This window comes from Rousettus aegyptiacus, unplaced genomic scaffold (genome assembly GCF_014176215.1).
Source record: "Rousettus aegyptiacus isolate mRouAeg1 unplaced genomic scaffold, mRouAeg1.p scaffold_m13_p_12, whole genome shotgun sequence".
NCBI lineage: Eukaryota > Metazoa > Chordata > Mammalia > Chiroptera > Pteropodidae > Rousettus > Rousettus aegyptiacus.
The window spans coordinates 24,306,854-24,451,032 of record NW_023416287.1 but is presented as its reverse complement, the minus strand read 5'-3'; the positions used below and the strand labels follow the sequence as shown (position 1 = coordinate 24,451,032).

The window sequence follows — 144,179 nt, the reverse complement described above, 5'->3', positions numbered from 1 at the left end:
TGACTTTTAAAAATATGGTTGCCATAACAACTCTTGTAAAAAATCACAAGCTGGCTGCGTTATGTAGCAGTTGGCATGTCCCACCTTGGAACAACATCCTGGTAAAACAGAGAGTGTGGGCTTCTATTTTATGTTAATACTGAGACTCAGGGACCAGAACCAACACACTTCCCACCAGCAGGCAGGCACTTACATTAGCTCATTAACCCTCCAGCTACCCTCCGAGGTATGAAGCACTACTATTGTCATTTTATAGATGAGAAAACTAAGGCTCAGAGAGCTTGAGTAATTTGTCCCAGGTTGTGCTGCTAGTGAGGGTCAGAAGTGGGATGAGAACCCAGAGCTTTCTGGGTCTGAAAAACATGCTCTTAGCCAGTAAGTCAAGAATCTCCCATGTCTACAGCCATGCTACCTTGAACAAGCCCGATCTCATCTGATCTCAGAAGCTTAGCAGGGTCAGGCCTGGTTAGTACATGGATGGGAAACCAACTAGGAATACCGGGTGCTGTAGGCATTAAAAAATAAAAAATAAATAAAACTGGTGTTACTTTCACTGGAGAGATAGACTGAAAAATCCCCAGACTTGGAAAGAGTCTCCCGCATAAATCACTTCAAAAATCCCCAAGCGAAGACACAGACATGGGAGATTGTGATGCAGACCTCCAGGAGCCCCTGCTCCTAGCATCCACCCTCTTCCTCAATGGGAGGTATGGGGCTTCTCTAAATGATAATTCTGCTTCTGGGCCACGGCTGGTTGAAGCTGATACTCTCTTGATTCTCTTCCTTCCCGAGAACCCGGAGTGTGTATGAGAATGTCCTCCTGGGTTCAAACACTGGGTTTCCCACTATTACGATCAGATCAGAATCTGACCCTGAGACCATAGTTCAGGTGTAAGTGGTTTGATTAAGAAAGCAGGATATGGAAGGGGAAGAAGCCAAGCATTTCGGGCAAGGCCCCAAGCTCAGCCTGACCCTGTGGGGAGCTCTGTGGCATATACTACATCTCAGACTTTGTCCACTTTCAGAAGCCAAGCTTCTGTACTCCCACACCTATCCTTGGCTAGGAAGGAAGGAGCTTGGGGAAAGGGCTCGGAACTCCCAGGCCCTTTTATCTGTTTGGGGGACAAGGCGGCTCTACCATCCAAGACAATCTTCCAGAAGGTAGAGGGGCCGGCATTCACAGCTATGTACATAGCAACTGGGGATACACATGCAGAGCTGGGCAGAGGGACCTTCAGAGATCTGGGTGGCACAACTGTGTCCACAGTGCACACCATTTCTTCTCCTAAAAGCAAGAGCCAGTAGTGTTTTACTTCAGGGTGACAGATATCTCAAACCTCCTGATGCTGTCTTTCTGTCTTCCAGGCAGCTCTGAGGATGCACTTTTTTGTTTTCTATCCCTGATGTGAGCTTTGTCTACCCCTTCTCAGTCAGTTGTCCTGACAAATGTCCATGATCCTAGAGTGAAGAACAAAAGCAGCATTTAAAAGATGTACTTTTCTTTCCTCTTATTGTAGTCATTTCTCTGACTTCCTTGCAGGATTCTGTATAGATCTGTCCCCTCTCCTTTGCCTTCTGTTTTAGAATAAGACTGAAGGGAAAGGCCTCCCAGATGGGGCCACCTGAGCCCCAGGCAACTTGGGGAGAACTGGGATCCTGGGACTGGTTCTTTTCAAGCTCAGCTCAACAGTCTGTCATTGTGTCTTTGTTTCCTTCTAAGAGCCTGCTGTATTCCAGGAACAAAAAGAAGAAAGAACTTCTGTTTTCTCCAGGGAGTGTGCAGGGATGAGGATAGGGTCATTCTGAGAAAGGTAAACTGAGACAGAAATAACTGTCTCAGGGCCTCTAACTGCTCCTCACCCACCCCCATCACTGTCAGAACAGTTGTTTTCAGACTACAAAATCAAAAAATCATGGCAGTTAGCACTTACCAAGCCATTTCCTGCAATATCTAAGGCAGTCTAGGACCTTTCATCCATCCCTCAATGGACATACACACCAAAAAACAAAAAACAAATAAACAAACAAACAAACAAAATAGAGCCCTGACTGAGTACAGAGTGAACAAATGAATTGATGCTCCTGTCTCGGTTGCATTTTAAAGCTAAATCCATGTGTGATGTTTGAATGGTCCATAGAATAGTCTTATCATTGTGCACTCCAAATCTCAGAGAGCTTTAATTTCTTGAACTCCTGAGTCCCTGTGGTCAGATCCATCATTCTTTATCCATTCATTCAACTTTTAATTGGGTTTTCACTTTATGCCTAACATTAAGATAGGCCTTGGGGATCCTACCTGAAGAAATCTTCTAAATAAGGAAATTAGCTCTCTCATATTAAGTAAGGAAATCAGGCCCAGAAGAGCAAAGTGCCCTGTGCAAGGTCTCTGAACCTGTTGGTGGTAGACTGATCTGGAACCCAACTCTCCTGGTTCCCAGTCTAATGTCCTCATATTGGGCCACCCACACTCCACCCTCCATGAGGTCTAATTGCAGAGAATCAGCAGCAGGGCCCCGCCGGCAGGAGTGAGAAGATTTGTAGGGTAAGATGCTCTTGAAAACCTGAATTATGAGTTTCCTGGTCTTCCTCAGGCCAGGGAGAGCCCTTCCCAGGTAGTGCTGCCAGACTTACAAATTAAAATATGGATGCCCAGTTAAATTTGAATTTCAGATAAACAATGAACAATGTCTTGGAATAAATGTCTCCAAATATTACAACTCTATCTGGCAACCCTATTCCCAAGATTTGGATGGGAAGTGGGAACACTGTACTACTAGGGACCCTTCCTTGTTTCCCATTCAGGCCCTCAAGTGCTCTGACTCCAGCAAATTGCATCTGTCTATTTCCTAAATTCAGTTCTGGTCTAAAGTCAACAGAGCACTAAGGAGCAATTGGGAAAGTCAGAGTTATTAGTCAGAAAAGAAAGAGCCAAAACATTGAACCTATAACACCTCTTTGTTGCCTAAATTCCTCAGAGTGAGAAATAAACATATCCTGCTGGAAGATCTTCCCATCAGAGATGCTCTTCTAAGAAATATGCCAAGATTACCCTGAAAGTAGGTAGGTTCTCCTCACATGAATAAATGAAAGAGAAAGGCAGGACAGAATGGGGTATCAGGAAACCCAGCCCCTCTAAGAGACAGTGCCCCAATCTCAAATGACACCTCCTCTTGCCTCCCAGGCCTGAGTTATCTTTCAGGCCTCAGTGGAATGTGGAATCCCTTCCTCTTCCAAGAGCAAGGCAAGCTCCTGGTTGTCGGGGATCTGGTTCGCTCATTTAAGAACCCCAGGGCCTATCTCAATGTTAGGCACAGAGAAGACAATTAAAAGTTGAATTAATGGATGGATGAATGAGTGAATAAATGGATGGATGGATGGATGGATGGATGGATGGATGGATAGATGGATGAATGAATGAACGAATGAATGGTAGATCCGACCACAGGGAATGCTCTCAGGAGTTGAAGAAATTAGCAGTTCTCTGGGATTTGGAATGTATAATAATAGGAATCCATTATCATCAATGCCGAATCCATTCATTCATTCAATATTAAAAATGCTGAGCTTCCTGAGGTCTAAACAGAAAATTGTTTCATTGATTCAAATTGTTTGGTCCCTACCCATAGAAAACATCTCAGGCTAATCAACTGCTTTCAACAATAAGAACAGTCTCGCTTTGATCTGACTCATTGTTTAGCTATTAAAAAGCCAAGTCTAGCATAGTCCAAATTGACACTCCAATCTCATGTAATTCCAAGTACTTATTCTCCTTTCAGCTCCTTCCTAAGCTGTAACTAGAGTCCTTGAAATGAAGAAGGGGGCTGTGAGCCATTTTGCCCTTCCTTCAGGTCTTCCTTCCTATGGCACAAAGCAAAAGTGGGAGAGATTAAAGAAAAATGGGAAGCATCAATGTACTTAGCCAGTGCTGTTCGTGGTTCTCCCTTGACTGTCTCTACATGTCTCTACAGGTCTCCTTTGTACATGGCAGGCTCTCAACCTTGCTCCCAGTGGGGTGCATTGGGGGGAACTTTAGAAAGTATATCTATGCGAGCCTCCATCCTGTTTAGTTCTCTGAATTTATATACTCTCTGCATAACCCTCATGCCTCCTCCTTTCTGATTCTTTCCCGGTCAGTTCAGCCAAAACCTTCTCCCTGCTGGAGTTTCTTTACCTCTTGGGCGAGTTCCCATCAAAACCTTTTAAACCTGGGGCCATTCATGGTATCCACTCACCCAGCCTTGCTGGGAGTGCCATCTGCCTGTCAATGCCCCTGCTCCTTGACCTACCATCATAGTCAGTGCCAACTAACATTCCACCTTTAGCGTGACCTGGTATGACATAGGCTACAGTCTCTGTTTCACTTAATTCTCCTAGATCCAGGTTCTCCCAAGAATTCTTACCTTCCTCCTTCCCTGTGGCTCCCAGGATGGAATTATAGGATTGTGCATCTCAGCAGGCCATCTGCTAGGAAGTGAGAGGCCAGGTGGGGGGAATGTGGAAGAACCATGAACAGAAAACCACAGCAGCTCCCACTAGACTGAGCTCTCTTTTCCTAATAATTCCAAGAATCATTTCAAACAGATAGTCTTCTCATAAAGATTGAACATAGGAGAAGGGGTTGATGGCCATTGAACTCATTCTAATATTTTCTGGTAATTCTGGCATAGGTATGTGTAGCATCTCACTTTAGAATGGGGATAAACACATCTTGCATGGTCTGTTCTGACACCTCTTTGGGAACTGAGGGTTAATTTCACCTACTATTCTCATTTTTGGGCTTCACCAAACTTCCACGATATCAGGAAAAGCCCCTTTGACTTCTCGTTAAAGTCCATTTTTTCACTCATTTATCTGTTTATTTATTCAATGCATTGTTAGAGTCCATTATTGAATGTAGCAGTAGGAGACCTGACTTAAAGAATCTAGATGGAATATCTCAATGGGAGAGGACATCTGGTTCCAAGACCCAACTGAACAATCAATAATAATGGGCTTTAAAAACAAAAATGAAACAGTGTGATCAATGGCCACATTAACATACGTAAAGTCTGACTCCAGGGACATAACCGGCACCCTGCACTCTGGAGCTCACACACTCAGAGATTTGGGTTCTATTTGGAACACCACACTTTCATGAAAGATGTTGATAAACTGGAGTTGGTTGCCAGAAGTAGCTACACAGGATGGTGAAGGGTATGAAAATCATGCTCTAGAAAAAAAGAGAAGAGTTCACCCAAAAAAAAGAAGAGGCCAAAGGGAGACATGGAAATAGTAACTTGCTTCAAAATTTGAAAGCTTGTCATATAAATAGTAGCCGTGCATGTGGGGTATAATCACAAGAAGTACAACTACAAACAATGATGGAAAGTTCCCCAGAATATAAATTTGAGTTGTATATATTAAATCACTTTTTAATATTCAGAATCATCTAATTATTTGCACAGCCCGCCAATGAAGGTGTGAACTAAGATTTGGTTGACCATCTGTCATGGAGTTGTACAGGAGTTTCTGTCCTGCAATGATTCTCAAACAGCATTTATAGTACATGTTTAAAATGTAGATTCTCAGTCTACAGCCTGCTACCTTGAACAAGCCCGATCTTGTGTGATCTTGGAAGCTAAGCGGGGTTGGGCCTGGATAGTACTCGGATGGGAAACCATCTAGGAAAGGATTGTAAACTGACAAGGTCCTTGCAATCTGTGAGGTCAACCAAGGTTTGCCTCGCCTTAAAAAAAAAAAAAATGCAGATTCTTGGGCACCACCCCGTGTCTGAAATCAGTACCTGTGGGGTGGGGCCTGGGGCTATATGTTTCAATAAGCTCCACAGGTGATTCTGAAGGACCAACCAGGACTGATAACCAGTGCTCTGTGGCCTGGGGAACTATACTATGGCCATGCCAACTCCCAGACAGGACAGTTTTAAGAAATATTTGGTAAGAAAAAGTGAGTTGAGGTTTTTCTAACTCAAAATAATGAACTGAACACACAAATTATCCCCTAAACCTCTCTGAATGCTACTCAAAAAACAACAACAACAAAAAAGCATTTTAAAAGGCATAAGCCACAAAATGAAGATAGTGGGAGAGAAAACAACCACCACCACATTTTGGAAGCTGGGTAGCAATAGGATGAGAAAATAGAATCTAAAGTCAACAGTGGGGAAATCCAAGAAGCAATCTGCTTTGCGCAGTTGAACCCCCAAAAGTTTCAGGCATTATTGGGGGCGGGACCGAGGTTAATGCTGGCGACAAAATGAGAATGAGAATGAGAGTCTAATCACAAAGCAAATAGACAACCAGATTCTCCATCCAAAGACTGAAGATTTTTTGCCCAGAGAGAACAAAGTGGAGACACCAGGCACAGCTGAGGGCAAGAGGCACCATACTGAAAACTGAAAAGCAAACACGAATCTATCCACATGCGGAATGTCAACACCCTAACTCTCTTCCTCCTCTTGTCCCTTGAATTTTGGTAGCTAAGGTCATATCCTTGTGTGGCAGGCTGACCCTGTGCGGCCGTTTCCTGCTCGATTCAGTTTGTTCCTGACTGCCCTTCTCCCACCTCAAGGACTCTCCAGCTAACATCTGTTTTTTCATAGCTTGCCAACCAATCAATGTTCTTCCTGATAACTGTAGCTGTGTAAGAATGGCAAGACTGTATAAAACTGCCTGTTATGTTACAATCGGGGCTCAGTCTTTTAAAAAGAATCCACTGAGCCGGTGCCGGAATCAATCAATGCTGCTTCCTGCTTATAGCCTCGCCGTCCCATCTCTCCGTTAGAGAATCCCGCAACATTTCTGGGGGCTCATCCGGGATCCGGAGATGGCAGTTTTTCGCCTCCCTTGTCTTCGGAGTCTGGCTCTTGGGACACTGGGAGAAGCGAACTTCACCTGGCATGCCAGCAGACCTATTGTCTGTGAGGGAAGATAACTCTTCCAGCAGCTCCGAGACCACAACAGAACTGGAGAGACACAGGAACTAGCCCAGGGGCACCGCCTGACTGAATGGTAAGGACCGGGGTCCCAGGAACATCCTGTCCGCTAGAGGACAGAAGGGGAGTCTGATCAGCTCCCAAGGTCATCCGTGTACTCCACATTTGTTAGAGGAAACCGTGACCTCTCAGGTACATAGGGCGGAGGGTAGAGTGTGTTTGGTGCGTGATTGTGGGTGACAGACATGGCCTTGCTACGAAGAGTTGAGCCTCCATCTGCAGTTCTGTGGTGAACCTCATACGGCTTAGGGTGGTGCCACTGGATCTCCATGAGGAATCTATTCCAGTGATCCTAGCTGGGGGGGAGGGGGGGAGGGGCGTATACCAACCCACCAATTGTTAAAAGTCACCTGAAAGATCTCTGCGAGGGGAGCGGCCAGACTGAGGCGAAGCAAATCTCTGAGTGCATGTGCATCACCGACCATAGGTGGAAGAATGGGTGGACAGCAGAGTAAACAAACACCTTTAGGCTGTACGCTTAAGAATTTTAAGAAGGGTTATTCAGGAGATTATAGAGTTAAATGCACCCCACAGAAACTCCACACACTTTGTGAGATTGCCTGGCCCTCTTTTGGCGTTAGATGGCCAGCAGAGGGAGTTCTTTATAAGGAAATCATTGCAAAGGTCTACAAGTCATTACGGTCAACCTGGCCACCCAGGTTGACATTCTAGAATTATGCATTTAAGTTTTTTCCATGCTTTTCTATAACTTTATAGTTCATTTCCTTTGGGGGCTGAATAATATTCCATGGTCTGGATGCACCACAGTTTGTTTATCCATTCACCTACTGTATGACACCTTGATTGCTTCCAAATTTTGGTAATTATGAAAAGTGGTTATAAAGATCCACGTGCAGATTTTTATGTGGACATAAGTTTTCAGTTCCTTTGGGTAAATACCAAGAAGCCTGATTGTTGGATTGTATGTATGGTAAGACTATGTTTAGTTTTGTAAGAAAAAACTGCCAAACCGTCTTCCAAAGCGGCCGTACTGTTTGGCGTCCCTGCCAGCAACAAATGAGAGTTCCTGTTGCTCCACATTCTCCCCAGCATCTGGTGTCAGTGTTCTAGATTTTGGCCATTCTAATAACTGTGTAGTAATATTTTAATTAATTTTATAATAGTTTTTAAAAATAATTTTTAATGCAATTACAATGTTTTTAAATGTTTCTCGACATTAAATGTCTTCTCCTTAAGAGTAGGAGAAAACTAGCCTATATTCTCAGGCTTCCTCATAAGAATTAAATGTATGAAAGGCACCTTAAGCCTGAGGGGTCTGTGGGAAGGGACAGGAAGCATCCCTTCCTTCCATAGCTGTTGGCTCCACCTTTGGCCTCATCGCTCCTTTGTCCTCTCTCTATCCTCCCCTCCGACTGCTACTCAAAGGCTAAGAACATTTACCGTGCGCCAGGATCAACAGACGTTAGATGTCATGATTATGTTATTACTCCAGAATGCTCCAAAATATTTGAAAACACCATTAAATAGAAACTGAATGTATTTTAAGTAGAGTTGGGAAAAAGATGGTTCCATAAGGAGACGGCGAAAACAGATGCCATGGGGAGAGTGCAGGGTAGACAATTTAGCAGCAAGATTCCATTCCAAAAGCCTCTGCTGTTTGTGGATAACATTAAGTCACTGAAACTGTCACATTTGATCCACTAGGAACTAGGCAGGGTTCACACAGACATTCATGTGCTGCCAAGAAAGTTTTCCTGGCTTGTGAATCCCAAACGCCTGGAGAGTTCAGGGGTCGGTCAGTGGGACTTATTCACCAGGTCCCCAAACAAGGTTGGGTGTGTGTCTGCACACTGGAAATGGGAGCAGGTTCAGGTAATCTTTAACTTGATAACTCTCTGCACTTTAAAAATACTGAGTGTGAGAAAAGAAACTCAAGGATATATATGTGGATGTGTGACACACATGCAGGGTTCCTTGGCAATTACTTTATAAAGATAGGACCACGTTTTAGATGCTGATCTACATCTAGCTTTTTTCAATCAACAATACTTGAAAAAATATCTCCAAGTTATCTACATAATTCTGACATACTTCCTATATTGACTGCACAATACTCTATAGTGTGATTATGTCATATTCAAGCACATCTCCATTTGTGGCATTTTTATTCCTAGTTTCTTTTGGCGTGTCAATAATGTTGTAATAAACACCTTAGTACCAATGTCCTTTTGTACAGACTGGTGGTTTTAGAATGGATTTCCAGAGAGTGTTACTAAGGCAAAGGTAGATGTATTTTACAAAATTCTGTTTCTTTTTACTCAGGCATAACTTACACACAGCAAAGTACACGATTCTTAAGTGCATGGCTCAATGAATTTTTAAAGAGTACTTACATTTTTTAATTGTGATAGATATTGCCAGATTGCTGTTTTAAATTCACATTTCCACAGCAATGAGTTAAAGTGCCTTTGCCCTCACATCTCTGCCAGTGATTTTTTCCCTCAACCTAATGGATAAAAGTGATATTCACTGTTACTTTAATTTGCATTTCCTGGCTGCTGGTGAATTTCAGCCTCTTGTCACTTATAGCTTGACTCTAAGTTTGCTCTTCTGTGAATCATCTCTTCAAATCTTTGCCCATTGTTTTTTATTGGATGGTCAATCTTTTCCTTGTGAATTTGTAAGATTCTGAATATTAACAATATTAACTCTATCATCTGTATTATTGATATTATCCCCAATCTTTCATTTATCTACTAACATTATCTATGGCAGGGAGTTAACAGTTAAGGGTGGGCAGTGATGTGAGTAAAGATGTTAGGAGGAAGAAGAGAAGGAGCAAGAAAAGAGAAGAAAAAAAAAGACTGCATTTCAAGTAAACCCTATGCATTTATAGAAAATTAGGTATAGGTTTAAAGAAATTAAATCCAAAGGTAAAAATATTTTCAAAAGAGGTAATAGGACTGCTTTTTTATTACATTTTTTATATCGAGAGAATTATAAATTCACATGCAGTTGCAAGAAATAACAGAGAGATTCAATACATCCTTTATTCTGTTTACCTCAATAATAACATTTTGCAAAACTATAGGAAAATATCACAACCAGGATATTGACATTGACACAGTCAAGATACAGAACGTTTCCGTCACTACAGGGATCTCTCGGGTTGCCCTATTATAGCCATGCCTCCCTGCTTCCCATCTTCACCTGCTGCTTGGCCCCTGGCAACCACTATTCTATTCTCCATTTCTGTAGTTGATCGTTCAAGAATGTTGATGAATGGAATTATGTGGTATGGAAGTTTTTAGGACCGACTTTTTTCACTTGGCATAGATTTCTAGGGAGTCTGGTCATTGCATGGATGGCTCACCATCCCTTTTCAGTGCGGAGCAGCAGTATTCCATGGTATGGATGCACTGTGACTTTTTTAACCATTCACCCATTGAAGGCCATCTGGGTTGTTTCCAGTTTGAGACTATTACAGATAAAGCTGCTATGAACATTTATGTACAAGTTCTGTGTGAACGAGTTTCATTTCTTGGAGATAAAGCCCCAAGAATGCAGTTGCTAGGTCGTATGCATGGTAGTTGCCTGTTTACCTTTTAAGAAAATGGCAAACTGTTTTCAGAGTGGCTGTGCCGCTTTACATCCCTGACGGCAGTGTCTGAGGGATCTAATCTCTCCAAATCCTCACCAGTATTTTGCGTTATCACAGTTTATTTTAAGCGTTCCGGTAGGTGTACAGTGATATCTCCTTGTGGTTCAGGCATTATTTGGGAGTGGGGATCCCAAGCTGTCATGGGTTCATGCAGCCCATTCTCCACCCAGCCTCCCCTTTCAGCCCAGTGGTCATACAGGTCCCCGGGCAAGTCAAGGACACGCTCTGCTCCACATAGCACAGCGGCCAAAAACTACAGGTGCCTGTCTTGTCTCTTGGTGACTGAGGGATGCTTTTCTTCCTTAACACCTTCTTTCTCCTATATACTTGGAGATGAGGTGGACCACATTTCTTATACTTCCAGCTTACCAGAGCTCCTTCACGATAAAATAAAATGGGTATCTCAAAGACATAGTACACATTTCCCTGCTTTTCAACATTTTATTGAGGACTCAGGATCACTCGTGTGCTCATCCATGCCACAAATATTTTTGTGGTCTTTTATATAAAACCAAGGCACTATTATGAAGTATAGTATAATATGGTGGTTATGATTACACTGAAATGCTAATGGAAGTCATATTGCTCCGGTTTAAAGCCTCAATTCCCACCTTCTAGCATATGGCCTTGAACGAAGTACTTAGGCTCTCAGTTTCCCCATGGCTTATGGGATCGCTGCAAGGACTAAACTGGGGTAATTCTTATGAAGAGTTTAGTGCAGTGCCTGGCACATAATAAGACTCAATTAACTGTTATGATGACTATTTTGGGGTACTTAATCTATGCAAAGCACAGCTCTAGCAGATTTTCTTAAATTATCTCTTTTAATTCTTACAATGTCCCCATGAAGTAGACGTCAAATTTTCACAAAAGATGGAAATGAGTTTTGTGAAAGCTCCTACTGGGTACTGGACATTGTGTTAAGTGATACAAAGAGAGGGAATAAGATACCCTCAGTGCTGTCAAATTTGTGGAAGAGACAGAAAGAGAATAAAACAATGATCTTCCGGAGTTATGGGTGAGTGGAAATGGAAGCATAGAGCACCGAGTTCATCACTGAACCACAGAGCCATTTATGAACCAATCCATTCCTTCCTTCTCATGCAATGACCCCAAAATGCATCTCAGGTTTTCATGGACCTGTGCTTTTGTTTCTGGCCATTCTATTATGTTCCATCAGTCTAGTTTTCTCTTTGTGGCTATATCAAACAGACTTGATGACGCCAACCTTTTAATAAGTCTTAATATTTAGGAGAGTAGGACTTCACTGCTACCTTGTTCTTCTCTGTCAAGAATGCCTTGGCTTTCTTGGCTCTTTATTCTTCCATATAAATTTGCAAAGCTTGTTGGGTTCCAGGAGCCAGATAGACAGTTAGGCTTCCAGAAGGTCTAGAAACTGTCACTCAATCAGATGTTGTCATCTTCTACCATGTACATCTGGGAGAAGATTTGGTGCACGTTTATACCTCTTTGTGGCTCAGATAATATTCCTAATTTCTGCAGTGAATTCTGACTATTCCAACTTCTCTCCCCATCATGAGATAACTAACCCTTGTTGATTTACCTATCCATGTTTGTTTATTGGCTTCCTGCCAATCTGAGCCTTCTGTTTTCAATTCTATTTACAGCCACTTGGCTTTCCAGAAGAGGTTCCCAAATTGGAAACATTTGTCTTGTTTTTTAAAAAAAATATGTATAATTTATCTTTAAGCTAGAAGTTCTTTTATAAACTTTGCCACGTGACAACCAGTGAACTCTTGTGTAGTCAAATGCTTTTCCTACTTATTCTTTTTTAAATGTCTTTATTCAGTGAGCTACATCAATGGAACATTTCTGGTTTTCACCTGTTTCAACACCTAGCCTCTGAAACGATAGTGGATGCATTTTTTATGGTATGCTCAATATCCTCACTCCAAAATCCTTTATGTTTCCCTTCCAAATCAAAGCAGATGATTGTTGATGGCTATAGGTTGTTTTATTTTTGTTTTTCATCAAATGCCAGTTTTATTCAAAAGGTCATTACTGTTAAGACTATTTATTATCTTATCAAATTCACCTTTCCTTTCATGGCTATTAAAAAATAGCTCTTGCATTTTGTTTTTGACAGTCTAACAAGCATTGTAAGCTGGGACACATTAGTAACATTTACCTGTTCTTTTATCAAACTATTGTGAATTTCCCACCTGTGTAATTTATTTTAATATTTTCCCAATCTCCAAAGATATTTTCTAAGTATCTTCCATATATTTTCTGAACAAGGACTGGGTTTAAATTTTTCTACTATATTTTTTCCATATATTCTTTCAGTCATTCTTATTCCAACAGAATGAGATAACACTTTACACGATGTAGCTTTTCATCTTTACCCTTAAACAGGAAATATCAGAAGAGACTTTCTAAGTATTTGTCATTAAGTTTAATGAAATTTGGTCCATATCAGGTTTCCCATGACTTCAAAAGTAAAACAGTGAAAAGGTATCACATTTTGGATTAGTGCCCACCTACTCCGCAGGACCTCATCCTGATTACATCCACAGCAACCTTCTTTCCAAGTAAAGTCATCTCCTAGGTTCTAGGGGTTACAATTTCGACCTGTCTTTTGGGGGACACAATTCAACCTATCACAGAGCTCTAAATATTTGTTAAAAGAATGACTACAGACTTTCCAGCACCAACATTCTCTGTGTCTATAAATAAGATGAATGATGTAAAATGCTATCAAAGCAAGAAGATACACACGTAAGAGCAGAGTGGCTATACCTCGTGTCGTTGGTGCGCATCATGTCGAATGGAGATATCATTCTTATCTCTGGCTGTGTCTTCAGATTTGGCTTCATTTGGACCCAAACAGACTGGATTCTGGCTACAGTTAAGTCAAAATGTGTAATTGCATCCTCTAGGCAAAGGAGTGCCTCTATTCAAAGATATTTCTTCCCACCTGTAGAAATAATTGATGTTTATAATAAGATCCCAGAGACACTGCACAGTCAGGGAGTATCTTCTGAATCATCAAAGAAAACCTAGATTATCTTCTGAAGAGTCTTCCTATAAAGTGCATTTGAGTGATTTCTTTAAAATTCACAATATCAGGGTAAGTCCCTTAAAGCAGAGGCTAAGACAGGATTTGGGTGCACCTGGTTTATTGAGGTAAGTGTCAGGAGAAGAAGAGTAAAGAAGCAGGAGGGGGCAGGGGAAGAAGCTGAGCAAAGATGTGGTCATGGCTGGAGTTGAGTGACAGCCTGTTTAACAGGGAGCTCTGAAGCATGAATTGCACCATATAATCAGTTCCACCTTAAGGCAAGGGGCTGGCCCTTTGAAACCCCATGTCGGTCAGTCATTGGGCTGCCAGAGGAGAGGGGACATAACTTCTCCTGCAAGGAGCTCCTGGACAATGAAAATTCTGCACAGAGTGGGGCAACCCTAAGCTGTTAGCTGCCAAAGCTCATAGCAGCTTAGAGATGAGTCCACTTGCTAATGCTCAAATGGGACTGGCATTCTGTAAAAGTGTGTGCAGAAGAGAAAGGATGTATGCCTGGCTATAGTCATTATTACAGGCTGAATCGTGTCTCCCCACCACCACCACCAGCACCACCACCAAATTTCTGTGTTAAAGTCCTAACCCCAGTACCTCAGAATGTAACTATATTTACATAGAATCTTTAAAGAGTATTTAAGGTTAAATCAGGTCTTTAGGTGGGGCTCGATCCAACACAACTGGTGCCCTTATAAGAGCATATTAAGACACAGACATACAGAGAGAAAGCCACGTGAAGACGTGGGAAGATGGCCATCTACCAGTCAAGGAGAGAGGCCTCAAAAAGGCAAGCAAAACAAAACAAAATCCTGCTGACACTTTGATCTTGGACTCCTAGCCCCCAGAACTCTGAGAAAACCAATTTCTGTTGTTTAAGCCACCCAAACTGTGATACTTTGTGACGGCAAACTAATAAGTCACCTATATTCATTGGCTCTCTAAAAGCCAGGATTTTTGGTTAGACTGGAAATCTCATCTCCCAATCCTGCAAGAAAACCCTGATAATAGTGTTTAATTATCCACAATGTCCAAAGGCCACCAATGAAAATAAATTCATCTAATGCTCTGCATTTATGGAAACATGCTTATATTCACGCATCTCATTAGTATATTTCCCACACCCATATGAGGGGTGGTTTATACAGTCGGGAAGCAGACTTTGTTTTGCTAAGAATTATAAATGTGAGAGCTCCTGCATTAGGGTGGTTAGAATAACAGTGGGGGAGAAAAGCTATTAGACAAGATATGCTTATTGTCTTTTGTTTATAGAACATCTTCACTCTGTAATGGTGTCAGGGGATATTGAAATGTCATTGATGGAGAAAGGTTTTATAACAATACAATCTTACTCAGATTTATTGATGTTTAGATTATGATGAAGTATTCAAATAGCTATTGTTTCCTGCTATGTTGTGAGAGGAAAAACATGTATCACTCTGATTTTATCATATTATTCTAAACAACTGGCAATAAGTTTCTTTTTGGTAAGGAATTGCTGCAGGTTTGGGTACATGGAAATAAAGCTAATTCTTAATTACCTTTTCTGTAATGAGAACAAAGGACTGAGGAGACTGAAATCCTTACAAAGACTATTTTGATTTCTTTCCTCTCCCTTTCCCAGACCCTTAAAGCAAATAGAAATGTTGGCTCCCCAGAGTTTCTTCCATTTTATGTTCTCTGTTTAATGACTGGTGAAAATACCAATGATGAGATGAGGTGACAGGCTCCAGAGAAGAACAGGAGAGATAGGGGAGATTCATGTCACAAACCAGAGCATTCAATTCTCATTTCACCCTAAGCCTAAGATTCACAGCTTGATTAGGGCCAGTGGCTCAATGACTCTGGCATTCGGGCCCCAGAAGCGTGAGCTGAAAAGCCTTCCTGAATTCTTAATCCTGTTCATGGGTCCTCGGATGGAACCCTCCATCTGAGGAGCTGTTTGCATTCCCCTGCAACTGCTCAGAACCATCTCCCTTAATGCAGAGTGAATTTAGGGGACAATTTTGCTCCCCAGAAGACATTTGACAGTGTATAGAGCCATTATTGGTTGTCACAACTGTGGGAAAGTGTGATTTACTACTAGTATCCGGTGTATAGAGGGCAAGAGTGCTGCTAAAAATCCCACAATGCCCAGGACAGCCCCCCATACACATAACCAAGAATTATCTGGACCAAAATATCAGTAGTTCTGAGGGTGAGAAACTCTATTCTAACTATTCTTCATGCGAAACCCCCCATTCCAGCCTTTTATCCTGCCTTGGCCTACAACATCTATCTATGTGTTTATCCATCAAGTTTATAAATACTCACCAAGCACCTTATCTATGCTTGGACTATATCATTTGCTTTCAAACACACATGGAAAAAGAAAGACAAAATTTAAAACTGTAGATTGGTAATTAATAATAGCAATAATTCAGAGAGTGATTTTACTTGTAGATATGGAGGAATGTTGTGTGTGATAAATGGGCTGAGCCAGTGGGACAGCTGCTCCACATGGCGTTGGCTGGACTCCCTCAGGCATTGCAGTAAGCTCACGAGCCATGCTGGCAGGAACAATAACAGTCCCTTTTTCAGAGCATATGTTGCTCATACTTCAGTGGGCTCATTCACATAGTGGTGGTCATTGGGTTCCCAAGAGCGCAATGAAAAGGCAAGCTTCATTGTGCAAGCACTTTACAAGGCTCTGTTTGCAATGCAAGGCAAGTCACGTGGCCAAGCCCAATTTCAAGGGTTGAGAAATAATCTCCACCTCTTGATGGGAGGAGCTACAGAGTCACATTGCCAAGGAACAATGCACAGAAGGAGAGGAAGAATCAGGGCTATTTTTGCAATCAATCACAGAAAGTGACTCATTAATCTTCTTTCTGGTTCCTCTCCAAGACCAAGTGCTAGGTTCTTCCTATTGGTTTAGTTAATGAGCATTTCTCACTTTCACCTTCCTTAAACCTCACCCCAATCTCATGTGGGTTGACCAGGCAGGTTTGGTTTTTGTTATTGTTGTTGTGTCATTGTTGCTTTACTTTATAAATGCAAAACTTGAGGCTCAGCAAGATAGAGTTCTAGCCGAAGGCCAAAAGCTAGTAAGTGACAGAAGTAGACATTAAAAATGATCATCATGTGTTGAGTGACAACCAGATTTCAGGCTCTGGGCTATGAGCTTTTTAAATCTTCACAACTCTCTCATGGATCCTGTTTTACAGAGAGTAAAATGAAGCTCAGAGTGGTTAAGTAACTTGCTCAAAGTCATATAGCACATAGGACTGAGACTCTAATCTAAAACTTAATTCCAGATTTTTCTAATTCTAAGTGACCTCTCAATTTAACAGGGTTTTTGTAAAATCTGGCTGAGCTCTTTTTGAACCATTAGGTGGCTCTATCTTTGTGATAGAGCAGGACAATGTTGTAATTGGCTGAGGCCATCTCTGAGCTGGAATTTCCCCCACCGTATAAGCTGATATATAAGACAAGAAAGAGCAAAGTCCACCACAGCCATGGCCAGTGATGTGGTCTGACAAGACTTGCAGGACACATTGTTGTTTCTTCATGGGAATGGAAGTTCAGGGTGAGGCGCCTAGATCTCAGACCTTTTAACAGCACCCCAGCCTTTGACAAGCACCCCAGCTTAAGTATCTTAGTATTAACCTTAGAGCCACATCTGAGGTTGAAGGAGAGGCAGCTGGAAGGAGTTCAAACTATCCATGTCAGTACTCATGGAAACAGGAGAAAAGACAATATTCTTTTTCTTAATATATTTGTCTATTTACAAAAAGAATATGATCAATGTAAAACACTGTGAAAACATAAATAATACCTTTCTGAAAATTCCAAATCACCCCTGTATACCTTGAACTCACTTTTTCTCATAGTGTCAGATGTAATGAAGAAAATGCATTTTTTAACTGCCTGTACTTCGAGCAGCAGCTCAAACTCAGAGAAGTAAGCATAATGTGCAGGGTGAGACCTATTGTTTTGTTTAGCCAGGTGTCTTGATTAACAGGATTTATAGAGAAAGTAAAGATCCCCGTGGGCATAGCTTAGGTGAGAGAGGTAAGAATAAAGAACAGTTAAATCACTCTGTATAATAATTTGCGAGTTGCCTGCTGAGGGAAAAACAGTAGAAATTTTTGAAGAGGAAGGGGTAATAAAGGGATCTTACCAAGAGTAGCAGGGAGGATTCATAGATGGGACATAATGACATATGGCAGAAATAAACCAATTTTTTTTTCTAAACCTACTTTTCCTACTTAATGCTTCCATTAACTCATATGGCAACTTTGTGCAAATTAGGAAAGGATGCATTCTCTAGACTGGATGAAGACTCCTCGAGTCCAGATATATCTGGACTGGGTATAACTCCTTGCTAGATGTAGGACTAGGTAAGTGGACCTGTTTTGCGTTTTGGCCCCCATTACACATCATCTTTGTGTAACATGCAGTCTGCACCATAGCATCTGGCAGGCTGAGCTCACATAAGCCAGGCATCAATAAATTAAAGCCAGCCAATTATCTTCATATCTTAGGCATAAATTCCTGGGCAAAAATATGCCATTCTCAGCACATATTTTCTGTAGGAGTTGCATGGGCTAGGTACAAGCTGGCTATTTAAAAGAAAAGAATAGTTGAATGAAATACTGGGAATCGGTAAAATATTTTAGAGATGGAACTATGATGAAAATTCTTTTGCTATTGTTCAGAAGTTGTTGCCACGCTCTCAGACTATGAAACTGCCATAGGCAACAATGGCATCTTCTGTGTTATGCTCAGAAAGGCCACCCTGCCCTCCCAGACATTGCCTCAGACCCAGCTGCCCCTCTCTTCCCTAAAAGCTGTTGTAGCAGATGATGTCAGTGCCCCACCCATACCTCCCTTGGCCCTCACCATTCCCTTGCAGAAATGACTTTCTATAGTTTGCCACTCATTGCCTGAGAGCTTCCTCTGGCTACAGAAATGTTCTCAGCCCACTGGTGCAATGGGTAGGATACGCTGGAGGATTTGATGCCCCCAGAAGCTCCCCTCAACCAGTGAAAGCAGATTGGAGAAAATTCCTCAGCTCTTGGTGGTGACAAATCTTTATAGTTTCCCAAGTTTCTGCAGGGGTATTAAGCCCCAGTTGCCCCCATCCTGCTCATGAGTACACACTTTTCTTATCTAACCTCTTCACACCACCGCAGGTTTGTCCCAAACTCCTTATCTCAGGGTCTGCTTCTCAAGAAGCCCAACCTAAAACAGAAGCACAGCATAGGGAATGCAGTTAGCATTAATGTATCGGTTAGGTAGAGAGCCAGAAGAGAGAAAGAGCAATTAGGGGGATTGTTTTATAAACTATATAAATGTCTAACTAAAGTACTGTATACTTGAAACTAATATTTAAAAAAAAAAAAAAGAACTAATTAAGTTGATTCTTCCTTTAAGTCTTCAAGTCTAGTTCTTCAGCCTCCAGAGTAGATAGGAAGTAATCTTCACAGAGGAATTTAACATATGCAAATGACATTCAAATCAATCCCCCTCAGTGGGCAGAAGAACTACTGTTATTTCTTCAAACCTAATTATGCCAACGCCCACCAAATGCGAGAAAAAGGGAGACTGTCAAAACAAAGATAACAGAAACAAATGCAGCAAAGCAATCAGCCCTGGCCAGCGTTATCAATTCCCAGATGAATAAGACTTTGAGAAGACTTACTATGAGAAGTCCTGATTTTCAAAATGGGTAGAGGGAAAGGGAGAGATGTTTCAGATGTTTTCCCTCTGAAACACCCAGCTATGTACCCACTCCCCTGAATCTCTCTACATCTCCATAACCTCTCTCCTGTACTAAGTAGTGAGATTCTCACAAGGAAACAGCGGCACCCTATCCAGCTATTGGGCAAGGCTCATTTCTAAGACTCGCTCTTAATTCCTCTTTCTCTCACCATCCTGTATCAATTCATATCAGCAAGCTTCATCGGGCCTTCTTCTAAAATATCTCTCAGGGTACCATGCCTCTCCCTTCCCACCCCAGCCACCCTGGTCCAAGCCACCATCAGCTTCCCCACGCAGATTACTGCAGTAGCCTCTTATCTGGCCTTGCCTGTTCCTAGGGTTAGTTTTGGTAGTTTGTGTGTGTCTAGGAATTTGTTCATTTCATTAGTTTAACTTGCTAGCATATAGTTATTTCTAATTTTCTATTACAGTCCTTGTTTCTGTAAGATTGATAGTAATATCCCCTCTTTTATTCCTGGTCATAGTAACTCGAGTCTTCTCTCCTTTTTCTTGGTCAGTCTAAAGGTTTGTCGATTTTGTTGATCTTTTCAAAGAACCAAACTTTTGGGTTTATTGGTTTTTTCCATTGTTCTTCTATTCTCTTTTTCATTAATTTCTTCCCTAATCTTTATTATTTTCTTCCTTCTATTTATTTTAACTTTAGTTTGTTATTTTTTTTCTAGTATCTTAATGTAGGCATTTACAGCAATAAATTTACCTCTAAGCACTCCTTAGCTTCATCTCATACATTTTGGTATGTCACGTTTTAATTTTCATTCATCTCAAAGCATTTTCTAATTTCTCTCGTGATTTCTTCTCTGATCCATTGGTTATTTAGGAGCGTGTTGTTTGATTTCCACATATTTGTGAATTTCCCAAATTTCCTTGTCATATTTTGGTTGGAAAATAATTTGTATTATATCAATCCTTTTGAATTTATTGAGGCTTGTTGTATGCCTAGTACGCTGTTTGTCTTGGAGTGTGTTCCTTGTGTACTTGAAAAGAATGTGCATTCTGCTACCGCTGTCTGTTAAGTCTGATTGGTTTAAGGGTTGGTTGTTCAGGTCTTCCATTTCCTTGTTGATCTTCTACCTAGTTGTTATATCCATTAGTCAAATGAGAATATTGAAGTCTCCGATTATTATTATTCAATTATATCTTTCTCCCTTCAATTTTGAAGGTTTTTGCTTCATGCATTTTTGGGCTCTATTGTTAGGTGAATATATATTATTATTATTATACCTTCCTGATGCATTAACTCTTTTATCATTACAAAATGGTCCTCTCTACCTAACATATTTTTTGAAAGTCTATTTTGAGTGGTATCAGTATCACTACTCCAACCTTCTTATGGCTGCTGTTTGCATAATACAGGCATTCCTCATTTTATTACACTTCACTTTTTTGTGTTTCACACGTGTTGCATTTTTTACAAATTGAAGGCAAGACCCTCCACCAGCAAAAATATTAAGACTCACTTTATTGCAATACTTACCTTATTCTGGCGGTCTGGAACTGAAACTGCATTACGTCCAAGGTATACCCGAATATCTTCCCTTTTTTTACTTTCAACCTATTTGTATCTTTGAATCTAAAGTTTGTCTCCTACAGTCAGCATACTGTTGGATTGTGATTTTTGATCCAGTCTGACTAAAAAGTCTGCTGCCTTTTCAATTCAATTTTCTGATCCTTCCACATTTAATGTTATCATTGATATAGATGGATTTACGTTTGCCATTTTACTTTCCGTTTTCTACATGTCTCATGTCTGTTTTGTCTTCAGTTGCTCCTTTACTGCTTTCTTTTACATTATGTAAATATTGTCTAACATAACATCATAATCCCTTTAATGATTTGTTCATTGTACTTTTGAGTTATTTTCTTAGCAGTTCCTCTAGGATTTACAATTAACGTCTTACCTTGTCAGTGGTACTCACTCCTTAGCACATCATGTATTGGGTTTTTTTCCTTCTCTGTCCTAAACTTTCTTATCCCCTTTTAGCTTTCAAGGACCATTTCCCAAAAAACTGCACACACTGAAATCCCCTTTGAACCTAAGGAGTATTCAATCTAAGGTGAAAGGTTAAGCTCGGGCAAGGTTAATGCCACCTCTCACCCTCCTGAGAACTAATGGGAAAGAAGAAGGAGGTAAAGAAGAAAGTTAGGAGTTTCTAATTTCCCCACTCCAGGCAGGACACCGCACATACTGAACCTAGAGAAATGTTCCGATGGCCTGAACATTCCTTAAGAAACTGGGTCCTTCCATTTCTTGTCATGGGAAGACTGGCGTGTCTCAGCAGGCGCAGTCTGGACAGGTGTGTCTTCTGTGCCTTAGACCACTGCAGAAAGGTAACCATTGTGTTTTCTCTATTTGAGACCAGCCAGCTATAGCCCTAACCCTTTTGGAGAAGCTGGGCATTGAAAGGGTGCTGCCCTGGGGCGTAAGGAGCCACCATTAATCCTTTTTAAATACATAGCTAAAAAATGAATCATACGCTGATTCGGAAACATGGTGTCAGCACTCTGCCGCCTTATAAGTGGCATCAGCCAGATTTTTAATTAAGGCCTCAGGCTCCAGATAATTTTGGACACAGGTTGATAACAAAGTAAGAGTTATTGCCAAATGGCACTTGATCAAGGGGCCAGAACCTATGAAGAGGATAACCTTAGGATCCTTGACAATATATTTATCATGTTACTAAACCTTTATGAATCTTGGTTTTACACTCTATGAAACAGGTAGAATAAAATTTAGTTTATAGAGATATTGTGAAGGATTAAAGGAAATGGTGCAAATAAAGGGTCAGACACCATATTTTGTCCATGGGAAGCTTTCATAAACGTCGTCGATGATTAGCTGCTGATAATCCTTCCCACTGTGTCGTAGTGACCCACTTTAAATAAATGCCTCTTGTAATAACGAGAGCAAGGGGTGATTTATTTGTGTTTGCATTTTTTTTTTTTTGGTGACTAATGAAAGAATAACCCCAGGCCACTGAGTTTTTTCTAACTCCCTTGAATTCTTAAGACCCAAGGCCAACAGTATAAAGAAAGGGAAGAGATGGGAGAGGAGGGGTGGAGAGGGGAGGGAAAGAAGGAGAAGGAACTATCACCCAACCCGTGAATGATTAGGCTGAAGCTCTGTACAGCAACTTTTCCATTTTCCTAAATACCTCTGGCTATGTTCTCAGGTGCTACCACCCCTCTGGTCCCCACAGGACCCCAAAAGAATCTTAATCATCACCAAATGGCAATTTCACAGTCTCAGCACTTCGACAACAGAACTCAGCTGTCAGTGATGTGAAAGAGACCCGTTTTTCTTTCTCCCATCCCATTTTCATTCTTCAACCCACAAACCACCTCTCCAAATAGAGGCTGATTTGTCAAGGCAAAGGAGAAATATCAGTCATTCAGCAGGGAAACAGGCTCCTTGGGGACACTCAGCAAGATAATAGCCAGGATGATTAAGAGAGGTAGGCCACCACCCAGGGAGAGCATGACAGGCAGCTTTGAAAGAGAGAAAAAGAGAAAGAAGAGAGCAGAGAGAGCAGAGGAGAGGAGAGGAGAGGAGAGAAGAGAGGGACGGGGAGGGAGGGAGGGAGGGAGGGAGGTAGAGACAGGTAGAGAACCATCAGTCAATGAAAGAGAGAAAGGGAGAAAGGAAAAACAGTGGACAGGCTTAATAGTAAAATTCATTAGGACTAGAACCAGGTTCTGCTATCATTATAAGCCTCAAAGTACCTGACACAGCAGCCTTTTGTTTAATTTGTCAATTTTTCTCATTTATACTTAATCCCTTCGTGTCCTGTTCAAGTCATGAAGGTAGTCTACTAAGTTTTTTCAAAAGCTTTATTGTTTTACCTTTCACATTTAGATCTACAATCCATCTGCATTGGGTTTTTTCTTCCTCGGTACAATGTGTAGTAGGTTATTTACACTGATAGCCAATTGATGCAGCACATTTATTAAAAAGACCACACTTGGCCTCACTGCACCAACACCTTTGTCATGAATCAGGTGACCATATATGGCAGGTCTGTTTTTCTGCTCTTAATTTTTTCACTTCATTTACAAGTTTTAAAATTGCTTCCTAGGTTGCTAGTTGGTTCGTCTTTATGCAGCTAGTGTTTAATACCGATGGTACAGTTTATTTAGAAAAGGCAGGATAAATGCTTGATTCTTTCTCTTTACTAGTTTAAGAAATAGATTCCATTTACTAGCATCCTCCAGAGGTGAGCAGTTGTTTTCAAAGTATCATTATACATTCATGTTTTTAAATATAATTGATATGTTGCGATCAACTTCAGTTTTTGTTCTTAGCGATGTTTAAAATGTCCCATCTCGGGGAGCCTCTAGTTGGCTCCGAGGCATTTCGATACCACCCGACTGTTTTTTATAGCTTCCTTGCTCTCTGGTGTGTTTGCAGCAATAGATAACAGACAAGTAGAGAGCCACCAGTCAGTGAAAATTCCACAAGGTCGACTGGTGGCTACAAAGAGTTCAGTGTGAGCAGCCACTTGTGTACCACAGATATGTCCAAGGCAGGCACGGCCAGAGCCACGATTAACTCCCCAGTTCCAGCTGGACCATCTCAGGGATGATATGAAAAGGCCAAGTACACAGATCAGGAAGAAAATGGGGGTGGGGGGGAACATTATGAAAATTTACTATGTCTAGTAGCTAGTCTAAGATGTTTATGAGTATTAACGCATTTAATCCTCAGTTCACAAGCTGGGCACTATTATTATCCCCACTGTACAGATGAAAAAACAAGGAATAACCAGAGAGGTTACTACTTGCCCAAGCCACAGGGTCGCACAGCCAGTAAACAGTAGAGTCAGGAGTGGAACTCAGGTGCTCTCCCAGGCAAAACGGAAAAGACAAAGCATTCCAGCTTCTTGGATTTGTTAAGCATGGCCATGGAGGGGGGTTCCAGGGAATCTGGACAATGCCATCAAATGCTCAGCCAGAATTCCAGCGTGCATTTTATTACCAGCTGGCCTTGGGGTGCCCATGGTCAGTCGATTCAACCCAGCTATAACTTCCGTTCCCCTCTTTTCCTCCCCATGGGCGCCTCCTTCTTTGTTCTCCAGCTTCAAGGTCCAGCCCTGGTTCTGCCTTCCCTGGAGCGGTAGTAACAGCTCCTCCCACTTTGTTCCCCAGAAGTTCACTTCTAACACCAAGGTAGTAATACCACGAATAAAAGTTTTTAATGAGTAATTAGTAGGTGCTAGGTGCTGGACAAGTGCTTTGCATATTTTCTCAATTATCTCCATTTTATAGAAGAGGAGGCTGAGTGGTTGAGCATTTCGTTCAGGGTCACAAAGCTAGTGAGTGCTGGGCTGGAATTCCGCCCAGATGCGCCGCACTCCAGAGCCCTGCGCCTCACTTGTGACCCACTGCTGCTCTCTGCTGGGCATGTGGTAGCACTGCACCCCTGCGCTGAGCGCCACGGTTTTTATCTTGGCCTCCAGCTTGTGCCTGCGGAGTGATTCTTTCTGATGAGGGGGTGGAGAAGGGGTGGGGAGTGGTAGGAGGAGTTCGGGTCTCAAAGCCTCCGCAGAGCCCCTCGAATTGCACTGGCAAAAACAATATGTGTTATTTTGTTATAAAGAACACTACTGGGATAACTGGTAACAGTTGAATAAGGTTACCTTATAGTAAAGGGGCATCATGTCTACAACTTTCAAACAATTCAGGAAAAAGTGTATGTGAGTGTGTGTGCGCTCATGCGCATGCATGCTCATAGAAAGATAATAATTAAGCAAATGTAGTAAAATGTTGACATTTGGGAAATTTGGGTGAAGTATGTAGGAAATTCTTTATACTATAACTTTTCTACAAACCTAAAATTATTTCAAATAAAAAAAGGTAAATAATTGAGAGCCACCCACCATGGCTCTCCTGAGATTTTCTCTGGAAAATGATGGAGTCCATAAGAAACTGCAAATTTATTGTCCACAGAGCCCCCTCCTTGGCTCCTCGTCATGACGACAATCATGACGGCTGTGGTAAGTAGGGAGTATAGCAACCCTTGAGACAAAAGAAGGGGCGTAGCTACTAGGGGTCTTCAGTTCCCATAGGACCCCATGTGCACGCCCATCAATGTGCACACGTATTCACAACTACAGGCAATGATAGGGGACCTCTGAAAGGGTAAACTTGTGTGTGTCCACATGTCAGCATAGTGAAGGGGCTGGAAGGCACTTCTTGTAAGAAAGAGTGAAGACTAAGGTGAGGAGCTTGGGAAGAGAAGGCTGGGAAGGGAGGGGAGGAGTTAGCTGGGGCCACATCAGAAACATTACATCCTCTGGGCAAAGAGAAACAGACTCAGCCTGAGAAGAAAGACAGATGAGCATTGGGTGGAGGTTCTGGGAGGCACACGTCATTCTACACTGTGGCTCCTGGTGTGGAACATCATTCCAATGATTATACCAGAAGGCTCACTCAGGACACTCTGAGGCTCCCCTTCCCCGCACCCCTGACACCCCGGCAGAGGGCAGGGACCATTTGTGGCAGTGAGAGGGAGGTGTCTAAAAGGGGATGGACTCACTGGAGGGAGTTTCAACCACTGGTCTTCAACCTCAGCTGCCCATTGGAATTGCAGGGGAGTTTTTTTTAACACACCGATGCCTGAGTCCCACCCCCAGAGACTCATATGATTGGTTTCAGGTGCTGCCTGGGCAGTGGGATTTTTTTTTTTTTAAGTTCCTCAGGTGATTCCAATGTTCAGTCAAGGTTGAGACTCATTGGCTTGGAATGTATTCCCTCTAAGGCTTTTGGAATCTCAGAGAAATTGGGACCATGTGGACAAGATTAGAAGGCCCATCTTTGCTGCAGGAATAACAGCTTCAATTGTATCGGTCACATGGAAATCAGAATTTACCCCGAATGTAGTCTCTATCTGATGGACGTGTTTTGACCCTAAAAATGTGCTGAGGTTTCTTGTTAAAACCGAGAAGAAACATTCAGGGAAGTGGCCATATGGTTTTACTCCGTTTGAGAGCTCCCTGGGTTTTGGTTGATTTAAGATCTCGCAATGTCCTTTGGTAAATATGGAGAGGTGATGGTTTTCCATTTAGTGTGTCACGGTCAGGCCGTTGGTCCATTCTCTGGGGCTTTCCACCCCAACTGTGTGTCCTCTGAATAATCAAATATGGAAGTCACTCTTGCTTTGTTTCCCTCCTCCACCTTCCCCCAAGAGACCAAAATGGAAATGGTGTCCTTCCTCATAGAGGAAAAGGGGTCAGCTGTGGACCTTAACTCTTCTCCATCAGTGACCTCATCCAGTCTCTTGGCTTTGGGTACAGAATAATACCACCCCAACCTCCTCCCAGGACTAGACATCCCCACATGGATACCTCACGGGCATGTCAGACCTACTGTGTCCAAAGCCGAATTCATAATCTTCCCTCTCTGTTCTACCTCCCAATCCAATCCATCCTCCTACAGCCCTTTTCAGCTTGGAAAAATGGCAGTGCCATTCTTCCAGTTGCCCAGGACAGCAACATCACGGCTTCCCTTGAGTCTTCTCCCCCACGCCACATAGAATCCTTCAGCAAATTATGACAATCTGACCATTTCTCACTGCACCACCCGAGCTGGGCCACCATCCTCTCTTGCCTGGATTATTGCTGTTCCTCCTTCTCTGTCTTCCTTAGCACAGCAGAAAACAAGCATCATATCAAGTCCCTCCTTGGCTCTCAACTCTCCAACAGCTAGTTTCTCATCTTGCTCAGAGTGAAAGCCAATGGCCTTGGCCCTGCATAATTACCCAGTCTCTCCTGGACCTCATTTCCCTCCACTGCCCCTCCTCACTTACCCTGCTTCATCCACCACAGTACTTCCTCAGACACTGGTGTCTCCACACTTGCTCTGTACCTTCCTGGAACTCCCTTCCCCACATCGCTCAGGCGTGTGTCCATTTCCCCAAACATCGCCTTGGCAGCAAGGCCTGACCGCCCTATTTAAAATCGCAACCCCTCCCCAGCAGCACTTCCGGTTCCCTTCTCCTGCCTACCTTTTCTCCATCTAACACCCTTCTCACGGGTTTGCCACCCTCCCCTAAAATGAGCTCCATGAGGACAGGGGCTGTGTTGGCTTTATTCGTTGCTGCATTTCCAATGTCCAGACAGGGACAAGCACAGAACAGGAACTCCACAAGTGTTTGCTAAACGCATGGGGATCGTCAAGGATCTGAGGTGGATGGTCACCAGATGCAGATGGCTGTGCAGGTAACCAGGAAGGTGGGTCCTGATGCCACTGACTGGGGCCTCCTCAGAGTGAGCAGACAGAGCTCATAGCCTTGGACAAGAACCTTCAGCAGATGGACTGGGCACCGGGGCCCCTACCATTTCCCCAGCCCCACACAAGCCCCTGGCTCCTGGTACAACAAGAGAGCAGGCAGCCATAGAAAAGTGTCAGGTTTCTCATCAGCCTTGGAAACCAGTGACCTGGAGTCAGATTTTGTTGGATTAAGGAAAAGTGAGTAATCACAGTGTTTTTTGCACCTTGAGTTTTGGGAAGGGATTCATTCTACAAGTCCCCACTGTTTAGGGTCCCTGTGAGCAAGAAAGGCAGAGGCCCCTGGCCAAAAGGCAAACAGTCCAGAGGGCCCACTGGGCCCAGGCATTAGCCCAGGGGGAGGGGTGGGCTGGCCCTCCCAGGACTTCAGTTTACAATCCCTTATTTTTTTTATTTTTTACGCCTACAGCACCTGGTCTTCCTAGGTGGTCTCTCATCCAAGTAGTAACCAGGCTCAACCCTGCATAGCTTCCGAGATCAGACATTGGGCTTGTTCAGGGTGGCATGACCATAGACACTCCCAGGACTTCAGACTCCAGGCATCCTCCACCTTCCCACGAAGGCCCCCAGTCTCACTAGGAAAGCAAGAGTCCTGGGGTGGAGAGCACAGGGGCCTTCTGGGGCAGGTGCTGTTGACAGTGGGACTGCAGGTGAGCAGGAGTTAGACAGGTTGAGGGAAGCCAGGGGAAAGGAGAGGAAAAATATCAGGCAGAGGAAGTAACACGTGTGAGGGCCAGGAGAGCAGAGCACCTGGACCAAAGAGACACGCACTAGTGCGGCTGTGAGAGGGCAGGCCCCAAGTGTGGGGGACGGCCTGGGGAACCTCATTCACACGGCACAACTTGGATCTAAGGCCATGGGACGTCACCTAGCAGAGATAGCTCACCCCAGCTACAGTGTACGGAGATTAGCAGAGGTGGCCAAGCTGGCAATCAGGATAAAGGTGGAAGGGGCAGGCCTTGGTTGCTAACGAGCTCCAGCCTAGTGATACTTACATAAGTCTCAGAATTGGGGTGGGGGTGGGGGTAAAGAACACTGGCTGGGGCAGGTGAAGGAAGAGACCCGGGTTTGGGTTCGGTTGTACAAAGTCCCCATGAAGAGGCCTTACAGGCCCGTGCAGGTTGAGGACACGGACCTGAAATCGTGGAGTTGAGTGTGGTCATCGGAGCTGAGAGAGGGTGAGAACACCCAGGAGAGTTCAGTGGGGGGAGAGCCTCAGGGAGGATGCCCCCACCTAACGGCTGGCAGGGCTGGAGAAGAGATGCCCAGAAAGGCAGCTGAGGAGCAACAGCCAAGGAAGCAGGGGGGAAACCGGGAAAGCAGGCTGCAAAGGCCAAGGGCAGAGGGTGTCTCTAACGGTCGGTGGCATCCTCTGAAGTGACACTGGTTCCACACAACCAACCGCCGTCCCACAAGTCAGCACTCCCCACCATCGAGAATCACACAGGATCTAGAATTTAACATGTTTATTTGTATAATAGGAACATTCAGGTATATAAATAAGGTAAAGACTTTCCAATGGATAGTACATCATGTTCTGACACTGTTGAAAAAGAATTTACATTGTATTGATCAACACTGACGAGAAGACCCAGAGGAAGGTCAGCTGTGGCACAAACACACGGATCTAGCAAAACTCCGAGTCAGGTACAGGGTGCAGCGGCTAGAAAATATTCCCAGCTCCCTTTCTAGTCTGGAGCAAACCCAGGCCATGAACCTAATGGAGGTGAGAAACAGGAGTTCCAGCAGTTGAGGGCAGAGACAGCTGCGTGGAAGCCATCAGCAAACATAATCTCGCTTGGGACCAGATCACTCGAGGGCTAACCCTAGCTACACCCTCCAGCACCACATCCAGGCAAGGCCCTCAGGAGGCCGCAAAAGGCTAGGCCCTGCCCGAGGCCTGGGAGACCACTGCAGGGGCCTGGCAGCCCTGTCCCTTGACTGCTGGGAGCCTTTTTCTCTACAGATAAAAAGGCCCATTAGATCCAACAATGAGGGAGGAAGTACCAGGCCTGGCAAACATGAGTCCAAAAAAACAAGAGGACAAGCCTAGGACCAGTCTGTCAGAGCAGCTCCTTGCTAAACACCCCTATGACCACGTTCTCATTCCTGCCATAATCATAACTGAAGGGGAGTGGCCAGTAAACGCAATGGGCCTCTGGGTCTGGTCCTCACTTCCCACTAACACCCAAGAAACAGTCCACAGTCAAGCCGGTAGTTCTACGGTTTTCTCACTCCATTGCCTTGAGAATTTTATGGGTCCTTTTTGTCAACACCATTCCTTCCAGGTGAAGAACACTACACCTCACACGTACCCCCCCAATTCCATCTCCACCTGAAAAACTAAAAAAATATTTCACTTAATCCAGTGCCTGTTCTTCCTTTGTTCATGAATCACCCACGTGACCTCTTGCTAACCTAGAATCCAACAGAAACACCCCACATTATCTATCTGCAGTGGTCACCTGCTTCTATCCTGTTAATATTTTGAAGCATGACACAGTGAAACACAAGGCCCTGGCTTGTTACATTGTGTGGGTGTGGGCAGAGCTTTCAGGCTTTCTGTCTGTATCATATAATCTTTTCCCCACTCTTCTTGACCCGAGATGTCCACTCTTACAGGGCAATGCTGCAGGTTCTGAGCTGTGTGCACAGAGCACAGCCCTTGGCCACAGGGGGAAATGGGGTCCAGGGGGAGTCACAGATAGACCCTTGCTGCCCACAGAGCTGAAGAACCACTGGGCAAGAGAAAAAGGCCCCCCTCCCGATGGAAGGTCCAGTCGAGGGGCAGCAGGAAGCAGGCAAGGCCTCAGGCAAACTGTTCCCACTCAGTACGGAGAACTTTGGAATATCCTCATGTCCTTTCCTTGTATCAGGCTGGCCTTCTAAATGAGGTGCGAAGCACCTAATGCTGTAGGTGGGGGCTCAAGTTGGACTGCTCCTCTCAGAAAGGCAGTGTGGCTGCCCTTCAGCCCTTGAACACCCACGCTGCGCGCAGGGCAGGTGGCGGTGCAGTGGCCGGAAGCCAGTCCCTGGCACTGCACCAGCTTGGGTTCGGATTCTAGCTCAGTGCAACAGAAATAATTACCACTTACTGAGCGCTGTGTGCGAGGAACTGTGCTAAATGCTTGTGTGCATTATCTCATAAAATCCTCACAATCCCACGAGAGGTTCTGTTATCAGACCCAACTGGGTCACAATAGCACTTTGTAACCTACCCAGACCTATCCTGACATCCATATTCTTAACCACTGCACTCCGCCTGCCATGGTGCCTCTGTCCTCATGTAGAAAGGTTGTTCTTGGATTAGAAGGGATGATATATGTAAACCCATAGCACTATGCCTGGCACATATTAAACACTATTACTATATTGCACTTATTACTAATAAATACACTGCTGGTAACTTACTGGCTCAAGAATACAAAGAAAAGGAGCCTCGGCAGACATGCATTTGGTGAAGGAGGGTAGGAGAGAGGACAAGGTTTCCGAATAGCCAGAGGACTTGAAACCCACTGGCCCTAAAATCTTCAATGTCACACGTTCTGGTCCAGATTCTCAGAAATCATCCACGTTCGAAAAACCCCAACACTTTAGCATCTAAAGTATACCTCCCAAACTGCCCTCAAAGCTAAGATCTCTTTGCCTTTGAAAACATGATCCACATACAAATGGGTAAAAGACTTAAGAGGCAGCTCCAGGTAAGAGCAACAGCCTTACCCACCTGAGAACCCAGGTGAGCAAGGTCACTGGTGGTCAAATGGGGGTGGGGAAGGGGGGGTGCATCAGTACCAGGAGGAACAGAAAGATGGGACCACTTTCAAACGATACAGGCAGTCAGCAGCTGGGACTCCGTTGCTGAGAGCGGGGCCCACCTACTGTTGGAGATGCGGGCAAGCAGAGTCCAGGATCAAGAGCAAGTGAGCCTAGAAGAGGCCTTTAAATTAGGTCCTTTCATCACCACTTGGTCCAAATGCTAGCACCCTCTGTTGGTCATGCCACAAGGCCCCCACCCAACAAGGGAAACCAAGTCAGGAAGTGGGAACTGTTCCATCTCCTTAAAAATCAGAAGCTGGGAAACTGTGTGGAGTATGATCAAGGGAAAAGGAGGTTTGTTTTGACCAAGAACAGAATAACAAGGCTCTGCCCAAGAATCAGCCCCTTTCTTGAGGGAGCTAATGGTTTGTTCCAGCTGCTGCAGCAGCACAGTGAGAGTCTGCCCATGGTTGACTGTCCTGTGACATGTCTACAACAGTCACCTGAACATCCTCCTCTTAGCCTTTCCTCCCTGCCCCGACTTCAGAAGAACAGGAACCCTGAGTCCAAGTGAAATCGCCCCTCTCCACTCAACCTTTTTCTCAGCGCATAATCACAAGGTGGGTATAGATGTGAGTTACTCCAAAAAACAAAAAGCAATGGTACCTAAGATTTGGGTGACATAGGAAGCTGTTTCAGCAATGACGTATCACATTTGGTGATGAAAATCTACTCCCTAGGAAATTGATGTTGGGTGGGCTTCTTAGGGAACAGGCCACTGCCAAGCATTGACACTCTTTGCCCTGAGTCATTCGCATCCTCCACCCGCCCATCCCTGTCAACATCAGGGATGCTTCAGAGCCTGCTGGGAAGTCGCTGGCAGTCTGAAAGCCTGAGCTCAAGGATCCAATCAAATCAGCCTCTGGCCAACTCAGCAACTAGCTGAGACTCAAATCACAGCATCTTCTTAGTCTCCCTTAAAATATGGTTTTGGGTCTACAGCTATTCCACCCTGAACATGCCCGATCTTGGAAGCTAAGCAGGGTTGGACCTTGGTAGTACTTGGATGGGAGACCACCTAGAAAGATCAGATACTGTAGGCATATAAACTCTTGTTGAATAATATCAGTTAACATACAGGATAAGAAGCCCAGAGGGAAAAGATAAATACCATAAAAATGATTTCAAAGTCCACCTGTATAAGGTTAAGTGACATTTCGCCCCTTCTGAGACACTAGTTTCAAATATATGTTATAGAATTATACAACAGTAAGAGTAAATACTAGAGCTACTAAAATGCTCAGAATATGAAACAGGCAGAAAATAATAAACATAAATTAGGTTCAGGCTGCCTCAGAGAGTTTCACTTTCAGGAGTAAAACATAAGTGTGTACTTTTATGATGCTGAGCGTGATTTAAGGGGGTAGCATGCACACACAAAGGGAAAAGACTCAGGTGTCCTGTGAGCAGTGACAAGTGGAACTCACCAGGGAGGACGCCCGGGCTCAGCCCTCTGCAAACACTCCCTGGTTTCTGTAATGCCTTTGTCCATCAGCTCCTTTATGTCACTAGTCATGAGCTAGCAGCAACTTAAGCTCCAACCTAGGTCGGGCCACCTAAGGCTGGAGGGAAAGACTGCTGCAAAATTTCAGGTACACTTACGCCACTTTCACAAAGGCCAGTGGGACAGGGACGATCCAGTCCCTGCCCTAGTGGGCAGAAAGCAAGATGGAGTTTTGACTTCACCACGTGACCCTGGGGAAGCTCTCTCTCCTCAACTTCCTCACCGACATGGTGCTCATGACTCTCACCCGAGATACCTTGGAAGGCTGTTCTGAGAATGCATAGGGTTTAGATGGGAAAACAAAAATCTCTAAATCGGGCGTGCATACTATTTATGAATGCAAAAACAAGTGAGAAATACAAAGTCGCACATGCAAGTGAGAAACTGAATCCACAACAAGGGAGGGCACACAGTTTCAGCCACATTTTATTTCTCACACACACGAAAAAATGTATCTGAAGCAAGTTACCCCATTAGGATCTACACAGGTATTTGTTAAAATAGTCTCTTAAATCTTACCTGAAAGGTGAAATATCTTTAATAAACGGGGGAAAGAAAAACATTGTGTAATACAGACACAAGGTGGCACTGCTCTCCTGACTGCCCCACCAGGACATTCCACAGTTCACCAGAAAGAATATGGGGAAATCGTAAGAAAATTAAACCCAAGATGATCCTCTGGCCTTCTTGGTGGCAGCTTTGGTGAGCACCCAGCTTCAGCTCCCCAGGACACCCAGATTCCCCAACAATGACCCCAATGGAATGTGCCAGGCATTCTGATCCCAAAGGCAGCCCTGTTCAAGAGTGGCTTCCTGCTAGTGGGCCCCAGCTGAGACTCCCTGCTCCAAAGGACCCCACCGTATGTCCCCAATGGGATGACACAAGACAAATGAGATGCCCTCTGTCTCTGGTTTGAGAAACCAAGTTCATTCTTCAAAGAGAAAACTACATTTGTTATTCATCACTTCCACTGTTTAATTTGTTGCTGAAATACTGTCTCGTCTTCAGGACACGCATTTAGAAAAGGACTGAGGGCACCTGTTTCTGGGGTGCCCAGTACCCACAGCAGCCTCTGGTGACATGAACTTGATGAGCCAGAATCACAGAATACTGGAATTAGAAGACGGCTCAGAAAACAAAGACCCAGAGAGTGAAGAGTCCTGTCCAGGTTACATAGCCAGGATTGTAACCCCGTGCGAGAACACATTTTTAAGGGGGACTTGGACCTGAAAAAGAAAGGCCAAGTTCTCAAATGGAAGTAAAAATGCAAAAGAAAGAAGCTGCTTCAATGCTGCATGCACGTGGAAGGTCGTGCAGTGACTGGGAGCTAAGTGTCTACAGCAGTCTGCCCTGTGCTGGACGCTTCAGTGATCTGGACAGAGTGTTAGTTTTCAGGGAGGCGGGAAGGCTGATTTAAGCAGCAACAAAACAAAACAAACCCGCACCAGACCAAGGTGCTGAGGCAAAAGCCATTACCCCCTTGCGTGGCAATGAGAACAGCTGTGGCACGGAATAACAGAACACATTTGAGCCCTGAATTCTCTCTCCTGTACCCCCTCCAAGGTCGACCTCACACCTATAATAAGGGGAAAAAAGTAAATCACAGTTTGTGTATCTTTTTTTTTTTTTTTAAAAAAAAAAAAAAGGTCCCCCAGTAAAATACAAACTACATTTAACTGGTCACATTATATAAAAAGTGTGCATTTAATCTTTAGTCTAGTCAAATCTCTAACTGGTTTGGGTTTTCCAGAGTTTTAAGCAGGACTCTGTGGTTTTAGTGAAGAAATAATGGTACAACTGAAATCACTGTAAGAAATAAGTGATTTTTAAAACATACACAACACACGCTTGCCTTAAGAGTAATATAATACAACACAGCAGCTACGTGGTGGTCGGTGAGGCAAAGGGTGCATGAACGAGAAGCCCTCTTTAGGCAGAGGGCTTTCCCTGCCTAATGGGAAAGCCCCCAGAAAGGATTCAGCAGCAACCCGTCTACAGCACAAACATGAATGCCATCACTCCCTGAAATGACACAGTTAGGACTGCCCTAAAGAGGGGCCATCTGAGCCTAAACATGTGGGAAGAGGCTCGGTTACAGTACATTCTACTGCATATGCTTGAAATATTACAGTGTGGTTTCTTTTCCAGACTATTATAAATAATTTTTCATGCTTTCTGAAGAAAATAAAAACTGAAAACTTCTTTCAGTCTGTGATGAAGTAAGATGAACCCACATCCTATAGCAAAGCTCATGTTTCATAGGATTTCATGTGGACAGAATGCTTATCTGATCAATAAGCCTTTGTCCCTCCAGCCTGGAGCTCCAAGGCAGGGATTATAGCACAGAAGACGGAAGCTCTCCAGTAGCAAAGATACCCAAGCTGTGTGCCTCTTCCCTGCTGGGGGGGAGGGGGAGTACAAAGACAGGTATGGGTGGCCCTGAAATGGTCGGACGCAGGTAATGGCCACTCTCTGATCGAGTCCAGAAACCGTTCAATTGATGGGACCTAGAAGTGCCAAGCAGCCACTCCAGAGCTGGGCAACATTGTCTCTCAGGTTTTTTAAAAACGTCTGCTTAAAAAACCCAAATGGTTTTACTCCCATGACTTCCTTCCAACTCAAAGCTGTAGTTTCCTTGCAACCCAAATTGTAAGCACACAGACTATATGTACAGAATTTTTTTAAACTCACAGATAAAAAAGACCCTACCAAAAGAAAAGAAAAAAACTGAGTTGAAGCTTTGTCATTGTCTAAGTCACACCAGCTGGGCTTGCCTTGGAGCGCTGCCCCCTCGCTCAGTCCTGTTCTGGCTCTCCTGGCCCTGCGCAGCCCCTACTAGCCCTCTGTGGCGTCTGTCAACATCCCCTTGTCGGTCAGATGAGACTTGAGTGTGTTGAAGATGTGGAGCTGCTGGTCTGGCCGCAAGGTCATGAACTGCTGAATCAGCTTGCTCGGGTTCGGGCCCCTGGAAGAGAATGTGAAGAAACAGCACTGACGAAGGCCCAGCATCTGCTAGAGCCTGGTCATCCAAGTGGCTGCCCCCGCCTACGGATGTTCTACTAACGGAGGGCCGAGGGCCCTCAAGGAATCCATAAATAGTAATCCAAATGCGGAAAACCGCCTTTGGAATTGGGATGCTTTTCACTGAAACGGAGATGTAGCTAAAATTCTAAAATTTCACCATACTTAAAAATCTACCAACTTGGTTCAGGTAGAAAGGCATTGTACCTGATAAAACTGGCGATGTACACATTGACAAAGGTGGCCATCAGATACTGGCAGTCAAAGCGATCCATGATGCCTCCGTGGCCAGGAATGGTATTGGCAAAGTCCTGTCAGAGGGAGAAGGACTGGTGAGCCTGGGCTCGGCCAAGATCGAGGCTTGGCCTATGGCCACTGTTCTGCGTAGCTGAGGGAAACAGAGTGTGAGCCGTAAGCACTGACTCAAATGCTGAGGCTATAACAGGACACGATCTTATTCCACTACAAAATGTTTCTTTTAAAGAAAGATGTAGAGATTACTAACAAATAAACTGATAATCCAACTACTGAATTTTAATGGAAACAGAGTCTTTTTATTTAACCTACCTAAATTTCATGCATGGGTGAAGAAGAGCACATGTTAATAGCCTAATATTTTGAAGGGGGTGGTGGCCGATGGTGTGGGGCAGGAGGAGGAAGGCAGAAGGGAGGTGAAGAGGGGCCTGCTGGCAGACAATGAGAGAAACAGAGAAGGTTTTCCTACTTTGATTTTAAAGGCTCGTTTGAATCCACTTGCGAAGAACCCTCCAAAGGGACCGATGAGCGAGGCAAAGGTGGAGAGGGCAACGCTATGGATCTGGAAGGGGTACATCCGGACGATTTTCTGAGAAGAATAAATGAAGCAAAAGTCAAGATGCCTGTAGGTCCAGCCTCATTACATGTTAACGTAAATAACTCTTTACGCAGCTAACTACATCCGCCCCTCCCTGGAAAAAAATATTAGTAAGAATGATTTTTTTTAAAGTCTCTAATGTCTGTCTTAATAAAAGGCAGTAAGATATTCTGCATTCAGTCTCTTAAAATCTGTTGTTTTGGTTGAAGTGTATGAAGAAAAACCAGCCTTAAACAAATATGTAGTTGAAAAAAAGGAAGAGTATTTTAGTACTTTTTGAGATAGTCTTTGACATTATATCAGATAAGTGGTAGTTCCTTAAAAATTTGGTGGAATCCTATCAATGAACTTTCTGTACTCTTAAATTAAAATTCATTGTTCTACTTTGCACTTTGAATGATCTTTTACCCACAGATGACTAAGTAACACCATGCATTAACCATTTGGAAAATACTGGTTCACTGAGTCATGTCAATCTTCCAAATATAGACGCATTTCACTATATAATGTCAAAACATTACATATTAAAATCACCACGGATCTCATCAGAAAATCCGTAAAGTATCAGAAGCTGTCAAGCTCACAGTGGCAGCCACACACTTTCCAAAATTCTACGTTTCACCTGAAAGCCATATTTTACCATCAGTAACAATTGTTTTCCTTGAGCGACAGGCTTGCTTCATTCATTTTTAAGAAAAATGTCTGCCACATATGAGTCTAAAACACTTGTCGGTTCGTTTCAAGTAAAAACTACACTTTTATAAAAGAGTAACTAGTTCAGTTCATAAGTCAAGCAAGTACCCACATGTCCTTTAGGCAAGCAAGTATTTCAGTATTTAGCAGAAATGTTTTATGTATACTTTCCATTTTGGTACTAAGAGTATTAGAAAGTTGTGTATTGAAGGGTCGAGATTTAATAAAATGAATAATTTTATGATTTCACAAAAGACACTCTTAAGAGGAACTAATTTTCTTTACTGCGAGGCTGTAGCAGGAGGAATCGAATGACTCAGTCCCGTCTGGTGCCACTGCCTTCGCTCACACCAAGGCGCCAGCGGGTTTACCTAACCACTGCTCCAGCCCCAGCGCAGCAAATGGCAACAAAACGAAAAAGGCAAATGATGTCATTTATTATGAAAATAGCTGCGACCTCACAGACCCCCTGAAAGGATCTCAGGGTCCTTCAGGAATCCACAGAGCACACTTTGAGAACCACTGGCCCTAGCGATTTGTAGTGGGAGGGAAGGTCTCCTCGTGCCTCACCCTGAACAGACTTAACAACTGTCCTTCCTCCCTGGGCTTACAGCTTTGAGGGGAGAGGAAGGTAGCGTTCTGGAGGGAAGGTGAGGTGGAGAGGGGGCTCTGTCTTTGTGTCACTATCCCACTGAAGTTGGTTCGCCCCATGGGAGTGGGACATACCCAGCCAATGGCCGACTGGATCACTTCGGGAATGCTGTACTCATGCAGGCGGAACAGGTCCGAGGGCTCACAGTCCACAGTGAAGCTGTTGGTGTCGTTGTTGTACTCCACGGGGCACACAAAGCATCTGTACCCAGACATCACATAGGACAGCTGAGGATGAAGAATAGAGACAGGCAAAGGAGACAAGTTTTGCCACCCTGCCTGAGCAACAGACGCCTGGTTTGGCCATGTCCCTCACAGTACCTAGCACCCTCTAACTGCAAGCCACACACTAAATCGGAGATCTAGGTTTCACCACATGTGTATTTTACCTGAATTGGGCGGAGGAGGAGTTTCACAGCCCACTCAGGTCTCACACATACCTGCCCAAACACCCAGTTCCTGAATGAATCCAGGAAAGACCTAAGGAATGTGGGCAAAGGGCAAAGAACTATAAGAAGTTTCTTCCCACTTGGGGGAGCTACAGGCCATTTTTCTCAGGATCTCTTAACTTCGTGCTAACTGGAGGCAAGTGTAGGGGAATGTACAGTGAGTGCGGGGCAGGCAGCCAGGAGAAAAAAGGCTAAATAAAAAGCACTACAACAGGAAGTCATCAGTGGACAGTTAAATGACACTTCAAAGGGGAGACTGTGCTAACGTTAGAAAAAGGAATGGTGCTCTGGAAAGGGCTGGAAGATCGTCCACCTACTGGCAGGGCACACGCAGGAGAAAATCTGGGCTGGAGTAGTATTATCTCACCTCACACTTTACTCTCCAGAGCCAATCAAACCGACTTGGAAATATCAAATGTCTGGACAAGACCACCACCTGCTGACTGTTGGCACGCCTTGCATGAAAGCAGCACGGTGTGCATGGCCCCTGCTCCTTGACTGTCAAGATCCTGTCTGAGAACTGGCAGATCAAGGGCAGCTGGTACTGCCTGTGCGGTTATGGAGCATGCCATGCTGGTGCCCTTCTTCAGGGCAAGGTCCCTATTCAGCAGGATAGAATCCTTGGCTTTGGGAGGCAGGCTCTCTAGCCCTAGACGGGCTTCAAAGACATGTGTGAGGCCTCTGTCCACTCCCCTACCCAGCCAGGAGCCACCACCTACCAGAAGGCCAAACAGCACGGTAGCAAAGAAGCCCCCGATGAAGCCTTCCCAGGTCTTCTTTGGGGACAGCTGTGGACAGAGAGCAAGTTCTTAGCAAAGGGTGTTGTGATAAGTCTGGCTTTGGGAACAATGAATACTTAAAAACCTCACTGTTAACTATCTCCCCTTAAAAAATATCCCCATGCTTGCTTTCTTGGTTCCCTGCATGATTCATCTCGGTTTCCTTTTTGTTTCAATTGGTCATTCAAATCATTTAATTATATCATAGAACAGTATACTAATTAAATGGCAACACACAAATTCAGATCAAAGCCCCCAAAATATGCCTATATAGTCAATTAAAATTTATTCTTTATTCTTTTTTCCTGTGGGTAGTTGTCAATATTGTTGTTTGGTTTTTCTCTTAAAATTTAGTACTAGCCTTTCTCCAGGGTGACGTGAATACATACACGCAAGCTAGATACCCTGCCTCCCAAGCTGACCCTACTCATATTGAAAGCACCATCCTTCCCTCACGGTGACAGCTCATGTCAGGGTGACCACTTACCTTGATGAGTGGGGTCCGACCGAAGAAGAAGCCAAACATATAGGCCATGATGTCATTACAGATCACACAAGAAATAGGGACAATGAACCTAGGAAATAAACCAAAGGATCAACTCTACCAAGATGATAATATCGCAAAAGTCCATACCACTCATAAACTCCAGTACTGAAATAACCAATAAGTACTTGTTACCCATTAAGAAATAAATTAAAAAAAATAAAATACCAAACAAGCTATACCTAACACTGGGCACATAGCAGGTATTCAAATGGTTACCGAATGACTACTGAATAAATGAAGGTGGCAGTCCATGGAATGTCGGTTGTTCTTTTTTTCATTATAATCTCTGTACATGATAATACGCATTTAAACTCTACAGAAAAAAATAAGTTTTCCTTGTTTCTCCCATCCTTATCTCCATTCCCCAAAATAGCCAGTTCTGATTTTTCTTCTTTTAGTAGTTATCTCCACAATCCTAATATATTTTATGTCTATTTCATAATTTACCTTTTTCTTAACTGTCTAGTAAGTCCTACTTTCCCCCAGGGCTACCCTAAGAGTAAAATCACACAGCTAAATTTCTTCGCTGCCTCCCGCTGCTGTCTGATCATCCCCACCATGAAAAAGGGGGGCCATTTCCACACTTATAACATCAACCTCTTCTCCTCACGCTCCATTCTGACAGTCGCTTTTTTTTAAGTTTCCTCTAAAAAAAATTTTAAAAATAAAAATAGAAACATCACTGTTACAATAAAAAAGAAAAAAAAATTCCTCTATTGCTGTTTAACATACTATACAAAATTCTCAGTCTCCTGGCCCATACCAGGCCCATACACAAAATGTTCCGACTTCCTGCTTATTGAGGCAGGGGTTTACAGGCTCTGCATTTCCCCAACCCCCAAACATCTCCTGGATCAAGGCTTCCAGTACATATTCTCTGCTATACAACTATAATTCTACGTCTTGGAGGTTAAGTCTGAAAACCAGTAACTTGAAGCAAATGGTAAATTGTCCCCAAAGTTGAGGACATAGTATGCACTACTGTTAAGAAACATCTAGCAAAATCTGAAAAAAAATAGGAGGAACTATATCCCCCTCCACTCCATTATAATTGTTTTAACTGTAATAAATGTCTAATATTTATATGATCTCATCCCTGTTCTAAGCTCTTTACATGTATTTAGTAATTTATACCTCAAGAGGTGGGGGGTACTGTACCCTCATTCTGAGATCTGGAAACAGAGGCTCAGTCTGGGGTCTTACCCACAATTCTTTAATGCCTCTTGTATACATTAGGCTATGCCTTCACCTCTTCCCTGAGACCACTCAGCTTCTTCAATCAGCTGCTGATTTCTATCAATGCTGACAGATTTCCTATTGAAACCACTGCATTTCTGGAATAAAATCTACTAACAGTACAGCTGCTTAACTACAGGATACATTCTGAAAAATGTGCTAGGCAATGTGAGTCCCTGTAGAAAGATCCTCGAGTGCCTTACACAAACAGTATACAGTATATGGTAGAATCTACTGCTCAGTAACGGAGGAAAAATAATTTTCCCTCTACCCTTCTGGGTTCTTGGATGAGACATCCCTGTAATAAAAGATAAACAGGAGAAAAACAAACAAAAGTGTAATAACATGCATACCAGGAAAATTGAGTAACTGGCCAAAATGGCTGACGCCACCACCTTTAAATATCATCTTCAGCTAAAGACCAAAGATGATGTTAGCGTGGAGGGAGTCAGAGGAGGTTATCCCAAAAAGCAAAGTAAACGCGAGGGCAAGGCTGTTATGCAGATTTAGGTCCATTCTCTTCTGCGTTGGTTAAGAGTTTGTAGAGAAAAGGCCTTTCCCCTCTTCCAGGTACTGCAGGGAGACACCTTTACAAGCGGAAATGTCGTAAATGCCGTTTACAAAGGCACTGTGTACACTTAAGTTTTCAAAGCTTCTCCTTTGTCTGTTGTTTCTTAAAATTAACCAGCCTAAAATAATTCTTATGCCAGAGATATTTTGGGGTGACAAATTCTGTTCCCCCACAGTTACCAGGCTACAAATCTATACAGCATGCTACTGTACTGAATACTGTAGGCAATTGTAGCACGATGGTCAGTACTTGAGTAATGCAAAGCACTTTGACTTCGCCAGGCGACAGAAATGTTTCAGCTCCACTGGGAGGGACCAACACAGGACATGCGGTCCGTCACTGACCAAAACGTTAAGCTGCACACAACTGTACACATTCTTTTGACTCGCTGCCAGATTCCATTTGCTAATAGTTTATTTACAATGGTTTATCTATAATCATAAAAAAAAAAACAGTTATTCTTGTTTCTCCCTCCCTATGTTTATCAGCTTTAGTATTAAGGGTTCAATAAAACTCAACTGTTATCATTGCTTTTTTTTTCCAGGTGTGGATACTTACGCAATTTTCAAAATTCTTCTACAGTTATCAACCTACTTAAGTTTTCTTCTTCATGACTTTAGTAGTTTACATTTTGCTGGGAAATCATAAAAATTTACTCTGGGGTTTCAAATGTGTTGCCATACATTAGCATTGTCTTTGATTTTTTTTAAAAATATCCCTGTACCTGTTAATCTGGAACTGTAGTTCTCAGAGTGTGTAGGTCCTGACTAGAAGCATCAACATTAGCTGGGACTCACTAGAAACTCATTCTCAGGCCCCTCCTTAGATCTGCTGAAGCAGCAACTCAGGGGTGCCCTTTACGGGGTTCTGATGTAGTTCAAGGTGTGAGCCACTGGCTTAGAGCGTAAAGTACCTTAACATGAGAAACACCCACAAAATAAAAGGGAAAATCCCCTCATCGTCATTACTCACCAGATCATTCCTTCAAACAGGTTATGGATAACAAGATGTGACTGGGTTACAACAATCAGTAACGTTACATGGGTCCAGCCAAACTGCAAAAGAAAAAGAGTCGACTTTATTGGTTTACCTTGAAAGGAACTTCAAATAAGTCAATACCGAAATTTAAAAAATTGCTGAGAAATGGGTAGGAAAGATATCTGCTTCTGCACTTATCTTATTAGAAGTGAAAAGATACAGAACAGGCCTCTGGGAGAAATTTTGTCCCCCAGCTACAGTCTAAATCTAGTCGGTACTACTAGTGAGTAAGCCCTTCTGTGCTCCAAAGGTCTGGGTACTTCTCACTCTTAGTATTTGTTGAGTGCTTGGGGCACTCAGAGAAAGGAGGCGTTAAGAGTTCACGAATGAGGTGGCAGATAGGACATCCGGACAATGCCTGAACCTTCACCTCGAGCCTTACCTGGAGCCCATCTTCAGGTCCTAGTGGAGCGATTACTTAGGGTGTAAACCAAGTAACCATGACTGGGTGTAAGTAAATGGAGAGCTGCCAAAGTTAAACGGGTCCTCTTTCCTCATGCTCTGGGTTCTAGATACATGAAGACAGATTGCACTCCAGAGTTTTATTATAAAAAGGATGAGAGGCCTGTTGCATTTCTGCAGAACTTCATTTAAGCCAAGAATTCTCTCCTCTCCCTCTCTCGCACACACACAGACACATCCACACATACTTCCCTTACCATGTAGAACTGCAGGCGATAATGCTTCTTGACGAGACTCAGTACAAACATGCAGAATCCTGGTTTGAGGGAGGGAGAAAAAAGGGTAAAAAGAATCACATTCCACATTTATCTTGGTCCCAGTCATTTCCTTTATCTGTTATTACCTGGTCCTTTGGCAAATTTCCTGGTAGCAGTTATCCAGCACACAATCCCAAAGCCTGGGGGGCAGGGGCAGACTAGGTCTTCAGATAACAATCAGAAGGGAAAAAATGACTTCTTCAAGACAATCAAAGGAAGCCACCGCTATCTTTAAATCTTGCAGACAACACTCAATTTAGGTCACTACTCACCAGATAAGAATGTTTTGACCCTAGAGCAAAGGCCAGCAAACAAGTGAAGCCAGCTGTTTGTCTTTATAAATAAAATCTTATTGGAACACAGCTATGCGCATTTGTTTACATACTATCTGTAGCTGTTTTCCTGCTAGTGGCAGAACCAGGGAGTTGCAATAGAGACCTTGGGCCCCCAAAGCCTGAAATATTTATTATCTGGACCTTTAAGAACAAGTTTGCTAACGTCTGTCCCAGAGAAGAGATCTGGTGAACAGGAGGGTAGGATCCACTAGGTATGGGGTCAAGTCCACCCTTGCCAAGTCTTACATTGACCCATATAGTGTCAAGATATATCTGCAAACCCATCCCCTATTCTAGGAAGGAAAAGGACTTTTACCCATAAGTGTGCTGGGCCCCTCAAAAGCAGTCCTGCCCAGAAGAGAGCATGTTGCTGTTCCAGAGCTCTGGCCTCCTTGTGGGGGCTGCTTTTGGGTTCTAAAACATGCCCTCTGAATATCCTCAATGTCAGCTGACCCCTTCCTTAAACAGTGAATTCTGTATTTTTAATAGCCAGGTGTCTGTCATTCACAGAGCTGATCGAAAATAGGTCAGATGAATTTAGGTCAAAACAAATTTCTTCTGTCTCAAACTAGCTTTAAAGGCAACTAGGAAAAACACTAGCATTATTAGACTAGTGCACAGTCTGAACTGAGTTAGGCTGACAGAGCACTTTACACTTTGTCAAGCTTTACTGTATGACGTAACCCTCACAGAAACTCCGTTTTAGCTCTAGATTAAAAAGGGCTGAGACTTAGAAGATTAAGCTCCCAGCCCCTCTGAAGTCACAGTCTTTTAAAACCTAAATCAGTACAATTTCTATCACACTGCAACATCTGTCCCTCAAGGCAGTCTCCTAAGAAGACTCTCCTAAAGATGGCCACTTGTTTCTGTACGTAGGTCCCTTGGTGGTCCTTTGTTTATTACACTGGAAAAGGAAATTCTCTGCTGACAGAAGAATCAGGACAGAAGAATCAGGACCACGTTGTGCTGTCTCCTCCAACAGAGGCTGGATCACAAGGACAGGTAGCAAAGGCTGCAGTCCCCACCCCTACAAAGCACGTCAGTCTCAATTCTCTCAGTAAAGAGTTGCTACAGCTCACATAAGGCAGAGTCTTGGCTCTGCTCCCCTGCCCGCTCAGAGTGGATGTCATCAAAACTTCACATTAACTGAGAACGTGCCAAGCTCCTACTTGGCAGCCATACAAAAACAAGACAGGCACAGGAACGTGTGAGCTGCTGGGTGCATACCTATTAGGTAGAGAGTAAAGGAAATGAACCGGTGGTATTTGCTGAGAATCCGCAAAGGCTCTTCTCTCTGGACCAGAGTGAAGAAGTAATCCGTCACTGTTTCACCATAGAAGAAATAATTGACACACAGTAGGAAGTACCTGTAAATAAAGACAGGTCATTGCCTCAGGGAGCACAGGGGGCCTGTCCTTTACAGAGAGGCTGTCAGAAAACCCCAAGGATAGGACCGAAATAGCGGTCTCCCCAACCCTCCAGACAGAACCCCACAATCCCCTGGTTCTCTAGTGACACTGTAGGTGAGAAGTTTATCTAGAAACTGTGGCAGCTTTCGTCCACCCTCCATCTATCACAAAATTGGGATTTAGTTTCTGCCCCTTTTATAGTTTCCATACCTAACCTGAGAACACTCAAAATATAAGAGAACGCTCCAAAACACACCTCGTTCTACCTCCCAGTCTTATTTCCACCCTCCCCAACAGAACCCTGCCTGCCTGCCGAGATGGTTCACTCCAGCTCTGCCACCTGTCTGCTCTGCTCTTGTGTTTTCCCTGCCTAGAGCATCCTCTTCACTTATCTTTCTTCACTCATTGCTTGAATATCATTTTCTTCATAAAACCCTGCCCAACCTGGTATTGGTCTCTCTGGCATTTACTTCTATCGCACATCAACCAGTCTGCTTTCTTCTGAGGGAGATTCCAGATTCCTGGCAACTACTAAGGACTCCTCGAAGGCCAGCCACACAGTCTGGCCTATGAAATACTCGAATGACAAAGGTGGTGTGCAGGTCTGTAGCCCTCACTACCCACCCCTCCTACCCACCATCACTCTAAACATCTACCAAAAACATCATCAAAATCTCCCAAAGGCCCCAATGGGGCTAGAGAACTTACCAGCTGAGGGTCCTGAACCAGGGCAGGTCATAGGAGTGGTAGACGTTGTATCCAATCGTGATAATCTCGTGGAAACACTTTATCTGAACACACATCACCTGCAGGACACAAAAGAATGAGAACGCCTGCTCACTTCCCAATTCTTACAACTGTTGGAAACAGAAACTAACAGGTCATGGGCCTTCAAGAAAAACCGTTGTATTTAAGAAAAACGTCAGTCCTACAGCGATCCGGCTCTCCTCTTCTATTCTTTCTCACACCATCCCACACAGAATGCAGCCCTTTATGTCACACGGGGTAGATCCAATTTCTCAATAAATGCGTGCTCCTGAAGTTTCAATTAACTTCTTTATTCTGGAACCTCCCCGGACTCAGTTTCTTCTCCTTTTGACTTTGACTAGAAATACTTGAAAAGCCCCAACTACTGTGTTCAGCGGTCAGCTGTTAGTCATCTAATCCTCTCCATGGCAGTGAGAAGGCTGAGAGCAGCACTGTGGACTGGGATTTCTTAATGAAAAGCCAAAGCCCATGAGTGAGGCCCCACGAAAACAAACAAAACCAAGCATCAAAGTCACAGCTGGGGTCAAAGTATAATCAAACAGTTGAAATAATAAAATCAAATTTTAAAATGAAGAGACATCTTTAACCACATACAACTGGCCTATGCCAACGTTCCTCCATTGGTGCTTGAACAGTAAGAAGTCACAGATATTCTAGAAAATGTTGTGAGGAGCCTGGACCCCAAATGATTCCTAGAACCAAGCCAGCACAAAGCACTTCAGATGACCGATCCTGCAGGAAAAACTGAAGACAGAACTAAAATAGCATGCAAATGGCACTTACAATTATCATTAAAACCATTGGTCCCAGGTAAATGATGACGAAGAAAAATGCAATCATGGCCAAAGTCAGGATGCCTCTCACCCACCAGTTCTTCCATCTAAGTTAGAGAGGACAGAAGTAGAAAACACGTTCAAAGGCCAGAAAAAAAAAACAAAGAACGAAGCACAAACCCCAGGGCAATGGCCTGTCCTCGGAGAAGTGAGGCTGAGGTCGATCCTTTCCAGAAGCACCTCCTTCGCCCCAACAGACGCATTAGTCACGTGCTGGTGGGAGCAGGGCCACTAGAGCCATCGCTTCGCCCACATGGAACTCAGCGGGTACTTCAAGGCCTACAGAAAATATACCCCGCTTATGTCTTAATGAAGGAATCGGGCAAAAATCTCAATAAAAATGCAACGCCCTCTACTTCGGTATCTTCTCGGATGGCTTCTATGGCCATCTTTATCTGAAGAAAAAACTATGAACATGTTTCCTGCAGCAGAATCCAACATTGCTCTTCTCCTGTATCGTTAAAGAGATAATATTAAACAATGATAATAATAGCTATCAAATATGTGCCTAGTACTTTTATGAAGACTTTATATATATTAATTCATCCAACCTTCAACACTTCTTACGAGCTTTTACAGAGTAGGAAAGAGACGTACAGGTCATACAGCTGTAAAGTGGTTAAGCTGGGATCTGAATCCTAGGAGTCTGGCTCCGGAACCCATGCCCTCAACCATTGCACAATACAACCTTTCAAACGGACATGTGTGTGGGAGGCACACAGGAACACTCTTAGATAATGTTTTGGAGTCTTACACTTTGTGTTTTTAATCTACCCACATAGCCGGTGTTGGAGGGACCAGAGTCTCAAGGGACCAGAATTTTAACCCTGGATTCACCCAAGTAGAGGTGTTTCTCGAATCTTCTGAAAGAATTTTTAAATGCTCGTAATGGATGTGTGTGCATGAGAGAAGGAAAACTAAACTTTGAACTGGGTTCTTCTGTGAGAAGCAGCCAACCCATCAGTCACAAACCACGACTCCTCATGTGCTACATCAGCGACCTTGCCCACCATCATTCCCTTGTCCACGCTTTCCTCCTCCTTGGACTGCCTCTCCCAGCCCACCTTAGAGCACCCTTCGAGGGCTAGACCCCTCCCAGGCTGGGCTCACAGTTGTTGTTAAGCACTAGATGACACTCAGTGGAGCTCTGCGTAGAAACAAGAGGGACAGCAGCCAATGCCAGTAGGCAGGCCTGCCCCACATACTTTGACAGAAGCAGACTCCCACCACAAGACTGTGGGCTCTCTGAGGACCCTGGGTCTTCCATGGCACCTGAACACAAAGCAAGGCACCCAACAAGCCAGGTTACCTTGAAGACAAGTTGGAAAGGGCCCTGTTGAGGACCTCTGGGGTATCGTCTGCAGGAGTTACCAGGGGAGCGGCTTCCGCTCGGCTCTCACTGTCCGATGCAGTCTCTCCATCTACCTTCACTTCTGGCTCTGACTCCTACGTGGCAGAAAAACAGAAAAGGTCAAAAATGCTGAGTAGGATACCAAGAAGTACATATCTGTCATCGGAAATCTGTGGGAAAAGACCCGAACAGGGCCTGAGGACCTGGCAGATGGGACTCACAGTGATCCCAACACTTCTGACATGTGCCAGGATGGCCAGCTCTCTGCTGCAAGAGAGGCATGCACTGGCACCTAGGGAGGATGGGTAACAGCCACAGTCTATTCAATCCCCCTGCCTTATGGGAAAGTCAGGGACGGTCCAGAAGACAGAGAAAGCCCCTCCTTTGTATCCAAAGAATGCAAAGGAGGCTGTGACTGGATTTCATCCAGGCCTCATTCCTGAGCCTACTACCCAGAGCTGTTATTTCTTAGGGGAATTTAGAATAGTTGCTACGAGAAGAGGTGGAGTCGAAATCAAATCACTTAGAATTAGACAGCAACAACGCACTTAGTATTTGTATAGCCCTCCACCGTTTGTAGAGCGTTTCCCATACGTGAACCTCAGAGCAGTTCTGGAAAGAAGAGAAGCAACAGAGGAAGATCCGAATTAAGAAACCTGGTGGGGAGGGAGGCGCGGGCTGTGAGGAACTCCGTGGTTGACCCCAAATCTCCTATTAACCCAGGTTCTCTTCTTTTATTTAAGCATCTTAGAATTTATTTTATTTTTCATTAAGAAAATCAAAAGAAAGTAAACTAGAAATGGCAAAAAGGATGTTTCATCACATCTCCAAAGATTTCATTATATACATATGCAAACACAGAAACAGTTACATGTGTTTTTAAGTTGAATTAACAATTTGAATTCCCCTAATAACATATGAAATTGAGCACCATTTCACATGTTTATCGGCCATTTAGATATCTTCCTTTGTGAAGTGTCTATCAAGTTACTGGCTGTTTTCTGCCTTCCTTTTTATTGATTTGTAGGAATTTTTTACACATTTCAGATTTAAGTGCTTTGTGTCACTAGTAATGTTCTTCCAGCCATCTCTAATCCCACCCTGACCCCAGTCATTCCCTGTAATACTCAGACCATCTCCCTCTTGGCGTTGACCACAATGGGGACTTGGAGATTTTTTGTAATTGTCTATTGTTTCCTAAAGATGAGACCCAAGACACCTTGTTCTCATGACATTTCCACGTCTGGCACACAGCAAAATACTTACTAATGGAAGGAAGGACAGAGGGAGGAAGCCAGGAGTTGATTCCAGATATGTCAGAGATACCTAGCCCTTGCCCTTTCGGAAACAGCTAACTCTAAACTAAATTACAACTAAAATAACACCACAAAACAGAAGGCTTTAAGTAGTGTAAGACTGCTGACACGAAACAAAGCTGGCTTTTGTAAAGGGCAGATAGGATCTGAGGGAAAGAGCTACAGCTTCTGATGACGAAGTTGCTGCTCCTTACTCCGCCACGGCTGAGCCAGGTGGCTCTAGAAAAGTGCCTCTCTCTGTACTTCAGGGTCCTTACAAAAGGGCCCCAGAAAGGGTCCTCCTTACCTGTGGGAGTCCACTAAAGAGGTACGACCAAACTCCCACCCAGGACTGTGTCCCATTCCACTGCCCCGAGAAGTTCTGAAACACAGCAAAGCCTCCGGGATCACCCCTGTCCGGCTAGACTGAATGAAGAGTGACGCATTCAGATCGACTTTCCATTATGGATGTTAACATTAACACACACACTCTACCCGCGACCATTTCTAATGAGGTAAGGATGCTGTGTGGTTATCTAGATCTGACCCCTAAACCTAAGGGCTTCAACATGAGTGCACCTAGGCCTCAGAACCTCTAGGAGCATCTAGAAGCCTCAGGGACCGGGCTTGAACACAGCAGGCAAGAGAGCATGCGCACACACACACACACACACAGAAGCCCAGGCACAAGGTTATTTTTAACTTATCTGTCCTGTTGTCAAGGAGACTCACAAAGGCTGCTGGTTCCCCAGGCGAGGAAGGGCAGGAAGAAGCCAGGAAAGGCCTCTGCACGGGAGGGGCAGAGAGCCCTAGCTCAGTAGAGCCGCCCAACCTTCCAGACCCTTTCCAAGATTAGCCCAGCACCATTTCCTGCACTATCACCGTAAGTGACTCTTCTTCCTTGCTAGGATAGGGTAAAGTGAAGAGAGGTATCCTGAGGCAGAACGTAGGAGAAGACAGAGAATTATTAAAAAGACACTGTTAACAGCTCTTTTTACCAAGAAGTGCTGTCCTAGGATGAACAACTAGGAAATTAAGTCTGTAGGAACAAGCCTGAAGATTAACTTCCTAGGTTTTACCTGCCTGTGAGCAAGTTAACTCCAGGGTCCCAGGCCTCATTCCAGGCCTCATCCCAGGCCACAGAAAATGCATCCCCAGAACCCTTATCAGGAGGTTTCCTCTGAGTAGGAAACCAATACCTACAAAGAGAACCATTCTCCCACCAGCAGCAAGGCAAGCCCTGCACAAGGGAAGGAAAGAGCACAGCCCTGGAAGACATGGATGGGGAAGGGGCAAGTCAGCCAGCTCTCTAGGCTCCTGACCCCCAGCCCCACCACAAGCATCCCGGCCAAATGTCACAGGCCAAGGGACCAGAAACTTCAGAGACCCTGGAGGCCTATAGTGTTCTGGCTCCCCGACACTCCATGAGCAAAAGTCCTGCGCTTGGACCACTTATGATGGGTAAAGGATGCCAAGTGCTGATGCTGCTTCCATGGTGGAACCCAAGTCCTTGGCCTGAAGAAAACTGTTACATGCTGGACCAAGAGCCAGAGATGCCGAGCATGTTCATAGATTTGCTCCTCCAGGGGATGGTGAAACAGGTAGATGTAAAGAAAGACTTTCTGCAGGAGGCGGCAGCAGCCAGTCAGGGAGAACAGGGCCCAGGGCCTGGCTCTGATACCCATTACATCCAGCACAGGCCTCCATTCTTGGGTCTTCCTAGTGGAGAAAGGATCCCTCATTTCAGCCAGTTGTTGATGATCAAATGCAGTATCAATGAAAGTCTATGAAATCTATAAAGGGAATGAACATCAACAGCCCCACCTCACAGCAGCGTGACCATGGTGCACAGGACAGGAGCACAAGACCTTAAACACCCACCCCAGGCAACCTGAGTACCCAAGGAGGGTGGAGGAAAGAATGACAGCCATCAGGCCTGGCTGGGACCCCAGTGCTAACCAGTTACGTGAGCTCAGTATTTGCCTGCCTTCCTTCCTCTTCCAAACCTTCCATTTATCTAAGAGGCAGCCCCAACTCCAAAATAATCCACTTCCCAAAGCTACCATGGAGGTGGAGGTCAGAAGCACGAAAGCAGCAGTACAGATTAGTGCTCTCTGAAGTGAGATGTGTGCAACACAATCCACTGAAGTGTAGAAACAAACATTAGAACTAATTTCTGTTTACCTTGTATTTTCTTTCCTGTGTGCGCTTTAAAATGGACCTATAAGTACATGTATATAACTCAGTAAATTTGTGCAAGCTGGGAAACATGGTAAAAACATCATACACATCCAATGCAGTGGTATGTCACCAGCCGTGAGCATCTTGGAACATAGAGGGCACCTACAGGTTTGTTGAATTAGTAAGATAATTAATTCTACTTGACCTACCATTGACCAAAGTGTCCGGGCTGCACTGAGAGTCTGACAGAACCCACTCTGATTTCTAGCTCATGTGCCAGGACCCATGCCCCGACCCATGCCCCAGACTCCAAGGTGGCCCTCAAAGCAAGACCAGGCCAGTGCCCGTTCCCGCCCCCGTCCCTGCTGGGATCTGAGGTCCCAGCTCAGCACCCATGGGACCAGCACAATGCAGCAAGAAGCTGCTGCATTGCTGCTTCAAATTGTCTCATCCCAGCTCCCAGGCACTCTCTTCCTCCTCTGCTTTTCAACCCAAGAGACCAGATCAGAGGCTAAGTGGAGTATATCCTCTCTCTCAGATTCTATCTCAGTAACTGCCCATCCTCCCTTGCTCCCTTAGCCATTTCTCAAGGGGCTGTGGTGCTGGTGTAAACAAGAAACAAAAGTGATGCTTTAAAAGGAAGGGGGGAAAAGCTCCCTCCGAGGCCTCCTTCCTTCTGGTTCACTTAGAGCCTGTAGGGAAAGGCAGAAGCAGCGAGGGTGATGGACACACGGAGTCTCCTGAGTACCAAGGGCTCAGGTAAGACCTGTGGACAGTTTTGGAGAAATTCATACTCCAAAGGCTTCCCCTCCCAGCCTTCCAGTGCCGCTCTCCCTGCCGCAGCTGCCCCAAAGCCAACACCAGCCCGACCTGGAGCTCAGAACAGCACAGAAGCCTTCCTTCAAAAGACGCAAGAGAAGGCGGCAAGGGAGGGCCAGAGGGAACAGCGGGTGGGAAGCCAAGCTTTTCCTAGCCTGCGGAGGGGCCTGGCTCTGGCCAGAAAAAGAGATGGGGAAACCCTCCTCTTCTCATGCTCTCTCAGTTCTCAGGCTTTCCCAAAGGCCTGCCTTGGGCTTACAAAAGCTTATGGGGCAACAGCCCTCTAGTCTCCCTTTTGTGTCTTGTCAGGGGCCCACCCTCCAACCTCAGTATTTCTCAAGACTCCACAGCGACACACACAAGTGGCGATGGTCCAAGCCTGACCAGAGAAAGTGTGGCTGTGGCCAGGCTGGACAGGAGCCCTGGGCACTGTGTCAACCCTGGCAGATGGGACTCGCCCCACTCCACGTCCCATTTCTTTACCAGATACCAACTCGGTTTTGTATCTCGCTAAAGAAAATATATTAATATGCTGTTCATGTTTGTCTAAAAGGAGCTAAAAAATAGGGAAAGAAAATACGTGGAACCACTCACTAGGCTTTTTCTTCTTTGTAGTTTTCAAGGGAATTTCATTAAAAGGTAGTACAGTAAATCCTCACTTAATCGACAGAGCCTTGGAACTGCAGTGAAATGACAAGTTACTTAACCAATTTTACCATAGGCTAAATGATATAAACAAGAGTTAAGTTCCTACAGCATCTCATCAACGTCATGATGAAACCACGTTGAACAAAACGGTGTTATTTGAGGACCGGCTGCACTCAGTGCCTTGGCTGGTTACGCTTCCAACGACTCTCTCCTTTCCGCTGGCACCACATTCAAATGTGTACGTTTCATTTAACCAAGTGACAATGTAACTTATACAAACTGTTTTGCGCTGCTTTACATGCAAATTATAAACCTTGTCCTGGAGGACAGTTGTTAGGCTGACCCTAATCTTTCTGCTAAGTATCTGCTTGCACCTTCTAATCAAGCCCTATGGCACACATGACCCTGGAACAGAAATTACCAGAGACAGGTGTATCCTTAGTAAGAATGTCAGGGATCTATGTGTCCCTCTCACTGAAAAAGCAAGTAGGTGTGGGTAGGTGGGTGGATATGTGTGTCAATAGCTAAGAAAGTATTTCTAGCTTTTTCTAATGCTAACTCCAATTAACAAGTTCAGTTGTCTGAACGAAGGATCAAATAGGAGGAATCCTATCCTGAAAGTTTAGACTCATCCTAGTATGGCCATTATCCAGTCCTCCAAAAGCCTCATATCAATAATGTGACATACAGAAAATGTTTACAGCTCAAGATGGACTGCGGCACATAAAGTACCTGCACAGGTAACTGCACTCCGCACCACAGAGCTCTACAGAAAAGACACAAAAACGTGTATGGGAGATTCAGCTTTTAAAACCTAACACTAGCTATGAACCATTTCACTTCCAGACAGTAAGAGGGCACTTCCCATCGTCTAATTTAGGTTTCGGACATATTAAATGTAAAGTCTGCCTTATCCAACTTTGTTTATTTTGAATCCTTGCCTTGAACCTGTTAAAAGCTCAAAGAGCATTTTTTCAAACTCACTGAATTTTAATCAAATTCATCAACCTTTACTTAGAATAATGGATGGCCAGCATTAGTGTGGGGAAGGCAATCCTAGAGCTACAGTTATACGAATGCAACTAATGACTAAAAAGGCTGTGATTTCAGCTCTCCCGAAAGGTTAAAATGACTGAGGGGAGGGGAGTCCCTAGGGGGCACCCATAAAATCCAGGGTGGTAATAAGCTGTATTTCCAGATAGCAACTAATGCGTTGTTAGCAGGAATAATGAGTAAGGAGGCATAGTGAAACCTAAAAATGGTTCAATCCTGTCCTACAAAATGTATAGGTCTGTGTGTATTGCCACTCTTTTCCCTTAAATAATGGGAAATGCTCCAAGCAGAGTCAACACATTTGTCCTTTGAGCTAACTGGACTGCATACTGGACGTCTCTTTCCAATTCTAACACGTCAAGATGCTACCTTCATATTAAGAAACACCTGCATTATTTTTCTTCCTAACATCACTATTACCTGAAATTATTACACATTTGTCCATCTTCCAATCTGGAACAAAAACTCCAATGTATTTTTCATTGCTACATCTCCATGACCTACAACGTTGTCTGGCATATAGAAGGTCCTCAATAAATGTTTCTTCACAAAGAGAGGAAGGGCAAAACAGGTTAAGGAATAACTAAGGAGTTCTCCACTTCTGCGTCTGTAGGTTAAAATGGCAGGCATAAATGTCACACCACAATAGCCAGCCACTCTGTACAAAATATCCCCCATCTTACCATGTTTACATACATTCGTAGGTTCCATAAGTGGAATGAATGTGAAAGTATTAAGAAAGAAATTCATTAAGGATGAGCCATCAAACATGCAGAATAGAAGTTGGTAGTAGAATGAGAAGAAAAATCTCAAAAATCTCAAGAGCTGCTGACTGTCCTCCTCTCCAGCATTCTACACACACACACACACACACACACACACACACACACACACACACGTATATATGTATATGTATGTATATATACATATATATGTATATATACATACATATACATACACACACACACATACACACACACACGTGCGCACACACCTCAGAGACAGTGTGGGTTTGGTTCCAGACCACTACAATAAAACCAGTATACAAAAAAGCATGGTATGAGGTACCTGCCTCCTGCAGCTTGGGCTTTCAGGAGCTGAGTTTCCTGCCAATGTGGTTTCTGCTCTAAGCAAAGACAGCCAGATGCACCAATCAAAAAAGAAATTGCTCACCATTTTCATAACAAATAAAACAGTAAGGGCTACTAAATCTTCACACTGTGAACAAGCTGGCCATTGTCTCTACCCAACTCCATCTCAGCTGAGGGTTGAGGTTGATGGTCAGAATGAACCATAACATCTCAGTTATGTGATGCTGAAGAAAAATCTGCTAACAGAAACAATTACCATCTCAAGGGTATTGGGGATGATGCAGGGAGGAGGCAAGAGAACTATAATATTAGTCATGCTACTTTCAGAGACTATAGTTTGCTGATCAGCCTTGCAGCCAGGCCGGGAGGACACCAGCAGAAAAAAGGAACGTTTCTACTAGGATTGCTAACAACCCATTTTCGGCACTGTGAAAAGGAAACAGGAAAAGAGTCTTTAAGTGGTGCCCTACAGAAAGTGAAATCATTTATTCCCAATGGCTAAAACCATAGGGAACCTATGGGTTAAAGGCTGGGAACTGCCAGCAGGCTTTTCACCACATCATCATCTTACCTTTTCCAAAGACTCTTATTCTTCCTCACTATATGCCTGCCCATAACAAAGGAAATGGGTAAAACAAAGTCCTTAAACTATAACTCACAGGAACTAAAGAATGACATATAAACTGAATTCCCTGAACACTCAGGGTCCCTTCCCTCTCACTCTCCACCTACGAGGAGGCCACACTTTGTGGAGTGTTACCTCTTTTCTAATAAACTTTCTTTTTGACTCTAACTTTGGTGTGTGTGTTTAAGTCTTTCTATGCTCTCGGCCAAAGGGCCCTCTTCTTTCAGTGCAGGGCTTGGTTTCTCTGGGGAAATTTGCCCTGTCCTGCATCAGAAAGATAAAATAAGGCTGTGGTTTTTGAGCCATGGGTAGAGAGCTACCGGGTCTTGAAATCAATTCAGTGGATCACAACTATCAAAAAATAAAATGCAGTGCCAGAAGCCAGGCTAGGGGTACCTCTGAGAGAGGGAACTGACTGGAAGAGATCACAATGGAGCCTTCCCAAGTACCGGTAATGTGCTGTCTGATGGGGGCAGGTCACAGAGAGGTGCTTACTTTATGAAAAGTCATCCCACTTTATGATTATGATATGGACACTTTTCTGTATGTTACACTTCAATAAAAGTTTACATAAAAAAGTAGAATAAGAATCAAACAGAACAGAAAACTTTTGAATGTATCACATATAGTAAAAGTACTGTTTCCTAAAACTTTTTTCAAAGTGATTCATACACACAACTTTGTATTGGGACACACTGTAAAATGTGTTTATTCCTGGGGATCGAGATCTAAAATATCCTGAAAGGCCTGAAGAAGCAATGCACAGAAACATGTTGTAAACTAACTCACCATACAAATGTTGGTTGGGGGCATGAATAAGGAGGAGACTAGGCATTATTAAGGTTTTATAGATGAAAAACTGAATCATATGCTCTCCTATTAGCCTATTTATATTTGAGACTTACCAAGATTTCCTCATTTAGAAGACTTTTTTTTTTCCTCTCCGTAATCCTCAGGAAGAGAAAGAAAATCAACCAATAAAGCAAAATCTCACTCCAGTTCAAAGAAACTAATGATGAAATGAAATGATAAAACTAATTTCCAAACTAGTGATGAAACTAAAGAACACCAAGACAAACAGGAAATACTGTCTTTGAACCAAAAACCATAGCACACTAGCAATTAAAAGGCTACTACATTCTCTACTCCTCCCCTCCCACCAAAATTTTTTCCCTCAAAGTTATCGAATGACAGGTGAGATCTGGAGATGAAAGATTAATAAGAGGAATGAGCTGTAGTTCAATAGTCTCATCATTCCCCTACTCCATAGTTTTCATTACAGAAAAATAGTTGAAAATGTGCTGAAGTCAATCTCATCATTGATGTATATTTTAAAAGAGTACTGCATTTAAATTTTAGTGTTTTAATCTTGAATTTAGTAAATGTAGTTTATCTAGTACATTTAGGTAAGTTTTAATTCTGAATAAAATTTAAATAAAATTTAAATTAACCTAATAGGAATAGTAATTTTTATGATTAGCATTTAAATTTGTATGAATTTAAGTTTTTACTTGACATTCGGTAGTGTGTCCAAACTTTGCGCACCTGAACCACTTAGTCTTACTGTCTTTTTAATTTCATATAGTCTAAACACTTTTAAACAAAATGTTGGGATAATTAAGCACGCATCATGTTAATGTAGCATGGCACTTTGATACTAAAAATAAATACTGACATGGCAGTATTTTCCTTTTGCTCAACTCAAGTCACTGAGCTCAACAAATTCCTCCTGAATCCAGAGGCCTGGATCTTACTGCCCAATCAGTTGCTAATCTTCACAGTTGTCTTTAGCACCACTCAGCCTCCTGACAACCTCATGTGTTACAAATAGCCAAAATTGACAGAGTCCAGGAGTTTATGACCAAGTCAGAAGAGCTGTGCCTTCAAGATCTCCCTACTTTCTTCACCCTGAGACGGTCAGAGTTGCCATCCTGCCAGGAACCCCCATGGCTCAACATGCCTTTACTAAATCGCAAGGAAGCTACAGAAATCCAAGACAGAAGCCCGATTCCCGAGACTGCACCTGCTGAGGAGAGAGCAAGAGACAGCACCTAACCAGGATTTGGACGATTCCCACATAAGCCTGGAGAAGGAAGGGAGATGATAAAGGGGCGGGGAGAGTAGGGGTGCAAGCCAGAGTCCAGATGGTTCCAGAGAAGAGCTGGGCCTCAGAGTATAAGGGCCACGTAGACCTCACACCATGGTATTATTTAATAACTTTGCACGGTGACAAGTGGTTACTGGACTTATCGTGGTGATCACAAGGTATATAATCACTGAATCACTACGTTGTACACTTGAAACTAATATTGTAAGATGACTATACTTCAATAATATAATATTGTAAGCCAACTATACTTCAATAAAAATATAGTAATAAAAAAAATGTATGGAGAAGCAACTATGGCTGCGGGATAGTTAAACTATAAATACTGAGAGTCTGTGAGCACCATTGAGACTTTTGGTTTGGGCAAGGTGGCTCCTCCTAACCTAAAACTCTCCTAAGTCCCTTTGGCCATTAGCTTGTCTTGGCAGGCACTCCTGGTAGACAGGGGTTTACAAACCATAAAGCTGGCCCTATGAAAGTGATCAGCTTGCCTACTAGCACTGGCATCTTTGTTACCCAGCAACGTGTTTGAAATCAGCTCTAGGCTGGACCCCGACTCTCCTACATGTTAACTTGTATAAAAAGGTACACCTCATGTTAAATTTAGACTATTTCTCTCTTCTCCTCTTGCCTGGAAGAATAGTGTGATTAATCTCTCATTCATTTGGAATACATTATTCCTTTACGTTGCTTATTAAATTAGCCTATATGCTACTGCCTTGTGAAATTATAATTCCCACAGGGAACCTGTGCTAAATAAATTGCTGGCAAAGAAAACCCAGTCTCTGAGAATAACTTTTGTTGCCTCCCAAAACAAAAACAAAACAGACACCTTTACTGGCTTCCCCGTAAACTCTCAAAAGCCTTCCTATTGCATTTGGGAACACTGTCTCATTCTCTGTCCAACCTGCCTGGCACACTTCTGTTCCTCCAGCTCAAATGTCTAACCCCACCAAGCCCCTTACTCAACCCCTGTCCAGGAAGTATTAACTATTTCAAAATAACTAGTGAGCCCTGGGGTCACACAGATGAATACATGAGGCAATGTGAAATTCTTCAAAGCAACAGAAAGAACCAGCCCCCAAGGTCAGCTTCTACAACCACGTTACCTATACTGGCATACCTTTTTTTTTTTTAATTTATTACGCTTTACTTTATTGCGCTTCACAGGTGTTGTTTTTTACAAATTGAAGGCAAGACTCTCTACCAGCAAAAAGATCATGACACTTTATTGCGGTAGTCTAGAACCAAACCCGCAATATCCCCAAGGTATGCCTGTTTTGAACTCATCAAAGCTAACAGAGATTAGTGGCCAATGAAGGCTGGAAATCCTGGACCTAAATTCCCTGAAAAGAAAGGGTCCTGAAAAATCTCAAACCATCTTAGTTTTCTATCCCCTTTTTGACCCCCTCGGACACTAAAAATGGTGGCTCACTCTAGTGTTTTGGTTATTTTATGACCCATGAGAAATGTTAAGAGTCATGTGTTAGAACACCAAACCCAATAATCAAGATAATTCTTCCCGAGATCTAAGAAATAGGGTATCTACCACAGCTACTAGAGGACTCAAGTGGAACCCTTCGTAACAATGAAATGTCACTTGTCTGGTGATAAGTACCCAGGAGAGGTGGATATCTCTGGAAGAAATGGTTCTTTGTTAAAAGTTCTCAAAATAGCTACTCCCCAGTGGCACCTTTTCAAGAGACCACTATGTGAAAATTGAAAAGTCTCTGTATAGAGAACGCTGTGGAACAGAGAGATAGAAATGGCAACTGTTCAAGAGAAAACTGGGTGTTTGGCTGACATCCTTGTGGAAAAAAAAAAAGCTCATGTGGCACTTTCTTTATCAAAACAATAGGAGGGAACAAACATTAGTCCCCATACAGCAAAGACTGAATTGTAGTAGGAGATTCTATTAAAAGTAGCCAAAGATCAGCAGTGAAGGGAGGGAGTCCCTGGGTGTCTACAAGCACCCTCACGTTCAAAGCAGGATGGAACGCTATAAACCTACAGTGAAAGGGAACAGAGATTTATGCAGTTGGAGTTAAGTCCATGGAAAAAACAGGACAAATGTGATCAGAATTCCAGTTGGCCAGCCAGACTTTCTGAGCCTTGTTTCACATTCAACATAATAGGCCTATTTCTCAACTTTATCCTTTAGTTATTTTTCTACCAAGGATCTCTTATTTTGAAGACTATTATTATTTTGAAGACTATTATTATTTTGAAGACTATTATTATTTTGAAGACTGAATATATTAATAACTGATTCATTTCTCCAAAGAGAACTGCCCCGTCGGGCTAATAAGAACCTAACCACGGCGTCCTCGTTAGGCCCTTCAGGCAGCAGGACACCTGAGTTTCAATGCCAGCCCTGCCAGTAGCTGTACCACCTCCAGCTAGTTACTACACCAACAGCTGGGTAACATACATTTCTGTCACAATGGTGGGAAAAAGATACATGTGCAATAACAACATTTACCCAAAGTCATCTTGTTAAAGCAGCACCATTTATGGTTATCTTCGACAGGTCATTTCCATGCAATTTTGTAGGAATTCAAAATCATCATTTTAGGTAACAATTACTGCTCTGTCCCATAGAGATCAAAAGATACAAATTTGATAAAGAGGGACATGCTGAGGGCCTGGCTTTCCTCTACTTTTATAAAAGTGGTACTGGATGTACTTGGGAGCTACTAAAATACAGGCAGTTTCCTTCATATTATTCCTTTGAACAGTAAATCTTTATATATAGATTTGCTATTTATATTATTTGTCTGCCAAACATTTATATGGTACATACGAAAGGATCCTCAAGACCTGTGCCTTGAGGGTTCTTTGACTGAGGAGGAGGCAGCTGCCTGTGCTCAACCCCCAGCTCATCCCCAATTATGCAAAAACAGTCCCCGTTTTCTTTTTGCCATGCTGTCAATGAATCAGCCTCCTGCCACCACAGGAGGAGACCCTCAACCACCATGACTGACCTCCTTTACTCTCTGCCCTCATCTACCTCCAGCTTTTCTTTTTCACTGCTTTGTAGATCTCCAGCCAGTCTTTAATAGGCATCTTCAGGCACTAGGAAGTGCTCAGAAATAGCTGCTTGTCCCAATATCTGTCTTCCTTTTCTTCCACTGTAACAGGATCACCAATGCTTAGCCAAACACATGGCCACCTATATGGGACATTTTCTAGCTACCCCGGCAATCAGGCAAGGACATGTCACAGAGTTCCGGCCAATGAGATTTAAGCAGAAATAGTGAGTGCACATTCTGGGAAGTGTCTTTACAGGAAAGGAGCAGGCCTCTTCTTACTCCTTGCCTTCTTTCTCCTTTCTGAAATGTAGATGTGATGGCTGGAATTCCAGCAGCCGTCCTTCACTAGAGGTAGAAGTCACATACTCAGGATGGTAGAACAACAAAATAGAAGGAACTCAAATCTTTGACACTTTGAAGTTGCTAGAATGCTGACCTCCAGACTTCTTTTACGTGAGGGAGATATACTTCTATTTTGTTTAAGCCACTATCATTTTTGCTTTTCATTCACTTGCAATTAAACAGGATGGGGACTACTTTTCAGTATAGTAGCCCAAGATTTTGACGTAATGTTGAAAGAAATAGGTTATAAATATAGAATGCTAGTTATTCTGTAAGGTAACATAGGCTAAAAAAAATATCATAAGAGCTTAGCAAAATCTACAAAATAGCACATCTATATATAAAGGTTTGCTGTTCAAAAAAACTTAGGTCCCATCACCTTCTGAGATATCATCTTCCATGAAGTGATTTTTGGGCCACTTGGGAAATAACATGGACAGAATAAAACCATATCTACTCCTCATTCTACCTGAAATCTCTGTGGAACCTGACACTGACCCTTTCCTTCTTCTCAAACACTTGTTCTTTCAGGCTTTGGTATCACACCACACTCATCTGACTCTTTCATTGGTCTCCTACCCTGTCTCCTCTCCTCCACCAGCCAACAAACCAAACACAGGCACTTTCCAGGATCAGTCATCAACTCCTGCCCTTCTTAATGACAAGTGCAGAAGCCCAGAATTTGCATGTCATTCATCAACAGGAACCATTTTTACCCATCTCCTCCCCACAGACAAAATGACAAAAGTGTGGCAACTACCTGCTCCCAATGTTCTAAGACCAGCTGTGTCTCTCAAAACTTCCTGTTGAAGAGGGCAGGCAGAAGCCCATGATTTTTGACCTCAACATCTCACAGAAATGAATGTCAATGGGCACAGTAAAGAATAACTATGGCCCTACTATTTCGTAGGAGACAGGGATCATCAATGGATATAGATTTAAACAAATTTCTAGATGACATAGTAGACTGAAGAACTAAGAAGGATGAAATAAAACAGAGAAAATGCAGCCAAGAATATATACTTCAGGCAGCCTCCAGAGAAAGGAGCCCACTGCTCTCTGAAACCCTGGAGAAGCTCTGGACTGAGACTTAATGTATGGGATGGTGGATGAGATTTAGTGGGTTCTGCTCCCCACCTACTCAACCTAAAATGAAGCCTATCAGACAACAGGCCCCATTTAAGTACACAGAGGTCTCAGTCAAATTCCCAACGTCAAAATTTATGGCAGGAATCAGGACGACCTGTGGAAGGAACTCTCATACTCTATGTGGGTCAAGAAAGCCCTACAGGAAGAACTCTATGATTACAACAGAGCTCTATGGTTATAACAGCCCCTCCTCTTAACTTCCTCTCTCCCTCTTTAAAAAATTTCTTTCTTCTTGGTCTGGGGGATTTGCATGTAACTCGCCATGGATGCAAGCACAAGACTGCAATCTTTTAACTTCCCCCCCAAAATCTACTTTGCTGATGAAATATCTAGTCAACTTTTTGTTTACAGTCAACACAATCAGGAAAGAAGTAAGACAAGACACTGCTGTGCGTTTCCTCTCCCATTCTTTCCTTGTCTGAATCAGAAAGTTGATTTGGCTTACCCTGCCCCACTTTATCCTGTCCTTCCATAACTGTACTTGGAGGGAGCAGGGAGGGCAGGCAATCCTCTGGTGCATGGTCATCAGACCCAAAAAAGAGACTACGTGACATTAAACTGTGATATGGAACTCGGCTGCACGCAATGACTAATGACTAGATGGGCCTTCGTGCTGCCTGACTTGGGAGGAAGTGATGCGTTCTACAAGCCGGAAGATGAGGCTGGATCAAGCAAGCACACCCTGCCAATCTTCCTGACCTAAGGTTTTTCTGGGAAGATATCCATGGATTGTTATTACACAAACTTCACAGAATGCATATAATCCCCAATATATTTTCAGTCAATGTTTATATAGGAAAATGTATATTTACATCTCAAAAACCCATTCAACATTTTAAACAATGGGGAAATTTTTGAGTTGCATTTCAAATAACACTGGGGGATGGTCAGGATCATTAAATAAATTTCAAATCATTAGTCAAATTTCAAAAGGAATGTATGATCTTCAAAGGTATTTTGAGAGTTATACTGGCAACATATACTTTGTGAAGATCTGATGAGCAGCTTTTTTTAAAAAAATAGCCTGATCCCTTAGAGCACCATACATAAAACCAGGAATGTAACAGAGCTTCGTGCTGCAGTTTTTTCATCCCAAAGCATGGTCCTCCACGGTCCATAGGAAGATGTAAGCTTGCCAGTTCAGGAAGCTCTACACCACCACCATCAAAACAAATGTGGCTCAGTTACCGAGTCTGACAATCCACCTGATTATTAGGGTAACCGCATTATGTATCCTCCAAAGTGGGTTAGAAAGAGCAAAAGAGGGGGAGGGTGAAGTGGGTAAAGGGGGTGAATATATGGTAGCTGAAGGAAACTGGACTTTGGGTGTTAAACACACAATAGAATATACAGATGTCAAATTATAATGTACACTTGAAAATTATATAATTGTATTAACCAATGTTACCCCAATAAACTTAATTTTTAAAAAGTTAAAAAAAAATTTTAAAGAAAGAGCAAAATAGGTCACTCATCATCCACCCTATCCACACCCGTTACCAATGACTGCTTCAAATCCGCTCTTCCTTGGTAAGAAATACAGTTCATTAAAGCAGCAGCTCTTGAATTTTTTTTCCCTCAGGACTACTTTACACTCTTAATTACTATCTATCAATACTTGCCATTAGAAATTAAAACTGGGAAATTTCTAAAATATGAGAATACGCAAGTACAGCGAGCGGTTCCTCAAAAACATTAAACATAGAATTATCATGTGAGCCAGCAATTCCACTTCAGGGTATAAGCCCAAAATAACTGAAAGCGGAAACCCCAACACATATTTGTACACCCATGTCCAGAGCAGCATTATTCATAATTGAGTTGTTTGCAGTTTGAGGCTACTGCAAAGAATACTGCTTTCAATATTCGAGAACTTGTATTTTAGTGGATGGATGTACAGATTTCACCTAAGAGAACTATTAGATCATAAGGTTTGTGTATACCTAGCTTTAGTAAATATTCCCAGTTTTCCAGAGTACTTATACTAATTTCTGTTCCCACGAGCAGTATATAAAAGTTCCATTTGCTCCACATACTTGCCAACCCTTAGTATTTTCAGTCTTTTTAATTTTAGCCATTCTGGTGGATGTATAGTGGTATCTTATTGTGGGTTTTAATTTAGATTTCCCTGATGATTAATGATGCTGAACACTTTTTTCATTTATTTGTGGACCATCTGAAATACTCATTTTTCTTTTGTCTTTTTTTTTGTATATTCATTTTGTAGGAATTCTTTATAGATTCTAGATATGAGTCCTGTGTGGGATATATTTTTAATAAATTTCTTCTCATTGTCTGTAGCCTTCCTTTTCACTTTCTTAATAGTTCAAGAAACAAAAAGTCTTAATTTCAATGTGGCTCAGTTTATCAATTGTTTCCTTTATGGTCAGTTTTTTTTTTAATAGGGACTTTTAAACATAAGTATACCATTATCACACCTAAAAAAAATTAACAATACTTTAAGTACCTAAATTTATCCAATAATTTCAAGTTTTTGTCTTTATGACAGTTTGACTGAATCAGGGTCCAAATAAAGTCCAGAAATCATTAATGTGCCTTAAGTTTTTTAATCTGTAGGTTTTATCTTCCACGTCTATCACTCTCCTCTCTCTCTCTTTTTTTTTAAAGTCCTGGAGAGGGGTGTCTCCTTGCCATTTATTTTCTAAAGCAATCAAGTCAATTGTCCAGTGGTGTTTTCAATGTGCTCTTCTGTTCCTTGAATTTTCTGTAAATTAGTTCTTAGTATATGTGCGGCCGAAGTGAGCACAGTAAATTAGTTCTTAGGACTAGAGTCCTGATCAAGCTCAGATATGATTTTTGGACAAGATTATTCCATCAGTAGTACTGCATACTTCCATCAAGAGATATGCAACATCTGGTTGTCTGTGATGGCAGCAGCATGGATGGCTGCTACCTTGTTCTATTAATTCAGTGGGGGTTGAAAATAATAATATTCTATCAGTCCTTTTCCACTTATTCTATAAAAAGAAACTTCTCCTAATCAACTATTTGGTTATTCTAAGGTACAGTTTGTATAGGAAAGGCATGATAATACCTCAGGACAATCCCATTGTGAGTCCCATTTTTCAGATGAGATAACTGAGGCTAGTGGCGAAGCCAAGTTTAAACCAAGCAGTCCAACTCCAAGTCTGTGCTGATAAGCACAGAGCCATAATATAACACCTCTCCTATGATCAAGAAACAAGTGAATAATCAATATTCATTTGTGGGGGAGAAAAGACCACATGGACAGACTCTCTTGCAGTTATAGCTACAGATTTACTGGAAGAAAAAAATATTATTTGGAGCCAAAATTCGTACAAAATCCTGGACATTTTCCTAATGAACAAAGACACTAGCCCTCCTCCCTTAAAGCTAACAGAGATCATATAAAGGAGACACTGGATTCCATGAATGTCCGAAGGAGAAGGTGTATTGAACACTCAATGACTGATTATTGCTAGGAGAAACAGTTCTGATACTAAGAGCCATGAATCAGAAAGCATTTATTCTGAGTAGCCTTACATGCAGTTCAGAGTGAGAAACCTGCACCTCACTGGGATACTGTCAAGGATACTCAAGTGGCCACTCCCAGAGACGGGCTTCAAAATAAATAATCACCAGTCACACAATAACTGGGGAAACTGAACCTAATCAACTTTTTCTACCCCCTCACCCCCCAAAAACACTGTTTCTCAGAATCTCCACATTTACTATCTGAGAATTTACTTTTTTATATATATGTGACATTTTGGAAGATTTTATTTTTAATTTTTGTAGCCACATAAGAAAGAGAGATGACATTTAGGCATTTTTTCTATCAAAGTCAATCAGTGCCGAAGCTTTTAAAGTCTGTAAATTAATTCTGTGCCCTTAAAGGCAGCATTATGCAAGATTATGAAGAAAAAAAAACAAAACAAGAATTACGAAAGCTACATACTATTAACCATTCTGCATCTAACCAGTTGTGTGACCTTTGGCAAGTATCTGAGCTATGGCATCCACATCTATAAAATAATGATCTTTAGGATCCCTTCAAGTTTTAACACCTGATGAACGCAACTTAACATTTTTAAATAATATAAATTCTTCTAATAAAAAAAAGCTCACAAATTTGTGCCAATGAAACATTTTAAACAAAATTTGCTTTTTAAAAAATTAATTTTAAGTACTCATAAATTGTGGAGTAACTGAGTTTTTAAAATAAAATTATATTGCTTGACAAACATAATTAAGAAACTTAAAGTGGTGGGTTTATGACAAATCAATCTTTCGCCTTCTCTACCAATTTCAGTCTGAGAACCACAATTAAGGGGTTACTAATTTTTCAATACCCAAAGTATTTCTCAATGCAAAAATTTTTTTTGAAAGAAATAAAGCATTTTTCCTACACCTGAGGTAATTATAGCTCTTAAAATAAGATTTTTATTATTTCGGTAGTTTTAAAATTCTATCAGAAAAAAACCCACATTTTTAACTATTCACCAGTCCTAAAATATATTACAGCTAGTGCTACGAAGGGAAGATAATCGTACAGTGATGCTCCTTCTACAGCTAAAGCTTGACTGTGATTCTGAGCACAAAAATTCAGCAAGAAAATTAACTGAAAAGACAGGTCATAGAAGGCCAAGTCCTGTCCATACCCTTTCCCTAAAAGGTGATGAGTAGGAAGACTACTCCAAACACTTGTTAACTTGAAGATTTAATCATCTTCCAAGAGTAGATTTGTTGTTGTTGTTGTTGTTTAGGCAAAGCAACCCTTGGTTACCTCACAGATTGCAAGGACCTTGTCAGTTTACAATCCCTTATTTATTTTTTTTTATGCCTACAGCACCTGGTCTTCCTAGGTAGTCAGTCTCCCATCCAAGTACTAACCAGGCCCGACCTTGCTTAGCTTCTGAGATCAGACGGGATCAGGCTTGTTCAGGGCGGCATGGCCATAGACAGAAGATGTTTTTTAATAAGAGTTTTCTATAACACCATATTTCAATCAGAAACAATAGCTATCACATTATTACAATGTGACTATTCCTGCCCTCCCTATGTAACATGAACACTCATTTAATCCACACAATTATCCTCTAATGCACGTTATTTTATCATCCCCATTTTAGCGTTGGACAAATAGGCTTTTATACAAGTGATTTGCTCAGTTACACAGTTCTTAAGTAGCAGAGCCCAGGCTCAAGATGGATCTAGCAACTGATTGTTTTTTTTTTTCTTCATATAGCACACTTTATTGGGAAGAGAGCACTGCAAGATGGTCGTTCTACACATCATGCTCAGAATAACACCCTAAGCCCCTGCTCTTAACCAGTCTTCAGTTAAAATTTGAGCTCCCCTTTCTAAATGCCATCACCATTTCCTCCCAATACTGGTTCATCAACCTAGAAAGGAAGCCTTGAAAAGAGTAAAGTTCTAATTTAAATAGCACTCCAGCATCTAAGCACAGCAGCAAACCCCAGAACCTTCACTCTAACCTCCAAAACAAAGTCCTCTGAAATGTCAACCCAATTATAAACTTTAAGATAACAATCCAGTCCATGCTTCATCCTCTTCTTTCTTAAGCTACACTGTAAACACATAGTTGGGTAGGAAAAAGGTCATTCCCAAAGCTTAAATTCCAAGTGTCTTAGTTTGGCAACAATACTGTGCTTTGGGACTTTAAAATTATAAGCACAGTTCCCAGAGGGAAACATTTCCTTTATTAGCAACTGGCTTTGAAAATTCCATTCTAGGATGCTAAATATAACAAAATATCTTCTGACTTTCATAATAAACACATTCTCCAGATTATTTTGAAACTAATGACTGTCAGTTAAGCAACTATAACATTTTAAAGAATCTTTCATATTTGTTCCAGTTCTTTTAATGAATTGACCTGATATTGTTTTCTAAATTATTCTACTATTAAATTATTATTCCTAATTTTCTTAAATTCTAAGAATATCAGCAAAGCCAGAATCATGAAAGCTGTTCAAACTATGAAATGGAATAAATCAAGATTTTTAAAAACTCAACTATATATACACTCACCAAAGGTAAAGCATTTTACAATTCTTAAGATATATCTTTATTATTAAAAATCCTATACATAATTCAGAAATCCAGAGTGATGGGATGAGGAGCTGATTGCCTTATTCTGGGCTAATGGACTGCCTCAGGCTTTTAACAGAATACAGTAGCCACTATGCTTTAGGAGCTACACGCACTTAGCGGACCGCACAATCCCAGGCACTGTCATTGTATGAAGTAGTTTAAGTGCACTTGTAAAAAATTAAGGCACCTTCAGCTGGACAGCTCCTCATGTACTCCCTACCTAAAGCAGAGATGAGAAAGTATTTAACAATCAGCTGGAACTATTCCTCTGGGAGATGGATCCAAGGAGTTGGGTAGGGAGAGTAGAAACGGTTTTTTGTGCACGTACTCATGTGTGTGGTTTTGTTTTTACTGATAAGTTTGCCTAATTATTACAAATAATTTTTCAAAAATTTAGCTAACTAGCTGTCTTTTTTCTCCCTCTTCTCACATCTTCTAGGCACACGAAGTCCCATTAACATCAAGTCTGACCTGTCACCCTTAAACAGGGCTACATAGACTCCAAACATCTGAATACTCACCAACTAGTATATGCGGGGTGGGGACAGGGTTCTTTCAGACCCAACCAGGGTATTTAATGGAAAGATTAGAGATTTTGAAGTACCTTATCTATGCAAACAACTCAAACATGAGCCGAAGCCCTAAACTTTGTCCAAAATATATTCCAAAAATTAATATGAAGAGTTCTCCTTGAATGATCATCCACTGTCAATAGCAACAACAAAAATGTGAAAACCCCATTACATCTCACCCAAAACATTCCTCCTAGTATAACTGCTCTGTCGACAGTCTGTCACCAAATCTTGTGTTTTCTTCCTTCCTGATATTTACCTAATGTTCCTTTCCTCAAAACCTGCAAGTTACATAAGCGGATGCTGTAGGCCTACTGTGCAGCAACAGGCACAGGTGGGAACAGCTGTTCCTCAGCTCCAAATTAATTAGGTGGGAACATGATGGCAGATCTTCCAATTATCCAAGATAATAAGCAAGAAATTCAGACTGTTAAGAGAAATCTTCTCGTTTTTAAAGGACATATGGATCAAAGAAAACATCTGCAGGTCACCCATTACATTAGCAACTCCCAAGTTAACTAGTCTCTTCCATACTGGTCCAAGTTCCCTCAGTCCATTCTACCCATCACTGACAGATCAATTTACCAAATCCACTGCTCCTAACCACTAACTCGAGGCTTGAAATACTACTACGAACTGCCAACCCTTATGCTGTCATTCGACATTCACAGACTCACAACCACTATCCACCTTCCTCAACTTCCCTACACAGATATTTTACTTCAACGAAAGGAGACTTACTCCCCCTCGGCCCTCCCGCCCCATCCAGCCGCATGCCCGCCAAAATGGCCTCTTTTTTAACCCTACTCTACCCCATCAATGCCCACACCTGAAGTAGGAAAGAAGCTCATCTATTGGGAGTATACCTTCTCACACTTGCTCACTGCATGAGTTAAGAGATTTCTCTGTTTAAAGCCAACAGATTTCACTTTCCAGGAGGGATTTAAATCTCCTAATTAAGGAGTCCCAAGGCCTTGTTTTGATACCCCCCCCCCCCAAAAATCTTTAAGTTTTAGAGAGGTGCGGAGAGCCTAAATCGGGTTCAGAGCAGTCGTCTGACAGAGACAGTTTTGAGGGGTCTCGACGTCTTCACACCGAGGAAGGCCTCGGGAGGTACGGGCCTGGAGAGGGACCCCCAACCTACGAGGCAGGAGGCCGTGCGCAAACCCCTGCGCGCTCCTTCCTGCGCCGCAGAGATATCACCCCCAACCGGACCCCTGAGCCGGGTCCCCGGGGCCCTAACTTGCTGACCCCTGATGCGCACTATTTGGGGGCCGGCACCCGAGGACGCTCCGCGCTGCCCAGGCCGGGTGCGTCGGCCTCGACAAAGGGTCAAGGAGCTAGACGACCCTTCTGCGCGCCCCCCGCGAACCTCCCGGGAGCGCCCCGCTGGCCGCATCCACCCCATGCCGCAGCTACCTTGTCCTCAGGCGGTGCGTCCGGCTCGCGGACCGCCCTAAGCCTCAGCTCGTTCATGCTGGAGACTCCGGCGCGACGTCGCCGCTGGAGAGCAGCGCAGCCGCCGGAGCGGGCAGCTCAGCAGGGCGCGCGCGGACTCCACTCAGCCGGCCCCGCCCCGCCAGAGCAGCGCACAGCTCTGCAGCAGCTCGCAGGCCCCACAGCAGCCCGGCCACCAGCCCTGGACCTCGGCCCCACCCAGCGCCGCAGCCGCCCTTTCACCCAGGCGGGGCGCGACCGCCTTCCTCCAACCCCGGCCAGCTAGCTTCTTTCCGGAGGGCCCCCGGAACGAGTGCGCATGCGCACTCCCATTCTCAAGGCCCTGGAGATCCACCAATGGCACGATTCCGCCAGGGAGGCGGGGCAGCGAAGGTGGGGCGGAGCGGAGTAGATACGCGTACAGTAGACTGAAAGGTGACGGGGCGGGAAAAGGTGCGCGTTTCCGAGAAAGAATAGCCAATAGGAGCTCCAGCCTGACCGCGGCTGAACTGTGCTGATACCTAGGTCCTGAAGGTAACCGGTTGCTGAAGGCGAGAGGCGACAACCTGCCGGCTCTGGCCCGGCTAGAACTTTGCTTGCTGCTCTGGGCTTTGTGTCCTCCGTATCCTGGTCTCTTCCCTCAAGCATGTAGGTAGACGCTGGTTTGGGCCTGAGTGGAAAGGCCTGGGGAACCCAACTGTGTAAGCTGAGGTCGTCACGTGATAACGAAGTGAAACCCAAACTTCAATCTGCATTGCTTTGCCAAGTTCTCTCTAGTGCTTACTGAGCGTTAACTATGTGCTAGACAGTGAACCAAACAGTCACTTTAATGTATCTCATTTGATCTGCACGACGCTTGGCAATGGATGTGATTTTCATTTTACAAATAAGATCTTCCGTGGTTTTTCAAATTTCTGTCTTTGGGATTGTTGAAAGCTTTTTTGGGAAGGAATGCTGCCTATTTTGTTTTTAGCCGGATTCTCTATGTACTTAAGTACTTGTTGAATAGGTTTAAATTGTCTCCTGAAAGAAAATGATTTAACCAAGTTCTCACAGCTAGAAAATACGCACTAAGAATTAGAACACAGGTCTGTTTTCTTACCAAAGCCCACACTAACCTATGTTGCTCAAGCATTGCCTTCAGCGGTTCTTAATCGCTGCCTTGTAAGTGATGTAAAACAAGTATAAAATGAGGAGTTTTCCTTCAAGCGTATTGTGACTTAACAAGGAGAGAAACTTAGACACATTCCAGTTTGCAGTTTCGTATAAGCAACTGTGGATTTTGGGGAAAGTAGTGAGAATTCTGAGAAGGGCATTGTATTTCCCTGATTTCCGTTAGAGTATATTCCCAAGTTCTTGCAACAGTGCTTTAGAGCGATAGTAAAATAGGTGTGGAGGAACAGTGAATTGTGGATATGTTTTGTTTCTTATTAACAACATTATATAAACCCTTTTGGGTTTTTTTTTTTTGTTTTTGAGAAAGAAATCACTCCCTTCAGGCCATAATTTATTTAAAAAAAGCTTTGCTTGTATTTTATTTTGTCTTTTTAAAAAATATTATTTATAAAAGTAATAACCTGCTCATGATGATTTTAAAACTATTAATCTGTTGAGGACTTTTGTGATCTCCATTTTGACTGTCAGTGGTCATTTCTTGGATCTAAAGACCAGACACCTATTGAGTAAATTAAGCAAGATTTATTATCTAAAGGATTGAGAAGGACATCACAGAGAGAGCCTCAAGGTTATACTCTTGAGACAAGTGGAAGAGTTGGTATCCAGATCCTCACCTTTAGGGTACATAATTGTGAAAGGTCACATCTGAGCGAATATCACATCAATCCTAGAAGCTCAGCTATTCCTTTTCAAACCCAGCCTAATATAAAGGAGGTTGGAGAACCAATGCACATAGATCAGAGTTTCAGAATACACAGTATGATTACTAGGGTAGATAATCTACAATTTAGCCTGAACAAACAAAGATCTCATCCATCACACTCAGCCCTGCCAGGCTAACTGAGTTCAGATCAAGTATATTCCTGAAGCCAATGCTGTAGAGAAGAGGAATCATGTACTCAGACCTCTGGAAGCCATGCTAACAGAACTAGGCCATCTTTAGGGTCTCTCCCTTGATGGTAGGAAGAAATTAAAAGTAAAAATTTCCCCCACCTCCAGCCCAAAGAAGAATTTTGTTCTTTTATATTACCTTACATCTCCTCCTTTATTCCTGATTTTTCTTTTTCTCATATTAGTACTTCCCTCTAGGGTCATTTCTTCCAGGCTTGTGGCATATCTTGTGTATAGTGATTTCATTGCACTCCTTGGTTAGTTTCATTATTTTGAGATAATGGACGTAAGATTCTTTGTCCCCCAGAATTGGAAGACCGACTGTGCTCAGCATAAATGGGCTGCAATTGCTATAATTATTATCATTCTATCATAAAAACACCTCTGCCGTTCTTGATATTTAAAAATTGCATGTGTGCAAGTGAGAAGAAAATTCTTCAGTTCCCTAAATAGTGTTTTTCCTCTCTTAGAGGGAAGAATTGTCAATAAACAATTCTTTAAACAATAAATTTTTAAAAGAATCATCAATAAGCAAAAATAGCCTTTATCTGCTCTTTATCCTGTCCTTCATATTGCCTTTCCAGTTCTTAACAGTTTAATGAGATGATATACAAAATGTAATTGAGACTGGGCTATGCAGAATTGCCAAACTTCTTACACCTTCAAAAATGCAAATCCTGCACTCCCACAAACTTACAGACCTATAAGATTATTAGACAGTCCTTCTAAACTATATTGTCAGTCTCCCCTCTGACAAATTGTAGGTCTTACTTTTTCAAACCAATAGTCTGCGTGGGGGAGGGGGAGGTAGCTTTAAGCACAATTATTCATCTATTTGATCACCCATGCTGAAACATTAATTCTTGATTTTGATAATTCATTAGAATTAACTGGGGAGCTTCTATAAAATACTAATGAGGGCTCACCTAGATGGACTACATGAGAGTCTCTGGAGGTGGATCCTGGAGGAAATAGGTGTTTGTTGTTAAGCTCCCAGGTGAGTCTAATTGAGAATCACTAATACATAATATCGCCTTGTAAAGAAATTTGCTAGAAATAATAAAAAATAGTTTACAGCATTTTTTTCTCCCCATATTCATTAACATTTTATGGTCAATAATACATGGTTGATGAAGAAAGTGTAGAAAATGCAGAAAAGTAGAGTAAGAAATAATTAAAATCATTTGTGGTATCATCAGCCACAGATAATTACTGTTAATATTTATATTCTTGTCTTTTCTATTTTCTGTATACTTACACCCAGGTATGACAATTTGAAAAAATTGGAATACTGTTGTTTATACTGTTTCATAACCATGACTTTTCTCTTTATCATTAAATGTCCTTTGAGAATGGTATTTGAAAGGCTATATGGTATTCCATCTTACAGATTTATCATAATTTTTCTAACAAAGCCCATATTGCTAGACCTTAAGTTTCCTTCCAATTTCAGGGGAATTGTTCATAATTCTATAAGAAACATTCTTAAACATGCCTCATCTTGGTAAGTACCTTAAATTACTTCTTTAGTAATCCTAGATTAGGATTTACAATCCTAGAGATTGAATTTCTGTCAAAGAATAAACAAAATTGTAAGACTTTTCATACACATTTCCAAATTACCACCAGAAAAATTATACCTACTTATATTCCCATCTTCAATGTAAAAATGGCAACTTCTTTAAACCCTTCTTAATAAATGGTACTAAAATTTTTAATTAATTTTGGTACGTTAAAATTTTCTCTCTTTAATTTATATTTCTTTGCTAATTAATATGGCTAACCATTTTTTCATACATTTACTAAGATGGGGCTTTGAACACTGAAAGCTAGGTAACTCTGGCTTTTGTTTTGATGATGCTTAAATTCCCCTTTTCTCTTAATCAGTTTGAATTGGGTTCTCTGTCATGGAAACCTAAAGTATACTAACCGACACAGTGCTCTCAAGCAAACTGAAGTTTTAAAACGTATTTAGTCATCCTCTATGTTTTATTCCTTTTATGTTTAGAAGCCCACAGCAAAATCTCATAAATATTTATAAAAATACTTGGCCATTTTTTTATTGGTTTTACATTTGTTTGAATTTTAATTCTTCAATATATCTGAAATTTATTTCAGTTAACTTCAGTGACTAGTTTAACCAATTGTTTGATCATAATTTACTTAATTATTTTACTGATTGGAATGGCACCTTTACTGAATGTTAAAGTGATCCTCTTAAAATACAAATTGGATCATGCCAAAGACCTTTTGATAACTTTCCTTTGCATTTACAGAGGGCTTGCAATGTCCTATAAGATCTCACCCCTGCCTCTCTTTGCAATCTCACCTTGCACAACTCTTCCCACTGTTCAGTGTGTTCCAGATAAACATTAAATCTTTGAGTTCTATTATATGTCAATTATATCACAATAAAACTGGAGAAAAAAATCATCTCACCCCCCCCCCAAAAAAAGCTTTGAATTCTAAAACTAACTACTATCTCATCACCTTATAAGCATGCTGTCCTTTTTAAACATGCTATTCTTTCAGTCCAGAATTCTCTTATACTTAGCAAACAGCTAGCTTCTCCAGTAAAATGCTACTTTCTGGGACAGGCCTTTCCAGACCACAGGTCATAGTAATTTATGTGTTCTCATTTCAACTGATAATGTGCTTTGTGAGTACCACATGGTTGAGTTTAATTGCTATTTTAAATGTCTTCAAATCCATTACACTTTGATTTGGCATTAAACCAAAATGTTATTATGTAAGCGAAAAGCAGAGTATACAGTTGTTATTAGTGAAGCAAATGTTCCTCTCTTGGAGGAATGAACACATGCCACATTTTGCAAAGGAACCAGAGACACTTAAAACACCTAAGAAAGAAAATACTCAGGAATAGATGAAGCTGTTACTATTGATATTAAGATATATGCAAAAGGATAGTTGATCACACATAAAGCAAGAAAGTGCTGGATTCAAAATTTACAAATGCAAAACCATCAACAAAATGAAAAGGTAACTTCCTGAATGGGAGACACTAATTACCAAACATATATCTGACAGGGACTAATATCCAAAATATATAAACTCAGAGAACTCAATAGCAAAAAAAATCCAGTTAAAATGGGCAGAAGATCTGAATAGACATTTTTCCAATGAGAACATACAGTTGACCAACAGATGCTCAACATCATTAATCATCAGGAAAATGCAGATCAAAGTCAAGCGAAATATCACCTCACATCTCACGTCTTTTAGAATGGCTATTACCAAAAAGACAAGAAATATGTGTTGGTGAGAATATAAAGAAAAGGACGCCCTTGTGCACTGTTGATGGAAATGTAAATCGGTGCAGCCACTATGGGAAACAGAATGGAGGTTCCTCAAAAAAGTTAAAAATAGAACTATGAGGATTGAGAAATTCTACTTCTGGATATTTATCAAACAACAACAACAACAACATTAACTTGAAATGATGTGAGCACCCCATATTCATTGCAGCATTATTTACAACAGCCAAAGACTACAACCTAAGGGTCCACTGATGAGTGAATGGATAAAGAAGGGGCATATATGTACCATGGAATATTATTTAGCCATAAAAAGAATGAAATCCGGCCACTTGTAACAACATAAATAGACTTTGACGGTATTATGCTAAGCAAAATAAGTCAGATAGAAAAAGATAGTGTATGACCTTTCTCATGTAGAACAACACTCCCACCAAAAAAAAAAAAAAAAAAAAAAAATCAGAAGAGATTCATGGTCGCTAGAGGCAAGGAAGGGGGAAATGGATGTACTCTTTTTTATTATTATTTAAATAGATTGAATTAAAAATTTTTAAATAAAAATTTACAACTGTGTGGCAGAAACTTGGAAGAAATTCCAGAGACAATAGAGTAGCACTCATCATCAGCACCCTGGACAACAGAATATGATATATGGGATAACAGCGTTATTGGCAACTGAGTGGGAAACTGAATGGGAGAAATGTTAGGAATGCCTTAACTCATTAATTTTGTTTGTATACATATTTTAACATATGCATAAGAGATATAATACAAATGTTTTAAAAAGTCTAAAAGTTCTTCAATAAACACAAAACATATTCTAAAGTGAGTATGATAGTTTGACATTTTATTTTCTTTCTTGTGCTACATAAAATAATGGTGCATCTTACAGCTGAAGGTATCTTAAATTCAATGAAAGAAATACATCTAATAAATGCCAGTAGGAGAGATAGAGAAGAGAAAGGTAATATTTGAAGCCATATGGTTAATATGCTATTTGATAAAAATACATGAGCCTTCTGATTTAGGAACATAAAATTCCCTGCCCACAATAAATAAAACTAAATCCGCACCCAGATACATTGTAGGAAAACTGAAGAATTCTACAGACCAGAAGATATCAAATGCAACTAAAGGAAAATGCTGCAATCAAAGCAAAAGAGAAATTGGGGAAGAATATATATAATAGGGAAAGGATTACAACAATATCTAAAGTACTTCTTTTAATCAATAAGAAAAAGTTTAGTAGAAAAAAATGTAAGCACGCAATGGTCAAGTAATATATGAAAGATGCCCGACCTGAAACTTTTTTAATATGCAAATTTAAATTTTCACACAAATGAGCACAGATTTAAAATCGAGGTTGCTAATATCTATAGTTAGGAAAATCAGAGGAAATGAGCATGCTCTTTGTCTTGGCTGGCACGTAAAGTACAATTTTTTAGAAGTTAATTTAGTAATAATCAAATATTGAATGTATATGCAGCCTATGAGTTGATCTCACAAGCACCAAAGTACCCAAAGGTGTTTGTAATTATGAGAAACTGTTAAATTAGATTACAAACATGAGATACTAGGCATATCTCACTTTATTGCACTTTGCTTTATTGCGTTTCACACTTGTTTTTAATAAATTGAAGGCAGGATCCTTCACCAACAAAAAGATCAGGGTTCTCTTTATTTCCATACTCTGTATTGCGATGGTCTAGAACCAAAGATGCAGTATTTCTGAGGTATGCCTGTGTTATGCCCTCTTAAAAGGTACTGTTATAGAATACCTGTACATAGCTTAAAATTAAATATTCTTTATTAAGTACACTGCAGAAGTACTAACGGTATGAACCCATTTTTGGTTTTTTTACATGTGTATTTTCTACATAAAAAGCTTAGAAAGCTGTAAGCAAAACAATTGAGTGATATAAGCTCTGTATGGGGGCGGGTGTTAACAGATGGTCGTGGGGAGCTGAGATAACTTTTAAATCGCAACTATACACCTCTTTATCTTTGACTTTTAGGAGCGCGTCACATTTAGTGCACATTTAAAGCAGCTGTTCTCTTCAGGCTACAGGCAGTTCCCCCTCCCCCCCGCCCCCCCCCCGTAGTGTTTCACTTTCACGACTGGAAACTTTGTCCTCGAAACGAGAGGTTGAGAAGGCACCACAAAGCTGGAGCTCCACGAACCTCAACCTGGGCCTCACTGACGCCCACACTTGTCAAGCGCTCAGACTCTAGAACGTGACAAAAAAGGGATGCAGTCCTGCCCTACTCCGCTGTCACTCCCAGGAGGTGCCGCGTAACTGCCCCGCCCCTGTCCCCACCTACTCCGATGGATGCTGGGGGAAGGGGCGTCTTTGCACAGAGTACGCACACGATTGGCCCTAGAGTCTCTCCGCAGGCAGTGGGCGGGGCAGCGTGGTGACGTCTTGTCACAGGGCGCGGCGAGAACGCGCGCTTGCATACGCGGCGTATTAAACGGTTTGCAGGCGCTGCGAACTTGTCATCTTCCTCTGTCTCAGGCTCTTACTGCTACCTCTCGCTTGCTCTTATCCTGTGAAGCCTAAGCCGGCTACTTCTCCCTCCTCTTAACCTGTAGCCGCGTCGTTGCGACACCTCCACCATGTTCGAGGCGCGCCTGGTTCAGGGCTCCATTCTGAAGAAGGTGTTGGAGGCGCTTAAGGACCTCATCAACGAGGCCTGCTGGGACATCAGCTCAAGCGGTGTGAACCTGCAAAGCATGGATTCGTCCCACGTCTCCTTAGTGCAGCTCACCCTGCGCTCCGAGGGCTTCGACACATACCGCTGCGACCGCAACCTGGCCATGGGCGTCAACCTCACCAGGTGAGCCCGGGGACCGCGGGGAATCGTGCCTTCGTCCCTTCACCCCCAAACCCGGTTCTTGGCGGGAGTGCCTCCGACCAAGGCCCTCAGTGGCTGGTGTGGGCCATCGATGCCTTCTTATTGGCCTGCTGTGTTGGGGGGCGGGACCCAGCGCAGCGCGCGGTTCCGAAAGCCCGCGCTGACTGCGGCGCGAACCGACTTTTTCCGCGCCAAAGTCACAAAGCGGGTGGTGGCGGGAAAATGACAGGCTTCGCTGCGCAGTCAGGAAAACACTTTTCCAGAACTTTTTAGTCATTAGGTGCCGGAGGCCTTGGTTGAGAAACCATATTCATGATTGACTTTAATCGCCTTATAATGTTCTCTAGTTCTGCCTCCTAACTTAGGCACAATAAGTTTTTATTACAGAGTTGCGGTGAACACCCTCTTGGACTTGGAAAATTTCTCCAGGGCAGTGGCTTTCCACTTAGGTCGTTTTTAATGGTCGTCACAGCCCAATAATTTATTCACCCACTAAATAGATTTGCAATTTATTTTTTCAAATTAATTTATTTTTTATGGTGACATTGGTTAACAAAATTCAATGTTTCAGCTGTACACTTAAACAGTGAGGCATATATATGTTTACACTGTTCATCTCCCATAGTTACATTTCTTTCTGTCACTACATATTTGAACTCCTTTACCCGTCTACTTTCCTCCTCCCCACTCCCCTCTGGTAACCACTAGTCTATTGTCCATGTGTCTCTGCTCGTTCATTTGTTGCTTTTAGGTTTATATCCCACATAATAAGTGATATCATGTGATTTTCAACTTTGGTTTATTTCGCTTAGCATGATTATCTTGAGGTCCATCCATGTTGTCGCAAATGGCAGCATTTCATCTCTTATGGCTGAGTAATATTTCGTTGTATATGTGTACCACAGCTTCTTTAGCCAGTCATGTATCATAGGACACTTTGAGCGCTTCCATGTCCTGGCCACTATGAGTAATGCTGCTATGAACATCGGTGTGCAAATATCTTTTCGGATATGGATTTTCAAGTCTTTGGGGGTATGGACTTGCAATTTAGAAAATACTGCTTCTTTTTTTTTTTTTTTTTAATGTCCAGAAGTAAATTTGCTGTTGGTAGGCTGAGCTTTTTAGTTTATAAATACCGTCAGATTTCATTCCAAAATGGCTGGACTAGTTTAAACATCCCTTTGTAGTACCTTTACCTGATTTGCCAATTCATCAGACAGCCTAATGGATAAAATGGTAACTCCTTATTTTAATTGCTTAGAAATCTAATGATCTGGAAAAGATGGTATCTGTTTTAAACCCTGTGTCTTCTCTGTCTAGCATGTCCAAAATACTAAAGTGTGCTGGCAATGAAGACATCATTACACTAAGGGCTGAAGATAATGCGGACACCTTGGCACTAGTATTTGAAGCTCCAAGTAAGTCATATTCTTCTGTGTTATGCAGAAGAAAATTAAAATTCAGGGTCAGTATTTCTCAAAGCTGTGAGAAATATAAGATAATGTTTGCATTATCTAAAATTTACATTGTAGTTACAAACTTATATGCTTTTCTTCAATATTTGCTTCCTTTTGGTAGATCAAGAAAAGGTTTCAGACTATGAAATGAAGTTAATGGATTTAGATGTTGAACAACTTGGAATTCCAGTGAGTATCAGTTTCTGATTGGATGTACTGTACATGATAGTTACCTAGCTATGTTAATACAATTTAAAGCATATTTCCTAATAGTTATGTGTTGCAAAGTAGAATTTTAGAGTAGATTTTAGAGTAGATTTTAAAGATATGGTAGCAGGAATTTATTAAGATTGATTTGTCAACATTAAAGGAGAGAGGAATTGTTGGACTATCTAAAATGCCTATATATCCTCTTGTTTTGGAAATCAGGTAGGCCTTCTTGCACCATCGTTGTCCCTGTGCCATACTCTAATGGCCTCTTTTTTAGCCCTGGAGGGTGATTAGGGGAGGCTCTAGTTCACTGGAGTGTGGTTACTGTTAAAGGTTTAATTTAAGGTGTAATTTGTTTTCTTAGTGTGATTATTCTTATACTTGTTTTATATCTGCACTTTTTGAGTGGTGAGAGTGTTAAAAAATCATAATGAGAAATATTTCAAAGTGATCAAAAGTCTTAAATTCTGAGTTCTTGTTTAGATGCTGATTCTTCAGAAGGTGGGTGTGCCAAATCTTTCATTTCCAGCAATAGACCTTTGAGTATTTTTTGTTTTATAGGAACAAGAGTATAGCTGTGTAGTAAAGATGCCTTCTGGTGAATTTGCACGTATATGCCGAGACCTCAGTCATATTGGAGATGCTGTTGTAATTTCCTGTGCAAAGGACGGAGTGAAATTTTCTGCAAGTGGAGAACTTGGAAATGGAAATATTAAGTTGTCGCAAACAAGTAATGTCGATAAGGAAGAGGAAGCTGTAAGTAATTCTTAAGTAGATAAAATATATTGAAGAGAACTGTAACACTGCTTAATATTAGGTTGTGTCTTAGTCTGTTTGAGCTGCTGTAACAAAATACTATAGACTAGTGGTTACAAGCAATGGAACTTTATCTCACAGTTCTAGAGGCTGGGAAATCGGCAGATTCTTTGCTTAGTAAGGACCTACCTCCTGTTTCTTGGACTGCAGCCTTCTCACCTGGGGCAAGGGAACTCTCTGGGGTCTCTTATAAGGACACTTATCCTATTTGTGCAGGCTCTACTCTCATGACTCTAAAGCACTTCCCAAAGGTCTTATCTCCAACTGCCATCACGTTGGTTTGGTTTTAACAAGAATTTGTGTGTGTGTGGGGTGGGGGGTGACGACACATTCAGTCTATACCAAGGTAATTGCTAAAAGACAAGACTAACGAAAAATAGACAAAATTTTATTTCTAAGTAATTTGTGAGATGTGAAAGATACTGTTGAAACTGCCATCTAATTTATAATTTGTGAAAAGGGAATGCACATTCAATGTTTACTTTAGAAACCATGGAACAATGAGTTTGTATCAAACTCAAGCTATTGGCTTTCTGGAGGTGTTGACTCTGCTTTTATCAAATAGTTGAGCATAGGACAGCAACTCAATAGAAGGAATCTAGTTAGGGGTAAAAATCTAGCTATTATGAGCTCTTCTATAATCCTCACATTAACTTTTCTATATTGTAGGCCCAAAAGGGGACCTAGAGAACCTTCATTTAACCAAAAAAAAAAAAATAACACTCTAATTCCTAAATATCCTTAAATTAAGGTTTTCCTTCATTGTTTTTTCAGATCCTTAGAGTATATATAAACTAATATTTGGTAATTATACTGAAATAAAACTTGTTAGCCTGTGAACACTGTAAAACAAGGACAGCTTAAGAGCTTAACCTCACAGGATTATTAGGATTTAAATATGGTAACATTCAGAGTGCTTCACATAGTCTCTAGCATATTTTAAGTTTATAGTAAATATCTGGTATTATTTTCTTGTCCCTTGCATGGGTAAGTCAATCCTCAGTTTAAATGAAAATAAAACTCTTTAAATACATTAAGAAAATTATATTAATAAGAAAACCTAGGGGATAATTCTGAATTTTATCTGTCCTATGTTACATTTCACGTCCTTGTCAACTTTGGTTTTTAAAAAATCTCATGAACATTAACCTTTTACCACATCTAAGAAAATTATTCAATATTAAGGAATTTTTTAGTGTTCCTCTTTCCTTGGTCATTTCAGAACTGTTTGAATTAAAATTTTAAGAAGGTTATACATTGCATTGTAGTTGATTGATATGCCCCTTAAATTTCTTTCAGTTCATTGGTTCTCTTTCCATTTCGTTTTTCCCCTCCATTATAATTCATTTGTTGAAGAAACTAGGTCATTTAGTTGTCATTGAGTTTCCCAGAATGTAGAATTTGCCATTTGCATCCCTTATGTCAATATGTTCCTCTACCCTGTATTTCCTATAAACTAGTAGCTATAGCTCTATATGCTTGATGATATTCAGGATATCTGTTGTGGAATGGGAAAACAAGAATACTTAATAGATGGTGGTGTGTATCTCTAGTAGGACTCATGACGTGGCTGGATGCCTTTTTGTAATATTAGCTCACAATTAGATTCATTAAGTCATTAGGGTTTACAGAGTTCTAATGTATTAACATAGTTCATTCCTTCATTTATTAGCTATTTTTTTTAGAAATATTCCTTTTTTTTCTAATTGATATTATTAAACTAATGGGTTGCAACTTTTCTTAATGTTTTTCAATTTTCCGAATCCTTTGTTTCCTCCCTTAGGTTACCATCGAGATGAATGAGCCAGTTCAGCTAACTTTTGCACTGAGATATCTGAACTTCTTTACAAAAGCTACTCCGCTCTCTCCTACAGTAACACTCAGTATGTCTGCAGATGTTCCCCTTGGTAAGATAATAAATTTATTGAATATTGTTTTGTAGGTAGTATATGTGGTACTTCTCAATAACTATGTTCCTGTCTTTCAGTTGTAGAGTATAAAATTGCTGATATGGGACATTTAAAGTACTATCTGGCTCCCAAGATCGAGGATGAAGAAGGATCTTAGGCACTCTTAAAATTCAAGAAAATAAAACTAAGCTCTTTGAGAACTGCTTCAGAGATTCCAGCATGTCCTTAAGTCTTTTCTGTCACCAAATGTGTACCTCTGAGTACACATGTAGATAATGTTTTCTGTAAATAATCTATATTTTTGTCCATTCTCTATAATTTGTTTAAAGGTTAAAGTTCCAACTCAAATCTGGTCTTGTTAATCTAGAACTACTTCTGCCTTATCTAGAAATACTCCTTAGGGTTTTTAGAGACCATTAATGCAGTTTTAAGACTTGTTTTCAATTTAAATAAAGTTATTTGCATTTCAAACATCACAGGACAGTGCCTTCATTCGGACCTTGACTTATTGCAAGTATCCTAGGGAATTCTCAGCTAATGCTACCTTTTGTGTAAAATGTTTATTTTTTTAGTCTAGAGCAGCCAGATATAAATACATTAGATATAACTATAATAAGTACTCCAAATACAGTAAGTGACGATATTTTGGGGGATGCCAAATTTAATTTGGTATTCTAACTTGAGCTCAAGAACTGAACAAGGGGAGAGTAGAACTAATCCTGTATATCATTTTCGTTAGCAAAGACTAACACCTTCAGAAGGTTAATGTACTCAAAGTTGTGTGGGCTTTCTAAGACGTATTATTATAGGACGGTGTTTCTTTAGAAAATATTTTACAAGAATCTTGGAAATTTCAGATCTGTGATAGGGCTCAAGGAGTATGTTTGTGCAAAAATATTTTCTCCAGTATAAGTAGCTTTATTTGGGACTTACTCCCTTAAAGGATAAAGATGGAACTTATTCCATGGGTGTTGAATTCAACCAAGAAAGTGAAAAGGCCCAGCATTTGTGAAACAAATGTTTAAACGTTCCCAGTAATTGTGCTACAAGGTCACAAGCTACACACTGCCTTATTATAATGTTGTTTTTCCCCAGTGTATTGTTTGGTGGATTAAAAGTTGTATGTGGACTGAATTCTAGTTGACTTTAGCACTCACTACTCATTGATTACCTTCGGTGTCCCTGGGGCTGGGGCGAAGAGGAGACTAGCAGCAAATGGGGCCTGATGGAATTTTGGGAGGTGATGAAAATATTTTATCTAGACTGGTGATGGTTTCAAGACTGTGCATTTGTCAAAACTCATCCAATTGTACTTGTATGTAAATTACCTTAATAAATCTGACATTTTAAAAGACTTCATGTGTGGCAAAATGTCCATTGTGGGCGGACCTCTTACGTCGGCAAAACCTGATGACAAGAAAGAAACAAGCACAAGAATGTGGGGCTACTCAGTAGTGGGATAACAGACCTTTGGAACCCTCCGTGGGAGGCTGGCTGCGCTTGGCAGTAGGCTCGGGAAGCTCCGACGACCTTGGCTTCCTTGGGGTACTACTAAGCTCCCCACATTGCCTGAAGGGTCAAGGAAAGACATGTAGCCCGCTCGCCCTGGGCCTGACTGACCCAGACGGGCGAGCACCCTTGAGTTCCGCCCCTGCAGAGGTGGCTGGCAGCAAGCCCAGCTCCGCCGCCTCTGTAAACCTCGCGGGCATAACTCCGTTTGCGCCTCCCGAGGGCCCAGATTTTTGTTTGAGGCCGCCCACGCTAGCGTAGGGCTGAAGTGGGACATTTCGAGAGAGCCGGATGAGAAAACGTCGCTCCGGGGAACGCCACTTCCGGAGCGCCGGTTTCCGGCACGCCGTTACGCCATTTCCGGCGCTGAACTTGCAGGGTTGGGGCGGGGCGGCAGTTAGGTGACGCATACCATGAAGGCTCTGGCGTCCCTGTTGCCAACCGTGAGGGAGCTGTTGGCGCGCAGGCAACCTGGCGCGGCCCTCCGGTAAGGCGTGCGTATGACGGGACTGGCGCAGAAGCGCCCCTTCAGACTCGGCGTGGCGGAGACGGCACTCCTCACCAAAATCAACCCCCGAGTCCTCGGTGTGCAGCGTTCGTCCGCCTCGGCTGGCCTCTTTCCAGAAATTGGTTTTGTTTGTTTTCCGTCTAAATTCGCCTCGGTTCTTATTTCTCTTCCTGGTGAGGTCTGGAGACTGGAAAGTAGTGTGTGTGCAGGCGCTTAGTCCCAGGCACTGAGCTACTGTGCTAAGTGATGCTGATGCTTTTTAAGTTCTTGCAACATTCAGGTGCTGAGGGAATTTGGAGGTTGGGTGGAGCCTGTTGGGAACTTGGACTGGTACTTTGAAAACATCGATTTACGTTTTTCCTTTTTCCTCTTAGAATTTTTACTCTGCCACCGATAAGCATTTGCCTTTCCCTCTCCCTCATACTCTGCGCTTTTTATATTTTGATATGGGCGTATGAATAGTTAATGGCAGAGTACGTAAACTTAAAAAAAGAGAGACTAATATAAATCAGAGGTGATTGAATGCCCTCAAAACCCCCACATATAGGTAGTTTGGACCTTAAGTTTCGTAGAGTTAAAGTTAGATTATCACCTAATCGGGATCGCAACACTTAAAAACCTAGTATTTGAGGCAGTTTGATCCAACCCTTTGTTAAAAGAAAAAAAAAAAAAAACAGGCCAAAATGCAGTCACTTTTTGCTAAGCAGTGTCACCAGGCCAAAACCTAATAACTAACCTTATTGTAGTTTCAACCCGCTTTTCTGCCTCCAAAAACCTTATTTTGTACAACTCATCAGAGCTCCCTTTCAGTTGCTTGATGGGATGCTGCCTGATTCATGAATTGAATAATAAAGCCAATTAGAGCTTCAGATTTACTTGGTTGACCTTTATTCTTTAACATTTTTCAGGAAAGCATGAGTTAGTGTACACTTTTTTCAATACTTGATTTCTTCACCAGTATGTAATTACTAAAAAGGGGCATGAGCATTTAGCACCAGTTCCTTTATGATGCTAATTATTCTAGGTTGAATGTAGGCCACTTAAAACAGTGCATTAATATTGAGGATTAAGTACATATAAAGCACCTGGCACCTAACACTAGATAATTATTAATTGCTGTTATTATAATAATGATTATTTGTAAAATGTCATACCAGAAGGCCAGTGTGTTTTTTTATGTTGCCCTTATTGAAATACTCAGTTTTTTCTTTTAAAAGATGTTGCACTTTTAGAAATGAAATAACAGGCCAGTATAACCTTCACAGTTAAAATAGATTTTATATAACTGATTTAATGGAGGAAAAATGCACAAATGTTTTTCAACTTAATGTCATTGTTCTTTATCAAACTAGTGACACAATAGCAATGATTTTTAAAAAACATAGAAGTTATGGAAAATAAAATCACTAGTTTCACTGGGTGGGGCAGAGGCAGGCAAATCGGAAAACATTGGTACTGAACTAATAGCCAGTAGCTTATCCACATTTACAACAAGCTTTACGAGTCCTTTGCATTTAAAGGATGACGTCCATCAGAGGGAAATAGGCAAATTCTTCATGTGAGTGTATTCTTTTTCCACCCTCTCCTCCCTCTGGCAAATAAGAGAATCACTTGAGTATAAGCTCCTCATGCTTTTTTCTGAACCAGGAACTGAAGACAAATGATACTATAGCAGATGGTTGAAAATGTGGACTTTGGTGTCCAATGGATTTGGATTTAAGTCACCACTTTTCCACCCTTTGTGACTTTGGAAAAATTAGGAGGCAGGAGAACGTTGGTGGCAAGGTAAACAAGAGTTCTGGTTCTTGGCCAATGTCTTGACTCTCATTCTATCACGACAAACCAGAGTAGATATCTAATGAGAGTATTTTTACTTTGTCAAAAGAATATCAGGTTTGAGGAGCAGCGGAGCCTATATTGCCAGGTTCTAGTGTGTCATCATGGCCCAGAACCCTAGTACGCAGCATCTGAGAGGCCTGAATTCATTGGTTATAAAACATCATTGTTGCTTGCAGACAATATTGATTTTGTGTGTGTTTGTTTTCAGACTGTAGCTGTGTCAGTGTGTTATGATGCCATCTCGTACCAACCTGGCTACTGGAATCCCTAGTAGCAAAGTGAAATACTCAAGGCTTTCCAGCACAGACGATGGCTACATTGACCTTCAGGTAAATGCAGAAGAGACCTTATGAGACTGGCTGGCTATTTTTGATGAGTCAGCCGGAAGACCTTCCAGGTGGAGGGTTTGCTAACTGTCCCTGGGGATTAGCGGGAGCAGCAAGGAAGAAACTTAGCTCTGAGACCCTTTCAGCTAAATCCTGCAGAAGGAGGGACCTTGGCAGAGCAGTTTCAAACCAATATAAATATTGTCCATTTGTAAGAATTTTTAGTTATAATGCCATAGCCCAGTAATTGCAAATTTTATTTAGTTTATCTAGAAAATAATCAGGTTGTGTTTTCTTAAGTAGAATTTTTTTAAGGACTGCCTCATTGGTTTACGCTTTAGTCAAAGTCAGTTCATCTTTTAAAGGAGAAAGTAACTGCTAAAGCCAACAGCTTGTGGAAATCTTCCTCCTTTCCTGATGTCCTGAGATCCAATTTATTAAAGGTATTCTTTGTGTCAAACAGTAAGTAAAACAGAAAATATTAAGTTTGTATCCTACCCTTTTTTTTGTAAAATGCTTAATGGCATAGCATCTCCTTTTGTTCACTTCTTAGAATAGAATATTTTAGGTGGAACCAGGGTCAAGGAGGAAGTCTCAGGAAGCTATCCTTTTAATTATAAACAAATCAATTGTTCTTTATACTCTTTGGACCCTTATTTGAAGGAGAGATATTTTTTTCAAGTACATTTGGGAAGCTTCCAGCTAGTTAGGTCAGATAAAACCATGAGCCAAGTCTTAGAAAGTTTGTCTCTGAATCATAACCTTGAATTGAACTTGTTAATAAGGTAGATTACTTGCTCCATGGTATAGACAACTAACGCTTTAGGAGAAGCTGGTTCTAAAACCTTTGACTATATACTAACTTAACCTTGAAAACCAGAAATCACATACTTTTTTTACTTCTCCTGAACATGATGTTCACTCTTGAACATCCCCGTAGGTTAGTACAGCCTTCCAAATGCTGGACACTTAATAAATATATGTTTAATCAATGAATGACCATAAAGTGTCCTTCGTTTTTGTAAGAAAGTACTTTCTTACAGTCTGTGGAATGAGACTAGAGTTAGAAAGAATAACATTCTGCTAGGACTCCTTTGAGTGACTGGTAGAACAATAACTAAAGCTTCATCTAGTTATGTCTCTTTCCCTTCTCTCCCAGAGCTGCACTGGGTAGGACTTACTTCAAGACACACAAAGTTTCCAGATTGGTTCTGATTGTCCTCCCTGCTTTAAAGTGTTTGAACCCTGGTATTTTCATAATGTTCTTCCTTGTCTTTTTTTGTTTGTTTCTCTTCCAGTTTAAGAAAAGCCCTCCTAAGATCCCCTATAAGGCCATTGCACTTGCTACAGTGCTGTTTTTGATTGGCGCCTTTCTCATTATCATAGGGTCCCTCCTGCTTGCGGGCTACATCAGCAAAGGGGTAAGCTGAAGGGTTCATGGCAGTGTGCCATGAGGTCTTTAAATTGTTTTACATTCATATCTTGTACAGCAGATTCCAGCACAAAGAAGGAAGGGTTGTTTTTTGTTTTTGTTTTTTTTTTTTTTAAAGATTTTGTTCTCTGATGACAAAATGTGTTTTCATCCTTTGAACAACAACAAACTTCTCCCACAGTTCTTCTGAGGTAGGTGGTACCATGTCAGCAAATTTTCCCTCTGAGATGTCGAGCAATTTGTTATTTGGAACAGCAAAGCTGAGCCAGGGATCCAAGACTTCTGACTGACAAAGGTAGTAACTAAAATAGAATGTTGTTATTGTAGCTTTGTAGTACTGCAGATATACTAGTTAGTGTATGGGGAGAAGCAGTGAAGCTTGTGAAGGTCTGGGCTACTGACCAAGCCAGGACTTTTGGCTCATGAATCAGATTCTTATATTGAATTTGGTTGTAGTTTCTATTGAGCTTCAAAATGAAACCTTAGGAATCTAAAGTGTTTGATGGTTCTTGGGCTATATACAGATACATAAACATAGCATCTAAGTTGTTCTGAACTACTATTGATCGTGATTCATTTCCATTCTTCAACACACCAGGTTAAGAGATGCAGAAGGAACAAAGCCAAGAACTAAAACTGTGGTGTTATCATTGGAATTGGCAGTAGTAGCACTGTCACAATAAAATAGCTACATACGGCTTTTAAGAAGTATATCTAATTTGCCTTAGGGTCTTAACTATTTAAAACTCTTATTTGGCTACCTGATTCTTGAGGTGCAGTCTAAATTTGAACACCTAACTTCAAGACTGTGCCTTTGGTTAACTTTCATTGTAGCGTGCACTATAGATCCCAGGGGTGTAGTAAGGAGTTTATTAATGAATGATATTGTAAAACTTAAGAGTGGAAGTGAGATCCACATGCAACAAATATCACTTTGTGTGGTTTATAAAACTGCTTTATAGTTACGGGTAAAGATGTTAAGAAAATCACTAATAGGTTTTGTTTTGTTTAGTTTTTGTTTGGGATTTTTTCATATTTCAAACAAAACAGAAATAGATGGAGTAATATAATGAACCCCTGCGTCTCCACCACCCCGTATCAATAGTTATAAGCATTTTGTTTCATATATATTCCCAACTTTTTTCCTATATATTAAAGCAAAATGCCAGGATAAATTTTGCTGATAAATTCTTAAATGTGCATCTTCAGTATGCTCTCTAACAGTTTTTATATTAAGCTAGAGGTGCTGTCTCAATATCATTTTCCTTGTTCTATTCCTCACATTTTTTGTAAACTGTTAGATTTAGGGACTTGCTTAAATTTGGATTTAGTTTAGTTTTGTTTTAGAATATTTCATAAGAGTTGCTGTTTATTTAATATCGCACATTGTTTCTCAAACTTGAATGTCAATCAGAATTACGTGGCAGACTTGTTAACACGGAGATTCCTTGGCCCTACTCCTAGAGATTCCGATTCTGTAGTTCTAGGGTGAGGTGTGAGAATTTGCGTTTCTAACAAGTTTGCACATAATGCTGGTGGTCCAAGGACCACATTTTGAGAACATTGCTATAGCATTACATTAAGAGAGGCACATAATAGTTTTCCTAATTTTTAGTTTATATTAAGTTTGATTACTTAGTTAAGATATCTTAAGCCCATTTTATTATAAACTTCCCCATCACCCTTTGCACCTAATAATCTAATTTTATCACTTCCTGCATTTATCAGCTGAAATTCTTCTGTAAAGGGCTTTCTCAAATCTGTTATTTGGTTACCCTGAAATACAGCATGTATGATGAAGGTAGAAAAAATGTTTGATTATTTCTCTTTATTAACTTTTATAACAGTAAACCTAACAACCTCAACAGGTGACCAAAGAATTATTAGTATCATTATAAACTCATCATTTTTTACATATATGTTTTTCAATTAATTGCAGTGTTTATTCTTTTTAACATATAAATTGTCCCAAATTTGGTGAATAGGAGCCCCTTCAACTTAAGTCTATGTTTTTTAAATCTGACCCAGGAAACTTGATACCTTTTTTGTTTACTGGTGCAGCATGTTATTCCAGTTACGCATTTCCTGCCCCTCAATTTGTAAATAGCCATATCTCTAAGGAGCCCTGGTTTCCTTATAGGAAGTGGCTTCAGAGATCAGAAACTGGGCATTAATGGTGATCGTTGCTAGGCCTTTTCAGTGACAGAATCAGGATATAGAAATCTTTTAGAAAACAAGAGAAAAGAATATATAGAGATGTTATATAGATATACACATATTTCCAATGCAAATTTAAGATTAGAGTTCGAACCTAATTTATTTGATTTTATATGTATATCCTAATGATTCAGCATAATTACTTGCCTTATTCTGTGTTATACATATAACTTCACAATAATGGTGACAGTATTAATGCTAAGTATAGCAAGGCTGAATGCATCGTAAGTTTTCTTTGCAATTCTTTGAATCCTTAGGATGTATTGCATTAGGGATATATAGTCAAAATTCTGCAAAAGATAAAGAACCAGAAGAGTAGAAAATGTAAAATAATATAACAGAAATAGCACCAAGTATGTCCAATTATAAGAGTTGTAGTAGTCTTTTTGATGTTCAGCTAGTTCATCTTTGGCCTGAGGGAGCACCTTCAAAGTCTTTCCTTAAGTTTAAGCTCATGTTTATTGAGTCATTGTGTGCCAGCTGGACCCACTTGCTTTATATGTATTACCTAATTTAGTTTTCACTATAACCATATGAGGTAAATACTTTTATTTCTGTGAATGAAGCAGCCAAAATTATATTGATTAGATAATCTCTCAGTATACATTGTGTAAATAGTCCTGTTAAAAGGAGTTTGTTTTTTTAAAAATACATGATGCTTTTAATGCAGCCAAAAGTGATATTTGCTTTTCTTGGAACCATAACTGATACAGGATACAGTGACCGGTTCATCCTTAAAATACCTGTGCTTCTTAAGGGGCTAGAAGACACAAGTTACCTCTAGCCCATCAGGGAGCTAGAGGCAGCATAGGCCCTTGGCCAAACTCTGGTAGGACCTGGCTGTGCAGCCAGAGGCTGGTGGAGGTGGAAAGAGGCAGTTGGTCTTTCAGTCCTGTGATTTGGAAACCAAGGGATGCTCATCAAGCTCATCAGGCAACGGCAGTCTATCTGCATGCCTGTCGGATTCTAACATCTTCCAGAGTAGAGGATATGTGCAGGGCGTCATGACAGTTATCACCTTTGCACCTGACCTTGGCCAGGGACACCCTGGGTCTTGGCCTTTTCTAGTGCCTGGGAAGGCCTATAAAGCATGCCAATCCCCTTCCACACCATCTAAGAGACAAAGGAGAAGGAGATTTTAAGATTGGGTTTAAATCTTTGGATGAGGGAAATCTTCCTAAGCTGAAAAACAGTGGGAAAAATCACAAAGGAAAAGAAGGATAAATTTAACTGTTTAAACATTTAAAACTGCACCTGAAAAACTAAGAGCAGTTTTATAAAGGTGAATCCATTCATGCAGCACTTTTATCGAGCCTCTGTTATATGTTGGGCATGGCTGGGAATGCAAGGATGAACAAAGTCCCTGCCCTCATGGAATTCCCCTAAAAGCTGAAGACCTACTGATAAAGAGATTAACCCCCATTCCTCCCTCTTTGAGCTATGAATTGGCTCATGGGAATATACACTAAGGAAATAATCTGAATAGCCAATAAAAACACTGTAATTTATTTTGGTATCCTGTATAGTCACAAAAAGTGAGAGACAACCAAAGTATCCAACAGTCAAGGTGGGGGTAGGTGGTGGTTAAGTAAAATTGTGGTTCATTCATTAACATTGGAATGTTATAAACTAATAATTGACACATTAATTTCAGGTGTTCAACATGATTCACTATTCGTATATATTTTGAAATCACCACCTCAGTAAGTCTAGTTAACATCCATCAATACACATAGTTATACATTTTTTTATGTGATGAGAACTTTTAAGATCTATATCACCATGCTGTATATTACATATCCAAGACTTAGTTATTTTATAACTGGAATTTTGAACCCTTTGAGCACTTCACCCATTTCTCCCACTCCCCTTCCCTTCAGTGAAGAGCTTTTAGTAATTTGGCAGTAGCTTGTTATAATAAGAGAAAAACAAGGCACAGAGTATGTTCACAACTAAACACAGTGAAGAAGGAGTAGAAGAATATAAGCCGAAATATCTATGGATGAACATAGATCATTTTAGTACTCTGCAGTTGTTCTACAATTGATAATCAGGAGAAAAAGAGATAAACCTTTTCATTTGGTAGCGTACTACCCAAATAAAATGCCCTGCAAACCCCCCCCCCCAAAAAAAAACCCAACTATAAGATACCTATCTATGGATTGGACCCATATCTTTATTTTAAAATTCATAACTTGCATGGTACTAATGCGTTTGCCTCCTTCTGCCACCAGGGGGCAGACCGGGCCGTTCCCGTCCTGATCATTGGCATCCTGGTGTTCCTGCCAGGATTTTACCACCTGCGCATCGCCTACTATGCATCCAAAGGCTACCGGGGTTACTCCTACGATGACATTCCAGACTTTGATGACTAGCGCCCACCTCAGCCCTGAGAAGAGTCAGATGGGACTGAGCCCAGCTTTAAGACCTTGAGCAGAAACTATGGCTAAGGACTAAGGAATTCTGCAGTTTGCAGATGTTTAACAAAACAATGGCCAGGTTTTATGGATCCATCCTAAAGATGTTAACTAAGCTCACAATCAGCTAATTAGAACATGTTCTAGTTCTCATTTCCTAGCTCTAGCTAAAGCTCCTGACAAGTTTTTCCACATGAACCTGTATCATGGAAGAATAGCAGTGTTAATTGTATAGAAAAGTGGGAGGTTATTCTGTAGTGGGAGGTGGTGTTGCCACCACCTTTTTTAGAGTTGAGTGTTACTTTTAAATAGTCTTTGTTGTCAGTTTGTTCTTGCAGCAAATGGAAAAATGCAGTATATCAGTTTCTTATTACTAAGTAATTTATTTTGAAAGTATCGTATCCTCTTTACTCATCTCTTCTTGTTCTAGTGGAAGACCTTGGCAAAATCAAATATTGGTGCATCTGCAATATTTTTTACTTGCTTTCTTATTAATAGCAACCAGAATTTTTTAAACCTTAGAGCAAGTTTTCAAAATACAAGCACTTGCTCTGTTCACCAGTCCTAGACCAGCTCTGATCTGGTTCACAGTAGGTTGGCCAGTATGTAATTTGGGTCAAGATGTTCTGTATGTCATGCCTTTAAGGATCAGACTTTTAGCTACTTCCTAAGGAAAAGTGTAGATAAGTAGTTGTTATTGAGACTCTATAACCTCATTGTTAGTGCCTCATATTACGTCATTCTGCTGAAGATCTCAAGACTTGGCCTGGATCCTAGAGGACTAGACTGCCTTATTTTGATTCTGTTTCCTAGCTTGCAAAAAGTGACTTATGTTCAAAAGAAATTAAAATGTCAAAACCTAAATCTTCCACTTAAATTGAGTTAACTTTAAACATATTTCAGAAAACATTTTAATGATCATATGATATCTTTCATCTTAGTACCTAGAAATACCTTTATTTTTAGAAAACTGCCAATGTAGGTCAGACAGGCATTCTTTTACTTGGAGGTTGTGGACTTGGGTGATTAGAAACCTGGAAGTGCCATCAACTAAGATTTGGAGGCCTGTGGGTAGAGCAAGTTTACTGAGGAAAATGAGTTCAGCTTTAGGTGTGTTAAATTCTAGATACCTACTTGATATCCAAATGGAGCTATTGACTAGGCAATTGCATTGCATAGGCTCAGATTTCAGGAAGGGAGGGAGTCTAGGCCGGATGTAGAAATTTGGGAGTCAGTGTTCAGACAATATCTGAGAACCATGGGGCTGGGTGAGGACAACTACAGAGTGCACATGGAAAAAAACACTATGACTCAAGAAATGAGGGACAGAGAGGGTGACCTGAAAGCTTCCAAAGTTAGGTACATTTGTTAATGGGAGGGTAGGCTCAGGAGTCCAATAGTCTAATTAAAATTTTTGGGCCTTGGCAGTGAAAATATGAGGAAATATATAAAGCTTTTTCCTGGGTAGTGTTTGCAAAGCAAAGCTCAAACTGGAAGGTTTGGGCCAAACCAAATTACTTGGTTCTTTTTATAATGGTAATGATGCTGCTGGTAAGGAGGGAGAGCAAAATGGAACAGGAGGGTATAAAGTGCAAGGTAAACATTTGCTCCCCAGCCCAGTCCTCAAGGTTGTCTAAGTTTCTTATATACCGGTCCGGAAATGTTCTAAGTGTATGTATGTGTGTATATATAATTTTTAAACAGAACTCAAGGTCCCATTGTATAGTTCTATAATTTCTTTTTTTCCCCCACTTAACACTATTTTGTATATCTTTCCATATCCAGAGATCAGCCATATTCTAATGTGCATTATAAGCATAGTCGTAGGGTTCTCAGAGCAGATATCACAAAAGTCATATTTTTGGAGGAGGAATCGCCTCTCAATGTCCTTTGAGGAATGGCTCTTTCTGTTCTCATTTGGAACACTCAGGTTTATAATTTTATTCCAGTTGGAATTGTTACAGGGGTATTATTTATTAAGTCCAAATCAGATTCCTTGTAACGATGCGTTGATAATAATTATATATTCTAGTGCTTTATAGAAAACATCTAAATCTCTATTATAATCTTTCTTGAACCTTTTGCCTGGTGTTTTGCCAAGCACTTGTGTGAAGTATTCTATTTCATTTTAATCCTTAGGAAAACCCTGGGTTAGGTAAGAGTCTTAGGTAAAAGGTTGGATATTTGCAACTCAGATTTGGGCAAACCATGACTTCCCCTATTAAGTATGAAAGCCAAATGCCTTTAGGGGCTGAATAAGTAAAGAAATGGGGCAAGGTATTGATAGTAGGAGCGGGGACAAAGGCCAACTGCCAAATGTATATTTTACTTAAAAGCAGCCACTTCCCCTCTCCTCTGTCCCCAACCTTACAAAGGTTGGCAAAACCACGTGCCCTAGCTTTATGAGGGTTTCCTTATTTGAAACAACTGTAATGCCTCAGTCATTTCCAAGGCTAGAAATCCTCCCCAGTTGCATCAGCTGTTCTACATACGATAATGATTCCAGATCCATTGCCTCTTGATTAGTTTCACTTGGTTGGCGTGCCAGCCATGTACTGCTTTTTTTTCTGCCAGGAATTGTCAGGTGCTGAAGGTACAACAGGAAAAGATAGGATTTGGTTAGCGAGGAACAGTTTGCAAGCTAGTGGCTGCATGTTGGCCTGCATTTTGTTTTTACAAATGGAAAGGTTCACAGGATCTTGATTTTGTCTTTTCTTTTAAAAATCAATAGATTTTCCTTTGTTACTGAGAGATTGCAACCACCCAGAGCAAAGTAGTGAAGCATCTTCAGCTGAGCAAGATTCTCTCATTCACCGCAGTGCTCACCATTGCTTGTTTACTTATATACCCAACCTGTTGATCTTCATTAAGGGCCCAGAGTATCTGACAGTCCTGCAAAGTCTAGCACTGTGCTTATGGTCAATTAGGTTTACTGAATGAAGAACCAAAGCCAAGAGTGCATTTCTATCCCAGGGCGCCGTTCCTTTGTCATATGGATACATGGGCTGGTACTATTTGATTCACTTTCCTAAATGACTCCTCTGTCAGCTGCCTGGGAGGCCAGCTACTCCTCAGAATTGGTGCTTCCTAGTGAGTCAAGCCTCTCTGTGCCTGCTACCCCTTCTCAAGCTAGTGAGCCCAGTAACAACCACCTGCAAGTCCCCTCATGGCCACACAGTGTCTCTGCCAGCTGGCACAGAAGAACCTATGACTGGTGTGATGGGGGAAGCTAGTAGAGGGACAGTCAAAACATTGACTTTCTGCTGGTCTTCAAAGGTCATAAACTAAGTCAAGCCGCCTTAGTTACCTTGCTGTGTTACCTAAATTCCTATCCTGAGGCTTCTCTACTAGATTCAGTCCCACAGACTCCTGACCTCACAGGTGTGTGATTCAGTCATGGTTTAGTGCCAGGGTAGGAAGGGCATAGATTGGGCATAGATTGCTTATTAGTTACAAAGTATTAGACAAATTACCTCTGGAGCCTCAGTTTCCTACTTTATAAAGGTAGGACAAACCAGTTCCTACCTCACAGGGGAATTATGAGGATTAAAACTGTGTGAGGGTGCTTCACACAGTCTGGCACATAGTAAGCACCCAGTAAATGAAAGCTGCTCGTTGAGAAAGTGAAGAAGGTCACTCCTTTGGCTTCAGGGACTTGTGCCTGGGGAGAAGCTGAGGAGTTGGGGAGAGCCTGTCTGTTATCCCTGAAGCTGACCTAAAGAACCTGCTGTGACATAGCAAAACTGCCCCCAGAGCCAAGGGCCAGTTGACTCTAGCCAAGACACGGTTCCCTTTGCTAGCAACTGCCTACAGGAGGGTGTGAGGAGGTCTACAGCCCCTGACCCTTCTTTAGCATGAACTGGGTATGTGGGCTGTGTGCTCCAGTCCTCTGGAATAAAGGAGAACAGGAAGTACCAAAGCACCCCTATTGTAGCCAACACATTGTACCAGAGCACATATTGTAGCCACGGAGGCCTGCCCCTGCCTGGGAGGGCCTTGCGGGGAAGCCTGTGAAATGAGATGATGCAGCTAGAGCACCATCAGACCAACTCCCTCTGGAGCTTGTTTTTCACACTCTTGCTCCATTTTTTGCATGATCCCTATTCTCACCTCTTACAGCGCTTCCTGTCCTCAGTCTTGCCCCTTGCTTTTTAAAGCGTGGTCTGTGGACCAGCAGCATTGGCATCACTTGGGAGCTTGTTAGAAATGCAGAATCTTGGGCCTGCCGTTAGCCTGCCGCAGCCTTGTGAATTCAGAACCTGCATTTGAACCAGACTTTTCAGGGGCCTGTTGGATGTCAGTGTCAGAAGCACTGATCTGGGGTGCCTTGCACCTCCCAGTGCATTTCCTCATCTGAGATGATGACCTGGCAGTGACAGTGGCTGAATGTGGGAGGCACCTGGAAGGTATAGCCCCTCCTTGGTCCACCGTTATTCACCAGCTAAAACAGTAACCCCCAGGGTCTTGAGAAAGCATCACAGAAATGGCACAATAACTGCACAGAGTTTTGTGAAGATCTTTTTGTGGGCAGTGAGAAATGAAAACAGAAGCCCCACAGATGAGAAAGGTTTGTGACAAGAGTAGAAGCATGCTTTGGTTCTCTGAAGGCCAGGGGAAGGTAGCAATGTGTAATTTATGACCCAGTGACAGGCAGGATATCTTTTTCCTTGTTTTCTGAACACTGGAGGTGCTGACGTCCCTCCCTGTCTCTAGCTCTGTAATGCTTCCATTCTTCCATTCCTCTCACTAACTTGAGGAGAGCCAACTAAAAAATGCTCCAGTGTGAAGGCTCGAGTTTCTTGGCCAAGATGCTACTCTCTCAAGAGGGATTTCTCTAGGATTAATATTCATAGAATTTGCTCTAAGACCACCACCCACAGCACCACTATCCCCCTGCAACTGAAAAGATGACAGAAGCAGAATCACCAACACAGCTTAAGAGGGGGTGTGGCCTGGCAGAGTTGAGATGAGACTCACTGGCTGAGAGGAGTGACCATGAGGAGCTGGGGTACATCAAATCTCTGGACATTGGCACAGGCTCCTTTCCCTGTAGCTGTGATCTTGACATTTTAAGACTTAGCTTACTGACAGAGGACTTGCTGAAAGCACAGATTTCCCCTTCTTGGGGATATCTCAAGATGCCAAATGTTTTCCCCATTCAATGGAGAGTGAAACCACAGATCAGAAGAGCCTTGGAATGATATTGGGCCAAGATCAAGGACACCTGCTCATTCTGAACATTGACTCAAGATGGTCTTCCACTGTATTGCTTTCCCAGGTGTTTGCATCCTGCCTCAGGCAAGGGGACAGGGAGTCTTATCATTGATTGGCAGTAAAAAGTTAATTTGTCAAGGCACAGAGATTAGGATTTTGCAATCTGGAAAAACAAGGCGGGCACAAAGTCTATAAAGTCACATAGGGTGTTGGCAGGGTGGACCCATGTTTACTTACCAAGGCCCAGGTCAAGGAAACTTGATACCTAAAGTACTTTGGGGGCAAGATATCTATTTATTAAAACAAATCAACTTAAACATTAACCAAAACAGTGGACCACAGAGCTTTGAAAGCAGCTCTGTCTTGATATAGTTAGGTTCTCTGCTTGTCTTAACTATTATGAGTTACAGCTTTAACCTTGGTCCTATCTCCAGACATTTATTTTAATTTGTCAATTCACCTTATATTCTACTCTCCATGAAACATTTTCTGGGCACCTACTATAGACATCGCATTTTGCTAGTCATCAAAAAGGAATCATCCACTTGCTCCAGAAGTTTGCAACATAACCTGAGAGAAAAGGATTCATACCTGAACTAGCTAAACAAAAGTAATAAGTAATAATAATTGAGTAATTTAGAAAATTGTTGCTCTGCTAAGTGGATTGGAGAAGAGGCTATTTTAAAGTCAAATAGTTCTACCAGACTTGCCATGAAAACCAGTACTTAAATACAATATATAGTGTACACCTGAAAATTATATAATTGTATTGACCAGTGTTACCCCAATAAACTTAATAAAAAAATAATAAAAATTAAAAAAAAAAAAAAACAGTAGTTCTCATACACAGTGGGATTGCAAATTGGTACAGCCACTATGGAAAACAGTATGGAGGTTCCTCAAAAACTAAGAATTGATCTACCATATGATCCAGCAATCCCTCTAGTGGGTATTTATCCCAAAGACTTGAAAACCCATATCCCGAAAGATATTTGCACACAGATGTTCATAGCAGCATTATTCACAGTGCCAGAACATGGAAGCAACTGAAGTATCCTATGACAGATGATTGGCTAAAGAAGCTGTGGTACATGTATGCAATGGAATGTTACTCAGCCATAAGAAGAGATGAAATGCTTCCATTTGTGACAACATGGATGGACCTGGAGATATTTGTGCTAAGCTAAATAACTTAGAAAAAGTTGAAAATCACAGGATATCACTTATATGTGGGATATAATCCTAAAAACAACAAAGGAACAAGACAGAGACTCATGGACATGGACTATAAACTAGTGGTTACCAGAGGATAGGGGGAGGGAGTAGAGAGGAGGTAGACAGGGTAAAGGGGGTCAAATATGTGGTGACAGAAATCTATGGGAGGTGAACACAGTGTAAACATATATGCCTTACTGTTAAAGTGTACTGATGAAACATTGGATTTCATTAACCAATAGCACTATAAAAAAAAATAAAAAAATAAAACAGGAAAAAACAAAACAAAACAGTAGTTCTCTGCAGCCCCTCTTCCCTCACTCCTCAAGAGTCAACTACCAGTTTTTCCAGCTGAATCCTTTTGTGTTCACTTTGATATCTCCACATGAAGTATTTATATTACCACTTCACAATATTTTAGTATTAGGCCTAATCAATTGACTTTATTCAATAGAAGATGTAGATTTTGCTCTGTTCCCTCATCATCATCCATTATACATACTTTCAGCTCTTCCATTTTGTCCGTGTAATTGTGTCATTTTAGTTAGGTCAATGTTAAGTGCTGACATAGTATTTATAGAATTTATGTAAACCTTATTCATGGCGAAACCAGGACATACATTATGACTTACTTCCTACTGGCAGAATTTTAGTTTTCCCTGGAGTTAACAATCTCGTTGTGTTTATTTACATGATTTTCTATCTACCTATCACTAATTCAAACTGCTGCCATTTGTATATATCTCCCAGTAGTACATCCGTTTCATCTTGAAGTACTCTTTCTTGGGCCTGTTGCCCTGTTCTGTATCTGATCATTGTCCCTCAGAAGTGAGGATGTAACTGCACTACTTTTAGGTTTCCTGTGTGACGTCTGTGGAGATGGCTGGTGCCAGTCTGATTCTAGGTATTTCATTTTTCTATTATTTCATTTTTCTAGGTTTTTCATTTTTCTCCAGATGCTTGTAGGATTGCCTTCAGTGTCCTGAAATTTCACAATGACATGTCCTGTTGGTCTCTTTTAATCCAGCACTTGTTACCTATTTTGCCAAGTGCTCTGGGCCCTTTCAGTATGGAAACTCATGTCTTTTTATGTTAGGGAATTTTTTTTGAAATTAATTTCTTTGATAATTTTACTCAAATGTCTCTGTTTTCTATGTCTAAAATTTTTTTTTTTTTAGTTGTTGGTCCTTGTCTTTTCTCTCCTATTAGCCACATTATTGTCCTTTTTTCCATATTTTGTCTTTTTGATCTTTATAGAAGATTTCTTCAACTTTATCTTGCAACTCTTCTGTTGTAGTTTTTTGTTTTGTTTTTGTTTTTGTTTTTTTTTGCTATCATGCTTTTAATGCCCAAGGCTGTTCATTTTATAGCAATAAATTTTTATTTTGTGGCCATAACTTTATCTCAGCATATTCTCTTATCAACACAAAATATTCACATATCAGCATAGCAATCAGAATGATCCTTTTAAAACATGTCATATCACATCATTCCTGTCAAAATTCCACAGTGGCTTCACATTTGCCGTAATGGCCAGCAGGACTCAACATGATTTCCCCTCCTTGCCTCCCTATCGTCGGCTGCTCTACCTCTGTTCACTCTGCTACAGCCACACCAGCCTCCTCAGTGTTCTTGACTTCTCTGGGCCTACTCCCACCTTAGGGTCTTGGCTTTAGCTATTCTTTCTGCCTGGAGCCCTTCCCTCAAGTCTGCTCAACTTGCACCTTCCTGGTAAGGCCTGCCCTGGCCTCTGGGTTTAATACTGCAACCTGCCCATACATGCCGTCTGTCCCTAGCATTAGCACTACTGGTTGCCTTTCTCCTGCTTGACTCTTCTGTAACAATTATCACCTTCTAACTCACTATTTAATTTTACTTATTTATTATGTGTATTCTTCATTGTTTTCTGTACCATTCCACTATCTCACCCCACCCCATTTAGAATATCAGCTAATAAGGGCATACATCTCTTGTTTTGTATATTGGTGTTCTCAGCACCTTAGAACCATGTTTTTTGGCACATGGGGCACCAATGATCTTTGTTGAGTGAAAGGATGGATGAATGAATGAATCTCCTTGTGGATACTCATGCTTAGTTTTATTTCCTTCTCCCTTCATGCCTTTCTTTACTCTGTGTTGCTTTTTCTATTTCTTTGCTTCATTCTCTATCTTTCAAGTGATCTTTGGCTGTCAGCACATGTTAAAGAGTGAAGAAATAAAACCAAGTGGAGTCTACAGCCATACCACCCTGAACATGCCTGATCTCATCTGATCTTGGAAGCTAAGCAGGGTCAGGCCTGATTAGTACTTGGATGGGAGACCACCTAGGAATACAGGTGCTGGAGCTCTGTGTCTGTGAAAGGGCTTTGTCGACTGTGGGGTTGTCTGTGGTACACTCTGCCTGGCCCATGCATTATCTGTAACTGTTGATCTTTCCCTGAGGCTGGTTTTTCCCAGACAGGGCTGACCACCAACATCTGGGAACCAAGTTGTTGAAGAAGGTTGGGTGTCTCAATACTCAGGATGTAGACTTACTTACCCTCCAGGTTCTGAGTATGGTCTCCTACCTCTGTAAATAGTATCCCTCAACTTCTCAGTCAAAACTCTAATTTCAAAACCATCACCAAAAGAACAAACTTTGAGATTTCTGCTAGGGCCTGTGAATGATCCTGCCCAGAATTGGGGAGCAGAGGTAGGGTTTAACTCACTTTTTATCAAAGTGTAGTATACATATAGAACAGTACACAAATCAAAAGCTTGATGTCTTCATAAAGTAAACACATAAAATCTAATTCTTAGGTAGACTTTTAGTCAATCCACTTACATATATATTCACCTCTACCCCACTTTTAGAGCTATTTGGGATCATGAGTTCCCTGTGTTTTGTGAGATCCTGTATTATAAGTTCATGTTGCTTCTATGCTTTTCCCCTGTGCTTGGGATATATCATTGTGAAGTAATTGAGATTAAGGTCAGAGTGGAAAAGTCTGCTCAGTCTACTTGGCACTGAGCAGATGAACTGCTCTCCTAGGACTGCCCAATGTCTTATGGTCTACATTGGTCCTGGATAAAGGGATCCCAGGTATCAATGTCACAGCAAAGCAGTGCATAAACATTTTTTTTCTCTGCTTTCTCTGCCATGAATGGGAGAGAAAATGAGTTATGATTTCAGTACCTGAGTCCTGATATTGTTCCCCTTGCCTCAACCATTCCTTGTGTTTAGCCCTATTTTCTTATACCTCCTTCCTGCTCTCCTATATTGATCCCCACCATAGGATCTTTGCTAGCTTGCATGTTCCCTTTTCCCCTAAGCCTTCTCAGGGCCTAGATTCTGCTGAGTTCCCACCACAATATTTGGATGAGCCTGTGTCATCAACAGTGCAATTCTACTTGCTGCTTAACCTTCAATCACCAGTGCTCTCTCTCAGCTACTAGACCTGATTCCTTGGCCTTTGCTCACACTTCTGCTGACCTAGCCAAGTTAGGAGACATAGATACTACTTCATTCATTGATGGATATACCAAAAGTACTCAATAAATACATTTTATGACATTCTCAAACAGGAATAGCTTCCCTCCTTTTCAATCCTCTATCTCCCATTGAAAATAACCATGACTTTTTTTTTTTTTTAAGAGAAATTGAATTAGAACTAATTGTGTTTGAAGAGTTTATTTGAAGAATTTTTTTTAAAAGTCCTGTTGCTCTTTGAGATCCTTAGAAGGCCCCTGAAATATGCAGAGCCAGACCTGGCAAAGATTAGGTCCTGCAGTTAAAACCTGTGGGAGTGATTGATATCTGCAATGAGGGTAGAAGGCAGCAGGTCAAGGCATGGTTGTCTGTGGTCCCGGAAGGAGAAAGCTAGATGTCGAAGTCTCTCTGGACACAGCCAGGCCTGTGCGAGTGCATCTAGTCATCTGGGGTCAGCCCAGGATTTTCAGTTTTCAGGCATTGAAAAATAATAATTTTATCGAAATATAGAATTATATTAAGAAAATATTGCATTGACAGTTTGCCATTGCATTCTTCCAGGAAAAAAATGCATGTATAAAAATTATTATAGATTGATACTTTTTAAACCATTTTCATCATGAAATATAATTTCTATACAGAAAAGAACACAACCTGGTTAACAGGTCCCTCTGCCCAGGTGATTCCCTGAGGCTCTACCTCTCCCAACTTGTGGGCCCACTCAAGCTGCCTCCAGTGGTTTATTACAAATGGCCTGTCTTGGCTCATGCTGCACTTTCCTGAAATCTCACAAAGGTTTACAAAACCCAAAGAATCAGCATCTGACCTTGGCATGCCCTGTACCTCTTGCTGAACAGCACCAAGCCTGGCACTAGCAACAGCCAGTTTCTGACTTGGCCTCTCAAGCCACCTATAAGCCCAGCACTGGTGGCAGCTATTTGCAGATTGCTTGGTAACTCTTACCAGGTGGCCCTGGAAGTGCACAGGCTGAGGCTGAATTTGTCCTGCAGCTGTGCCCCTCCCAGGAGGCCCTTGGGCCAGCACTCCCAGTGGCTTGCTTTGACTAGCAACAATGGAATGGCAACAGTGGAACCAGAGCACCACCCAGGGCTGCATCTGAGGAGGACACACCTGAAGGGCAGACTGAACAGGTATCAGAGGCCTGCTAAAGTGAGGACCAGCCAATCAGCCCAAGGATCAATACCTTACATCAAAGTGCAAACAGCAGCCAAGGCTCAACTGCATCAGAAGGGCACACACAACCCACACAAGGGACACACCTCAAGCACCTCGCTTGGGTGGCCAGGGAAGATCATGCTACTGGGCTTCCCAGGACATCTACTACATGAAGCCGCTCTACTAAGACCAGAAGACTTAAGAGCCCTACCTAATACATAGTAACAAACAAGGAGGCAGCTAAAATGGGGGGACAAAGAAACATGTCCATGTAAAGGAATAGAACAAAGCTCTAGAAAAAGAACTAAAAAAGTGGAGAGAAGCAATCTACTAGATGCAGAGTTTAAAACACTCATGCTCAATGAACTTAGGGGAAAAGTAGATGAGCTCAGGGAGAACTTTAACAAAGAGATAGAAAATATAAAAAATGGCGATGGAAAACATAAAAGGGAACCAGTCAGAAATGAATACAATATGTGAGATGACAAGTACCTTAGAAGGAATCAACAGATTGAATGAAACAGAGAATCAATCAGGTATTTAGAGGATGGAGTAGTGGAGGACACTCAATCAGAACAGCAATAAAAAAAAAAATCCAAAAAAATGAGAGTAGTTAAGGGACATTTGGGACAACATCAAGCACCACAACATTCACATCATAAAGTTACCAGAAGGAGAAGAGACAGAGCAAGGAACTGGAAACCAATTTCAAGAATTAATGATTGAAAACTTTCCTAACCTGGTGAAGGAAATAAATATACAAACCCAGGGAGTGCAGAGAGTCCCAAACAAGATGAACCAAAAGAGGCCCACACCAAGACACATCATAATTTAAATGCCAAAGGTTAAATACGAAGAGAATTTTAAAAGCAGCAAGAGAAAAGTAGTTACCTACAAGGGTGCTCTCATAAGACTGTCAGCTGATTTCTCATCAGAAACTTTGCAGGCCAGAGGGCTTGGCACAAAATATTCAAAGTGATGAAAAGCCAGGCCCTACAACCAAGATTACTCTACCCAGCAAAGCTATCATTTAGATTTGAAGGACAGATAGAGAGCTTCCCAGACAATAAAAGCTAAAGAAGTTCATTACCACCAAGCCAGTATTACTGGAAAGGTTGGAAGGACTTCTCTAAGAAGAAAAAATATGTATCAAAAATATGAATAAAGAATGGCAATAACTACATATCTATCAACAAGTACTTCAAATGAAAAAGAATGAAATGTGCCAGTCAAAAGATAGGGTGGCTGAATGGATAAGAAAACCAGACCCTTACATAGGCTGCCTATAAGAGATTCACTTCAGATTAAATGACACACACAGATGGAAAATAGAGGGATAGAAAAAGATATTTCATGATGGATCTAAAAGGTATTCTGCTGAGTGGAGTAAGTCAAATAGAGAAAAAGAGATGCCATATGAGTTCACGTATGTGTGGAATCCAAAGATCAAAAACAAACATCAGAAACAAACACATAGTTCCAGAGAACATTAAGAGGGTTACCAAATGGGAGGGGGATTGGCCAGGTGAAAAAGGGAGAAGGGATTAAGAAGAACAAAATGGTAGTTACAAAATAGTCATGGAGATATAAAGTATAGCATAAGGAATATAGTCAATAATATTGTAATGACTATGTATGGTGTCAAATGAGTACTGGATTTTTTGGAGTGATCACTTTGTGAGTTATATAGATGTCTAATTGCTATGTTATACACCGGAAACTAATATAATATTGTATGCCAACTATAATTGAAAAATAAAAATATTATTAAAAAAAGATCTGAGGAGAAAATTCACATGACTCTCTTGATAGATGCCCAAAAGGCATAAAATTCAACATCAATTCCTGAGTTAATAACAATACAAATCTTTCTAACCAACTTTAAATAGACTTTAACATCATAAAAAATATGAAGAATCAATAGCAAATGACATACAGTAAAATACCAGATTGCCCCACTAGACATTTGTCATTCTAGTTAAGCAAAGCAAAGGCAAACATGAATCTCAGTTCATAGACTCAAATTTGGAAGAAGTAAGGTGTTCCAATTTTTTATGGTTTTCTAAATAATTTCATCAAATTTTAATTATGAGTCACCTTTCTATCAGTTGGCTGAAATTTACTCTTGGTCATTATGAGTGTTCCCCTTCCTGCCAGGTTTACCATCTCATTTGGAGAAGGGGGTTCTAATAGTCTCAAGACCTCCAGGGAGGGAAAGAATCTAGCCCTTGTGTATTTGCATTGACATTTGCTGAGATGTCCTTTGTCTTGTGTAGACCTCAGGTGTTGATCCATACACGTAGCTGTGGGATGGCACATTTTCTTCAGGTCTCTGTCTCTTCTGCACGTGAGGGTATGAAGTGGCCCTTGTGCCTACCTAGTGGGAGTGTCCAAGGTTTTTTACTGCCTTTGGGCTCCTTTTGAACACACATCAAATTATTCTGCTTCACTCAACCCCATGCTGGGGGTGCATGGGAACTATGTGGGCTGCCTCTGATCCAGCTGTCCAGCTCTGCCCATAGCTCTTTTTTATTTCTCAAAGAAATGATAGGATCTTGCTGCTTCCCAGACTCTACTCAGAAAAAGGGTATGGGTTCCTTCTGATTCCCATTTCCCAGTCTGTCAGGATATCTCTTGTTCTCCTGCTGGCAGCTCTCCTCTTCCATCCCCTGGCCTCCATTTATGGCAATACTTGGGCTTTTGGGGGAGGGGAACGAGATGTAACCACACACTGATGTTTTGAACCCATTCCCTTCCCTCTAACTCTTCTATTTTCTCTGTATTAAGAGCCTTTTAGTTAATCTAAAGAAGCACTAAACTAAAACACATTAACTAAAGAAGTTAACGATTAAACAATCTGAGGTGAAGAGCCTTTTGTTTTACTTTCAATTGTCATGGATTAATATTTTTGGTTTATACACTGTTCAGTGAGATGAATCTGCCAATCATGCATTTGGACATTGTGGCAACATCAAATTGCTGTAAAAGTTTCTAAATGCTCGTTCTCAATATCTGTACTTACTCATGGGCAAGTGACAAAGAGCAGTGGCCAGAGTGGTCCAGAGGCCACACTGAGTAACCTGGAATAAAGGCTCGATTGCCTCCTCATCTGCTCTTCTAATTCTGATAAAGACATTCGAAACTAAGAATTCCAAGAACTTGACTCTTTTTCCTGTGCATTCTTCTGCGTCATCCCTTCCCTAAGTGAGTAGGCACAGAATACCCTCGCTGCTTCCAGGCTGGAGAAAAGTGGTCATGAAGTCACAGAAAATAGTGGAAATGATAATTGTATTGGCTGACACAGCAAGTTTCACTCTCGCTGCAGAAATGAGAAGTATAAAATTGTTATTTAAAGAGGAAGAAAAAAACGGGAAGAGAGCAAGAGACTAAATGTTATTTGTAAATAAATAGAATGTAACTTATGAAAACCAAGAGATTCCTAATAAGAGAGTTTAGTTGGATGGATAGTTGCAAAGAATATCAAAATTAAGAGCCCTTCTACTATACTAGAATAATGATTAGAAAGCATAATAAAATAATGGTCTCATTCGTAATAACTGTGAAACAAAATACTTGGAGATCAAATTAATAGGAAGTTACTGAATAAATTTGAAGAAAATCACATAACCTTACTGAGATACTTAAAAGATTTTATTAAACTAGTCAGTCTTTCTTATATTTTAAAGAGGTGTAAATTTGTCTACAAATTCAATCCATTTCTAATCAAAATCACATGGGAGGGGTAAAGAGGACTCGACAAATTGATTCTCAAATCTATCTAGAAATTAAAAGGATGATAATAGCTAGAAAACATTTCAAGGGAGGCTCTTGAGGGAGTACTAACCTTCTTTGATATTGAATGGCATTAGAAAGCTACAGAAATTAAAACAGGACAGTTCTGCACAGGTATCAAAAGGGAAATCAGTGCAACAGAAAGACTACCTAAAAAGAGGCCTAAATATCAATAAAAATTTAGTATACGATAAATGGGCAATTGAAATCACAAGCAAAAGGATGGGTTGTTTAACAAATAGTGTCAGAACTAATGACTAACAAATGGGCCCAGTTCTCCTGGGTTCCTGTTTGAATTGTATTTCCTCATCCCCTCAACCTAGGTGTCACCATGTGACTTGCATTGGCCAATGAAATACGAGTTTGAGTGATGTGTCACTTCTGAGAAACTTTAAGAGCCAGGCAGAGGAACTGGGCTTTTGTACTCCCACCCCAGTCTTTGGCTACTTGCCCTGGGGAAGAGGAACTTAAAACTTCCAAGTACTTCCAGCTCTCCAAGAAGTCATGGAAACTTCTGTGCCCAAGAGCAGTCTTCTGAAGGTGGCTGGTGGCAGCCACCTACAGCAAAGCTAGCAGGAGATGGGTGTACAGAGCTAGTCAAAGGTGGGCCTTCAACAGAGTCCACTGCAGGGCAAGCATGACCAGTATCTACTGTGAAAGCTGGTGCCAGATGGACAGGCCAAGGGAGCCAGAGAGTGGGGCAGGGGCCAGGCATTGTACCTTGAGGGGCGCTGCTTCCAGAAGTGGTATTCAAAGGAGTAAGCACAAGGAACACCCTGTCATGGGCCTGGGAGATTGTAGTTGAGAAGAGCAAAGTGTGATGATATTGAGGGGAGATCTCCAACAGTTAAAGGGACAAGGAAGCCCTTTTGTAGTTCCCCTGTCTTGCTGTATCAGCCCTCAAGAATCCAAACCTCAGACTGGCCTTGGACTGGCCCAACTCTGAGCTGGCAGCCTGCTTGCCCAGGCTCTGCAAGCTGCACTTTACCCAGGCCCCAGGGCAGCCAGCCTGAGCCTGGCTCCAGCTCTGTCCCTTTAGTAGCACCTTGACAGCACCATGGAGCCACCAAACCCAAAATCCAAAGAAATAAGAGCAAAGTTCCTCCAGTCTGGCTCCATCTGGGGCTCTGCCTCCCTCTGCACAGTAGTTGCTGTCAGCACTGTGTTCAGATCCTCTGGCGTACTTCCTATTCTTTCCCACGCCTAAGACTTCCCTGGAGTTCCTGGGACTGTTCTATAAACACTGGATTTACATTTCCCAGGCAGCCCTTACCCAATGAGTGATGGTATGGGAGGGAGAAGGAAAGTCTTGTTCTCTTGCCTGGAGGCAGGACAACCCTGGGTGCAATGGAACTGACAGACAAATACATTACTTAAAATTATTGTAATTACTTAAAATTTTAATATTACTTAACATCATTAAAACAATTTTTCTGTATGCTAAAAATAACGCTGGGGATTATTTTTTTAAGTGGGATATTTGGTCCATCTTGAGCTGGATATTTCATGCCTGTGTTGGTCAGAATTCTAGAGATGGATTCCCTCCACCTCAAATTCTTATCCACTGGTTAGTACAAAGACTAGCCTAGGTACTGCTGAAAAGAGATTTTGCAATTTAACTAAAGTTCCCAATCCATAGACATTAAAATACAGAGGTTATCTGGGTAGGCCCGATCTAACCACATAAGCCCTTTATGAAGCAGCAGAAGAAGGCAAAAAAAAAGAGATTCATAGCATGAGAATGACATGACAGGCCATTTCTGGTTTGAAGATTATGGGGGCCACATGAGAAGAAATGTGTGTGGCATTAAGTAACAGAGAGAGGCTCTAGTCACTCAACAGCCAGTGAGGAGCAGGCCCTCAGTCCTACAACAGCTAGAAATTGAATTTTGCCAACACCTGAAGAAGTTTGGAAGGGGATTCTGCCCTAGTACAACCTCCAGAGAGGTAGGTAGCTTTGCTCACACCTCGATTTCAACCTTGTGAGATCCTGAGCAGAAGACCTAGCCCAGCCTGCCCAGATGTCTGATCCACAGAAGCGTTGGATAACAAAGAGGCCTTGTTTTAAGCTGCTAAGTTTATGGTAATTTTTATGCAGCAACAGACAACTAATAAATGGTTAGTCCTCACATATGGTTAGCAAAAACTTTTGATACTTCATATTTCAAATACCCTCTCAAAAGATGAAAGTTGTTTACATTGAAATGAGTTCATTAAATTATAGACATGTTCAGGTGCTATCATTTATTTAAAGGCTGTGCCGCAGGTTCTGAAAGCAATGTACTTGTAAAGGAACACTCACAAAGAATCACTACTGTACTCCTTAAACTTTTAATTTATCAGTAATAAACTATTTCATGGAACTAAAACATAACTAGGTACATTATTAGTTGTTTGGGACAATGGACACACTTTTGAATGTTTCCCAGAGTATGCAATGCCCCCTTTTTCCTGATGCTAGAAGCCCTCTGTTTGCCTCAACACCATAACTAGTTGGGAGATAACTGAATCTGTTTGCCATTCTACAACCTTTCCTACAAACTGTTTTATACTTTTTCTATAACTTGTTTTTCTTAAGAAAATAACTTTATTTTTGGACAAATGACGAGTTTAGTTTAGGAAAAGCAGACTATATTAGATAAGCAAAAAGGAAAAACATCTTGCAATCTCACCATGCATAGGTAAATGAACTCATAAATATACACACTCCTTCATATTTTTCTGTATATTTCATTCTCTAAATGCACATATTGGTGCCTATATTCACTTTTCTATCTATACACATACACATCACTATAATTATAAGTCTATATTCATGTCTCCATCTTTCTCCATCTCCTCATCTCCACATATCTGCTCCTGTTTCTGCATCTGTCCATGTGTCTGTGTTTTCTTGACTTGTCCCTCCCTTACAGTGAGCCACACAGCCGGCGATGCATACTTCCTGAGCCAAGACATTCACTAATGATGGAGTCAAATACAGTCCCACTCCCAAGTTTTATTATCATTTCTGGGCCATCTAAAAATATGATCATCTGGTTTTGAGTACTACTCCATTGCCATCTGCCTGGAAATGGGGCATTGTCAACTCTTAGCAAATGAAAAAACAAACAAAAAATTCCATACATCTTCTGAGAGGGCTGTTTCTTTTCCTCTGCCACACTTGCTCCAGAGCAACCACCACCACTAATAACAACATGCAAATAAAACCTGCCAGGCTATTTGCCTAGAGTGAACAAAAATCCTTTCATGCAAATATTTATTGAGTCTTCTCCCAATCACTAATTAAATACTGCTTTCCACTTGACTTGGATGAGTGGAACCACTCTGGTGGATGAGTGTCACTTGTCACCTGCCACAGCACTCAGCTCACCTGGAAAAGGAGTATGGCAGAGCAGGTGAGCTGGGCTGTGCTCTCAGCAGTGAGATTCCAGTGATCAAGATAACTTCTTCAGGGTTCTCTTCCTTGGATTTTCTTTCTTCCCTGTATTCCAACCCTCACCTCCTCCTAGAATCACCTCTAAACAAACTATCCATACTCAGATTAAGACTGGTTAGAAGTCCATGGGAACACCTGGAAGCTCTAAATGGGGGCTCAGATGTGTATCATTTAGCAGCTGGGGACCCTAGAGGTGGGGCAAGGAGACTGGTCACAAAGAGGGCAGTGGGGAGATGAACACATTCATGTGCACAAGCGGTGGCAAGATGTTAGGTCAGTGATGTTAGGTCTGATCCCAGACACATTCAAGGTGTAAAACATGTGAGTCACAAGTGTGAATAACACAGGAAGGGTTTTTTTTGGGATATGTTTGGGTATTTTTGTTTTTAAAGAAATGCTCTTTTCTGTGCTTCCCAGTCTTGCCTTTTCTGGGATGTTCCGGAACTCTAGAATGACAAAGAAGCATTTCATATTCTCTGTCAGGGAAGGCAATGTCCTCCAAAAAGAATGACTCCACCCTAACTGGCTGGCAAAATGTCCCAAGGCCAGTCCCAGCCCAGTCAGAAGGAGGTCTACTAATGTGGCAATGATGTGTCATCTACTTGGTCTACTTGCCATGAGTGGCCTGACCAATCTGGGCAAGGCTGTGAGGTTTTCCAATCTGGGCTGGTGTAGTATGTGAGCAGAATGGAGCTGAGGGTGAGGACAGAGCCTGAGCAGAATGCCAAAAAAGAGATTTTGTGGGCTCTTTCCACTACACGGTGGCTCCTTTCCACCCTTGCTCAGGTTGGCTCCTGCTTCTCTCATCCTCATAGTGTCGGGGATTTCTGATACAGCCCAGTCCCTGTCGTGTCACTTCTTATCTGCAGTGCAACACCAAGCTGACCTAAAATTGCAGTATTTGGCATGGCAGGGGCGTGACCCGCACCCCATACAAATGATGAGTCACAGCCTTTGTGGTCCAGTCTGTGAGACGGTCACTTCCTGTCCTTCATGTGAGAGGCTTGCCCAAGAGCCCAGTTAGTAGACAGGCCCTAACTTCAACTCAGTTATTTCAGAAGCATCCCCACATGTGACTGGGGAAAGCAGGAAGGTGCTGGTATTAATGGGCCTCTGCTTTGGCCTCCTAGGCCATTCCTAGGCCCAGGCATATAGGCCCCATGCACTGCCCCTTCCCTGCCTACTAATCTCTGCTAATCCCCACAACAAGGGCCATTGGTAGTAAACAACTAAGAGAGGCGGATCATAGAAATTAAAGAAACATTGCTCCCGACAGTTTGCCCACCTCTCAGCCAGCATCTGAGCCTGTGATGTTCCCTTCCTAACACAGGTCATCCCATTCATGGATCATCCGAATTTGTTAGGAAATAATTCCTTATAAATGAAATCAAACCTATTTTCCTATAATGTTTTCATCTTTTCATATGCTGATTGAATATTTGTATTTCATAAACAAATATCATACCTTTTTTATTTAAATTTATTGCTATAAATTTGTACCTAGTATTTTTTATCTGTTTAAATATCTATTAGAAATATTATTTTTAGTTTTTTAGTTTGATAACTTCAAAAAATGTTAATTTATTGTTTTTCCTTCAATGCATTAGTATTCGATTTGATTGATCAAATTTATTACCTGGGTTTTATTTATTTTCTATTTATTTATGCTTTTACCTTTAGTAATTTCCGCTTATAATTCCTTTGGGTTTATCTTGCTATTTCACTTTCTACCTTTTTAGGTTGAAAACTTAATTCATCTAATGTCAATCTTTTTTCTTTTTATCAATGCACCTGTGGAAATGCATTTTCTGAGTTCTTCTTTGACCTTATCTCCCAGATTCTGATATGTAGCTCTCTAATTATTGTTTATTTCTCAATAGTCAATAATTTTTTTCCTTTTGAAACCAAGAATCACTTAGAAAGCTTTTATTAAAATTTTCAAGTTAAATTTTTGGTTAGATTTCTTTTATTAATCTTTAATTCTATTGCATTATGATAAAAAAATAAAAATCCAGCCTGTATGACTTTTCATTTTTCTGTTGAGACAGGAAAGGAAAATCTGCTTGAGGTTAGACGTTCACGGTAAAACAGACGTTGACTTCACTATCCTAGGGTTCCTTTCTGGAGATGTTCGAACCTTTCATTGTCCTCCTTAGCAAACTACAGAGGCAACACAGTGCTGATCAGACTGCAGACTGCTGGGCACTTCCTCTTTTGCCCTAGAGATTGTATTTCTCTTAACATATTTCAAAGGTAGCTTTGTGGTTTTTTTATATCCGGGGCCATAAACTAAAGCTCCAAGCCAGTGTTTCCCACACTATGTTCCATGGGATACCAGTCCTGTAGATATCAGTAGGTATATATACCTATTAATATGTGTGTTTGAGGACTGCTGAATTAAACACAGAGCTGGCTGCCTTGGGTACCTCAGAGCCTCTATATTTTTTAGTGCATTAATTGACTTTATAAGGGAAAAAATAATTGTGTTTCTCAAACTGATCTGGAATGCAACCTTTCTGTGGGACACATGGTTAATGTTCCAGAAACAGACACCATAGGTCATGCTGACCTAAGTCCTATTTTCAAATATATTCGTTTGAAGTCTTTTGTCTTGCTCAAATTTTATGTAGCCCAATGGTTAGAGTCAGTCCTTTACTCCACCCTCTCAGTGTGCTTTTATCTTGATTCTGCATTCCAGTGTTTCTGCTACCACGCTGGGATTCTTACAATTAGCAGGTCAGATTGGCCTGCAGGTCAGATCAGACTGCCACCTGTCTTCTCATGTGATGCACACCAAAGTGCTTAGAAAGAACAGGACCGAGGACAGAGCCTTGCAGTGTGCCTCTGGAATAGGGAGAACATACACATTTCATCCCATGGAACAACTTTGATTGATATAAACTGCCTAAATCAGTATTTATGAGATTTCCTTGTGCAGGTGAATCACCTGGGAATGTTGCTAAAATGCAGAATCTGACTCAATGAGTTGGGAGTGGGGTCTGAGATTCTGCATTTGCAACAAGCTCCTAGTCCTGGGACTACAGTTTGAGTAGCAAGGTATTAGAGCACTGTGCTGAGAAGGAATCTGAAGCAACATTTATGCTCAATGAAAGTATGCATGATCCATTAGTAATGTCTGCCGCAGGCAGAGGAATGACCTGTGAATACATGCCATCTTTGCCCTACTAGTCTCTATGTTTAAAATGTTTTAAGACAGTAAAGAAAAAAATTAATTATTCATACCACAGAATACTATGTAACTGTGAAAATGGATATCTATATATTCTAGGTGGCATGAATTCCAAGATATATTGTTATATTACTTAAAAGATAAGATTGGAGAATAAATTATACACTACTCTCCCATTTATGTAAAATCAATAATCATGTACTCTGACAATACCAAGAACTGACAAATCTTACACAATAATAGAAATGACAAAACTACAGCTATATGTGATTGACTATCACGAACAAAATGTTGCTTAAAGCAAGAGACACAAAAGAGAATACATGTATGATTTCATTCCATAAATTTCTAAAACTGGAAAAACTAAATTATGTCACTTAGGGATAGAAATGCAGGTGCTAAAGGTTTTTTTGTTTTGTTTTGTTTTTGTTTTTGTTTTGTTTTGTTTTTGCAAGTAAATGACTCAGAAAAGTCAGAATCACAGGCACCTAAAAGGATGAGATGGTTATGACCACGAGGGGCATACAGGGAACTCTGGGGAGGGAGCTTCTCATTTCTATTCCTTCACCTGGGTGTTAGTAGTTTTTTGTTATTAAACTCTACTTGCAAGGTTTTTTAAAAAAATTTATATATGCTATGTAAAATACATGCTATACACAATAAACTCATGTTTGTAAATAAATGTAATTGTTGTAAAGAATTTTTTTGGAAGGAGACACAGGAAACTGGTAATCATGATATTGAAGAGAATTGGGAGTTGGAGTATCCAGATGACAGGTTTACTTTGCATTTTATTTATTTTTTTCATTTGGTTTGAATGTTTTTTCCAACTCTTTCTATTAAAAATAGTTCGTCGAAGACCAGTAACTCCCATTGCCTTTCTCTCCCCCAGCTCCACAAACAAAAACAAAAACAAAAATAAAAACAAAAACATCATTCTATTTATATAGAGAACCTGTGACAGATTATTCCATCTAATCCCCTCATATCTTGGTTTAGGGGAGGATTCTACTTCCCTATCTCTTGAAATTAGGCATGATCATGTGACTTGATCTTGCTAATGAAATGTGAATAGAGGTGACATATGTCACATGTGCGGAGAAGCAGTTAACAGTCAGTAAATGTTCTCTGTCTTCCTTTCCTTCTGTGGTGGTGACCAACGGTGTAACAGATGGGGAAGCCACTGGTAACTTGGGTTTCTGATTGCAATGTATGTGTAATGTGAGTGAAAAATGAACGTGTAGATTTGAGCCGCTTAGATTTTGGCATTGTTTGTTAATGCAGCATTACCTAACTTGTACTGGCTAAGACAGAGCCCTCGTTTTTCCAAGCACACAGTTTCACACTCATACTCATATACCCACCTTTTAACCTATTCCTTTTAGGAAAAGATAAATGACCATGACTGATCATGGTGAATCTTTAGGTGTCCAAAAGATGAAAGTTAAATTCCTCTTCATTTTAAAGGAAAATCAAAATGGATAGTTATCTGTGGAAAAGACTCTTATACACTTTCCCACAGGTGGACTCTCAGTATGTCTTCTACAGGACTAGTATGTCTTCTTGTGGGGAAGAAGAGAGTGGAGATTAGGAGAGGGACAAGGATGCTAATAAGACCTACTTAGTCATGAAGGGATTTTTCTTGCCTTGTTCTTCTACATCTCTTTTCCCATCAACCTGCAGACCCTCCTGTTATGGCCCTGGAGACAGGATACAGAACCTGAGGGGCGGGGTGTCCCTATCAGAATAGGGCATCAGAAATAAGGAAGAGAGGGCATTTACCAAGAATGATGGGGCCATCCATGCTATCTAATAGCAGGGACACATGGGTTGAGGATTCGATAAGTCTTAAATAATTGATTAAAGGAATATGAATGTAGGCCTTTTCACCAACCCCTCTTTCATTTATTTTACTTGTTCAGTCCATCTTTCTAGCTCATGGAGAGTGCCCTAAAGCCTGGAGTTATCATCTAATGTACTAACAATTTCTTCACACTTTGAATCACTTACAATTTGATAACATTTTTTCTATTTTTTTTTTTTATTCCAAATCACTGATAAACATGGTGAATAAATAGGTCAGGGGCAAGGACAGATCCCTGGTTGTACACTTTTAAAGAATGTAGAAGTAAGTTTCCTTTAACAAAAAATCCACTCAATTTCTTGAGTATGTGCACAAGGGTATCTTAAATTTGGATAGCTTATTACCATACAAAGATGTTGGGATCTGACTTTTACCAGGGGGATACTATGTAAGGCTATGAGCTTCTACCTTTGGGGTCTGGGAGTATACTGAAATATTTTTTTAAATAAATGATACAATTTTTTATTAAACTATATCACTGCTGATAAAGGATCTTAAATTCTCTCTTCTTTTAGGCATGAATTCTATTTTCTCAGCCTTCAGGATTCTAGGAGCAACCTTTAGAAGACATCATATAAGGTCTACAAATCATTTGGCTAATTGTATTCTTTTTTTTTTTTTTCATTGTGTGGTCTATAAGAAGATATATCTTATCTCTCAATCTAGGTGTGGTCACCAGACTTTAAGATAGTCCCAATGATCATCACTTCAGAGTATTCATGCCCTTGGGTACTCCCCTCCCCCCCCCCCCATTCTGAAGCAAGGCTGGCCTGTGTGATCAATAGAATATGGCAGAAGTGACTGTGTGTCTTCTAAGTCTAGGTCATAAAAGGCATCACAGCTTCCACCTTGGCCTCTCGAATTGCTTGCTCTGGGGAAAGCTGGCCTCTATGCCATAAGGGTGCTCAAGAAGTCTCTTGGAGAAGCCCATATGGAGAGGAGCCAACTTACCGGCCATAGGAGTGAGCCTTGGCCAAGTCTCCAAGTCACTACAGCTCTGGATGACATGTGAGTGTCACCTCAAAGGATACCCTCAGCCAGAAACCCTCAGTTAAGCCACTCCCAAATTCCTGAACTTCAGAAACTGTGGGAAGTATTCAGTACTTACAATTTAAGCCTCTAAATTTACGGTAATTGCTTACACAGCTGTAGTAACCAATGCACAAGTCCTGGAGCTCATGACATTAATCAATATTTAAAGTTGAAGCTTTGATAGGGAATAGTGCAGCAGATTAGGGACACAGATTAGGGATAAGCTCTGCTTACCATGCTTACCCAAAAAAGAAAAAGAAAAAAGAAAAGAGAAAAAAAAAAAGCTTTCAGCAGCTTTTCTGACCCAAAGATATTTTCTTTAACCATACAAAACCCCAGGACTTCCTACCACATGCAGGGGGAAATCAGGCTCTTTCTACCCCTAAATCAAGTTCGGTTCAATTAATTAGAAATATAAAGAGCACCTGCTATGTGTCAGGCCCTGTGTGAGGTCCTGGGGGTTTGAGGACAAATCATACTGCTTTTCTTTCAAGAGCTCACATTTTAGCAGGAGAAGCAGCCTCACATGTACCTACCTAATAATTGGGCAGTGAAACAGATGTTCCTGGTATGTTATGATAGTGGGAGGAGGGAGGAACAGGAAGGATGAGGGCACTCAGAGGTGGTGGGGCCTTGGGAAAGAAGCAAGATTTTTCCAGGAGAAGTGGGGATGCAAAGGTAGGAAAAAGGTATTCATTCTAGGTAGAGAGAGTGGACAAACATGAATTCACACCCAGTCTGATGAGTCTGGGAACTAGAAAGATGGGGCAGGGCCAGCTGGGAAGAGTCTTGAAGACTCTGCTAAGGAATATGGATTGTCTCCTGCAAAAAGAAAAGAGTAAACGATGGAGGGTGGTATTAGGAGCAAGCTGGGCAGGTAGCAGAAGGTTTCAAACCAGACCAAAATGAATGGTTAAACAGTAGTGGTTTTACAAAAAGGCACTCTGAAGAAAATGTGGAGAAACTGAGACAGGGAGCCTTGTTGTGAGCTATTGTCTCAGCAAGAGCTGATGATGCCTTGAGTTGGGATGGTGGTTGTAGGAATGCAGGGGACAGTTTCAGGGCCACTTCAAAGATGGAGGAAGCCAAAAACATCAACAGTAACTAAGGCAGAGATTAGTTGTGTGAGAGTTTTGCAGGGATTGCTCCCAGGAGAAGAGGAGTGAGGGAAGCAGATGCAGAGGAAGCAGCTGAGAAGGATATGATTTCATGTGGAATCTTGCCTTAGCATGATCCCCAAAACAGCTCTGTAGCATAAATAGCACTACAGCGTTAGTTTCACGTTGAAGCAAGAGGGCCTGCCTTTTAAACAACAGTGTCAGGTAATTTTCCCAGGTAAGAGGACCCTGGTTGGCCAAGAACAACACCCTGGAGAAGGGGGCAGTTGTAGGTCACCAGCAACCAACGCTCAGTGCAGCTGGGGGAGGGATGCATCAGGCAGGTGTTAAGGGCTGAATTGTGTTCTCCCAAAATTCTGTTGAAGCCCTAATTCCCAGTACCTCCGAATGTGACTGTATGTGGAGAGACGGCCTTTTAAAGTGGTAGTTAAATTAAAAAGCAGCCATTAGGGTGGGCCCTAATCCATCCTGGCTGGCATCCTTATAAAAAGAGATTCGGACACAGAGACACCAGGGGGAGTATACACGCACAGAGATGTAATTTGTAAACAATTTCGACTGAAATTGGTTAAAAGACCATCACTAAACACAGCTGCAAAAAAAGCATGTAAAAAACAAATTAAAAAACTCTACCTTATTCTACATTGCCCTGCCATACACTGTTAAAGGTGGAAAATTTTCAAGTGGGCCAACTTCTGCTTCTGTAATCTGCTTACTTTATGTTAACCAGGGTGTGGTTCTAGGCTTTATAAACTGTCTCTTTTGGGAGCTCAGGGCTGATCTCTAACCCTGCTAGGTAGAGAGTCAGTCGCTGGCTGGCTAATAAAGGCTCAAGATTCATCTCAATTGGCTCCGTGGGTCTTAGATTTGATTACACCACAACAATACCTCTGTACTTTGGTTAAAGCCAAGAGAAATTAATAAACAAAAAAACAGTTATTCAAATGCTAAGTTTAAAAAAAATCATAGATTACTATTAGAAAGACATATGAACAATAAGCATTGGTATTATAATCAAGCACTACACATACTATACAATACTTTGGGTCAAATAGATTTAGGAAGGTTTACACCTTCGGTAGCTATATCTCTAAATATTAATTGATATCAATACTTTATCTTCTTGTTATTGAATCCTAATAAAAGTGTGACATATAATTGAGTGTATGGACACCCAGTATTAATTATTAATTTTAAACTGCAGTTTGGGATTAGCAAATTATTCTTTATAAAGTATAAGTTTAAATCTTTTTAATATAATACAACCAATAAAGGGGAAGAATTTATTGTAAGGACATGAGGTACATCCTTATATAATAGAAATGCAGAAATGCACGAGGCTGCAGGAAGGGACTGGAACCAAGTTGGACAAGTCAGGAATCCCTGCAATCGTCCCTCTGACCTCCCTCATCACCTTTCTTTGCGTCCTTTTCTTCCTTCTCCTCTTAACTCCTCCTCCTCATCATCATCCTCCTTCCTCTCTCTATGTCTCTGTGAATTGGCTTTTTCTGCTTCTTGGGCCTTGTGACAGAAGACGGCCGTGGTGATGTGCTGGAGCTACCTTAGGGATTAAAATGGTGGGAAAATAAGAATCTATAGTAACATTGCTTATTTATTCATAAAGAAGTGAAGGGAAATATAAGAATTAGGAAGTGCAGTCAATGGTTGGTGGGGGAGGCTTTACTGGGAGATTAGAGGATAAGAATGGGAAAGAAGCTGACTGAGTAACTCTTGACACATTTTGATTTGGATTTTAAACTACGTGAAAGTATTACCTATTCAAAAATTAAACTTAAAATAGTATATTTTGAACTTCATAGTAGCATATAATTTGTATATATATTCAAATTATGTATTTAACATTTGCTTACATAGAAGTACTTTAAAGATATACAGTAGCTAGCTGAAAGAGGAAGCAAAATTAGTGTCTCAGAAATAAGGAATAAAGTAAGTCATAGTATAGACTGGGTTGGTGCACACAATCCAAGTCAGATGTCCTCATAATTATTTCAGAGCTGATTACAATATGAAATGCCAAAGTAAAAAAAAAAAAAAAAAAGAAAATATATACAATCTAAAATATAATAATTTAGTAATAATAATGTTGCTTAAAAAACTCAGATTAGGGAGAGGGAAGAGGTAGACGGGGGAAAAAATTAAAATCATTAAAAAAACTCCACCTCAGATTATATTATAAATTTTGGGAAGGCCCCAAAGATAATTTCACTCCAACTCTGACAGGGTATCATAGATTAAAGAAAGCTTTTGAAAAATGTGAAGTCAACTACTAATAGGACTGAAAATAGGATATGTACTTTGTACAATTTCATAATTATGAAAGGTACATACATACTATGCAATTTTCAAATTATACTTATGAAAGAGGAGAAAGTACAGTCCATATAGCAAAAAGTAGAAAATGAAGAAAAAACATAAGAACAGGATTAAATGCATAAGTAAGATGAACTATGCCAATTGTAGTAATAATATAAGCCAATTAAACTCTATTATTAAAAGACAGTGATTTGTAGATTAGGGCACAAAGCCATAACTATATGCTGTTTACAAACCACATCAATAATGAAGTAAGCAAAAAGGATAAAAATGAAAAAAAAAGTAAAAATTATATCAGGGAAATACAAATAAAAAGAAAAGCAAGATAGCAAATTTACATCAATAAGGTAGAATTCAAAGTGCTCTTGTTACACTGATACATTTCACAATTTTACTTCTGTGCATTAAAATATTCAAAATAAAAAATTGAAATCAAATTTATAAAGTGTAAATTTAAAAATTTCTAAAATTTTTAAAGAAAGTAAAACATAGTCATTATAGAGATTTAATTCACTCTCAGTATTAACCTATCGAGGAGGGCAAGAAATAACACTATAGAAGATCTGAATAATACAATAAAATTGATTTGTTAATTATAAATCAAGAAGTATCCCCTAGAAATGTAGAGTATATCAATATAATCAGCATCCGAGGGGCAAAGAAATGCACTATTTAGAAAAAATGCACTATTTATTAGAAAACAAAAACAACAAAACTCAGTGTACTTATAAAAGCAGAAAATATCCTGGTCACTTTCTCTGATCACAATATGATAAAAGCTGTAGATGAAAAATAAAAGTTTAAATTTAAAAAACTTAACTACAAAAAAAATTTAAATTGCCCTTCTAAACAACGTTTAAGACAAAGAAGAAAGAATAATCGACATTGTAAGGTAAACGTGCGTCACGCCGAGAGAAGTTTTAAAAGCAAGCCTTTATTGGGAGAGTGCTCCCGGGCAAGGTTCTCTGGTCTGGAGAGGAGAGGGGCCAGAGAAGTCAGGCCCTGGGACGGGAGGGCGTAGTTTTTATAGGGTTATGTGGGGGTAGGGTATAGAATGGGGAATGTCAGTTGAACATCCGGATTAAGGTGGTGGCGGATTAGGGTGGTGGGCCAGGGCTTTAGGGTGGGCCCTTGTAGGATTCCAATGTCAAGCTGGGAAGCCTCCAGGCAGACCTCCACCGACCTAACAGACACCTCAACTGTTTAGAAGATAAAAATGACAAAATGAGCTGAGTGGTCACTCTTGCATCGCTGTCTTGGTAGGCATAGCCTACTGCTGCTGCACGGTAGCTGCAGCCACAGCCGCCAGGGCCAGCCCTCTGGCTTCCTGCGTTTGGTCCAGGCCCCTGGTCCAGCTGCCTCTATCCTGTCAGTCCACTGCTACTTCTATGGGTCACGTGAGACAGATGAGCTGTTTGATGTTCACTGGATGACATACTTCAATAAGGCAGATATCGATGCCTGGGAATTGTGTAAACTTTACTCCATAAAGGGATGAACACACTTTGTTGGCTATGATCTGAATCCAGAGCCCAAAATAGTCGACACTGCTTTGTGGGCATACAGTGAAATAATTTTGCTAGTGTTGTTCACGTCCTAGAGATTGTTAAGGACAAAGCAGGACCTCTTAAGGAAATCTTTTCTTATGTCATCCAGGAGCTTAGACCAACTTTAAATGAAATGGGAATCTCTACTCCAGAGGAACTGAGCCTTGACAAAGTGTAAATCCCACGGATTGGCTTCCAAAGGATTTACTGATAATGCTACTTGGTTGTAAATAATCACCTGGAAATACTGATGATAACATATTACCTTATTTGAACAAATTTTTCTTTATTGAATACCAAACATGTAATGGTAACTTGGACTTTAATAAAAAGGAAATGAGTTTGAACTGAAAAAAAAAAAAAAGGCAAAACGATACATCAAAATTCATACAATAGGGCCCAAACTGGAAATTAATATCTTAAAAGTTTTCAACATCAATAAAGCATAATGAAGTAAGTTAACTAATGTAATTCAAGAATTTGAGAACATAGAACTAGGGAACATGAATAAAAGAAATCAGTCAATCAAAAACAACTAATAAATTAATAGAATACTGTTAAGGGTGGAAAATTTTCCAGTAAGCCAGCATTAAGGATTTACTCTGATTCTGTTAACCAGGGTGCAGTAATCTGTTCAAAGATATGCTAAGGGCCAACTTCTGCTTCTGTAATCTGCTTGCTTGTTTGATATTAACCAGGGTGTGGTAATCTGCTCAAAGATATACTAAGGGCCAGCTTCTGCTTCTGTAATCCGCTTTCTTGTTTGATATTAACCAGGGTGTGGTAATCTGCTCAAAGATATACTAAGGGCCAGCTTCTGCTTCTGTAATCCGCTTGCTTGTTCTAGGCTTTATAAATTGCTTTTTTTGGGAGCTCGGTGCTGATTCTGTGACCCTGCATGGTGGAGAGAGTCCTGGCCGGCTAATAAAGGCTCACAATTCATCTCAATTGGCTTTGTGGGCCTTATATTTGATCTCAGCACAACAATACTAAATAAACTTTTATATTTATATTAATTTTTAAAAGGGGCACCATAGTTGACTCTGAGTAACTGAAACCATGGAAAGTGAAAATGCAGATAATGGGGGACTACTGTAACACAAAAGAATGGGGAAGGGTTGTTTAATTCATCATATCAGGATAACATTAGTAGGAATTGGAGGGGAAGATATTTAATTTCTCCTTTCACATAATTCAGCAAAAATCAATTCGCAGTATATTATATGCTCTCTCTAGGGCTGATTTTTAAAGTTTTTTTTAAAAACTTTTAATTATGGCAAAATAGATGTGACACAAAATTTACTTTCTTAACCATTTTAAGTGTACAGTTAATTAGTATTAAATACATTCACATTGTCGTGTATTTTGCAAAACTGAAAGTCTATACCCATTTAACAACAATGCCTTCCCTCCTCTCCTCAGTCCCTGGCAACCACCACTCTACTTTCTTAATGAATTTGACTACTGTAGATACCTCTGATAAGTGGAATCATGCAGTATCTGTATTTTTGTGACAGGCTTATTTTGCGTAGCACACTGTCCTCAAGGTTCATCTATGTTGTAGCATGTGTCAGTACTGCCTTCCTTTCTAGGGCTGAATTACTTTTCGTTGTGGGTATGTTTTGTTTTGGGAAGAGGCAGTGAAGTCATACCCATGACTCCTGTCCTGATTCTGTCTTTGCCAGCAATTTATTTAGCACAAGTTCCCTGTGGGAATTTTAATAATTCACAAGCCGATATCATACAGGAGAATATCTTTTAATAAGCAAAATAAAGAAATAACATACTCTGAACAAATGAGATATTAACCATACTATTAAAGGGAGTCAAAAGGAATAAAGTTCAAATTTAACAGAGGGGTACCTTTTTATATGAGTTTGGTTTCTCTGGAGAAATGGTTTGTCCAATCATGAGCTGACTTTCATCTGCCAGAACAGAATGAAATTCCCTTGTTGCTAGAGCACGTTGCTGGGGATAACTAGATGCTGGTGTTAGTAAGCAAGCTGATCCTCCTTCACAGAGCCACTGTGCAGCTTTTGCTGCTGCCGATAAGAGAGTAGCCCTTAGCACGGCAGGAGCTAATTTCACCAAGGGTCTTTGGAGAGCTTATTGAGGTCAGTAAAATGTCATCTTTGCCCCAACTGAAATTCTTAAATAGTCCTCACAAACTCTCAGTATTTATAGTCAAAATATCCCCTTGACATAGCTGCTTTTCTGCATGTTTTTCTTGATAAGCCCCCAGCTGTGCACATCATGAATTAGGCCACTTAGAGACTTATCAATCGATAATATAGGATGATGACATCCTGACACTACCTACTTCATAGTTATATAAAAACTTTATTTCTAAAAACAACTTTTGTTTCTGTCACGAACAAGTGTTTTAAAACAATGTTTAAGTCATAAATAAGTAGATTTGAAATCATATCAAACCAATATACAAGAGTGTATATTATATACCACATTTTATTTATTCATTCGTTCATTCGTTGATGGATACTTGGGTTGCTTCTACAGTTCAGCTATTTTGAGTAATGTTACTATGAACTTGGATGTAATATCTCTTCAAGACCTTACCTTCAATTCTTTGAGTTATAAACACAGAAGTGGAATTTCTATGGTTATTCTATTTTTAATTTTTTGAGGAACCACCATTCCATAGTGGCTGCACCATTTTACATTTGCATCAGCAATGCACGATGTTCAAATTTTTCCACATCCTTGTTAAGGGTGGAAAATTTTCAAGTGGGCCAACTTCTGCTTCTGTAATCTGCTTGCTTGTTTGATGTTAACCAGAGTGTGGTAATCTGCTCAAAGATATGCTAAGGGCCAACTTCTGCTTCTGTAATCTGCTTGCTTTATGTTAACCAGAGTGGTTCAAGGCTTTATAAACTGCCTCCTTTGGGAGCTCAGGACTGATCTCTAACCCTGTGTGGTAGAGAGTCAGTTGCTGGTGTTATGGGTGGACAATTTTTCAGTAAGCCAGTATTAAATATTTACTTCTGATTCTGTTAACCAGGGTGTGGTGATCTGCTCAGGGATGTGCTGGTGGCTATATAAACTGCCTCTTCTGGGAGCTCGGGGCTGATCTCTTCTAACCCTGTGTGGTAGAGTCAGTCGCTGGCTGGCTAATAAAGGCTCACAATTCATCTCAATTGGCTCCGTGGGTCTTGGATTTGATCACACCTCAACAATCCTCACCAACTCTTGTTATTTTCTGTTTTGTTTGGAATTATCGCCATCTCGATGGATTTGAAATGGTATCTCAGTGTGGTTTTGATTTGCATTTCCCTAATGATTAGTGATATTGAGCATCTTTTCATATACTTAATGGCCACGTCTATACCTTCTTTGGAGAAATGTTTATTCAAGTCCTTTGCCCATTTTTGAATTTTGTTGTTGTTGTTTAGTTGTTGGTGTTTGCTTCCTATTCTGGATACTAATTCTTATCAGATATGTGCTTTGCGAATATTTTCCCTCATGTTGTGGACTGTCTTTTCCATCTGTTTATAGTATCCTTTGATGCACAAAAAGTTTTAATCTTGATGAAGTACAAATTTATTTTTTTCTTTTTGTAGCCTGTGCCTGTGGTGTCATATCCAATAAATCATTGCCAAAGTCAATGTTATAAAGCTTTTCCCTACATTTTCTATGAAGTTTTATAGTTTTAGTTCTTACATTTAGGTCTTTGGTCTATTTTGAGCTAATTTTTGTATATGGTGTTAGGTAAGTTCCAAATTCATTTTCTTTTTGCATGTGGATATCCAGTTTTTTTCAGCATCATTTGTTTAAAAAGACTGTTCTTTCCACCACTGAATGGTCTTGGCATCCTTGTCAAAATAATGTCACCATATATGTGAAGGGTTATCTCTGGGCTCTCTAGCACAATGGAATTCCCTGGGAAGCTTTAAAAAACATTTTATCTGGGCCCCCACTCCCAGGGGCTCGGATGTAAGTGCAGCCTGAGCACATAGATTTTTAAATATCTATAGGTGCTTCTAATATGCGGCCAAGGTGGAGTATGAAGAGTTAACATTGATTGAGAGCTTACTTTGCACCAGGCTTCATTCCATGTTTTACATTTTTTAAATCTCACAATAGCCTTATGAGTTAGGTCTATTTTTTTCCTGTGTATAGAGGGGCTAATAAGTCACAAAGAGGTTACGTACTTCCCAAGGACATATAATTCGTAAGTTGCAGAGTCTCCACTTGAACTCCAGAGACTGTGCCCCTTATGGCCATGCTGTGCTACTGAGGGTCACACGAAAGTCCCTGTCATGATCCCTGCCTCAAGGTTCCCTTGGGTGTAAAGATGGCCCATAATCTAAACGGCAGGAACATCTCCACCCCTGCTAGACTGTTCTGGGCTCCAAGAACAGACATAATAGACACAAAAGGGAACCTCAGAGTCTATTTAAGCTTCTGGACCCTCCCATGATGTAACCTTCAAATCATGACTGAACTGCTTCCCAGAGGCATCTGAGCTGGGACTCCAGACCACCCGGCTCTTCTCCAGCCCCTTCTAATTCTCATCACTGTTTGTCCCCTCACTCTCTCCCTATTTAAGGAGTGCATGGATTTCATTATATAGGGCTTGCAGTCTGGGAGCCATCAACACCATTGCATCAAATCACATGTTCATGTTGGGAACTGCGGTCCTGCAGAGAATCAAGGTGGTTATTTTTCCCAATCTCCTGGGAGACCCTTTTAGGGCATCCTCAACCCAGCTGAGGAGTCCTGAGGAACCAGAGGGAATCTGGGAATAAAAAAATCTCTGTCTCCTACTCCCTTCCCAGTCATTGTGAACATAAGTCCTAAAAGGAAAAGGGAGTGAAAATCATGATGAAAGTTGAGGAAGTTTGTTTGTTTGTTTTAAAAAAACGCCTAAATAAGTAAATGTGAGGTTAGAAAATAATCTTTATTTAAAAAACAAGTCCAATAAGAATTTTTTTTTAAAAAAAAACTACATATATTAGTTATCTATTAATGCCCAATAAATTACCTCAAAATTTAGCAGCTGAAAAATACAATAAACATTATCTTGAGTTGTTTCTGTGGGTGGGTCAGGAATTTGGGGGCAGCTTAGCTGGGCATTCTCACCTCGGTCTCTTTGGAGACTGTGGTCAAGATGGTGGTAGCAGTGAGGCTACGGTTATCTGAAGTCTTGACTGGACTGGAGGATCCACTTTCTAGATTTGAGTGGCTGTTGGCACAAGGCCTCAGTTCCCTAGACATGGCATCTGACTTCCTCCAGAGTGAGCGGTAGAAGACGACACAAGCCAAGCCACAGAAGCCATCCGCCATTGTTTCTACAACATCTCATTTGTTATGCAAGTCTCCCTCCTTCAATGAACTACCAGGAGGCAGGGATCACTGAAGATCATCTTGGTGACTGAATACCATACAACATAAATAAAAATACGAGCTAGCATGTCTGTAGTGCTCATTTTGAGCAAGGCACGTTCCCAATGTAGTAATACATTTCGTTCTCCCTATACCCCTATGAGGTAAATATTGTTCTTATTCTTATTTTACATATGAGGAGAATGAGGCACAGAGAAGTTCAGCTACTGGGCCAACGATCCACAGCTAGTAGGAATGGAGGCAGAAATTAAACTCAGGTGACCTGGTGCCAAAGTCCTGCTGTCAACCTGGATACACCACTACCTCCATGGCGCATTGAAATAATGAGGATTAAATCAAAAGAGTTAGAAAGAAGATAAGGTAAATTTTAGAGCAGGGGAAAAAAACAGAGAGTTGGGGAGAGAAAGTCAGTGAAAATAAAGGGATAAAGTAGATCAATTAGATGGCAATGGTTTAAAATGGAAGCCATAGAAGGCTAGAATAAAAAGCAGGATAAGATTATAGCTTAAAATTCTGCAAAGCAAGATTAAGAGTTTTAAAAAGAACAATAGAGGGAGAGACACAAAGCTAAAGCACAGAAAAAGGGTTTACAAAGATATAAAAGAAACTGAAACCAAATCTATACATAAGAGATCATCAATGAGGAGGTCAAAAATGGATAGAGGGTAGAAAAATCTTTCTAGAGGCAGCTGAGGAGGGACTGAAAGAGGGTTTTTAGGACACTTCAAGTTCAGCCTGTCAGAAAATAGGCAGGAAAGCCTCAGGTACCCTTCACATCCGATGTCTTCATTCTCTGTGGTTCCTGGACCCCTCTCCTGGGCCTCTTGCTTCCACCTCAGAAGACTTGAGACAGAGTTTTCTGAAACACTGCTTCGCAAAGCAGAGTCCTTGAACCAGCAATATCTCACCACTGAAGCTTGTCAAAATACAGAGTCTGAGGCCTTACCTCAGGCCCGCTGATTCAGCCTCCGCATTTTAGCAAGATCCCAGGGGATTTGTGTGTACATTAAAGTTGGAGAAGTGCTGCTTTACAAGAAATATCGCATTGCTTCCTTTGAGTTTTAATTTATGACATTTTAAAATAAAAATAATGTGGCAAATACTTTGGAACCTATAACTCAGATATTGTAACTTAGCATATTGACAAATTTTCTCAGATCTACTTTTTTTACCTTAACAAAACATTAGAAATATAGTTTCTTCCCGTGCCTACACGCCTTCCCGCTCAGTTCTGTTTCCTTCCCTGACGATGGCTACTGCTATGAAGTTGGTATGTTTCCTCCCCTGTACTTTATTTGCACCTTTATTACAAATGGTAGAATCCATAAATGCAGAGTTGTTTTTGTGTGCATTGCATTTTACATAGTGTCATACTCTATGGTTCTTTCTGCAACTTGCTTCTTTAACTCGGCATTGAGTCTTAAAAGTTCATACCTTTAAGATATATATAAGCTGAGTTCACTCATTTTAATAGCTGTATATATTCCTTAGGTTGCATTTTTGTAAAATATATTAGTTCCCCTATTGAGTAACATTTAAGCTGTTTGCAATTTTTTTGCTGTTTCAAAAATAAATAAATAAAGCTGAAATGAATATTTTAGGTCTCTGTGCACAAGTGTCAGAGTTTCACAATTGCAAATACTTAGGAGAGGGTTTTGTGGGTTGCCCTGTATTTAGAACTTTATAGTTACTGAATATTATCGAATTGCTTTCCAAAATAGTAGAGCTGATTTATTCCTACCAACTATGTGTGAGCATTGCTCTATCGTCGAATTCTTACCTACATTTAATTGTGTCGGCGTTTTAGGCACTGTGGGCTGGCTAACCGAGTACCTGTCCTAACCCTTTCTGCCTAAATTACTTCTGTTATAGATATTTGGAAAACTAATGTTGACATCAGGACACCCAAACCTGCAGAGAAATTTTGTAAGAGTTTATTTGAGCCAAAACTGACGATTGCCAGGAAGCAAAATCTCAAATGCTTCCGAGAAATGATAGTTTGCAGTTTCTTTTATGCATTCGGAATGAAGGAGGGAGGGAACTAGGGAGATTAGCAAAGATGGAAGAAAGCAAGGTGGGGATTGGATTACAGGATAGTTAACAAGGTTATGTGCTCCCTTGAATGTGATTATGCTTGTCTCCCAGGGGTCTGAAAAAGAGAATTACTCTGTCATTTTAAAGGTGCGTTAACCTAGATGGTAAGAACAATGGCCAGGGCTTCCTTAAAACTTTCTCTGAAGAAATTATAGGCCTTGGTTGTGACTACCCACCATGACCTGCCCGGTTAGGAATTTATGATCAGATCACCCTGTGAGGTTACTTTTGGACACTGATTTATTAAAGCACCCCTATTTTGTTCATACTAAACACCCACATTCTCTTCTCCATTTTATCAGGGTGGCCATGTAACAGTCCTGGACAGTGTCTCTCTCTCATGTTTTAATAAAGAACAAAGTAGAAGCAAAATTGGCAAAATGTCAATTGATTGCAGGTACATAAGTGTTGAGCTATATCATTTTCTGTTCTTTTCTGATGTTTTAAATCGTGCAGCAAAAGTTGGCTGGAGGGATTCTACAGCTTTTGCTTTTCTGACCAGATGGACAATATATTTACTTTGATCTTTCTTCTCTGATTCTGGCTTTAAAATTGGGTGAGATGCCTGAAGGCTCACCAGCTACCTTGCAATCGTGTGGTTAAGCTACTACTGAACTGATGATGTTCACAGTCTTTTACCTCTAGACTTCTCCAGAGTTCTTGTTATGTGAGAAAAAGAATCTAGTATCTGTGAGTCATGGTACTTAGAACTTGTTACTTGTAACCTAATGCATTCCCGATTAAAATAGCCAGGTCGATTTTTGCCAATATGGAAGATGTAAACGGTATCTCCTCGTGTTTTAATATGCATTTCCCTGCTTACTAAAGAAGTTGATCTTCATTTTATATGTTTACATGTTTCATGTGTTTATTGGTCATAGAATTCATTCTTTTACCTATTTTCTTTTTCGGTTGTGTGTCCTTCCCTCACTTGTATGTTTTAAAAAATATTTTGGATACCAGTTCTTTCTCAGTTATATACATTACAAATTTTATCTCCCAAAGTGTAGCTTTTCTTTTTCCAGTTTTATCGAGAAATAATTGACATACATCACTGTATAAGTTTAAGACATACAGCATGGTGTTTTTATTAACATATATTGTGTAGTGTAATGATTACCACGATAGATTCTTGCACTATTTTTTTCTGAAAGTTTTACTTTTAATACTTAATATTTATTTTTCAATGAACAATAATTAATTTTAATATTTAAGCCTTTAATCTTATTTGTTTTGAGTATGGTATGAGCTCAGAATCTGATGGGTGCTTCTTTCTTTCTGGATAACCAATTGTCCTAGTTGCATATATTAAAGAGTCCACTCTTTTTTTTATATATTTGTAACTCCGCCTCTCATATACTGTGGTAGGTAGCCTCTAATAAAACTCTCAATAATTCTATCTCCTGGTACTTAGGTTATCATGTAGTCCTCTTCCCTTGAGTATGAGCTAGACATAGGGACTCACTTTGAATGAATGGAATATAGTAGTAGGGGGTATGTCACTTTTGAGATTAGACTATTATAAGAAGATTGTAGTTTCCATCTTGGGTTTTCTCTCTATTTCTCTCGCTTTCTGAATCACTCGTTCTGGGGGAAGTCAGCTTTCATGTTGTGTAAGCAGCCCTATCCATAGATAGGCCCATATGGTAAAAAACTGAAGCCTCTTGGTAATGCCCATGAGAGCATGTTTAATCGTGGATTTTCCTACCTTCATATTACTGCAACCCTGGACAACAACTTGCCTACAACTTCTTGAGAGACTCTGCCACTTACTCCTGGACTCCTAATCTTCAGGAAATGCGTGAGATAGTAAACGTTTGTTGTTTTAAGCTTCTAAAACTTGGGGTAGCTTGTTATACAGCATCACCTAACTAGTACGATATCACTTTCATATTGTGAAATTCTCTAGGATTTTCTCTGAAGACAATCATAATATCTGCAGATAACAACAGGTTTTGTTTCTTTCCAAACTTTTTTACTTTTCTTCTTTTTCTTTAAATCTTTCTTTATGTGAACAAAAATATTAATAGAGACTATCCTTGTTTCTTTCTTTAAAGGGAATACTTCACCATTAAAAATGAGGATTTTTATTTTTTTGCTGCTGTTGTTTTTGGTAAAATTTTTAATAAAAAAACAGATTAAAGTTATTTTCTCCTGTTTCTGGTGTATTAAGTATGCCCTACACATATCTTAGATCTTTCAGGGTATCTGAGCCCACATTCAATTGCCTGAATCTGCCACTCTGGGCCTGAGGCCTTGCTGATGTTTTTAAAACCTAGGAAGTTTCTTTGCCCTAGTGAAGGCTGGATGTGCTAGGGAATCACAGCACCAGGATCAGTTCTCAAAGTATAAATCGCCCACCTCCCTTAATAATTGTGAGGGTCTGCTTCTAAGGGAACCCAAACAAGAAGACTAAGTGTTTAGAAAATGGTTGCTGAATTTAAACTTATCACTTTTTTTATTTTCTTGGCATAAACATTCCTTGGTGATGCTTATTTTCCACACTGTTGCATTTGGTTAGCTAATGATTTATTTATAATTATTACATCTATATAAATGAAACTGAGCTATTAGTTTCCTTCTTTCACTGTCCTTTCTAGTTCAGGGTCAGGGTTACAGTAGCAGTAGCTAGCATCAGCCTTTTACAAATTGTTGAATCTCGTTTCATAGTTTGAATAAGATAGAGGTTTTCTGTTCCTCGAAGGTGATAAAAGTGCCTGTGAAGACATTTGGATTTGTTGAAGTATTTTGTGGCTAGAATTTTTAAATTCAGATTCAATTTCTTTAATGTATAAGTAATTCTATTTGGGTTTTCTATTTCTTGAACAATTTTTGGTAATTGATATTTTTTTCCAGGTTATTGTCTGCTTTATGCCATTTTTCAAATGTATAGTTTAACACAGAGTTCAAAGCTTTAGAAGGAGAGCTGCTTGTCTGTCCTCCTTTGTCAAAGTTAGGCACACCCCGAACAGTGCAAAGTTAAAAGAAGCTTTTATTCGTTTCTGATGAGTCCTAACATCAAAAGACTTGGGAGAGGAGCTGTTCTTTTCTCAAATACTCCTAGTTACCCTCATCAAAGACTTTTCATTTCAACTTTAAAAAAGCTCATTAAATAATGCAGATGTTCTGAGTGCGTAGGGAGCAGATGAACAGAGACCCCCCGAGGGCAGGCAGGGGCACCAAGAGTGATATCTAGCCAAGGTAACACCAACTATGTGGAGAAGCAGTTTTCCTGGCTCACCTGTCACAGAGGCCCCGCCCATGTAATGGATACCTGGAGTCCTGATCAAGGAGGTAGAATTTTTATCCTGGAGTTACCTGGTATTCCACCTTTGGTCCAATGCACCATTTTGGAAAGAATTGCAGGGCTGGAGAGGAGGAAGAGACAGACATTTCCTTGCTACTTTTAAGCCCTGTTTTAAAAGATCGCTTGGGAGTAGAGGAGAGATAAGGCTAGGGAGAGGCAGTAGGGGCAATGTCTCCAGAGGAGCTGAATCTCGGGTGTGACCAGGGGATGAGAAGCTTTGGCCTGGGTGTTGGGAAGAAAAGGTGTGAATGTGGCCTTGGACAAGACTGCCCAGGGGGTTTGGGAAATCCCAGCCTTTGCAGCTGTGACCTTGGGCAAGTTACTTAACTCCTATAGCCTTGGAATACCAAACAAATCCTCTGATTTTCAACTGAGTTCTGTGCTGTTTTAAATTCCTGTGGCTTGGCCATGGGATCTAGAGATCAGTGGGGTCAGGGGAGACTTCTGGGTCATGTTTCCCAAGGACCCTCTTCAATCTCAGTAGAACCCCTATTCTATACTTGTATACTGTATACTAGGGATCCCGGCAATAGCATTGCATCTGAGAAGCCAAAAGATCCTGTGGTATAAAAAATTAAATAGTAAAAAGGAACTGGATGGCCACTGGCATTTTTTAAACAGTGAAACATAACATCCTAGAAAAATAAAGGCACAATGATGCACAATGTGGATTGGAGACAGAAGAGGATGAACCCTTGCTCCTCAAGGAATGGTCTGTGGACCAAGAACATCAACCAGCGTCACGTGGAAGCTTCTAAGAAAGGCAGACTCTTGAGCCTCACTCAGTCCTGCTGAACCAGAATTAGTATTTTAACATTAGGCAGTATAGAAACCCTTTTAATCTATGTGAATTAGGGCCCAAATCAGGGGTTTCAAATCCAGTCATCTGCTAGGATCAGGGAGGTCCTGTAGATGAGTGAGGGGCGCACTGTGTGGGACCGGCAAATGATAGAAAGACCCTACCCCTTACCCTGGTGGGGGCAGAACCCTCAGCTCCAGCCCTGAAGATTGTCGTCTAGTAGAGGCATTGCCAATTTTGTAACGGAGACCTAGCTAACCGTTTCCTATAACCATCAAAGGTTGTTCACGTCCCTTCCATAATAGGTAAGGGACTTTTCAGTGTCACAGCTAATGTGGCACAAACCACTGGCCCTGGTCGGTCACTCCCCTTATGGCTCACCAACCAATCAAAATATACTTTCCTTATATAGAAAAAACACAAGGAAGTATAAGATGAGTATAAAGGGAAAGCCCCACTGCTATTGGGGCTCAGCCTTTGAATGTGAATCCACCGAGCTGGTGCCGGCACCAATAAACACTACTTCTTGCTTCTTGCTTCAGTGTCCTGTCTCTCTGTCAAGGTATCCTGAGGCATTTCTGGGCTCATCTGGAATCGGAGATGGCGAGTTTTCGCCTCCCTTGTCCTTTGGGTTTGGCCCCTGGGAAGCTGGGAGAAGCAGGTTCCACCTGGCTGCAGGGGAAAATGGCTCTTCCAGCGGATGGGGGCGGTGGCTTCAAGAGCACAATGGAGCCATGGCGAGGCAGGAGCACCGCCCAACAGACTGATGAGGACCCGGGTCCAGGGGTTTGACCTGCCCGTAAAGAGGCAGAAGGAGAATCCGATGAACTCCTGAGGTCACCAGAGTAGTCTCTAGAGGGAGATGAAACCGTGACTTCTCAGGTTTATTTTGGGCAGAGGGTGGTGTTTGAATGACCAGTGCCTGAGTGTGAATGAGAAGCAGCGTTGCCACAAGCTAAGAGTTGAGCCTTTATCCACGGTTCCGCGGTGAAACTTGGACGGCTTAGGGAGGTGTCACTGGATCCCTGTGAGAGGGAGTCTACTCCAGTGATCCGAGTCGGGGTTTTATACTGACCTACCAATTGCTAAGAGGTGCCTGAAATATCCCCGCAAGGGGAGAGGCTGGAGACGGGTGAAGTGAATCCCTGAGTGTGTGTGCGTCACTGTCATACGAGTGGAATACAGGTGGACAAGAGAGTAAGTAGATCCCCTTAGGAAGTATAATAAAGAATTTTAAGGAGGGTTTTTCAGAATATTATGGCGTGAAGCTGACTTTGTACATTTTGTGAGATAAACTGGCCCTCATTTGATGTGGGGTGGCTATCAGAAAGATCCCTGGACAAGGCAGTCATAGCCAGTTTCTACCAGGTCATTGTAGGGAAACCTGGTCATCCAGACCAGTTCCCCTATATTGATAGTTGGCAGGATGTGATCCTGACCTGACCCCCATGGTTGAGAGTCTGTCTAGAAGAGAATTGCAGAGTAATGTTGGCCTGGGCCACTGCAACCTCCAGATGCCGAACTAAAGAAAAACCAATCTTGCCAAATGAGCCAGAGGATACCCCACCACCATATGCTCCCATTTATCTGCCTCTGTTAAGGGCCCCGGAGCAGCTGGCTGTGCCCCTGAGACCCTGTCCTCAAGTCCACATGAAAACAGCCTGGAATCCACTGACAACCCATCCTCGACCTCTGTAGATTCTCTGCCATCTCCTGTCCTGGCCCTCTATGGCCCAACTGGAACCCGACCAAAAGCAGCAGTCTCTAGAGGAGAGGACCTCCAATTACCACTGCATGAAACACAGGGCCCCATGTACTATGACCAGGATGGCCACATACAGGGTGGCTGATGCACCTTTGTGTACCAGCCCTTCACTACCACTGACTTCAATCATCCAGATGCATAAGCCCACCTGGGCTGATTGCCGCCAGCTCCTCCTGACCTTCTTCAATACAGAGGAATGCTGGTGAGTCACCCAGGTTGCTTTAAAGTGGCTAAAGGAACATGCCTCGGCAGGGATCTTAAATGCTCAGGCCTATGCCCAAAACCAGTTCCTCAAGGAGGACCCCCAATGGGACCCCAATGAGGACAGGGCACTCCAGATGCTTGAGCGCTATCAGGAGGCCTTCCTAGGCGGTCTGAAAGAAGGAGGAAGGAAAGCCATGAATATGAATAAGACCACAGAGGATCTCCTCTTAGAGGAAACCCTAAGCCAATTCTATGAGAGGCCGTGTACAGCATTTTGCCTTTACACCTCCTTTGACCCAGAGGTGGCCAAAAAGCAGAGGACGGTTAATTAAGTTTTTGTCAGTCAGGCCCGGGGGAGGGGCATCCAGCGCAAACTGCAAAAATTGTAGGGCTTTGCTGGTGTGAAAGCCAGTCAATTGTTAGAGGTGGTAACAAAAGTGTTTGTCAACTGAGACCAAGAAGCCCAATGGGTGGCAGACTGAAAAATGAGAGGGAAAGTAGATCTGCTCGCTGCTGCTCTGGTAGAATCATCAGGACACTCCTGGAGAGGTGGAAGAACCACCCCACTCAGGAATGAGGTTGGGGTAGGACCAGTGTGCTTGTTGCTACCAAAAGGGTGACTGGAAAAATGAGTACCCCCAACGGTTGGGCAGTTACCAGCCTGCTCCAGGCCCAAGAGGAAGAGGCCAAGTGTTCCAAGAATGGTACCAGCTGACACGGCAACCACTCGGGGTCCCAGAGGACAATTTTGTTGGCCTGGCTGCCCTGGGAAACTATGGAGAAGAGTCAGCCAGACTGGGCTTCATTCTGTTAGGCCCCAGGAGCCTATGGCCTGAATGACTGTAGGGGGCCGACGCATCGACTTTATGGTACATGTGGGAGAAGAACATTCTGTGGTGACTCAACCCATTAGGCCCCCTTTCACAGAAATAGGCCACCATTGTGAGGGCTATGGGCAACTGGTCTCGATCCTTCAGCTGTGCCAGTCACCAGGGAATATGCCTCTCCAACCAGTCCAAAAAACAGGGACCAATGATTATTGGCCAGCCCAGGACCTGTGGGCTATGAACCAGGCTACTGTCACCCTGCACCCAGTTGTCCCCAACTTGTATACCCTCCTAGGACTCACCCCCATGGACACAACCTTCTTCTCATGTCTGGATCTTAAGGCTGCGTATAACTGGTGAAACCACATTAGGCCAGTATTTCTACATCCCCCAGCTCTCTAGCATATCCCGAGTAGTGTGTGAACAATGTGAGGTATGTGTTCGAAACAACCCATGACAGAGTCACAGGCTCCTCCAGGAGTCCAGAGTGGGGAGGAACACCCTTTGAGGACCTGGAAGTAGACTTCGCTGAGATGCCCCAATCCCGGGGCTACAAGTACCTCTTGGTCTTTGTGTGCTCATATTCCGGTTGGGTAGAGGCTTACCCTACCCAGACTGAGAAGGCCCAAGAAGTAGCCAGATTGCTCTTCTGAGAAATTGTTCCATGATTTGGCCTACCAATTAACATTTGCTCAGATAACCAGCCTTTGTAGTAGAATTAGTGCAGTTACTAGCCAAAAATTTGAATATTAGATGGAAATTACATGCCACCTATCAACTACAGAGTTCAGGACAGGAAGAGTGCATGAAAAGGACCCCAAAAACTCAATTGGGAAAATTATGTCAATAGACGCATCTACATTGGGATGAAGTCCTCCTCATGGCACTATTAAGAATCAGGTCAGCCCCAACCAAGATGATTGGGCTCTCTCCCTACAAGATCCTGTATGGGCGACCACCCCCGCTCATCAAGGGCATGCGAGGAGACCTAAAAGAAATAGGTGAATTGACTCTGAGATGGCACTTACAAGCCCTGGGTACTCTTTTGCAGGCTCTCAACCACTGGGTTAGGGCTGCTTGTTAGTCTGACTACTGAGGCCCATTCCTTTAGGCTAAGAGATTCAGTTTGGGTCAAGGAATGGAATTTCCAACCCTTAAAGCTTCTTAGGAGGAGCCCATTCACTGTTATCTTGTTTATCCCCACTGCAGTAAAGGTTGCCGAGATAATGCCTTGGATTTACCATTGCAGGCTTAAGCCAGCAGCCACAAACTGGGAATACATTTCAGACTCTGCAGAGCCCCTCAGACTAACTCTTCGAAAGAGGACGTCAACTGGACTTGCAGATTGAAAGAACATTGGCCTCGCTTTGGTGACACCAGAAGCCGACCAATCCTCACAGACAACAGAAGCCTGAGGATAGTGACACCCCACCAAGATGGCCAACATACTCCTAAGAACTCTGTTTATGACCCCTGAGACTATAAATGTAAAGAGGGAATCAGGTACTCAGGTCATACAGTATGGAAATATCAGCTCTTAGATCACGAACAGGAAGAACAAACCTAGTCTTGGGCCAGAGCATCAAAGCAGAGAATGTAGTAGCAGAGGCTGAGCTAACCATTTCCTATAATGGTTGAAGATTATTCACTTTCCTTCCCATAATAGGTAAGGGACTTTTCAGTGTCACAGCTGATGTGGCACAGACCACCGGCCCTGGTTTGTCACTCCCCTTATGGCCCGCCAACCAATCAAAATACACTTTCCTTCTTTCTAACATGAGGAAGTATAAGACGTATAAAAGGGAAGGACCCGCTGAGCTTGGGGCTCAGCCTTTGGATATGAATCTGCTGAGCTGGTGCTGGCACCAACAAATGCTACTTCCTGCTTAATGACTCTGTGTCCAGTCTCTCTATCCAAGTATCCTGCAACACCAAGACTTCTGATTTTTCAAAAGAAGCATGAAATTCAGATTCCAATATGAAATCTGACTGTTTAATCTTGATAACCAATTTCTTAAATTCTGCTAATTTTGAAATTTTTTTTTAAACAACTGAGAATAATAATAAAACAAACTTTTTTATTCTGAGAGTAGAGGTAGGGGAAGGAAGGAAGGAAGATAAATTCTATAAGCTAACACAGATGATCTGAGAGTGGCAGTTTGTAGATTTGGTAATTTACGGAGTATGGGGCTTGGACATTGTGGGAAGGGTTAGAGCTGCCTCCCAGATTTCTGGGAGAGGTGCCTGGGAGAATTATGGAAGTAGGAAATTGTAGAGGGAAAGCAGGCAGGCCTCTGGGGAAAGATAGGGAAAGTGCTGTTACTGTCATGATGAATGACTTATAGGCTGTTTGGCACTAGAGCCCTACTCTCCCACAGCTATGGATGGGAATATTATGCTGCCCTGAAAAAGCATGATGAAGACTTAGTCCAGTGATACAGGGCTATCTCCAGGTTATGTTAGGTGAGTCAAGCAGGGTATGAAACAGTTTACGCGGTATATTATTGGTCTTAGTTTGGATCTCCCCTTAAGTAAATGCTGAGATAAGGATTTAGGTCCAAGTGGTTTACTTGGGAAGTAAGCTTGGGAAACACTAGGAAGGGAGTAAGGAAGTGAGAGAGGAAAAGGAAAGCAGCTGAGAATGGGTGGGTCATCCAAACAATTACCACTATGGGCAACTGGAGCTGAATCCTGTAGAATTAGCATAGAACTTGCACCCAGAGTTATCCTATTATAAGGAATTGGTGGGAAGTTGAGGTGTAAAGATGAGGCTGCTCCTGGGCGGGAGGAATTGCCCCCATGTGGCCTGTCTGATGCTAGTGCTTGCAAGGGTCTTCTTGTCCTGCCAAGCCCTCAGACACAGAGAACCACACTGGCTGGCAGGTGGTGAGTTTGTAGGAGCACACTGAAAAGGTAAGGTTCAAGGGATACAACCTTTAAATCTGTTCAACAATCTTTTGGGAAAGGTACTAGCTATGAGACCTTAGGCAAGTTACTTAAACTTTCTGAGCCTCAATGTCTCATCTGTCACATGGGGACAATAATTGTGGTTACCCAATAGGTTTGTTGTGGGGATTAACTAAGTAACAATGAGTTAAAGTCTTTGGAACAGTCTGTCTTGATCACAGTAAGGTACTCAATAAATGTTACTACTATTACTATTATTTTTTTCACTATTAGTATAACTGACTCATTTCACAGGTGAGGTATCTGATCCCCACAGAGGTTAAATAACTCTTCCAAGCTCACGCAGCTAGGTTTTACCTATCTGGCTCTTCATCGTCTGTTCTCTGTTATATTACTGCCATAAGATAAATTTATCACTCTCATCCAGACATTTTCCTCCCCTAAGTAGCCTCCTTTCCATTCATCTTCTTGCTCACCTCTCCAACCTTCACATTCAGTGAGTTTCTTAAGAAACATCTTAAATGCCTACATGAGGTGTTAGCAGATGCTCTCGGTTCTTCCCCCAGATGCCCTGGGGTCCCATTGACAATTTCTGTATGTCACCTGCCTGGCTTCTCTGTGCTTTTGCTTCCAGTAACCTACATCTATACTCTCTTTAGAGGATGGCCCTACATCTGTACGGGGCCACTGGAACTGCTCTTCCTAAAAGCACAGCTTATCTCTTGACTGACAAGTGTGAGCACTCAGCTCCTTTGCCTGGAGTAGGAACCAACCTGAAGATATAATTTATTCTCCAAGACTCCTCTATGGGATTGGGTTGAGGCTTGGACCTTACCTAAAGTCACCTTTCTTAGCTCCTGCTCCTTTCCTATTCTTCTTTCCTCCAGTGCCTTACCAATTTCTCCTGTGAGCCTTTCCTTCATAAAATACTTGCAAAACCCCCCTTATCTGAGGTCTGCTTCTGGAAAATCTAATCAAAGATATTGTGTCTAAGAGAATGATATACAAGGCTCTCAGGAGTCTAATCTGACTCCTCTCTTTAGTTTCCTGGTGCTTTCCCTCTGTGAATGAACTATGCATGTATTAGACTTGTAGACTGCCTGGAGGAGAGAAAACTTGATTATCAAGTGAAACATCACAGTGTAGACCAGCCAAGAAACTCATGGCATGGTGCAAGGGACTAACCTGAGTGCTGTGGAAAAGCAGGTGAGAAGAATCAACCAAAGAGAGAAGGGTAATATGAAGATTTAAGTACATGCTCATTGCAGAAATGTCAGAACTTCAAGTCCAACAAAGAGACTAAGAGTCATTTGTAATTCTACCATTCCCGTTAGTTACCTATTGCTGTACAACAAATGGTCTCAAAAGAAAGAGGCCTAAATCAACAATAAACATTTATTATCTCACTTAGTTTAGGTGGGTCAGGAATTCCAGAGCAGTTTAGCTGGGTGTATCAGGTTCGGAGTCTCAGGAGGTTGCAGTTTAAGATATTGGCTGGGCCTGCAGTCAGCTGAAGGTCTAACTGGGACTCAGGGATCCTCTTCCAAGATGACATGCTCACATGGCTATTGGCAGGAGGCCCCAGTTTCTTGTCACACTAACCTCTCCATAGGTCTGCTTCAGCATCTTCATGACATGGCTCCTAGCTTCCCCCAAAATTATTGATCCAAGAGAGAGAAGATACAAGACACAATATTTTTTATAACCTAACCTCAGAAGTCACACACTGTCATTTCTGCAGTATTCTTTGATTACACAGGTCAGCCCCATTTATTGTGGAAGGGAACTACTCTGTAAACCATTGCCCTATGGGTAAACCATTCACAAGAGTGTGAGTAATAGGCATTAAGGATCGTTGAGGGCCATTTTGGAGGCTGGCTATGGCAATTGCCTTCCAAACTTCTCTCTCATCTACTATTCTCTCTTTTACTGTACACACTGTCTTTTGTAGGAAATAATATGGTTTGCTCACCCAGCTGTCATTCCCTCTTCTTTCTCGTTAACAGAGCACCAGTTCATTCAAGTTTTATTATCCAGGATTCTTATCGGCAGACAACATAATCTATCCTGGCAGACAGTTTTGTGTATTGCTCACAGAATCATTGGCAGGGCTGAAGAAACATGATCTAGGGGCGGGCAACTATGGGCAGCAGGCTTGTTACTGATTTTTATATAAATAAAGTTTTATTAGGACACAGCCACATCCATTTGTTTACATATTGCCAATGGCTGCTTTCACACTATAATGCAGATCTGAATAGTTGTGATGGAGACTATCTATCCCGCAAAGCTTAAAATATTTACTATCTGGCCCTTTAAGAAAAGTCAGAATGGTGCAGCTATTATGGAAAATAGTATGGAGATTCCTCAAAAAATTAAAAATAGAATTACCATATGATCCAGCAATCCCACTTCCGGGTATATATCCAAAAAGATTCAAAGCAGGATCTCCAAGAGATAGTAGCACACCCATGATCTTTGCAGCATAGTCGCAATAGCCAAGAGGTAGAGGCAACTTAAATGTCCACAGGGTGGGATATATATATAGTGAAATGTTATGCAGCTTTAAAAAAGAAGGAAATCTTGTCACATGCTACAACATTGATGAACCTTGAAGACATTATGCTAAGTGAAATAAGCCAGCCATGAAAAGACAACTACTGTATGATTCCACTACTATGAAGACTCCAAAGTAGTCACATAGAAATGTAAGGTAGAAAGTTGGTTGCCAAGGGCTCAGGGGAGGAGGAATTAGTGTTTAATGGGTAGAGTTTCAGTTTTGCAAGATGAAAAAGTTCTAGAGATCTGTTGCACAACAATGTGAATATACTTAGCACTACCAACTGTACACTTAAAATGGTTAGGATTATAAATATAATGTTATGTGTGTGTGTGTTTTTTTACCACAATAATAAAAGTCACAGAATTACTCCTCACACCACAATAACTGGAACGCCAAGGGCCTTGTTGTTCCTGCCATGATCAGGATGTTACAAATGAAGAAGCTGCTGCCACAGCTGCCACCCCTAGAATCCCAACCTCTGTGCCAAGTTCATACCAGAGAGTTGGTGTTCCTTGAGTCTTGCCTCTCCTCTCTGTGATTCAGCTTTTATTCATTAGCTCACATGAGCATTTTGATGGGTGGAAACGTAGTTTTAGCTTCCAGGCTTCTTAGCCCAGGAAGATATCCTAGAAAACTAATCCCAGTATCGACCATGACTGTCTATCAGTCCTCTCCTGGTCATGTGCCAAAATCACCTGTTCAGGTATTCCCGAGTCAAGGGTAAATCCTGAATAGTAGTCAGTGATTTTCAAACATTATATTCACCTGGAGGGCTTGTTAAAAACCTTACCCCCAGAGTTTCTAACTCTGGAACTTTGGGCATGGCACCCCGAGATTTGTCTTTTGAAAGAATTTCCAAGTGATGCTGATGGCTTAAGGATTACCTTTGGAGAACCACTGGTCTAAGTCACTATTTCCTGACCTTTCGCACCCTGCCCAATCTAGATAAATGGATACTGCCTCTTAGGAGGGGACAGGCTTCAGGTCCACTTAGCCTATTGGAGGATTTGGGGGACCAATATCTTGACTTATCTGTAAACCACTCACAACACAAGCACACATTATCAGTGATTGATTCAGGGTCGGCTCATGGACCCCTTTCTGATCAGTTGAGCTGAAACATGAGATACCGATGATGAATATTGGGAAAGAGTTCCTTGCTCTGAAAAATATAGACCCTCTTTTTCAGTTAGGCATTACCGTGAATGTATGCCTTACCTGGACTTATAGAGCCATCTTGCAGCCATGAGGGTAGTTATGTCAACAAGATGGGATGAAAATATGAAAAGAACTTGGGTCCTTGAAGATGTCATCAAGCTGTTAATCAAATCAGAACCCATCTTACCTCTGGGCTTCTTGTTAGCAGAGAGAATACATTTTACTTACTTCCTTATATTCTTTATT

At 41.5% G+C, this 144,179-nt stretch overlaps 3 protein-coding genes and 4 pseudogenes across 13 annotated transcripts; 5 read left to right on the top strand and 2 right to left on the bottom strand.

The window, feature by feature from the left end:
- Positions 1-395: 395 nt before the first annotated feature.
- LOC118610377 lies at positions 396-514 on the top strand (annotated as a pseudogene).
- Positions 515-33,421: 32,907 nt separating this feature from the next.
- On the bottom strand, positions 33,422-70,979 carry CDS2 (CDP-diacylglycerol synthase 2). Its single transcript, XM_016128422.2, has 13 exons — positions 70,699-70,979; positions 48,225-48,361; positions 46,866-46,962; positions 46,023-46,120; positions 45,133-45,272; positions 43,511-43,569; positions 42,786-42,868; positions 39,947-40,034; positions 39,400-39,468; positions 38,307-38,459; positions 36,759-36,878; positions 36,242-36,345; positions 33,422-35,978 (listed from the first exon to the last, which is right to left on the bottom strand). The coding sequence occupies exons 1-13, from the start codon at positions 70,753-70,755 to the stop codon at positions 35,849-35,851; spliced, it is 1,335 nt and encodes a 444-aa protein (XP_015983908.1). The 5' UTR covers positions 70,756-70,979; the 3' UTR covers positions 33,422-35,848.
- On the bottom strand, positions 67,431-67,553 carry LOC118610248 (annotated as a pseudogene).
- Positions 70,980-78,497: 7,518 nt separating the features above from the next.
- PCNA (proliferating cell nuclear antigen) lies at positions 78,498-84,662 on the top strand. Its single transcript, XM_016129636.2, has 6 exons — positions 78,498-78,896; positions 80,235-80,332; positions 80,493-80,560; positions 81,143-81,337; positions 83,181-83,304; positions 83,385-84,662. Exons 1-6 carry the CDS (start codon positions 78,676-78,678, stop codon positions 83,462-83,464), a joined length of 786 nt encoding a protein of 261 aa, XP_015985122.1. The 5' UTR covers positions 78,498-78,675; the 3' UTR covers positions 83,465-84,662.
- Positions 84,663-85,171: 509 nt separating this feature from the next.
- On the top strand, positions 85,172-94,419 carry TMEM230 (transmembrane protein 230). Of its 11 annotated transcripts, XR_004953645.1 has the most exons (6): positions 86,972-87,109; positions 87,372-87,492; positions 87,855-87,932; positions 88,788-88,910; positions 89,040-89,216; positions 93,373-93,484. XR_004953645.1 is itself a non-coding variant. In XM_016133568.2 (5 exons), the coding sequence occupies exons 2-5, from the start codon at positions 87,394-87,396 to the stop codon at positions 93,511-93,513; spliced, it is 441 nt and encodes a 146-aa protein (XP_015989054.1). In that variant the 5' UTR covers positions 85,172-85,303; positions 87,372-87,393; the 3' UTR covers positions 93,514-94,419. The 11 variants fall into 11 exon arrangements, 10 of the variants coding, with proteins under 10 accessions (XP_015989054.1, XP_036085538.1, XP_015989138.1 ...); XM_016133568.2 differs by lacking the exons at positions 86,972-87,109; positions 89,040-89,216 and adding an exon at positions 85,172-85,303 and having other exon boundaries at positions 93,373-94,419; XM_016133652.2 differs by lacking the exons at positions 86,972-87,109; positions 89,040-89,216 and adding an exon at positions 85,188-85,446 and having other exon boundaries at positions 93,373-94,419.
- Positions 94,420-102,214: 7,795 nt separating this feature from the next.
- LOC118610233 lies at positions 102,215-102,332 on the top strand (annotated as a pseudogene).
- A 16,220-nt stretch (positions 102,333-118,552) lies between these two features.
- On the top strand, positions 118,553-123,309 carry LOC118610030 (annotated as a pseudogene).
- Positions 123,310-144,179: the final 20,870 nt, after the last annotated feature.

Bases quoted from the DNA above. Each gene is read 5' to 3' on its own strand.
- TMEM230 (XM_016133568.2), top strand. From the start codon at position 87,394: ATGATGCCATCTCGTACCAACCTGGCTACTGGAATCCCTAGTAGCAAA. The intron at 87,933-88,787 runs GTATTCTTTGTG...TTTCTCTTCCAG, and splicing joins TGAGATCCAATTTATTAAAG to TTTAAGAAAAGCCCTCCTAA. The intron at 88,911-93,372 runs GTAAGCTGAAGG...TTCTGCCACCAG, and splicing joins CGGGCTACATCAGCAAAGGG to GGGGCAGACCGGGCCGTTCC.
- PCNA (XM_016129636.2), top strand. From the start codon at position 78,676: ATGTTCGAGGCGCGCCTGGTTCAGGGCTCCATTCTGAAGAAGGTGTTG. The intron at 80,561-81,142 runs GTGAGTATCAGT...TTTGTTTTATAG, and splicing joins TTGAACAACTTGGAATTCCA to GAACAAGAGTATAGCTGTGT. The intron at 81,338-83,180 runs GTAAGTAATTCT...TTCCTCCCTTAG, and splicing joins TCGATAAGGAAGAGGAAGCT to GTTACCATCGAGATGAATGA.
- CDS2 (XM_016128422.2), bottom strand. From the start codon at position 70,755: ATGAACGAGCTGAGGCTTAGGGCGGTCCGCGAGCCGGACGCACCGCCT. The intron at 40,035-42,785 runs GTGAGTAATGAC...TTTATTTCCTAG, and splicing joins CTGTTTGAAGGAATGATCTG to GTTCATTGTCCCTATTTCTT. The intron at 36,879-38,306 runs GTATGTCCCACT...TATTCTTCTCAG, and splicing joins TCCAGTCGGCCATTGGCTGG to AAAATCGTCCGGATGTACCC.